This window comes from Erythrolamprus reginae, chromosome 2 (assembly GCF_031021105.1).
Source record: "Erythrolamprus reginae isolate rEryReg1 chromosome 2, rEryReg1.hap1, whole genome shotgun sequence".
NCBI lineage: Eukaryota > Metazoa > Chordata > Lepidosauria > Squamata > Dipsadidae > Erythrolamprus > Erythrolamprus reginae.
Genome location: NC_091951.1, coordinates 82,971,953 through 83,077,628, shown reverse-complemented (window position 1 = coordinate 83,077,628; position 105,676 = coordinate 82,971,953). Strand labels below are relative to the sequence as shown.

At 39.8% G+C, this 105,676-nt stretch overlaps 1 protein-coding gene across 5 annotated transcripts; it reads right to left on the bottom strand.

Annotated features, from left to right (window-relative positions):
- Positions 1-14,043: 14,043 nt before the first annotated feature.
- On the bottom strand, positions 14,044-104,509 carry BICD2 (BICD cargo adaptor 2). Of its 5 annotated transcripts, none has more exons than XM_070738522.1 (9): positions 104,453-104,507; positions 103,934-104,173; positions 41,115-41,327; positions 27,199-27,351; positions 24,570-25,022; positions 21,864-22,886; positions 20,479-20,630; positions 19,625-19,835; positions 14,044-16,233 (listed from the first exon to the last, which is right to left on the bottom strand). In XM_070738522.1, the coding sequence occupies exons 1-9, from the start codon at positions 104,495-104,497 to the stop codon at positions 16,228-16,230; spliced, it is 2,496 nt and encodes an 831-aa protein (XP_070594623.1). In that variant the 5' UTR covers positions 104,498-104,507; the 3' UTR covers positions 14,044-16,227. The 5 variants fall into 5 exon arrangements, with proteins under 5 accessions (XP_070594623.1, XP_070594624.1, XP_070594620.1 ...); XM_070738519.1 differs by lacking the exon at positions 14,044-16,233 and adding an exon at positions 16,558-16,708 and having other exon boundaries at positions 104,453-104,509; XM_070738523.1 differs by lacking the exon at positions 104,453-104,507 and having other exon boundaries at positions 103,934-104,442.
- Between the last annotated feature and the right edge of the window lie 1,167 nt (positions 104,510-105,676).

The following is a 105,676-nucleotide window of genomic DNA, read 5'->3' as shown; positions in this document are numbered from 1 at the left end:
GTAGTAAATACATTTTCTTAATGTTTCCACTTGTGTCTTAGGCAGACACAATATGCTCCTAGGAGCTGTGCTAATAGAAGAAAATGTTTCTAAACTGGTGTACCACATTTCAAACTAATAACCCTTGCTTAAGGAGGGTAATTGGAACTGGAATTTCCATCACTAAGCCATGCAATCATACAGCAGTTGCTTAGCAACAGCAGTTCCGTTGCCATCATTAAAGAAACTGCAACTTCATTAAGCACAATGTCACATCGGTGCCATTGGAGATCTCTTGCTGGCTTCCCCACTGATTGTCCGAAACCAGCAGCGAAGGTTGCAAAAGATGATCACATGAATGTTGGATGCTGCAGTGCCTTGAGTCCAAGCAAGTACCGTTGTTTGGTGTATAAGGCACACCTTTTTCCCCCCTAAAAGAGGCTGATAATTAGGGTGGGTCTTATACTCTGAATTTAGCTTTTCCCCCCCAGCCCTAACTAGCTGCTAACAACCTTCACAGCTCTTACCTTGCAGGCTCTTTCATTGTTTCTTTCTGAAGAATGTTTTCCAAGCCTTAAGTCTTTGCAGAATTTTTCCCATTGCTCTATTTGCTCCGACTATTTCTTTCCAGGTGCTGATGATGTTCCCAGTTGTTACTGGCTTGGAAGGTCTTTCATTATTACTGTCTCAGAATAAAGGGTTTTTTAAGCCCTTAACCAGGGAAGAAAATAATGTGCTGAAGCTAATCAGACTAAGGACCCTAGCCAGATGAATACCTGGTAACCAGATTCTTTTCCCTAGTTTTCTCCTCAAAAACTAAGGTATTAGTTAATATATTTATACTCCGACAAATACGGTACCTCAATCCTGTTCATGCAAAAGTGGGGATCCGTGACAGCTGCAAGTACAAGAGCTGATCATAAGCACCACTTATTCAGCACCTTTGTAAAATTGAAAGATTGCTGAACAAGTGGTTGTTAAGCCCTTAACTTATATGTATCTACTTTTATAAGAGAGACGTAATTTCATTGATACCATCTGATAGTACTGTAATGCCATGCGCAACAAATAATATTTCATTTCCTATTGAAATTAGGTTGGCTCCCAATGGCTTTCCAAGCCCAATCCAATTATATAATACTTGTGGTAATCATTGGTGGAATGAAAGAAATGGGGAACATGTATTGTAGCATTTTGCAAGGTGATTGTAACTATGCATAATGATAGGATTTTAATTGTCAGAATTCTGAGTTAGCAACTAGAAGATACCATGTTAAGAAATACAACTGCAGTTTCTTTGGCTGCCCTCAAGAAAGAACTTGAAGCTCTGATAAAAAGTTAATTCATAGGAAGAATTAACAAATAGTAAACTATGTCAGCATATTCTATTTTTAAATCCTGTTTTACTACTAGTGAATACATATTTGTATTATGAAACTTCTGTGACCTCTACTTCATCTATGGAGAGGGGCGTCATATAAATCAAATAAATAATTAAACAAACAAACAAACAAACATTGCTGTGAGCCGCCCCGAGTCTGCGGAGGGGGCAGCATACAAATCTGATTAATAAATAAGATAGATAGATAGATAGATAGATAGATAGATAGATAGATAGATAGATAGATAGATAGATAGATAGATAAATCTTCTTAATCACCCAGGTAGTGATATCCAAAACAATGTCTTCAAACAAATAATTTTATTTAGTACTCTTCCAAACTTTCATTTATTACTCAAAGCTGCTTATCAAAAAGTTCTTTTCACCCAATTCACACTTGAAATCAATTTAAATATTCCTTTTGTGACTGGGTAATGGATTCATGTTGCTTTTATCCACTTTTACCCAATTTTAGGTAATTTACCCAGATTTGGAAAGCATGGATTTAGTCTTTTACTGTGCAGTTCTGACTGGCATTAAGACCTTGTTTTTGTTTATTTTGTCATTTTATAGATAGAGAGTATAGGATTTTTCCAATAACCTTTTACAGCTAGTTGCTAACTTACGACCACAATTGACCCCAAAATTTCTGTTGCTAAGTGAGCATTGTTTGTTTTCCCCCATTTTACGACTTTTCTTGTCCCAATTGTTAAATGAAGTTGTTGTTAAGTTAGCAACGCAGTTGTAAAGTGAATCTGGCTTCCTTATTGACTTTGCTTGTCAGATGGCAAAAGGTGATCACCAGGGCCGCCATCAGGAATTTTGGGGCCCCATACAGCCTAAGTGTCTGGGGGGGCCCTCCCTTCTTCCTTCCTTCCCTTTTTCTTTCTTTTTTCTCTTTTGGTTTTTTTTCCCTTCCTTCCTTCCTTCCTCTTTCTTTCTTTCTTTCTTCTTTTTCTTTCTTTCCTTTTTTCTCTTCTTTTTCTTTTCCCTCCCTCCTTCCTTCCTTCCCTTTTAAATTTTCAAACTGTCTTCTTCATATTCCTGGCTGAGGAATTCTGAAAGCTGCAGTCAACTGTCTTCAGCCATTGTCCAGCCCTGTGCTACGGACCCCTCCCTCCACCCCCTGAAGAGGCCGGGGGCTTCTTTCCAAAGCCAGTGGCAGTGATGCCAGAACCCCCTTCCCTGGGGATGGGAGCGGGGGGGGGGGGGGCTCCACTGGTCTCCCTCAACAAGACCTTCCGCAACACATCAGCCCTGCTGGGCAGGCCTCTTAGCCCCATCAAAGAAATGGGGGCTAAGGAAGACCCCCACCCCCCACCTTGCCCCAAACACTGGCACTCTGCATAACCCATGCAGGGGCTTTGGCTTCCCCTCTGCAGAACAGAAGCTGGGGACCCCTCCCTCCACATACACCGGATCCCTATGGCCCATCCGAGGGCTGGCAAAATAGGTGTGCCCCCCCCACCTGCTTTTCTATCTCTCTCTCTTTCTCTCTCTCTTTCTCTCTCTTTTTATCTCTCTTTCTCTCTCTACTTTTCTTTCTTTTTCTCTTTTTCTCTCCCTTTCTCTCTTTTTATCTCCCTTTCTCTCTCTTTCTCTTTATATCTCTTTTCTCTCTTTTCTCTCTCCCAACCTCTCCCTTTCTCTTTCTATCTCTTTCTCTCCCTCCCTCTCTCTTTCACTTTCTCTACCTCTTTCTCTCCCTTGCTCCCCTTCTCTCTTTCTTTCTCTTTCTCTCCCTCCCCCTCTCTCTTTTTCTTCCTCTTTTTATCTCTCTTTCTCTCTTTTTTCTCTTTTATCTCCCTTTCTCTCTTTCTCTGTCTCTTTCTCTCCCCCTCTCTTTGTCTCTTTCTATCTCTTTCTCTCCCTCCCTCTATCTTTCTCTTTTTATCTCTCTCTTTCTTTCTCTCTCTCTCTTTCTCCCCCCTCTCTCTGAAGTGGGGAGGGCCGGGTTGGCACCAAGGGAGCTCGAGACGGGGTGCAAAAGCAAACTACTCTGCCGGCCCGGGCCCACATCAGAAGGAAGGAAGGAAGGAATGGTAAAAGGGGCGATCAAGAGAGGAATGGGTGAATGAATGGACGGAGGGTGGGAAGGAAGGAAGGAAAGAGGGAAGGGACAGGAACAGAGGAAGGGTGCAAAGGAAGCAAGGAAAGGTGGGAAAGGGGAGAGTAAGAGAAGAAGGAGTGAAAGAAGGGAATGAGGGAGGAAAGCAAGAAATGGAGGGAGGGAAGGAAGGAAAGAAAGAAAGAAAGAAGGAAAGAAAGAAAGAAAGAAAGAAAGAAAGAAAGAAAGAAAGAAAAAGGGGGAAGGGACAGGAACAGAGGAAGGAAGCAAGGAAACTTATGAAAGGGGAGAGTAAGAGAGGAAGGACTGAAGGAAGGGAGGGAGGGAAGAAGGTAGGAAGGAGAAAGAAAAGAAGAAATAGAGGAAGGGAAGGTAAAAGAGAGAAAGAAAAAGAGCAAGAAAGAAAGCAAGAAAGAGAGAAAGAAAGAATGAAAGAGAAATAAAAATAGAGAGGGGGAATGAAAGAAATGGAAGGAGGGAAGGAAGGAGAGAAAGAAAGAGAAAGAAAGAAAGCAAGAGAAAAAAAGAATGAAAGAGCAAGAGAGAAAGAAAGAAAGAAAGGCAACTTCAAAGAAAGGCTCACTGAGCATCTCTCACTCTCTCTCTCTTTCTATCCCTCTTTTTTTTCTTTCTCTTCCTTTCTATCTCTCCTCTTCCTTTCTCTCTCCTCTCTCTCTCCCTCTCTTTCTACCCTCCTTTCTCTTCCTTCCTTCTCTCCCTCCCTCCCCTCCCTCCTTCCTTCCTCTCCATTTCTCTTTCCCTCCCTCTCTTTCCCTTTTCTTTCTTTTGGTCCACTTCTCTCTCTCTCCGCTTCTCCACTTGCCTCCCCCTCGCGCCTCGCCCTTCCCACCCGGCCACCCGCGCGCGCTTACCAGCAGCAGGAATTCAAGTAAGCCCAAAAGAAACCATTGGCTCCGGGCGGCGTTCATGGCCCTCCCGAACCCCCAGCCCAGCACTTCCGGAAGCCGAAAGGCGCGGCTCTCTTGCCCTTGCAATCCTCGGGGGGGGGGGACACAAGGCCGGCGGAGAAGCCGGCCGGGCTCAGCCCTCTCCCGGCTTCCCCAGTTCTGCTTCCCCAGCAGCGCGGCTTTCTTCCAGAGGGCTGAGCCAACCCCGCGGTCTTTCCTCCTTCCGCGGCTGCCATCGGGGCTCCCTGCCTGTCTGCCGGCCTCCCTGCCTTCTTTCCTCGTGGGGGTGGGAAGAAGGTGCGGGCCGCAGAGGCAGAATTTGTCTCAATCGGAGTTGGGGAGTTTTTGGCGGGGCCCGGGCCCCCCCATTTTCCAATTTGGCCGGGGCCCGGGACGCCGCTACCAGTAATACCCGTCTATCGGCGGCCCTGGTGATCACTATGATCCTGGGACTCTGCAACCATCATAAATATGAGCCAGTTGTCAAGCATCCAAATTTTTATGATGTGACCATGGGGATGCTGCAATGGTCTTAAGCATGAAAAATGATCGTAAGTCACTTTTTTAAGTGCTGTTGTAATTTCAAACAGTCACTAAGCAAATGGTTACAAGTCAAAGATTATCTATATTGTCCTTTGGATTCACTAAACTGAGGAAGAGTTCCTTTTGAATGAACAGTGTGGACCATTTTTATTTTTAAAAATGTTTATATAATTGCCTATTTTATAACCTACTCCAGGCAGCCCCCAATCAAAAGTTAAATTTGTTGGTTATTACCTATAAAGCCCTACATGGCATTGGACCAGATTATTTATGGGACCATTTTCTGCCTCACATATCCCAGTGACCAGTTAGGTTGCACAGAGTCAGCCTCCACCAGACCCTTTTGGCCAAACAATGCCAACTGGTGGGTCCACGGGGGAGAGCCTTCTATGTTGTGGCCCCAACCCTCTGGAACCAACTCCCCCCGGAGATCCACACCGACCCCACTCTCCTTGCCTTTCGAAAGGCATTAAAAACACATCTGTGCTGGCAGGCCTGAGGGCCGTGCTCAACAGCTTTGCTCCAGCCATTAGTATGAAAGAGGAATGATTGTTCATTTTTTATGGTGGGGTTTATGCATTTTTTAAACATTTTAATTGTATTTCTTGTTTTTGTTTATTTATTTTTACCCTTGTGAGCTGCCCTGAGTCGGGGAGAAGGGCAGCCTATACATCTAATTAAAGAAATAAATAATAAATAAATAGCCATAAAAGCTATATTAAAATTATGAAACTAAACACATTAAAAAAGAACACAGAAAACTGGAACCCACCATCAAATTTAGGATTTATAGTCATCTATAAGATCAAAGTAACCACAAGTCAAGCTCAATCTATGTTTAGTTTGTGGATATCTTCATTAGTTTTCTTTGCAAGAGTATACAAATTATCTTGTTATTGTAAAATATATTGTATTTCTAAGTCTAACAAATAGCCTAGGGTTTCCTATCAGTCTTACTATTTTTCCTAGTTTATATACTTAGTTTTTTTAAGATCAACTAGGATAGGTTTGGCCCTGCCACCCAGCTGAGTTATAGGAATTAATTAAATATTGTTCCTTAAACATACAGGTAGTCCTTAACTATGACCACAATTGAGTCCAAAATTTCCATTGCCAACAAGACAGTTATTGAGTTTTGCACGATCTTTTTTGCATAGCTCCCCCCAATTCTGTAATCTAGAAGGTTCTAAACAAGGTTCTGTGTACTTATATAAATGTGTACATTCATAATTGAGTCTGTCATCTGCACCTCTATAACTGTCTGGTTTGGTTCTGCAACCCAACAAAACAGACACAGACTTCAGAGGATAATAAGAACTGCAGAAAAAACAATTACTGCTAACCTGCCTTCCATTGAGGAGCTGAATACCATAGGAGTCAAAAAGAGGGCTGTGAAAATATTTACTGACCCTCTTGCATCCTGGACATAAACTCTTTCAACTCCTATCCTCAAAACCTCCTTACAGAGCACTGCACACCAAGACAACTAGACACAAGAACAGTTTTTTCCTGAATGCCATCATCCTGCTAAACAATTCCCTCACCACTGTCAAACTATTAACTAAGGCTACTTTACTATTACTATTAGTTTTTCTCATAATTCCTATCACCCACTTCCCACTTATGACTGTATGATTGTAACTTGTTGCTGGTATCCTTACAATTTATATTAATATTGTTTCCTAACTGCTTATTTGAACCCTATGATAACTAAGTGTTATACCTGATGATACTTGACAAATGTATGTTTTCTTTTACGTACACTAAAATCATATGCACCAAAGACAAATTCCTTGTGTGTCCAATCACACTTGACCAATAAAGAATTCTATTCTATTCTATTCCATTCTATCCATTTAAACAATTGTAGTTACATGTAAATAACTCTTTCCTGACTAAACAGGGGGTTGGGGTAGAAGACCTCAAAGGTTCCAACTCTGTTATTCTGTTTTCTTTCAGTGTATTCTACAAATTTATTTATAAAATTGAATGGCCACTCATCTTACCACAAAGTAACGGCTGTTTACAGTCATTAAAAATATTTTTATGTGGCTTAACATTAACAAAAGCAAGATGTTTTATTTTAATCTTTTTTTAAAAAAAATTAGCTTTTGATTCAGTACAACAGCCTCTATAAGTTATTTGCTAAATTTCTGTGCACATCTCAGTGACAACGGAAGAGGTTAGGATATAAATATGCAACTCAAAGCCTGAGCTGCTGCAGTGGATAGTGCTAAAGATAATGAGACCCCATCTGGATTTCTTTCCTCTTGATCTCACTAGTTCAGCTGGAAAGCACCACCAGCTATTACTCATCTTGGCCATCTCCCTGCACCAAATTATATTTGTTAGACCACCTGCCTTTGACCCTGGAAAACACATCGGATGGAACACCACGAGCAATAGAGGGAGCTGTAACAGATGGCCAAATATTTGCTTTGTTGGGGGAGGGCAGCAAAGAAGATAACAAATGTTCCACGTGCACACCATGATTAGTTTTTCCTCTCCACATATACACATACCACAGTGTAAATAATGGATGGGCTAATTCCTTAAATAAATGAAACACAATGAACAATAGAACAAATGCAAAACCCAACAGAGACAAATGAGAATTTCAAGGAGGCAAAAGTAGAAAAATTCAAACAGGCTTCACTGCCTAAGGCAAACTGGTACCAACTTAATTCAGATAGAACTTACATAAAAATCTGGTTCTAGTTTAGAAACTATAGAGATGCAGTTTCCAGAACACTGGAATATTGCAAAACATGGGTCTTGGACTGCCTGATGGGGAGGAGAATAAAAGTTTAACAAATGTTACGTTTTGCAGAACATATAGCAATGCTTACATGATATCAGGATGTGGTACTTTGGCTAAGACATTGCTGAATTTAGATCTTAGAAAACCATATTTAAGACTCCAGCATCACTTTTAGCTTGCTGCTTTTCTTGCAGAGTTACATTATATGAGATGGGATACTAGTATATTAATTTGATAAGTAAATTCATGAAATTGTTGTGAAACTTAAATATTACTATAATTATCGCAGAGACGTTTAGATAAAAGTCTGTGCATTTATTTGATTAGCTGCATACAAAAAAAGGTGGTTTCCTTGACCATCGTTAGAATAATTTGTGACAAAAGACTAATTTTTAACACAAGTTGGTGTTAATGGTAGCTTAACTAAATTAATAAAAGGCAAAATGTAAAAAATAAAAAGGCAAAATGAAAACAGTTTCATAAAAGAAAAAGAAAATGCCTTGATATTTGAATCTTGCAAATCAGGATGTTTACTTAATTTTGAAAAATTGTTACATAGTGTTTTAAATAAAATGAATGTATGAATATTTATATTCATAAAAATAACAATTCATCTCCATTTTCTTTATTATTATTACTTGCTACTTCATTTTGCTATTTGTCAAACCACCACCGGACTCTTATTGTAATTCTGTGTAAGTATAAATACACTGAACCCACAAACACACAAACAAATCAGGTAGATTTAAAAAATGGATCAGTAGCAGCTGTGACCATTCCATAGTAGTGTCTGTCAAGAAATGGTTGGTTATCATAAATATTAATACCCCTAGGTCAACATGCAACTTTAATAAAATATGTATCGTAGGCATATACCTCTTAAGTAGATATGCAAAGCAAATTCAAAATAGGTAATTCAGTTGCTCTGATATCAAAGTTGTTTTACTCCATAATTCACTATGAACTGGTTTAGTGATATGTTCCACATATAACTGCAAATAAAATTACAATCAGTTACTGGTGTTCACACATACCTACAAGTCACTTTTACCTTTTAATTAATATTCATATAATGAGATCATAACGTATTGATAATTTACCCATAGAACATGTACAGGTGACTTCATGGGGGCCTCTTCTATGAAAAGTTGAAATGCCAAAATACCCAAGACTTTTGCCCTATAAGTAGCATATCCGTGCAGATAAGCACTGTCATTGCTCTCCTACAGGAGGACTGTCCTGCCATGCTTTCTTCAACTTCTGAACCTATGCAGCATTTTCTCATTGCAAGAGAAGCTGCTTAATAGTGTTTTCATATTATGGTTGAAATGCAATGCATATATTCAGAGGCAGTCTAGTATCCCAGATATAATTACTTCTCAGGTAAGCTTGCAGTTTTTGCAAAGATAGTGTAATCCCAAAACAAGCACTTGCTTTATTGGGTGAGTCAATAAAGAAATAACTTAAAATGATAAAAGCATTTGTGGTAGGTGGGTGCAATGTCTCTGAATTGCTTAATTCAGATGGTAATTTATTTTCTTCTGGCATAAGAAGAGAGTATGCCACTCTATGGAGAATATGCGAGTCTATGGAGAGGGGCGGCATACAAATCTAAATAATAATAATAATAATAATAATAATAATAATAATAATAATAATAATAATAATAATATATAGTACAAGCAGTGACCACAAGTGGAACTGGCAACTTGGTTGTCAGGTGAAGCAGTCACTAAATGAAACATCATGACTTTACAATTTCAATTCAGCTTTCTTTAGCTTTCAAGACCTGTGAAGGTCATAAATGCAAGGATTAGTCACAAAGTTCATTTTTCATCACTGCCATAACTGTAAGTGAGGCAGTCACTAAAACGAGTGTACTGTTTTCTGAAATATTTTGCAATTTTTACTGAAATGTATTTCTCAATGCTGGTAGTTGATAAACTGGATTTCCCATTCATGGGAAATACCGTATTTTTCAGAGTATAAGACACACCTTTTTCCCTCCCTAAAAGATGCTGAAAATAGTTCAGAAGAGGAAATTTAATTCTTCCAAGTGAAAGTTATTAGAAAACAAGTTCAAATTTATATAGGAGTCCTTGACTTAAAATCAGAATTAGTGCTGGGATTGCCATTGTACATTGGTGATGTTGCAACATGACCTGTAATATGAGTGCAATGATTTACAGTGATAATTCTGGCATTCCCTATTGACATTAAAGATCATAGAGGGGAATAACCACCCCAATCCAAGCCATTTTGTGCTTGATCCCTCCCAGCCCCAGCTACCCTCAGTAAGGTAAGGTACTGCCTCCATTTCCCCCCATCTGCCTATATTTGCAGCCCACCTGCATTTATGAAAAAGGAGCAATTGGTAAGAGCTGTAATTCTAATACTTGAGCCACGAGGGCTGATTTAATATTTGTTGCTAAGAAAGATTATCTTAAATTTCATGTTGTATAAGATTTCTCATCTTGAGAAAAGTTATTTCCAGATTACAAAGTGCTCAACTAAATGTCCCATTAAAGAAAAAGAATGAGTTAATTTTTAAAAAGAAAATGTTTTTAAAAACTGAAGAACACATTAAAAATCTATAGGTGAAGAGCTAAATCCTCTTAGAAGAAACTTGACCTTTATCGCATCTAAATGCTGCTATGTACTGCTAATTGGTTGTGCTTTGGATTCAGTTATACCATTATTGTACATGCTGCACTGCCATCTAGTGGCCACTTTAAAGTATTTCCAAATCTCATTTATTTCTTTACATTTATGTCTGACTTAATTGCTTGAATCAGTTTTTTTCCTTTTACAAAGTTATGCGTGGGGGAAAAAGACCATAATGTATTTGCCATGTTTTCTGTCAGCTTCCTATATTACAGACGATAGATTTTCTGACTACCAAAAGGGATAGAACAATGTGGAATAGTATTACTACAAGATGGGTTCAGTTGGCTGACCAATCACACCCAGAACGTAGTCTTCAATGAAGCAAGTACCTCACTGCATGCTTCCTTTCTACATGGAAGGAAGCATGCAGTGAGGTACCTCAAAGTTCTGACTTGGGCCTGGTGCTCTTCAACATCTTCCTAAATGATCTAGATGAGGAAGTGGAACTCATCAGATTTGTAGGCAACATGAAGCTGGAGGAAATTGCCAACACTTTGGAAGATGGACTCAAATCCAGATCTTTAGAGACTTGAACATTGGGTCTTATCTCAATAAAATGCAGTTCAGTGGTGAGAAAAGTACGTTGCTGAATTTAGGCAGGAAAAATCAAAGCCATAGATACAGAATAGGACCATGATGATGAACCCATGGCAGTGATGGCGAACCTTTTTCTCCTCGGGTGCCGAAAGCGTGTGTGCGTGTGCTATCACACATGCGTGAGTGCCCACACCTATACTTGAATATCTGGGGATGATGAAAACAGCCTCCCGCTCCCCCCCCAAAAGCCCTCTGAAGGCCTGAAACAGCCCATTTCCAAACATCTGGTGGGCCTGGTAGACCTTTTTTTCACCTGAGGCTACAGTGGCATTTCCCTCATCCGCCCCGGGACTCTCTGGGAGTTGAAAATGCCCTCCCAGAGCTGAAAATCAGCTGGCTGGCATGTTGGAGCTTTGCTAGGGTAATGACTCATGATCTAGCAGACATGCCTTCGCGTGCCACCTGTGGCACCCGTGCCATAAGTTCACCATCCCTGACCTATGGCATCTATGCTGGAAGTGGCATGCAGAGCCATCTCTCTTTGCACACGAGCCATCACCTATTGCTCTTTCGTGCCCCAGCATGCCGGCCAGCTGGTCTTCATGCACATGGGAACGGTGGAAAGCGGAAGAGCAGCCACCCAGTGCACATGTACATGCCGGAAACCGGAAGATCATCTTTCCGGCGTACGCATGCGCATCAGGTGGCTGCTTTTCCCATTTCTAGCACACACATGCATACTCCCATTTTGGCACTGATTGCCAAAAAAGTTTGCCAACACTAGAAAAATGTTAGCTAAGTGTTCTGATGGATCACTGCTTGAGCATGAGGAAGTAGTGTGCTGCAGCTGCCAAAATATCCAGTGCAGTTCTAGACTGCATCAACAACGGGATAGCATCAAGATCACAAGAAATAATATTGCTCTAAACTGCACTAATGGGACCACATTGGCTCTGTGTCAAAACACTAACATTCCATTGGGGCCCAGATCAGAGAATTGGGGTGTGTGTGCAAAATGTCTCCTTTTTCCTTGGGAGAGGAGGGGATAAAAAATAATTGACAAGCACTGCCCTAACCCAATCCCTAATTTGAGCCAGCGTGGCGCAGCAGGTAGAGTGCTGTACTTCAGGCCACTGAAGCTGACTGTAGATCTGTAGGTCAGCGGTTCAAATCTCATCACTGGCTCAAGGTTGACTCAGCCTTCCAGCCTTGCAAGGTGGGTAAAATGAGGACCCAGATTGTGGGGGCAATAGGCTGGCTCTGTTAAACAGTGCTATTGCTAACATGTTGTGAGCCGCCCTGAGTCTGAGGAGAAGGGCGGCATAAAAATCTAATAAATAAATAAATAGATAGATAGATAGATAGATAGATAGATAGATAGATAGATAGATAGATAGATAGATAGATAGATAAATAAATAAATAAATTTCATTAAACCCAATTCTAGCAACCATTCTTTATATGTTTTAGCTTCTACACTGTGACTTGGAATACTGCATCCAGCTTTGGTCGTCACAATGTAAAAAAGATGAGTCTCTAGAACAGTGTTTCCCAACCTTGGCTACTTGAAGGTATCTGGACTTCAACTTCCATTTGCTGGCTGGGGAATTCTGGGAGTTGAAGTCCAAATATCTTCAAGTGGCCAAGGTTGGGAAACACTGCTCTAGAAAGAGTGCAAAGAAGAGCAACAAAGATGATTAGGGGACTGGGATTGGATATATCTAGTTTAATTACAAGTACTCGGATTAGGGGGTCAATCTATTCTTCGGGGCACCTGAGGACAGCACAAGAAGCAATAGATGAAAACTAATCAAAGGACAGAAGCAACCTAGAACATTAAAAACTAACAATAATTTTGTGGCACATAATCTGCCAGTGGCTACATACAATATCAATTATCAGGAGCAGCATGGTTGTGACTGCCAGTTCTTAAGAACTGCAATAGAGAAAATGTCCTCATGTCCTTTATGAAGATCATATGAACCTGTGGCTAACCTTTATCAAAAAAGTGTGTCCCTCACTATGTATCTCTACTAATATTCGCTATAATGTAGTTCTGGGTTTGGTATAAAGAACCCAACAACTGTGCTTGAAAACCATACTTCAAAGGTTAGGGTTATGCAGGAAACTGAACCATAGTTTAGTGTGATATGTGGGCCTGACTGAAAAAAAAATTTAGTCAGACTCAGTAGACTCATTTACATTTCATTGATTTTATTTTATTTATACTAAACACAATTAAATATGGGTCCACACCAAGATTCGTATTGACTCTCATTAGCATTTCAGCCATGTTTAGAAACAGTAGGGTCAGAATATCTTCTTAGAACTTACCTGTTTTGTAAGAACCAAACCTAATACACAAATATACAGTATAGTTTAAAAATGGGGACACCAAAAAAATAGGTGTAAAAGGTTCTGCTGTATTATCCATCCATCGATCCTTACAGATCCTTACAGATGATATTTCAGAAGGTGGAGCCTGTGTGATATAGACTGTTTTCTGTTTGTGTTGAATGTATGAAGTTCTTATATCTTTTCCCCTTGGCTGCCATACCTTATATGATACTCAGTTTGTGATTTTATTAGTTTAAATATTCATTTCCCAGAATGATATATCCATATAAAATATTATCATTGTTTTTCGGAGAGCAGGCAACGTACATAGAAATTAATCTTCTTATTTCTCTTATTTAAAAGCATAGTAAATATAGTAATATTTGTTACTGAATTTTTGCAGCTCTCAAAATTAATATCAAATTTCTATTTAAGCCAATAAACTGTAATGGTTAAAATGTGAGACAGCCTTAGGACACTCTGTTTTCTGGAGCCCTTAGGACTAAAAGGCTCGAATCCTCGGAGAGGAGCATAATAATAATAATAATAATAATAATAATAATAATAATAATAATAATAATAATAATAATAATAATGCTTTTGTATCAGTTATTATTAGATTATCACAGCTTCCTTATTTTTCTCTTCTTTAGGCTCTATTTTAAAACAGAATACAAATTCATCCAAAGATAAATAACTTGTAAACTGTTCTTGATTTCAGTAAAAAAAATCAGATCTGTCTATCTGCATCTTTCTTTTTAAATACTGTCGATTCTTGTAATATATAGAGAATGGAACATACTTTATAAATTAACATGTTCTTCAACAAAATGATATAATTAAAAAAAGAAAATAGCCAGAATTTCTTCCTTCTCCTTTATTGATATTGCCAGTGACTACCTTTACGCAGATAGATTGCTTTCCTTTACAACATGCACTCTTTTTGGGGAATTAACATTGCCCTCTAGACCTCCTAAAATTATAAAAATGACACCGGCGTTGTTCCTTAATTTCCATGTTCTCCTTTTAAGAATTTCATTACGTTCTTTGCTGCAGGTCTGTGTAAAGGTTACTTGGCAAGAGTTCATGCATGCATATGACAATAAAATGGAGACCAATCCACCACTAAAAGGAAATTTACATAAAAACATAATACAGTACTTTGACATTCAAATAAATACCCACACAGAGATGTAATTTTAAATGTAATCATATCACTTATAAGTCAATACTGTAACCAAAAGGATGAAAACTTAAGTCCCCACCTTCTAGAACATCTTTTCAGCAAACAGAAAGCTTTTTTTCCCATGACATGATTATAATTTCAATTCTTTTAAAAATTATTTTATATAAAGATAAACTGATTTCTGCTCCTCGCAAGGTTACCAAATTTAATTATTCAAAGTTAGCCTCAACAAATAGCACTGAGGGGACAACTTGTTGATGCACATTTCAGCTTCTGTTTCCTGAAATCACAAATGAATTAGATAAAACATGCAAGAGAAAAATATTAAATATCTTGCTTTTTCTTCTTCTTCACATTTGCAAACAATACTATGGTTAACTGGATCCATCACCACACAAAGCTACCAGAACTCCCAAAACATCCTCTGTACTGCAACCACAAATGGATTAATACACCTTGCTTCTTTTTGTTCAATAATATTACTTTTGGTTTGCAAAGTATATTTGTGTTTTGTTTACTTTTTTTCTTCTATACCCCTGAATTTGCATGATGAAGTATCATTGACTAACAGAATTTTTTACAATTTGAGCATATGTAGTAGATCTACTCTACAGTAGGTCTACTCATTAATAAACGTGCGAAGGGGAGTTTATATTGCCTTTATTGCTCCACTTGACAACTAGCTTTCAAAACCATGGTTCTTTATTTCTTGGACGGACTAAGCTAGCTTAGTGATCTCCCTTGAAAATTATGAAAGGCACTACTGGCAATAATTAAATGAAGAAAAAAAAGCGCTGAAGTTGAACACCCTAGCAGTCATAACTTCAGACATTATTTTTCTAAAATGTAACACAATTTGGCACAATAAAACAAAGTAGTAACAAAAACAATTCCAATTTGGAATTTAAGTGATATCGTTGTATAAAATTCTGTTAACCAATCATACACCATAAGGTTTTCCTAAAACCCAGACATTCTGGAATTTATAGGTAACACTAATATTTATTTTCAAGTGCCTATAACTGTTTTCACCAGAGCAAAGTCAAGTTTTCTTCTTGTTACATTGAACTATTCCTAAGAATAATAATACAATATGAAAAAACCCCAGAATTTGAATACCCTGGATTTCTCAATTAACATGGCAGTTAAAAAATCAGTAATTGAAAACATATAAAGCTTAATATTTTATATTAAAAAAGAAAAAAAAGATGCTGATATACAGCAAGTAGACCGTTTAGCAGAAGTCCTAGTTTGTATTGAACTTCCTTTCTAAATACAGGGTAGAACAATACAATATAGTATAAAACTCTGCCATAAATGGATGAGGAAAGATCAAGCAATAGCTCCAAATAGACAGACTATTAGCATAAGTCACTAGATTTTTTTTCCCATTAATATAAACTCTTCTACAAAAAAAATAATAAAAAGATATTAAAGTAAATATCAAAATAGTAAAAGTGCACATGTTTAAACAATCAACTGCTTTTTTAAAAGAAAGTTCTATAATGAAATTAAAAAACACCGTTTGAATATTTCTTATCAGCATAATAAGCTACCATGGCAATTATTACATTATGAAGTATGTTTCTTCAGCATTTGTAAGTTTTCTTCCTGCAGCAGCACTTCAAAGATAAAGCTTTTTATTTGTTTCCAGACATAACATGCCAAAAAAAAAGGGCTAAATGAGAACACAGGTTGCATATTGAAAAGAACTTATTTTGCATGGGGATGAGGGGAGTAGAGAATTCATTAAGAGTAGTTTCCATTCTTTGTGCAACAGGCAACCATCACTTCTAAGCATAACGACACAGGCTAAGATATGAAGTTGTATTGTTGTAATGGCCTTCTCCAGGAACTACTCTACAGCTGGAAGGTGGAAAGTAAAAAAAAAAAGAAAAAAGCAAAAACATTAGAATTTTTTAAAAAGTTTCACTGTCCAGTTTAAAAAAGGAAACATATAAAGATATAGACAAGAATGTGCTGCAGGACATGTATAACATATTAATTAGTTGAGATGCATGTGTTAGTCTTTTAAAAGCCAATGTAGCTCATGGGTGCTTTTTCAAACACCGAAGTTAATATTTTAATGTGTCACCTGTTAGCCAAAGCTGTGCAGGAAGAAAAGTTTCTTACAACTCCTGAAGCCAAGTTGCTCAAGCGTAAATAAACAATGGCAAATTCACAAGAGAATTGATCAGTGAAGCTGCTGCCTCTTCACAAGCATGCAGGTGAGTCAGTATATCATGCCAGCCAATACAGTGAGCAGTAAAATCACTCAGAAGAGAAGTCCCACTTCCAGAGGTAGGTGATGGCTTAGTAAGTTTTCCACGTTGTGTTCCAACTCAATAAAAGCAAAAGGAAACATTGGATGCATCAAGTTAATTTTGAAAAGTTTAAACCAAGCAAATACAAGCCCTTCTCACAAATCATAGCTGTTTTTTCCCCAAGTCTGTTTCGAAAAATTGAATGTACAACCAAACAAATATAAGGAGGCAGCTGGGCTGCCATTCTCTAAGCAGTGCTTCCCAAACTTGGATAAATTACCCAAACCTGGGTAAAAGTATTTTTTCTTTGGGTAGCAACACACAAACCCATTACTCAATCACAACAGAGACATTGAAATTAAATTGCATTACCTACATTGGGTCCAAAGGACTTTCTGATAAGCCCTTTTGAGTAACGAAGCTTGGGAAGCACTGCTCTAAGCATTTACTGTGAGTTCTGAAGACATAGAGTGGTTCAAGGGCTCAGAAGATTGAAGATTAACAAAAATAGTAGCAGTGACAACAATGTAAACAATTAGCAAGCCTATTGAACATTCTAAATATGATACACTAATCAATGCAACCAGATGCACAGTTGCCATTCCAGAACCCCTAACTCTCCCAATTGAATATCAATTTACCTGATTTTTTACCAATGCAATCAATTTCTTAAAATTTCCTCATCCTAAACCCAAGAAAAGGAGATGCTTGAAAACTGTATTTCATAAATCCCTCTTAACCTGGAAGTAAAAAGTTGCTGCTTTCAATGGAGCAAAATAGCTTAGTATTTATTATCAATGCGGGGGTTTTGCAAGAAGGGGAACAGAGCTTAAAGGCCTTTTTGATTATTGAGCATTAGAGGAGAAAAGCAGGGTGGACCACTGTTAAAAGGCATTCTAAAAATATCTAACCTGGCAAATAGATACATTAAAGCTCAAATTCAGGAGAATAGAGTGTTTCCTGCAAAGGCAATAATAAAGTGAGGCATGCAGGGCCTATTATTTTAACACTGTTTATATGTTTGCCAATCGGTCAATAATTCACAATTAGTTTGAATTCAGCAGAACTAATTTCACCACCTAATTTCTATATTCTTTATTCAAGATTTGTCTTTATATGTTGCAAATATGTTCAGTTTATTTCCCAATTTCAAGAAAGATGTAAGTAATTCCTGGCTTCTTTTTAACTAGGATAGCCCTCTCTTTATTATTTTACAGTAACATTGCTATATCTCCTAACTAATTCATAGGCAGAGCAGTGCTACATAGGAAGGAAGTTGCAGGTTATCTAAAAAGAGATAGTAATGTGAGATGAGGCAATACAACACCAAGATTATTATTAGCATGGCTTGAAGGGGGAAGAGGAAGAAAGGAAAGAAATATTTCTACATTAGCAGACACAGCTGCTCAGTCCTGCATTACTTCTTTATAATATTCTAAGCATACAAAGTTATTTGAAAAGAGTAAAGTATGAACAGGGCTTTACATTAAAATAATGTTTTGAGGCTAGGCACTTCTGAATTATTTTGTTTTAAGCGTGCCTTTTTGTGCTCCTTAGATTTACCACATTTTTTTTAAAAAAAAAAACCATATTCCCCCCCCCCCCTTCTTTAGGCACCAATTATGAAGTACACTTTAAAAAAATCTAGTGTATTGAAATTAAGTGGCTAAAAAAGCCCCTTAAAATATTTTTAATTAATGAATACATCTATGCTAATCTACCTCACATTTAGGCAGGCATAACCAAGAATAAACTAATCATTTGGTTTCCAGTGCCTAGAATGTAGAGCCCTGTGAAGTGTGTGGTTGCATAAGAAATACAATTTTGTTTTATTTAAACAAAACTTAGAGCTCATTAATACTATCCTATAAAGCTCTAATACTGACAGTTAAGGAGAAACTGCGTTGCAATTTGACAATACTAGAACATACTCCTATTAACTCTATACACATAGATAGCAATAAAAGACATCCTCTAAGCATTATGTAATCTCTTTGATTGCAGCAGAAAACAATTATGCAATTGTCCCACTAAAATCAAGGAAAATTAAATAAGCTTAATACTAGATAATGTCCAATGTGTAATTCACCTTACTTTCTGGCATATTAATTGCCAGGAAACATATTATTTTATCATTGTAGTATAGTATATTCTTCCTACATCACATCTGCTCTGATGTAGTGTTCTAGTTTTGCTTTCCTTAACCATTAAATTCTCCTTTAAAACAGGCAATATTACATTGCGTATTTTTTTAATGTGCAATTTTTTAATAGCTTAAGCCCAAGAAGCCAAGCGGGGCTAGAAAATAGCCCTTCTCAAGCAAAGGCTTGAGAAGGCTGCCTTCTTTCCCATAGTATGCGTTCATATTTTAAATTTTTGATTTTTGAATTTTTAGATAATGATAATGAAAGCATTAAGCACTGCAGCAGATTTAATTATCTTCCCATTGTACTTCTGATTTTAGAAGCTGGATATCATCACTTCTGAAAACTACTATTCAACGAGACAGTTTTGCTGTCTCCATCCCTGGAAACAAACTTACAACTCTGGGAAAAGCATCCCATTTGTGCTAGACAAGCTACAGTTAGTAACAGCATGTAGACTGCACGGTACCTGGTATGCTCCTTTAGCACTTACCCATAATCCACAAAACCAAAGCCATTCACTGGGGAAACAGCAAATACTCTTCCACCATTAACTTCTTCACCGCCTTTTCCCCACCCATGCTTGTGACTCAGTTACAAGTTAAGACCACTATAATACACCTTGTATTACATGGTTTAACAACATACTAATATAAATCCACTCATCACTGCAATATTAATATAGTGGGGATCAATGCTGACATTCAAAAGCATAAACATCAGACGTGCGTTTACGGCTTTTTAATTTCTTCTTTAATCACAACAGATCTTATACTTATCACTGCAAAAAACTTGGTTATTAAGCACAGAGCCTTCCGACTTGTCTCCACATGATCGAATGTGACTTACACTGGGGTTACTACTCTTGGCTTTGGATGCAGATTTTGTGCGCACCCTTTTGGACTGCTCATGATCCAACTCAATATGTTCAAGGCGCTGGGTCAGGGCCAGCTTTTGCTGAATCGCCATGCGAAGCAAGGAGTTGAGGGTCTTCTTTTCATCTTCAGCTGCAGCAAGCTGGCGTTGCATTTCATCCAGCTGAGTGACATATTCATCACACCTGCAATGAGAGGGCATTTTTAACAGTAAAGCCTCCAAGTGCTAACATAAGAACATAAGAAAGAGCCATGCTGAATCGGGCCAAAACCCATCGAGCCCAGTATTCTGTGTCACACAGTGGCCCACCAATTATACACTGGGATCTTGAGCAGAAAGAGAAGACAAAACCCTCCCTTTCCCTTGACCCCAAACAAATGGTACCCCAAAATTGAGTACCTACAAGAATTGATTCAGGTATGCTTTTAAATGCAGTACTATATAAGTACTATATAAGTACTATGCCTCCATGAACTAAATAAATTTGCTTAGCACGGGTGTGAATAACAATTCCTATTTAAAATTTTCTTGAGAGTCTTTCATTCAAGGCTATGATTTTTAGTATTCTATTCTCAGCCTTTCTTGAATTACCACTCAGCCTTTTACTCAAATGCCACCAATTAATATCATGATCAAGATTACAAGCTTCAGCTCTATGAACTATCTCAAGAGAATGCCATCCCATTACGCCATTAATTTTTCATAGCAGTTACCCAAAATGTTTTTCATGATGATGCTTGTCCTCAGCAATTGTCTACTTTTAAGGTAACTACTATAAATGTACATAACAATTTTAGGTGCTGTAAGCATCTTTTGCTAAATTTTACCTGGTAGCAAACATGGCCCTCAGAGAAGAGAAAGTAGCAGCGTCTTCTTTTAAAGCTTTCAGTTCATTGCGCAGCTTCATCATTGTTTCTGTAACCATTGCTTTTTCATTTTCATATTTGCTTTTCAAGTTTGCAAGGGCAACTTCTGCTGTCTGATTGTTTCCCGGAATGAGCAAAATAAAAGATTCAGAGTTATTGTAAGCTTCTATAAGCCAGTCAGATAAAGAGGATATTAATGTATTCACACACCCAGACAAAGACTCGATGATGCAGGCAATTAATTCAATGAACAATTAAAATACAATTCATTGTTTCTGAAGATACTTTTGATATGCAAATCTAAGTAAGAAATAAAAATGTTTGTGACAGTAATTCAGTTTTTAAATAGCAATATTTTACCCAAACCCTTCTTCCCAATGTCTGCAATGGAAGTGTCAAAAAAACACAGCACAAACAAAAAAAAAATTTTTCGTTATGCTACTTCCACCATCTTACCGCTTTGATTTTCACCAGGCCTACTCCTTCCAACATTGCTGCCTCTCCCACCTACACTGATGGGATTAAGGAATAAGGAAAGAAAAATGAATCCTAATACTGTGAATCTTTCTTAATTTCCTACTTTATAAACACTAAAAACAGAATGTCTTCAAGAAGCATGCAGACCAATATTCTTTACTTCTTTTCTGACAACTTCTATTCAGTGACATACTTTTCTTATTGCTATTCAGACTACTTACTAATAAATCCATCCTTTATGATATGTCTAATTTTGCCTTTAAACCATCTAAGCATTAAGCTATGCAAGTTGCCAAACTTTTTTGGGGGTGGGGGTGGGAGAGAATATTTATTTATAACCACTTTACCCTCATTATACATACATTTATATATTTTGGTCCTGCCTTCTGAGTAACTTTTTCTTTAATTACTATTTGTCAAAAGAGATTTGCCCTTCTCTGCTTCTTTTCCAGTTTGTTGCTTTCAATTTAGATGAATCAATTCAGACTTATACATAATAATCCAAAAGTAGCTTCATGATAGATTTGTCTATTTCAATCAGACTAGCAAAATATGAAAGGGAAAAAAATGGCTATGCAGGCAATCAGAGACCGACCCAAAATTCGTAAGAATTAAGAAGAGTGGATGATAGAAGAACCTTTCTTCCAAGAAGGAGGATAATAGACCTTCTGGGAATAGGTTTTTATAATATGATATTGAGCCACATTTTGTGTAATGTAATGTCAATTATATTAAGAGCTGACAATTATCTGGGGGATGAAATAGCAATTGATTCTTACAAAAAGAGCAATGGGCGAATTACCGTAATCACATTTCTGGATGTATGTGTGTGTGTTTTCAATCCTTTCTCTGTGTAGTTTAAATCTCACCTGTTTGTTGGCCTTTAGTACAGTCCTCAGTGTTGCAATCTGTTCTCTCTTGGTGCTTAGCAAAGACTTCAGCTTCAGAATTTCTTCCATAAGTGCCTCTTTATCTTTGTCCACTACTGGCCCAAGTTCCTGGGTAGTCACTCGCTGACGTGACAGTTCAGTTGTTCTATCTACTGCTGCTTGCAAATGCTTGATCTGATCACGGATTATGGCAATGAGGTTGTAAACATTCATAGGTTCCTTCCGGGATACTTCAGATACTGGTGAAGGGAGGGATGAAACTGGGGAAGGACTGCTTTCACCACTCCCGGTTTCCGGTTTTCCTAAGTCTATTGACAATAAGCCTTTAGAGAGCAGGATCGGTGATCTGTGGCCTTTGACCTCTGGACTGGTATGTCCTCCTTTGCCCTGTTTGTAGTAATCTAGCATCACTCTGTTGGGGGTTTCATTGTTGCACATACATACATGGTGGTACAAGTTGGCTAATTCCTCACTGAAGGTGACCAGTTCATCTTGGGCTACACTAAGGCTGCCCTGGGTTTCCCCGGCAACATCAGTGACTTTCCTGAGTTCCTTCTCCAGCCTGATTACCTGTTCCCTATCTTGCCGACTACATTTGTCCAAAGAACTGATCTTTTCCGTCAGGGCTTGACTTTCTGTCTCGTACCTGTTTTTATCCTCTTCGTATTTAGATTCGCATTCCTCATATTTAACCTTGACAGCTTTAAGTTCCTCTTTCAAGTCACCAATTTCTGCCATAGCTACTTTATACTTGCATTCCAGGATCTCTGGGCCATTGATATCAACCTCATAATAATCTCCGTCTTCATGGCTATCTCGTTCTTTCTCATTGTCAAGAGCAGACTGGCGTTCCTTGCTGACCTGGAGTTTTTTCATGGCATTGAGGTTCTCGGTGAGCCTGCCAACTTTCTCATGCTGTTCAGAAAGTGCACCCCGGGTGTTCTCTAGTTGTTTTTGTGATTCTTGGAGCGTAGACAACAGATTCATTTTTTCCCTCTCCATCTATAATGAAAAATAACTGTTATGTCCTGAACACATATCTGGTTCCTATAAAGGAGCCTCACATAAGTGAAAAATCTAAATTTGGCATCTGACCTTCACAGTTAAATGTAACAAGGAATAGTATAAGATTATTGAATCTAAACATTTTAAGCTATTATTTCCAGAATTTGGAATCATTAACATGGTCTTACTTTGTACTATTTGTTCTCTGCTCTTTGAGTTTTACAATGAAATATGTACCAAATTATAGCCATCTATAGTACCAGGATTGAAAATGCATTTAGATGTTAAGGATGAATACAGTACATAAGATGATTTAATTCTCACAGGTAGACATATGTTATTCATGATGCACTACTATTATTCTGCCTCAGTAAAGAATATAGTTCAGTGTAAGAATTTAGACTGCATTGTCCTTTGATCACTGATCACCCGAATAAATTGCAGCCTCAATTTTTTGGGAGGCTCTAACGCTAGAATAATGAAGTTTAGATAACTATGCTAAATAAAAATAATATGTTATAATACTTAAAATTATAATAATAATTTATAAACCACCCAATTCCTCTCTTTGAGGAGATGGGCAGTTTAAAAACATGAAATATAAACAAACAGATCAATATCGAACAACTTCTTAAGTTTGTCTTTATTATAAGAGAATGTAACAGGCAGTCTTCATTTAATGAATTCCCTCTTTAGCAACTGTCTGAAATTATGACAGCACTGGAAATGTAACTTTGTAATTGATAATTGAATTTATGACCACTGTAATGTCCTTATAGTTAGGTGATCACCAGCTCAGAGTCAATGAAGACAATAAAGATGCAGTCATGTGATACCTCTCTTAATGATCACAGGTGATTTACTTAACAAGGGCAACAAAAGTGAGGATGCAAGTCCATCATTATCAAAGGAGTTGCTGGTGTTATGGTGGAGTCCTGGCCATTAAGTGAGGACTACTTGAATATTATATATTGATTATATAGGTAAAGCTAGTTCATATCTTTTTAATTGATGATCAAAAAAAATTCTACTACCTATTATGATAAACATATATTTTTGTAATGTTCATTCATATGTAATCAACATTATAAAGTTTTATGTGGTCTGATGGGCATCCATGTTTTGGATTTTTTATTAATATTTTTCTACCTTTAACTCTTTAAAAATTCCCTCTTTATTAGAAAAACAAAATACAACTTTAAAAGTTCAGTAATTTCTATGGAGGGAAAATGGAATATTTACTAATCTCGTGAGATTTCAGCTAATATATATATATACATTGTTTAAATTAATCTTGAAATCACTGACATAAATGATAAGTGTGAAATGTGCTTTCCTGTAATGCTAGAATTTTACAAAATTAAACATCAGGGCAGTTCAAGTAAAATCTATTATCAATGGACTTCAATTTTTAACATCTACTTTATGGTAACTGAAAGCATTACTTTCCTAAACAGTGTATAAAAAAGTAAGACCTACCACATTCCAACCTTTTTCAAAGTCAGACTACAGTATTCTATTTGCTATTTCAAATAGAGCCAATATCAAAGATATATCAAAGTCAAACACAGTTCATTTTAGCAACATCGTGTAATGAAATAGAACCTCCAGCCAGTACATATTTTTGAAAAGCTTAATTTGAAGACATGTATAAGGAATATATATATAGTACAGACTTACTTGCATTAGTTGTTGTTTCAATTTTTGGATTTCAGATATATTTAGCTCACTCAGAAGATCATTCACCAAACTAGGGGCTGGAGGGAAGCTGTCAGATTTTTTGGGTGTTGATGCTTTATTATTGCCATTGTTGACTTTACTCAGGCAATTTGGTTCAAAGCCATTCACAATCTCATCATTATTGGGCTCGGTGGTTTCATCGCTAAATTTCAGTCCATCCAACGAGATGTTCAAATGGCTGGTATACATGGAGTCATTGATATTCATATAATGAGATAATTCTTTCCGAAGATTATTCTTCTGTTCACGTTCTGTCTTCAGGGTCTCTAAGGCTTCTTCAAGCTGGCGTTCAGATATCTCTTTCAATCTTATGGCATCTTCTAACTGACTGTTCAGGAATTCTGTTACTTCTTCTAGTCTTTTGATTTCATGCTTCAGCCCTTCAAATTCCACCTGTTACAGAAAAGGTGTCACTAAAATACCTGACAGCAAGCATGAAAGAAGGAATGTTAAAATGTTCCCGTTTAAGTAGTAAAAGCTCTACAAAAAACAAGGAAGGAATAGAAGGATGGAATAGAGCAAGGCTGTCAAACTCCCAGCTTGTAGGCCAGATGCATCATGCGCTGGCCATACCCACGCCCAGCTTAACGAAGCGTGAAAAAGTCCCGATATGTCATGTGACACCACCGTGACAATGTGAGTTTGAAACCCATGGTATAGTGTTTCAAACTCTTTTTGTAATGCTTCCTCAGTTTTACCTTTCTAATACCAATACCAGAAAGTTTTTATAAACTTATGAAGTGTTCTGAATTAAAATTTGTTTCCCTTATCTATGGTGTTTTTCATTATTATTATATATGATATAATTTATATTATGGTATAAAACATGTCATTTTTGAAAATCAATTAATATGAAATCTCAGGTCAGTTTCTATTCATTTCAATAACTCCTGCAAATTACATAAAGAAGAAAATTGACATGAATCTAACACTCAGTACACATCCTGGAGATTACTTCCCTTGAAATACATCAGGTAATATAGAGGATGATACTCTTTACGTTTAATGAATTGGACACTGGATCATAAGCAACAAAGTTGTACGTTTTTAGGACACACAGCTTTAGTTTTACTAAAACAGATTGCAACTACCGGTATGCCTTTCCCATCCAATGTTACTGTTGCTTGTGTGTTCCTTTTTGTCTTTCTGTGCCTTTAGGAACAGGTCAGGAGGGAATGTTCTAAAAACTCATTTTAAAAGTGAAGTTTTATTTTGGATTTTATATATTTTAGCCAAGTGTATTGTGGGTGGATTTTGTCTGTCTGTATATCATGAAGTATGCCTATCTGCAGAGGCCTAATTATTTCTCTCCTCGGGTTTGTTTGTATCTATGTGTGTGTGTTTGTGTGTACACATACACTTTCTTCTGAGGCTCTCAAGTTTACTAATGGGGAAATAGCCTCTGTTTCCTGCCAAAATCTTTAAGAACTGGACTTTCTAAACTCCGCCTGCAAGCTATCCACTCCACCGCCATCCCTGAATGGTGTTCATCCTAAACAATTGTATCCTAAGCAGTTGGGAGCAAAAGCGAAGGGATTCCTTTCAATGTGTATTTTCTGTTGTGGACAACTACTGCTCTGAAATGATAAAGGGTCTCCTTCTTGAGCAGGAGGTTGGACTAGAAGACTTCCAAAGTCCCTTCCAATTCTTTTATTCTATATTCTATGTGTTGCAAAAAAAAAAAAAGCAATCAAAAGGCAAGTGAAAAGATTGATAGGGTGGGACAACCATATTCTGAAGTTGTGACACTTCTGAAATTTTGAAAGCTTGTGGTGACTTCACTGATACATGGCTGTCTACTTCCTAAATAATTAAAACTGCAAGAAAATACAGTGAGATAGTCCCCTAAGATGTGTTCTACTATCTAGAGAGAATTTTGTGATGCAAAAGGATCTTGCTTCAAAACTTGACAGCTGCTGCTTTTCCAGCTTCTTCTTGATCAAAAGAGCATGGTGGACACCAAGGGAAATATCTGGCAATAGAGTAGTATCTGGGCACACCCATTATTTACCACTTTCCTCACGGCATCACCCTCACCCTCACCCTCACCCTAATCCAAACCCAAACCCAAACCCTAAACATTAGGGCATTTTGAGGACTAAAATCTGAGGTGCTGGGTAAAAGCTACATGCTTCTCCCGTACACAACCATGCTGCTAACCCTAAAACAAACCTTTAGGTTATTTTTGTGGCTTCAGGGTTGCCACAAGGCAGAAGAGGGGTCAGGGAGGGGTAAATAGTTTGCTTTTCGTGGGGGGGGGGGCATTAATTCTGCTCCCTCCACGGGAACCAAGATCATTCCAATAGATGGCTGGGAGAGGAGAGTGGAGTAACCAAGCAATCAGCTATTGGAAAATGTGACTGATGCTTTAGGGAAAGGGGAAAACTTTCACTTTTAATTAGGTGAAAATCACAGGAACTTTCAGAGTTGGTTTCCACCAGTTGTGCCAATATTATGTGTCTAATAAAAAAGTTCTTTGAGGAATATACCTGCGCCGAAGTTCTGTTTGGAATGGGTGCATTACTTGGAACACTGACACATGCCAGATAATAACTTTGACAATACTCACTTGATTCTGTTTCAGAATAGACACTTGCTTCTGAAGGCAAATGTTTTCTTCCTCAAGTTCAGTATAATCTTGTAGCAAGCGAGATTCCCGGAATTTATACTCTTTGATGTCATCTCGTAAGCGGCCTCGCTGGTTCTCAACGTTTTTATTTATCTGAAAAACATACACTAGCATTAAATACTTTTTGCTTTTTTATGTAAAAAAATGACTTCTAACTTGTGATCTTGTGGAGGAGAGGCAAGATAATGTAACAATATCATTATATATATATACAGCCTCCCTTAATTATATATATAGTCTCCCTTAATTTTAAAAATTCAGCAAAAACATGTGATACATATATCTATATATATATAAAGATATATATATATATATATATATATATATATATATATATATATATATATATATATATATATATATACAGAGTGAACCCTCGAGTTTCGCGTCCTCGAGCATCGCGAAAGGGCTATTTCGCGAGTTTTCAACCCGGAAGTAAACTCCACCATCTGCGCATGCGTGCCTTTTTTCTATGGCCACGCATGCGTAGATGGTAGAGTTCCCCAGCTGGGAAGCTGGGCGGCTTCCCTGGGTCTTCCCCCTCTTGCCCCGGTAAGACCCCAGCGGCAGCGCGAGCAACGGCGTGGGCGGGCGGGCGGCACGCGCGGGGACACCCCAGCTCCGCTCCCCAGCTGGGAAGCGGCCCCAGCAACAGCGTGGGCGGGCGGGCGGTGCGCGCGCGCTTGGGGAAACCCCAGCTCCGCTCCCCAGCTGGGAAGCGGCCCCAGCAACACGCGCGCGCTTGGGGACACCCCAGCTCCGCTCCCCAGCTGGGAAGCGGCCCCAGCAACGCGCGCGCGCTTGGGGAAACCCCAGCTCCGCTCCCCAGCTGGGAAGCGGCCCCAGCAACAGCGTGGGCGGGCGGGCGGTGCGGGCGCGCTTGGGGACACCCCAGCTCCGCTCCCCAGCTGGGAAGCGGCCCCAGCAACGCGCGCGCGCTTGGGGAAACCCCAGCTCCGCTCCCCAGCTGGGAAGCGGCCCCAGCAACAGCGTGGGCGGGCGGGCGGTGCGGGCGCGCTTGGGGACACCCCAGCTCCACTCCCCAGCTGGGAAGCGGCCCCAGCAACAGCCTTGACAGCTATCCAGGACAAACACAAACCCCCCAAATATATCCTAGACCTTACCAACCACTGCCTGACCAATACATACTTCATCTATAATGAACAAAGATATAAACAAATAGAGGGAGCCCCCATGGGATCACCTCTATCACCTGTCATAGCCAACCTCTATATGGAATATTTCGAAAATAATGCTTTAGAGCAAGCCAAATACAAACCCAAACTTTGGCTGAGATATGTTGATGATACCTTTGTAATTTGGCCACATGGTAAAGAAAAACTAGACAATTTCCTCACACATCTCAACAGCCTACACCCCAAAATACAGTTTACTATGGAAACAGAAATCAATGATCAACTTCCCTTTCTAGATGTACTGGTCTATAAAAAACCCAATGGCAGCCTAGGACATACTATCTACCAAAAGAAAACCCATACCAACCGTTATCTAAATGCACACTCACACCACCACCCCGCACAAATCACCTCAGTGGCCAAAACTCTCATCACCAGAACCAAACGCTTAGCTGACCATGAGCACTTAAAAACTGAATTGAACAAACTCAAAGATGTACTAATTTCTAATGGATTCAAAGAGAAAACAATAACAAACCTAATCAATAAAGAGACACCCCCCAAAAAACAAGATCAAGAACAGGACAATGGCACCACCATCCTTCCTTACATCAAAGGCACCACGGATAAAATTAGTAAAATCCTGCACAAACATAACATCAAAACCTCATTTTGCACTAACCAAAAAATATCTAATATCCTAAGGAGCCCCAAAGATAAAATCCAATTGGAATACCAAGGAATCTATGAAATCCCTTGCAAAACATGTGCAGCCACATACATTGGACAAACTAACCGAAGAGTGAGCCAACGCATAGCAGAACATGTGAATGCAGTCAAAAAACAAGAAAAGACCTCCTCCCTTGTCCAGCACATTAAAAAAACAGGGCACGAAATTGACTTTGAAAAAACTAAATTACTCCACAAAACAGAGAATTTATATAAAAGAATCTCTCTAGAAGCTATCGAAATTGAAAAGAGACCCCTTTGTTTAAATAAAAGAGATGATACCTCCCGCCTGCCAGAGATTTGGAAACCAGCCTTAAACAAAATAAACACTTCATAATAATCAACATGTCAATCCTTCTAATTATTATGATTTTAGAATTTTATATTTGGAAATCAGCCTTAAACAAAAAACTTCATAAAATCTTCATGTCATTCCTTCTAACAACTATGATTACACCAACCAATCAGATCACTGAAGCATAGTCACCCAATCTATTTGCTACATTCAAAGCAAATCTCCACCCCCACACTACATACTAGAAAGAAATGTCAGTTTGCTAATATTCCATTTACAACAACACAAAGATTGGAACTCCAGCCTGAAGATGGTGAATGTGATTTCACCGAAACGTCGCATAGACATGCAAAACATTACACAGGGCAAAAAGAAACTCGAATATACCAAGACCGTCATATGTATATATATATATCTATATATATATCTGCCTATATCTCTGCCTTACAAGGCAGAAGCTGCAGGATCAAATCCCAGTGAGGGTATGGCTAGCTGATGAGCCCAGAACAAGGCTGAAATAGTACTATCCTAGTCTCCCTTAATTTTAAATTCAGCAAAAACATGTGACACATGTGGCATACACACCCACACCCACACCCACTGTATATCCTGCCTTTCAGGGTGACATTCCTCCCAGAAGATTATAAATTACAATAAAATAAAGTGGGAAATGGGAAATAAACATTCAATAAATGTTATTTAAAAGTAAATAATTTTCTAGGAGCCTTGTGGTCTGATGGGAAAATCCAACTGGGTAGGTGGCTTCTGGTAACGGTTGCATCCCACCCTTACTGTTCAGAGATTTTATTTATTTATTTCTTCAATTTCTATGCTGTCCAACTTCCTAGGGACTCTTTCTATACCTAAAAAACCTGTTCCAACTCTACCCTCAAAATGTCACTACAGAGCACTGCAACCAAGACAACTAGACACAAGAACAGTTTTTCCCCAAATGAGATCACTCTGCTAAACAAATAATTTCCTCAACACTGTCAAGCTATTTACTAAGTCTGCACTACTATTACTACTAGTTTTTTCTCATTATTCCTATCACCCATTTCCTCCCACTTATGACTGTATGACTGTAACTTGTTGCTTTTATCCTTAAGATTGTTATTAATATTGATTATTTCCTCATTGCTTATTTGACCTCTATGACAATCTTTAAGTGTTGTACCTCATGATTCTTGACAAATGTATCTTTTTCTTTTATATACACTGAGAGCATATGTACCAAAGACAAATTCCTTGTGTGTCCAATCACACTTGGCCAATAAAGAATTTCAATTCTAATAATCCTCTACTCTTTGTGCAAAATACTATTTGCAAGGTTAATTTTTTTCCACATACATATTTACACAAAAATTGGGAAGTGCCAGGGTGACGCAGCAGGTAGAGTGCTGTACTGCAGGCAACTGAAGCTGACTGTAGATCTGAAGGTCAGTGGTTCAAATCTCATCACCGGCTCAAGGTTGACTCAGCCTTCCATCCTTCCGAGGTGGGTAAAATGAGGACCCGGATTGTGGGGGCAATAGGCTGGCTCTGTTAAGAAGTGTTATTGCTAACATGTTGTAAGCCGCCCTGAGTCTAAGGAGAAGGGCGGCATAAAAATCGAATGAATGAATGAATGAAAGTGCCTTTACGGTCTGGAACCACGAACTGGTTGTGGCAGGAGGCTTCGCCCACCAGCCCTATTGTACAAACCGGTAGCGATGGGATTTAGAACCCATCACTGGCCTATATGTCAGTCTTTCCAGGTAGAGTACCCAGGACATATGACTGGATGAACCAGTTTTATTTTATCACAAGGCTACATTAATGCAAGTCTGAAAGTACAAATCTCTGCAGTCTCTTTTACAGCCCAAGAAACTAGGGAGCCCACTCTCCAGCTGCAGGCTAGGCTCTAACCATGTCCTAGGCAGCATCTCTTCATCCGTCTCTCAAGGTCTTTCCCATCACATTATATACTATTTCATAGCTTCACATTTCCAAGAGTTAATATAGAACTATACGTGTTTGCCACTATTGTATGAACCTCCCTTCTGCAAAGCAGTTTCCCTCCCCAATCAATGCTCCAGCTGCATTGACAGGGGATATTCCCAGACGGACAGAATGGATTGATTTTAATTGCTTTCTCTGGGCAGAAGATGCTTCAGGAATTCATGTCCTCTCTAGCAACCCTGGGCCTGACCCAGTTATTTACTGTATGTCCCTAACTCACAAAAAGGAAAATCTGATTTCTGTCTGAGAACAATGGTGTGAACTGGATACTATTAATGTGTTATTGTGGTCAGATAAGTCTTGTTAACCTCTGCTGATTCTCAGCACCTCAGGGAGAAAGGATCTAATTGATCTAGTTGATTGATTTCAAAGGGAACCTCTGAGACTCTGGTGCACAGTTCGATCAAGGCTATATTTGTTACGTGGAATTCAGAAGAAATAATAATCCTGGAACAGGGTTATTAGTATAACAGCCACATAAATTATATAAAAGTGATGGAGAAGAAAGGAAACGAAGTATCAGGAAAAACCCTTGAAACTAGACTTACAATCCTGGGTCTTGAAAGCTTAGAACTACGACGCCTTAAACATGATCTAAGTATTTCTCACAAGATCGTATGCTGCAATGTCCTGCCTATCAAAGACTACTTCAGCTTCAACCACAACAACACAAGAGCACACAACAGATTCAAGCTTAACATTAACCGCTCCAAACTTGACTGTAAAAAATATGACTTTAGTAATTGAGTTGTTGAAGCGTGGAACTCATTACCGGACTCCGTAGTATCATCCCCTAATCCCCAACATTTTTCCCTTAGACTGTCCACGGTTGACCTCTCCAGATTCCTAAGAGGTCAGTAAGGGGCGTACATAAGCGCACTAGAGTGCCTTCCGTCCCCTGTCCTATAGTCTCTTCTATATCTTGTATTTCTTCTCTACTATATCCTCTATAACATTCTTTGTGTATTATTGTGTACAGCAGAGGTCCCCAACCTTTTTTGCACCAGGGACCGGCTTTCAGCTAGACCAGTTTTCCATGGCCCGGTGGGGGGGGGGGGGAGCTAGCTGTCAGCGGCGCCGTAAAAGGGGCGATCAAGAGAGGAATGGGTGAATGAATGGACGGAGGGTGGGAAGGAAGGAAGGAAAAAGGGAAGGTACAGGAACAGAAGAAGGGTGCAAAGAAGCAAAGAAAGGTGTGAAAGGGGAGAGTAAGAGAGGAAGGAGTGAAAGAAGGGAATGAGGGAGGAAAGAAGGGAGGAAGGAAAAGGAAAGCAAGAAATGGAGGGAGGAAAGGAAGGAAGGAAGGAAGAAAGAAGGAAAGAGGGAAGGGACAGGAACAGAGGAAGGAAGCAAGGAAACTTATGAAAGGGGAGAGTAAGAGAGGAAGGACTGGAGGGAGGGAGGGAAGAAGGTAGGAAGGAGAAAGAAAAGAAATAGAGGAAGGAAAGGTAAAAGAGAGAAAGAAAAAGAGCAAGAAAGAAAGAGAAAGAAAGAAAGAAAGAAAGGCAACTTCAAAGAAAGGCTCACTGAGCATCTCTCACTCTCTCTCTTTCTATCCCTCTTTCTTTCTTTCTCTTCCTTTCTCTCTCTCCTCTTCCTTTATCTCCTCTTTCTCTCCCCCCTCTCTCCCCCTTTCCCTCTCTCTTTCTCTCTCCCTCTCTTGCTATCTCTCCCCCCTTTCCCTCTCTTTCTCCCTCTCTTTCTCTCTCTCCCCCTCTCTCTTTCTCTCTCTCTCCTCCTCTTTCTCTCTCTTCTTCTCACTTTCTCTCTCTTGTTTTCTTTCTGTCTCTTTTGCTTTCTCTCTCTCTCACTCTTTCTCTCTTGTTTTGTTTCTCACGCTCTTTCTCTCTCTTGTTCTCTCTCTCTTGCTATCTCTTTCTCTCCCCCCTTTCTCTCACTCTCTCTTTCTCACTTTCTCTCTATCTTGCTGTCTGTTGCTTTCACTCACTCTCGTTCTCTCTCCGTTCTTCTCAGCGGTGACGCGCGCACGCCCTGCCCGCCTCACATTTGCCGAGAGGACTTTCGCCCCGGGCTCTCAGCAAGGGGGTTTGCATGAGAGGCGGGGCCGGCGGAAGGTGATATTCAATGTCGGGGGCGCACGGGCGGTTTTGCGCGCGCTCCCTATCTCCCTGCTAGCCCACTCGGAATACGTATTCAAAATAAGAAAAGCCTTTGCCGGCGAAGGCTTTTCTTATTTTGAATACAGTATTCCGAGTGGGCTAGCAGGGAGATAGGGAGCGCGCGCAAAACCGCCCGTGCGCCCCCGACATTGAATATCACCTTCCGCCGGCCCCGCCTCTCATGCAGCCCCCTTGCTGAGAGCCCGGGGCGAAAGTCCTCTCGGCAAATGTGAGGCGGGCAGGGCGTGCGTTCCGGGTGCGGGAGGAGCTGCGGTGAAAGGCAGGAGGTGGCAGAGGAGCAGAGGGGGCAAATCGGGCGGGCGGTGGGCAGCGCGGAAAGGCCGAGGGGGCCCTGGTGCCGCGGACCGGCTGAAAACCCCCAACGGCCCGGTCCCGGTCCGCGGACCGGCGGTTGGAGACCCCTGGTGTACAGTATTGGACAAAATAAATAAATAAAATAAAATAAATAGTTTCCCAACTTGGGTCTTGGGAATGTTGGCAAGGACCCATAGACTATTGAACAGGTTTCTCAACCTTAAACAACTTCAAACTGTCTGCATATTAGGCATGCTGGCTGGGAATTCTGGGCAGAAATCCACACAACTTAAAGTTGCTGAGGTTGAGAAACATTGAAGTAGATAATTTAGATCAATCACTATGATGAGTCTTCACTATATAAATAAGGGAGGAGTAATAAAAAATGACTGACTAAAATAACAATAATTTTCCTTGCCTTTTCAAGGTTGTTTAGTCAGTTTTATTGTCTATTTTATTTCAAATAAGAAGCAGAAGCTGCCTTATAACTGTAATTAATTTTGTTTATTCTAAATTAAGCAACCAAATCAGATCTAATTTGGAATTATCCTTTCCACAGTTAATAAACACACCTGTGTTTTCAAGCTGAAAAGATTTATAGACATACATAAAATAAAAAATAATTTTCAGTACAAAGGTATTACTCTCACCATTTCATTGTAGAAAAAATACCAGCCCCATTTATAAAGCCATAAAAACACATTTCTATTTATGTCCATTTAAATATTCGTTACAATAAAACCTTCCAAAATTCTCACACCTGAGATACAAGTAATTCAAGCTGATGTATAATTTAGAAATACAAATGTGGAGACAGGATAACCTTGGTGGTTGTCAGTCCCTTGATATATTTTCTTCAAGAGATTTCCTTTCTTTCTCAATTAATTAGCATATATGTTCTAATAAAATTCGCCTCTGAAGGAATAAAGATCATGTGGTGTAATCTTGGGAAAATTAGATTCATGAATGCACAGGAAAGCTTCCTTCCGCCCTCTCCAAATTACAAATATAAAATCATAATTATGGTGATATCTTTCAGCTACTTCACCCATTCTTTTTAATAGGGGACAGTATTTAGGGATTCTTGAAAGCAGAAAAGTCTCGCCCCATTTTTTCTAATCACTTGGTTTTCCTCTACTGAAAGCAGAGTTCTCACTCAGAGTTCTTACAATTCAATGGCCAGAAACTAGAGCAACATATTAATCCTAACATAAACTGAGTCACTCTGATATGGGGTGTTTTCCAATTTTCTGTTAACAAGAAAAATCTGTTTAGTAAGAAGCCTGTTCTCAATTAGTGGCTTTCTCATTTAAAAATAGCCGCCTACTCAAGCTTTTGGGGGGGGGGGGGGGGGATCAAAGGGCTTTGTAGACAATATGTCAAAAGCTAATGCTTAATGATTTATTCATCACTCCAGAGCCTTTCTAAGTGCAAAACACTAATTAAAAATTAATAAACATAGTAATAAACATTAATTAAAACAAATATTAATGCAACAAACATTAATATAATAATTTTATATAGAAGACAACCACATTCAGTATAAACTCCAGTTTCCAATGACCTTGGTCTGCCCTTGTTTCAGGGGCCAACAGATAAATAGCTCCAGTGGATAGCACTTGCTTCCATGACTCTTCCTCTTGATAGAGGTTGTATCAAGATGCTCTTGATAGATGACATTTAGCAGACATTTTCTATAGTTAATGCATCTGGACCATTTTCTTTGACTTGTTTGTAGATTCTTGCACTAGTTCTAATATACACAGCAATCAGGGTAAGTATTTTGACTGTTCCTTTTCCAGTGAGAAAGAAGAGTAAGATACTAAAGTTCTTTTTCTCTTTTCCTTTCTCTCTCTTTCTCTCGTTCTTTTGCTTTTTCTTTCCTCCCTCCCTCCTTTATGAACAAAGGCTGGTAATTGTGCCAGTGATTTAAAAAATACTCCCTTTTGAAAATGCCAGATTCTGTGGATATTGTATTTAAGTGTGTGTGTGTGTGTGTGTGTGTGTGTGTGTGTGTGTGTGTGTGCATATGTTTTTGTGGATTTTCACATGTATAGGTGTGTATGTAGGTCGTGGCATATTCGGATCTTTTCCCATGTAACGTTGATAGATTCCAGGAGTCTATCAACCTTTCACAGAAAAAGACCCAAATATGCCAAGACCTACACACACACATTTTAAAAATGCTATAAAAGACCTAACATAAACCACAACAATCACACTATCAAACATCCCAATCGAATCAGGTTATCTCCTTCAGGTTAATCTCCCTGCCCCAAAGAAAGCCTTTGACCTTCTGTCTTGACATTTGTCTGCAGCCATTATTTTGATATACCTCTTCTTTTCCAGGCAGTGCAGTAGGATGTATCCATGGTTACAGTGACTGGGAAGCACACCCAGTTGCAACAATGCTGGCAATGCAGTCCTTTCCCCATCTTTGCTATTGTATTTATTTCTATCTCATTATTTCTCTGGAAACTCAAGGTATATGGAAGGATTTTTTCCCAATTTGATCTTCCTCACAACTATCTTACATGGATGTTGCACCAAAGTGCAATAGAGAAATAATGCACTTATATTGCTTCCAGGATCTGTAGTAACTAAGGGTGAGCCACTACTTAAGAGTCATTTGTTTTCATTCTCCTATTAATCAGGTAGAGGGATGGATGGGATTGATTCCGGAAACCCCCTAATTGTTCATTTCAGTTCAAGATGACTTTAAACAAATATGACCATAGACATCAACCTAGACTGTGACAAACTGGGAATTGAAAATGCCCTTTTTGGAGTGGTGGTGGGGAGAACAAATGGTTCTGATAAAGGAGAATAGATAGAGGTTGGATCTTGGTCTTGTCAGGATTGAGCTTGAGCCTGTTGGCTCCCATCCAGACCCTAACAGCTTCCACGCACAGGCACATCATGTCAACCGCTTCACTGAATTGGCATAAAATAGATTAGATTAGATTAGATTAGATTAGATAGATAGATAGATAGATAGATAGATAGATAGATAGATAGATAGATAGATAGATAGAAAGAAAGAAAGAAAGAAAGAAAGAAAGAAAGAAAGAAAGAAAGAAAGAAAGAAAGAAAGAAAGAAAGAATTCTTGGTGTGTAGATAATTATCCTGTTTAGATTTAGCTATATGATAAACTTATTCTTTTCCTTCCAAGACTATTTTTTGGGTAGATTCTTCAAGTATGTTTGGTTTTTTAATTTACTAAAGTGTAGCTGCATGTGTTAAGAGTTACTTGCATCTGGCACACCCTTTTCCTTATCATGAAGAAGTAGATCTATGATTTCTAAGTATGTTTCCTAGGTATATGATTCATGGATATAATATACTTTCAAAAATATATCATATACCGGTACTTCATATGTTGCAATTAAGGCAAGCCTGGACTTTTATTCTGAATTGTCAAAGAAAATGAGTCATCTTCTTCCTATCTTTTGGGTCACATTTTCCAGATGGGAAATGTGCTATTAAAATTGGAGACAAATCCCGTCTATTTCTAAAAAACCTTAGAAAATGGTACCAATTATTATTAAATTATTAATGAATCTTCCATTCCACAATGTAGTATTTCTTTTTCATTCAGAGCACACAAATAATTCATCTAAATTATTGCCTGCCACATTCTCTGAATTAGCAACATTGAAAGGTTGTTGCTTCGTCTGATCTTTTACAATAACAATTTAATTATCCTTAAATAGTTGTAACTGTGTGCTCTCACAACAGGCTGCTTTTAGTGTATGTTTTACAATTACAAATTAAGATTCAAATTTTGTGTGTTTGTGTGTATGTGTGGTGTTTGTGTGTGTGTAGTGTATATATGTTTGTTAGCTTTGTTCTCTGTTGGCTGAACACTTTCTGAGAGAGAGAGCACAAACAAGAAATTAATGAAACGTTAAAAGACTCTTAAGCATTTTAGTTACACATCCTATTGGAACCCTAAATAAGGCTACAACTTTGGGAATTTTATCTCCTTAGTAATGAAGCTCAGGCAGGTGCTTATGAGAACTTAGAGACCTGGAACAATCAGGCTACTGTGTATATAGAGAAAAGCCCCAGGCAGTCAATGTAGGCAGATGGGGGTCTAACAAGAAGCTTAGTTGGCTACTATGGTGACAGCACTGGAACCTAAAAATAATTCGGCGGGTGGAGAATAGAAGCTGTATACAGTCCAATGCCATCTTCCTCAACAGAATTCACATTTCTCCCACCACTTCCATTCCTAGCTGTAGATTTCTTTTGCAATTATTTTTATGTACCGTATGTGCCAAATAAATGCAGAGAGATTAATTGAGAAGAAATCATTGCCTAGAGCAGTGATGGTGAACCTTTACCGGCTCGGGTTCCAAAAGAGTGCATGTGCAATAATGTACACATGCCCATACGCATAATGCCCTTGTGCCCTGCGCATATGTACAACCCCTGTGCTGCCTCCCTGCACATGCAAATAGGCCTCACTGAAGTCTTGGTCTTCCAGTAAACCCATTGGGCTGTTTTTTGCTTTCCCCAGGGTTCAGGAAAGCCCCATGGAAAGCCTGGAGATGGCAAAAAAAATGGCCCAACAGGCCAGTCAGAAATGAAATAGAAGTGGAGCTTCCCTATTACTTACCTTCAGAGAGTTGCAACCAGGCCTCTCACACCTCGGTCCATTTCTTCTGCAGCTGGCAGAGCTTTCCTGAAGGCCTCTGTTGGCAATAACAGCTCTGGATCGATCCAGAACAATATTATCAACTGCAGAGGCCTTTCCTGAATGACTCTCTAGGCAATAATAGAGCTCTGGATCGATCTGGGCCGAGGTGTGGGAGGCCTGGCTGAACTGTCCAAAGCCAAAGACGTTCCTAAAAACCACTGACAGTGAAAAGGAGGCTGGGGATGACACACACAAATGAACCTTCAGTTGGCCCGTTGGCCCATTTTTGCTATCCCCAAGCTTCAGGATGCTTTCAGGAGAGCGAAAATGGCTGAAAAGAAAGCCGAAAATCAGCTGGACGGCGTGCTGGTGAGAGAATAGGCGTTGGATACTCACCTGAACAGCTCTTCTCATGCATAGAAAGGAGACGGTAGTCACATGGGCTTAGCTCGCTGTCCTAGCCAATCAGGACCAAGCAACAAGTCTTTAAAGTGACTTCTGGATCCGCCCCTCCCCCAGTTGTTCGTGAATCCATAAACTTGGCTCATGTGTTGGCTCTCGACTTTTGGCGGCTCTCGGCCAGATAAGGTTGAAAGATAGAATATAGGGAAAAGGATATGATAAGTAAACCCAATTAGGGAGGGAGGTGACTACCGTCTCCTTTCTATGCATGAGAAGAGGCGAGTATCCAACACCTATTCTCTCACCAGCACCATGGAGAAGGGACATTGGTCTTACCTGATATGCTTCTTTTTGCTCTGCTGGGAGGGAATCCAGCTCAACTAGGCCAATCTAGATTACTGAAAACAAGAGTAATGCCCAAAACATCTATGTCTCCCATTAGTCATACTCTCCTCCAAAAGTCTGACAACAAATACCTTTACAATAATAGAACTATCATATTTTTCAGGGTAATCTAAAATGAAAGAGCTATTCTTTCTGTAAACTCAAATAATCCACATATCTGTGTATGGAGTAGCAACCATGTTACCCTAGGTTTCTGCATTTCACTCTTACTTAAAAGAAACACAGAAATATAAAAAAACAACCCTATCTTAAATCTAATCACATTATTGATCCATTTTGCCTCAATCAACAGTGACTAGCAGCAATTCTTCAGGCTTCTACACAATTTTTACACAACTGGATCCAGAGATATTGGGGACTGCACCTGGAACTACTTACATCCAAATTATATACAGTACTTTGCTCACTGACCTACAGACTGCTCTAAATAATGAAAAACAAAATGACATGCATTTTTAGAATGACAGAATTTGTTGAGCCAACAAATATGAAAAGATACATTCATATTTAGAAACCACCCTATCAGCATGTCTGAACAGGAACAAATGAAAATGAAATAGCAGTGATTTAAAAGTAATCATTTTGTATCATACCTATTTAAAAATATATATTACCCTTGAAAATAGGCCAATTGTTTCTATGCACTGATACAAGAATAAACATCTTCAAAGTGGAGTTGCAGTTCTATATGTTAAGAAAAATAGCAGAAAAGTAGCAGAAAAATAGATGCTCAATTAATTTAACCAGCTGTAGTTTACAATCTTCTTCCCAGATGACAACAAATAAGGAGAAAGTTATGGGTAGGGAGATGACCCCAAATCCCTAGCTTTCTCTCTTTTTTAAAAGAGAGTTCATTTCTAAAATAAAATAGCAATGGTAATAGCACTTAGACTTATAATTGCTTTACAGTGCTTTACAGTCCTCTCTAAGTGATTTATAGAGTCAGCATATTATCTCCAACAATCTGGGTCTTCAAAGATATAAACTTGTAAGTTCTCACTTCCTGGTTATTCTTGAGTTTCTATACTTTTGTTTTTAAATTATCCTTCTAATTCAGATCAATAATTGTTTCATACAACCTTGCAAAGAGATGAACAACGATGGGCATGTATAGTTATAGTTATGCCTGTACTGCAAAATAAGTTCCAGTTTGTATGTATATAGTTGATTGTTTCATTTGCTTAAAACTGTTTTTATACCTTTGTACACATTTTGAATGCCTTCAGCAGGAAGGGGACTTAAAATAAAAGTTAATAATAGTATTTTGCTTTTAAAAAATTCTTAAACCTGCACCATTCTTTGTGTTTATGTGTGCATATGTGTGTGTTTATGTGGGTTTTCTATTTAAGATGTGTACAAGGAATAAAAACAGTTTTAAGCAAATGAATCAACTATATAAATACAAACTGGGTGAAACCACACTTAATAGCAGTGACTGTGAGAAGGATCTTGGAGGCAGGTGCACATTTGCCCTTCAATCCCCTCACTTGACCCATCAATCTTTTCAATCAGACTCTTTTTTTCTTTTCAGTTTTTTTTCCCTTTGCACAGAAAAGCAATGAAAAAATATATTGTATTGCTCAGTCTTAAGCCCAGAAAGGATACCTATTAACAGTGTTAGGCTTATAACTGTATAACTACTATCTTCAGTGCTGCTACATGATAGAATGGCAAATCATAAAACTGAGAAATGGTTCCAAATACTTCTAATTTTGGAATAGCCTGCCACATTACTACCTCTTCCAAGGGAATGTAACTCTTCAGATTCAAAGGCTTTGCCATTCAACGCTTACTGCTTAAAAATGCTCACCTCTCTAAGTTCCTGGGCAACTGAATTTAGGCGTTCATTTTCAGACTGGGTGTTGGCAAGGACATTCCTCAGCTGCTTGAGTTCTGTCTGCAGTTCCATAACTTTTTTCATGTAGTATTCTTCTTTTGTGGCAGATTCCTGTATCAAAGTCTCCTCTCTGCTCTCTCCATCTGCTGCTACTTTCTTATGGTTGGTATGAGCCTGACCAAAAGCCTGGAACAGAAATCAAAGCAGATTATTATTACAATATCATCACCATCATCAAAAATTAAATAACATTTTGCAGAATACATGTTTATTGTACCTTAAGAAAAGATTTAAGCAGGTCAATGTCTTTATCCAAGAAACCTAACAATATATTTTATGACGATAGACAGATATACAGATAAAAATATCATTTTCAGGAGAGATTAGCTAAGAGAAAATGGAATGTACAGCAATATCTGAACTGATGGGGAAAAAACCTTTCATTCTCATATTTATGGTGTCTTAATAAGAAGCAAATCTCATACGTTCTTAAGGGCTACTCTCAATAGTTCTATTATAACTTCACAATAAGCTCTCCAGTTAAATCAGCTTGATTTTCATTTATGGATATAGTACTGAGATAAGTGTCGAACATTAACAGCAATAAAGAGCAACCACAAGGTCCCATATGAAACACTATATTCATCATTAAGGCGCACCAGAAGCAGTCAAGCCAAAATTTATCTTTAGACGTACCAAACAGATCAACTTCGTTGATTTTTAATTACTAACTCAACATTTTTTGTCTTTTAAATAACAATTATGGCTATTTTGGCAAGTTAGTATAACTTTTTTGTTAAATATATTTGCCAGTAAGTATAATTAATGCAAGGAGGGTTATATGCATAGAACAAATGAATTAAATCTTTCTCCATATTTATTTATTTATTTATTTATATATATTATTTATGTCACCGTTCTCCTTAGACTCAGGGTGGCTTACAACATGTTAGCATTAGCACTTTTTAACAGAGCCACCATATATAACTTAGAGCAGGAGTTTATAAAACTGTGGAAGACAGGCACCTTTGAAGGTTGCCGCAAATTTTGGGGAAACACATCCCCATATTCACAGAAACAGCTCCTGCTTCATCTGTACAAATAAATGTACACCTAGACCAAAACCTAACAGTTACTTTAACCAGGCAGGGGAAAGATCATCCTGAAAATCTGAGGGGGTCCTTGTGTTTTCTTATTTTGGTTATTTTCTTGCAGACATTTCATTACCAAACTAGGTAACACCATCAGTGCTAGCACTAATGATTTTCCCAGTTTGCATAATCAATTGTCTGCAAAAAAAACCCCAACAACCAAGCAATCAGAGAGCACCAAGGACCCCTCATTTCAACCCTGAGCTACAAATATTTTCTTTTACTGAAGGAGGTTTATTTCTGTGGTCACCGAGTCAACACCGCACAGCTATAATTAAATAGTCCATCAATCAAAATACTGTTCTCCCAGTATTACACATATTACTACTTTGTTTTTGCTGATAAAGTAATTATCTTCCATTACTATTTTAGTACTTCTAGGACAGTCTCCCATTTCCTGTATTACTATTATTATAGATGGCATCCTTCATGGATCGTTTCCTTCTACTGGCAGCTTGGACATCCAAATTATGCTATGAACTACATCACTGAGAGCTCACCTTCCCCAGGAAAGTCACCAATGATGAGCTGCTCATAGACGAGAGGAAATATTAAATATGGTCCATGGAAGGAGAAAAAAGACAATAATAAAAAAATGTAAGTTGCTTAAGACTGAATTCCTGATGTCTCCGAGTTCGTTTTTCTTTTTGCAGATTATGGCACATAATATTATCATGCATTACCTGCATTACCATGGCATATAATATTATCAATTCATCAGAACTCAATAAAGACATGGCAACTATTTTTTATATTCTGCCCCAAAAAGTAAATTTACATTCACAAGCAGAAGATCAACTCATATTGGAAAGTGAGATACTCTGGCCCTCATCAGAACAATCCAACAATTAATTAATCATCAGTTGGCCAGTAGATCTCTTACACCATAGGCATAATTTGAGGAGTCAGAATAGTACAGAAAAAGAAATAAGCTCCCTGTCAAGCCCAGTTCCAAGGCTCGCCATATGTTTGGATGTGAGGGAGATGAGGTAGCTGTGGTAAAATACAAACGGCAATACGAAGGGTGATAAACTCCAGATCCCAGCAGCTCCCATGAGGCGCTGATGGATGACAACATGACGTGACTCAGAGCCGAGTAGCTGAGTCGGCTGGGCAATTTGAACATTAAAGGAAGAAACCTGCATGCAGGCAGGATGGAGGAGTGGTGCTACATCATGGCATTGACAGATGGTGGTTGGGTTGCTGGTGGGCTTATGGATATAAGCAGTGCTGGTAGGCAGAGGCTCTCAGGGCTGACTTTAATTGATTATCAAACTCATCACGTTCGGAGGTCTTGGCTTGTAGCAGAATAAAGCACTTTACAACTGCTATATTGTGAAGGCTTCTTTACTCGTACACGCCACGCCTCGATAAGCTGAGACTCCCTTTTATTTATTTATTTTATGCACTTTTATTTTGTTATTATTAAAAACAAATCTTAAGGGGCCATCCAATCCTTTTTGGATTCATTGATGCAGTCGGTTTTAGTTCCATACTATGCAAACATTTTCCATGTACGTTTCATTGTTTATTTTGGGACACACAATTGTGAATTGCCAATTGAAAAACTAGTCTGAACCCATTATTTTGTGTACAGTTATATATCCATACACACAACATGACATGTATCGGCCGAAAACAGCCAAAGGGTGGGGGCTGGTGGGTGGTTGCGGACTTTGGCAACATTTGATGTATAAGACACTGCAATCTTCATTTGATCCATATAAAAATTATAACATTATAAATTTATTCAACTACCAATGCTAAACATAAGGTTTGCCATCACAAAACAGTTTTGAAGTCTAAAGCATCTTTATCTGGAACAATAGTATTTAATATTCTGGGAAATTTAATTAGTTAAAAATTAACAGAACAAAATATTTTGAAGAGCCGTTTAATTTATTCAAATCAACTTACCATTTCCTTTTAAAAAAATTATGTTCATATACCGTGCTAAGCATGGATGTCTGATATGTCTCAATATATATACTATATAGTAATCCGTTATTGATCTTTTTAAAATTCTTGTTGAGATGTTTTGTTCATTCAGACAAAAATGTAATGCAGTTTTAAAATATTTTAAATGGTACAGGACGTTTTCAGCAAGTTAATTGACATAAAAGAGAGCACAACTCTAAGGTTACTTCTTAACTTCCTATTATAACCAATAATCAATCAATTACATACTTCTAATAAGCTTAACAACAGATCAATGAAACATTATAAATCTTTCAATAGGTTTGTATTGAAATGACTGAAATATTAAAAACTGGTTATTAGCTTACTATCTTATTTTAATAAGATTCCAAGGGCGGCAATTAACATTAGGATTAGGATTACTTTATGTATTATGCTATGATCTTGTAGAACTCAGGTGCAACTCTCAATATGTAAATGCTGTTCTCCTTTATGTTGTGTGTCATGGAGACAACTCATCTGAGTTTACATTCAGTCTTAGCATACTAAATTGCTGATAAATATTGATATTGAATAGTTTAAATATTAAAAATATTAATCAGTCTCTCTCCTGAGCAAGCATTTTATACTTCTTTCCATTCTCAACCCTTCGATCTTTTCCCACCCTTCATTTAAAACCTAGTAGTACGCAAGCATTACACATGAATAGAAACTGCATTTACACATTTAAAAGAGATATGCACGATATGCAATTATACAAACATTGTATAAAACCCACATAAAGAATGAGCACATAAAAAAAACAGTGAAAACAGGTAGCGATACTGAAATAAGCAAACAGAAACAAATGTGTTTAGGTTAAGAACAGTATCTGTATCATGTCTAGTTTAAATAATTGTTGGTTCCCATTATTTAATATTAACCATAGTTTATTTTGCATTGGCTGCCATTGCAAGTTGTGGTTAATTAGGAAAGAAATATTTGCAGACTGCTTCCTGCCTTAAGGTGGTATATACAAACATAGGAAGAGTCAAACATTATTCTCACAGAGTTAAATTGTGATATATAATCTGAATTTGTGGACGTTAATGTAAATTTTTTAAGGAAACTACAAAAGAGGCAGCATATGAGTCGCCTCAAGAAGGGCGGCATAGAAATCTAATAAATAAATTAAATAATTTGAGAATTATAATTCCCTTTGTAGCAGAAACATTATTACATTGTTCTCATCTCCTGAGGTTCAGATATTAAATTATTCAGTTAGCTTAGCATGTCAGTGAAACTCAGCTTTCCATTAACCCAGACCTCTCCAGATGGTAGAGATTGACAATTATGTTGTTGGCTGGAAATTTTGAAAGCTACAGAAAAACAAATCTAAAGCATAACACTAAGGAGGAGTGAAATAGCTGTACTGTACTTACAGAAAGACATGGTATAAATGGGAGGAGGAATAACAACAGTAACTGTGATGTGATGCCAACTCAGCATTCATTAAAGAAAAAACATTCCCCAAAATAAAATCTAAGCTGTCATTTAGAGAGTAGCCTTTAAGGTTCAAATGAACTCCGCGCTGTAACCGTAGTTCTTCTTTCGCTTAGAGTTTGAAATCATTAGGGTGCTTCATCATATGTATTAATCAGAATGCTGCCCAGAGTCACTCTTTCTGAGATGAAGTCTATACAAATTTGATCAATACATAAAAGGTTTAATACAAATAAAAGGCTTAATGGAATTAAGTGAACTCAAACCGGAATAACATAGAACAGGATTTTCTTCTGTTGCTGTTCATATTTCTGCACAGATGTTCGCACACAATAATATATAGGATGAGTTCACGTTAACTGATGGACCATTTCATCCCAATAAGACTGCCCTGTCACACCCATGCCAGAAGAGCCATCTCTGCCCTAGTTTGAAACATATTGCCTCGAGGCGAGACATACTTCCTACCCTCTTAGGTAGTGTATTGTTTAATATTTGTAGAGTGGGAATTAACTGGAGATATCAAAATTTGAACTTGAATTCTTTGTCTGCATAAAGAATATATGCTCCAAACACATCATTTATAGAGAGATTAATACAATTTAAAAGCATAATTATGGATAAGATTGGGATAGAGCTGATCTGAAGTGATGAAGAGCAAACTTGATTTTGACATGCTTCGAAGGGAGTGGAGATTGGAAATAATAATAATAATCCAGATCACCTACTGGTACAACTTGTGAGGCACGATATCATTCAGTCACTTGGGTTTCCTGTATTTTTTTGGCTGTGATCCCCAGAACCCAGATGGTCAAAGTGGTGTTAAATTTAATCCCTTGAGTTGTGTCTGGACATCTGTCCATAAGTAACTCCCCCGAGCCATTTATTTCACTCCTATAAGCTACAAAGCATCCATCAACGTCGGCAGAGTCTCTTGCTGAGGCCTGGAACAAGGCTGCAGCGGAGGCTCTTGACCGGATTACGCCGTTGCGACCTCTCCGCGGCACTAGACCCCCTAGAGCTCCATGGTTCAACGAGGAGCTCCGGGAGTTGAAACGCCAGAAGAGATGTCTAGGGAAGCGATGGAGGAAGAGTAATTCCGAATCCGATCGAACACTTGTAAGAGCTTATATTAAGACTTACAAAGTGGCGCTCAAGGGGGCAAGATGCGCATATCATGCCGCCTTGATTGCATCAGCGGAATCCTGCCCCGCTGCTCTGTTTAGGGTGACCCGCTCCCTTCTCAACAGGGGGGGAGTTGGGGAGCCCTTACAGAGTAGTGCTGAGGATTTTAACACGTTTTTCGCTGATAAAATCACTCGGATCCAGGCGGACCTCGACTCCAATTGGATAACAGAGTCGACTGACAATGAGTCAGTTGAGGTGACTGGGGCCCGTACTTGTCCACCTGTCTGGGAAGAGTTTGATCTGGTGACACCTGATGAAGTGGACAAGGCCATTGGATCTGTGAGTTCGGCCACCTGCTTATTGGATCCATGTCCCTCCTGGCTGGTCTCGGCCAGCAGGGAGGTGACACAGAGCTGGGTCCAGGAGATTGTCAACACTTCTTTGAGGAGGGGGTCCTTTCCGGATCCCTACAAGGAGGCACCTGTGCGCCCCCTCCTCAAGAAGCCTTCCCTAGACCCAGCCATTCTTAACAACTATCGGCCAGTCTCCAACCTTCCCTGTATGGGGAAGGTTGTTGAGAAGGTGGTGGCGCTCCAACTCCAGCAGTCCTTGGAAGAAGCCAATTATCTATGCCCTCAACAGTCAGGATTCAGGCCCGGCTACAGCAAGGAAACTGCTTTGGTCGCGTTGATGGATGGTCTCTGGCGGGCCCGGGACAGGGGTTTATCCTCTGTCCTGGTGCTTCTTGACCTCTCAGCGGCTTTCAATACCATCGACCATGGTATCTTTCTGCGCCGGCTGGAGGGGTTGGGAGTGGGAGGCACTGTTCTTCAGTGGTTCTCTTCCTACCTCTCCAGTCGGTTGCAGTCAGTGTTAGTGGGGGGTCAGAGGTCGACTTCAAGGTTACTCCCTTGTGGGGTGCCTCAGGGGTCGGTCCTCTCCCCCCTGCTATTCAATATCTACATGAAACCGGTGGGTGAAATCATCCAGGGGCATGGGGTGAGGTATCATCAGTATGCTGATGATACCCAGCTGTACATCTCCACCCCATGTCCAGTCAACGAAGCAATGGAAGTGATGTGCTGGTGTCTGGAGGCTGTTGGGGTCTGGATGGGTGTCAACAGACTCAAACTCAACCCAGATAAGACAGAGTGGCTGTGGGTTCTGCCTCCCAGGGACAATTCTATCTGTCCGTCCATAACCCGGGGGGGGGGAAATTATTGACCCCCTCAGAGAGGGTCCGCAACTTGGACGTCCTCCTCGATCCACAGCTCACATTAGAGAACCATCTTTCAGCTGTGTAGAGGGGGACGTTTGCCCAGGTTCACCTGGTGCACCAGTTGCGGCCCTATCTGGACCGGGACTTAATGCTCACAGTCACCCATGCCCTCATCACCTCAAGGTTTGATTACTGTAGTGCTCTCTACATGGGGCTACCTTTGAAAAGTGTTCGGAAACTTCAGATAGTGCAGAATGCAGCTGCGAGAGCAATCATGGGCTTCCCTAGGTATGCCCATGTTACACCAACACTCCGCAGTCTGCATTGGTTGCCGATCAGTTTCCGGTCACAATTCAAAGTGTTGGTTATGACCTATAAAGCCCTTCATGACATCGGACCAGAATATCTCCAGGACTGCCTTCTGCTGCACGAATCCCAGCGACCGGTTAGGTCCCACAAAGTTGGCCTTCTCCGGGTCCCGTCGACTAAACAATGTCATTTGGCGGGATCCAGGGCAAGAGCCTTCTCTGTGGCAGCCCCGACCCTCTGGAACCAGCTCCCCCCGGAGATTAGAACTGCCCCCACCCTCCTTGCCTTTCGCAAACTCCTTAAAACCCATCTCTGCTGTCAGGCATGGGGGAATTGAGACATCTCCCCCGGGCCTATAAAGTTTATGCATGGTATGGTTGTGTGTATGTTTGCTTTTAATAATGGGGTTTTTAGTGTTTTTTAAATTATTAGATTTGTTGTACATTGTTTTATTGTTGCTCAACATTTGGTAGTAGACTGGGTTTTATTGTGTCTCTGAAAAATAATAAGTACCTATTGACTAAATAGTTTCCTTTGTTTGGTAGTAAAGCAGAAAAAAAGAGAAAAGGTTTGATTGTTATTATGTCAGCTGATCATACACAATATGAAGGCTTCATAAATTTCCTGCTATAAATACTTCCAATATTTTCTTGTTTCCCATTGCCCTTTGGCAACAATGATTTCTTAATGACTAAACAACAGCCCTGTACCAAAGTCAATCAGTGCTCTGAGCACCTCCAAAGCTAGAGGCTTGATTTGTCATCACAGACTGAGAAAGAGCATGTGATGTGTCCTGCCCTCCAAACATATCTGCCAACACAGGGCTGGGCTATCATGCATAATGCATTACAGCAACCACCACATGATTTGTGAAGGTGAAACCAGACATTGTGGTGGTTCACAGCAGAAACTTCCAAATGGTTCAGGTTTACTAGCTGCAGTAAAAAAATAAAAGGCTTTACCTATATAGTACAGCAGGCAGGGTATAGGAAATTATTATTTTGTAAAGATTTATATTGCTGTCCATCTTATGTACCATAACCCCAAAACAATTAAGAATTCTTGTATAAACAATTAGCAATAGCATTTAAACTTATATACCGCTTCATAGTGCTTTTACAGCCCTCTCTAAGCAATTTAAAGAATTAGCATATTTCCCCTAACAATCTGGGTTCTCATTTTACCCACCTCCGAAGGATGGAAGGCTGAGTCAACCGATTGTAAATCTTAATTTTTATTTTCAAGAAGTATGTATTGTAACTACTGTGCATCCTTATTTTTCACGTTTTGCAAAACCAGATCAAACTTATTTTCCCTGAAAATAAGACCCACTCCCAAAACAAGCCCTAGCCTGATTTTGGGGGGTGGGCTTAATATCGGGCATAAGACCCACCCCCAAAACAAGCCCTAGCCTGATTTTTGGGGGGTGGGTGGGCTTAATATAAGTCTTACCCCAAATATAAGCCTGGGGGATGGGCGTGGCCCGTTGTCCCCTTGACACAGCACAGATCCGTAAGTCTGAGCACAGAGGCAGAGGCAGAAGGGGAAGCAGGTGATCCCAATGACCCATGTGGCTGCATGCCCAGTGTAGCCATGGGCAAGCCAAGAGACAGTAGGACAGAGTAGACAGGGTGTTGGGATTACCTGCCTCCCCCCCCCCTCATGCCGCTGCCTCCACCCGGTTCTGCCATCCACTTTTTGCCCAGAGGGATACGAAGTTTCATCTGCTTGCAAAATGGGACACTCTGTTTCAAAGCGTTCCATTTGCAAGCAGCTAAAGCTTTGAGTGTCCCTCATTTCTCCATCCAGGCAAAAAGTATTTGGGAACAGGTTGTTTTGTATCGTTCGGCCTCCTGCTCCAGTGCCGGAAGAATTGAACCAGCAGCTACATGGACTCCTACTGCACATGGGAACCCTGAGGTATGCCGATGTGTGTATTTGGCAGCTCCAAACCCCCACCTCAAAGCGGATACACTCAAAAAAATTAAGACACACCTGAAAATAAGCACCAGTTCTTATTTTGGGGCCCAAAAGAAAATAAGACTGGGTCTTATTTTAGGAGAAATACAGTATATTACAGTGGTACCTCTACCTAAGAACGCCTCTACTTACAAACTTTTCTAGATAAGAATCAGGTGTTCAAGATTTTTTTGCCTCTTGTGAAGAACCATTTTCCACTTACAAACCCAAGCCTCTGTGGGGCCTCTCTAGGAATCTCCTGGGAGGAAACAGGGCCTCCACCCACCCTGTGGCTTCTCCAATTGCACACATTATTTGCTTTTACATTGATTCCTATGGGAAAAATTGCTTCTTCTTACAAACTTTTCTACTTAAGAACCTGGCCACGGAACGAATTAAGTTCGTAAGTAGAGGTACCACTGTATATTAAATCAAATCAACCCTTTGGGGAAATCTAATAGAGATTTTATTTTGTTTTACTCAAGGCCAAGATCTTATTATCTACCAATACCAATCTTATTGTCATGAAACTTCGCTCAACAAATTTCAATCATACGGAGTTTTGCTTTCCCTTCAGGTTTATTTTATTTTTACTTGGTGTACATTATGGTATGGATTACAGCTTTGGGAATGTTCAAGATGGTTATCTGTTCAGGGGTTACGACTGATCAACCTTTCAATCTCCCCTTGTTCTTCATAACATGGAACATTATAGCAGGCTGTCCCACAGAATGTATCTAGGCACTCCAGATCAAGTTTATTGTATTTTAATAAATTTCAAAAGCTAACATGGCATAAATCAAAAATGGGAACCTATGACACTCTAGGTTATGATTTTTTCAAAAGTTATGCTTCATGAAAACCTAGGGTTTGGCACAGGGGTGGGTTCCTCTCACCTCCTCCTACTGGTGTGCATTGTGACAGAAAAATATTTGATTACACAAAATTGAAATGATGAAAGCAAACTTTGACCAATTGTTGCTACAGATCTTATAATTTTTTTTTAAAAAATAAAGAAGTTTGAGTAAATAATACATTCAAAAGTTTTATATATTACTGTTTCTCTAAGAGTTCAGGATGCACACACAGCACTCCCTTATCTGATGTTGCTGGAATAAAATAACTTTGCTAGACTGAACACATTCAGTGATCTTCCTCCAACAAAGGTGAGTATATAATCCATTTGGACCCCCCTTAACTACAGTACTGGGTGTTATACTTAGATTAAGACTCTGCTATGAAATCTTGATCAATCTGACTAATCACTTATTGTTCATGTTTCCCCTCTTCGGCAGAAATAAGAATGTCAGGAAAGAGCCTGAGGAGAGAAAAAATATTAAAAAATAAATTGCATGTACATATAAGGAAACTACCATGTTTCCCCAAAAATAAGATCCTGTCTTATATTTTTTGTACCCTGAAATAAGTGCTTAGCTTTATTGCCATGCACTCAAAAGGCTGATTGGGCTTGTTATCAGGGGATGTCTTATTTTGGAGGAAACAAGGTATCTATCCCAAAGCATTCACCAGAGCTTCTACAGATTATAAGATCATTACTATTTGAAGAAAAAATAATCTAGATTTTTTTCTTTTATCCTTATTCCATACAGAATTCAACAGCAATGTTCATTAAATTACATTTATCTTTTTCAATAATTCTAAACGGTCTTTTGTTTTATCTCTAAAATGAGAAAAACAAAGTAATTAGAAAAAACAAATACAACACAAGTGCAGAAAACTCCAAATGTAAATCAGAATACATTACTTAAAGTCTATTGTCTTCTGGTGAGGACAATAAAGAAAGCTTGCTTTTTGTTTTGTATCCCTCAAGGCTGCCTGCAGGAAATGTAATACTGTACTGTAATGCTCAATCAGTTTCTAATAGCTTATTATGTCTAATACAAAAATATGTCCATTAAGTTTAAAATTTCTTTTTAAGAGCATCTTAAAAAGGAGGCATGATCAAGCTGCTTTTGAAGAAAATTAACTGTAACTCTGGAGTAGAAATTAAGTATAGTTTGATTGCTAGCATCACTTCCTGAACAAAGTATTCAAACAAACAAAGAACTCTATGCATTCCTACATTAAACTGATTCTCCATTTAGCATAGAAAAACACAAACATTACAGGTAATCCTCAACTTACGACCACAATTGAACCCAAAATTTATGTTACTAAAGCTAATAACAGAAAGCTACATGTTAGCTAACAACGCTAACATATACCTTTGCTACATTTTACAACTTTTCCTGCCACAGTTGTTAAATAAATCACTGAAAATATTAAGTTAGCAACACATTAAGCAAATCGGGCTCCTTCATTGACTTTGCTTTACCGAAGGTCGCAAAAGATGATCACATGACCTCAGGACACTGCAACCATCATAAATATTTACCAAATGCTTCAATTTTGATCACCTGACCATGGGGATGCTAAAATGGTCATAAGTTTGAAACACTGTCATAAGTCACTTTTTTCAGTGCTATTGTGACTTTTAAGATCACTAAATGAAATGTTGCACATTGAGGACTATCAGTATGTCCCTGACACTCAGCCATTTTGCTGTCAAATTTTAATGGTACATTCTCAGATGCTAAAAGCCACAAATTCCATTAGTCAGACTAGACTATTATTTGCAAGCAATTATTGGTTTATTTATAAATTATAAAGCTCTTTGACTTAATGCTGTTATTGTACACGTAATCAGGAAAAAGTAAGTGTGCAATTAGCTGATCTTGCTAATTGGGAACAGCTAAATAAACCAGGATGAATCTATTTGCGATTGGTGTAGCAAACCAAAATTCCTTGCTTATTTCCTCTAACAACCCAGAATAATAAACTAAACCCTAATCATTATGATTTGATATAACAAAGATGGGACTCTAATTAGACTAGACTAAACTAGAATTCTTTATTGGCCAAGTGTGATTGGACACACAAGGAATTTGTCTTGGTGCACAGGCTCTCATTGTGCATAAAAGAAAAGATAAGTTCATCAAGAATCATAAGGTACAACACTTAATGATAGTTTGGGTACATTATATTAGGAACCAGTCAATATAAATCGTAAGCATACAAGCAACAAAGCTACATTCATACAGTCAAAAGTGGAAGGAGATGGGTAATGGGAACGATGAGAAGATTAATAGTAGTACAGACTACCGTAAGTAAATAGTTTGACAGTGATGAGAGAATAATTTGTTTAGCAGAGTGATGACTTTCAGGGAAAAACTGTTCTTGTGCTAGTTGGTCTGGTATTCATTTCCCTATTGCATTGTTTTGTGGGTAGGAATTAAAACAATTTATGTCCAGGATGTGAGGGGTCTGTAAATATTTTCACAGCTCTCTTTTTGAATCGTGCAGTATGCAGGTCCTCGAAGGAAGGCAAGTTGATAGCAACTGGGTGGGTGGGGGGGGGGGTTGGGGGGGGGAGGTTGTTTGTTTGTTTTTGCAGTACTGATTATTCTCTGAAGTCTGTGTCTGTTGGGTTGCAGAATTCAACTGTCTCTAAGAACCAAATTGCCTAGGTCAGTGATGGCAAACCTTTTCGGCACCGAGTGCCCAAACCAGAACAGGTGTGCATGTGTGCGTGCCAGAGCACTGGAAACCTGAAGAACAGCTGGCTGGCATGCATATATGCCTGTTTTCAAGTCATTTTCAGGCTGTTTTCGGGTTGTTTTCAGGCCATTTATCAGCCCCCTTTAGGCCATTTTGGGGTTGAAAATGGCCCAAAATGGCCTGCAAAATGGATCAAAAATGGTGTGAAAACAGCTAGAAAATGGCCCCCCAAAGCCTGGGAAATTGCCTGAAAAAAGGCTCAGAAACGGCCTGGTTTTTGGCTGTTTTCAGATGCTCTGGCACCCATGAAAACCAGCTGCCCGGCGTACCAGAAAACAGAAGAGCTGCTGTCTATGGCGCACATGCCCACAGAGAGGACTTTGTGTGCCACCTGTGGCACGTGTACAGTAGATTGCCATCATGGGCCCAGGTTGTATATCTACTTCCAGTAGCAAAAGGAATCAAATGGAAGCAATGGAGTAGTGGCATGAGCACACTTGCTAATTCTAGCTACTATGTCCAAATATATCCCAAATAACAAAATTATTGACAGGAAAGGCTAGCAAACCCCAGATCACTTAGGCTGTTATTACACAGAAAAGCCACACAACCAATTATAGTACATCCTCCTTCCTTGTGTTCTTGGGGAAAGGGCTTCACTGACCATTTTAAGCAAGGTGGGGTTTTTTAAGGATTATGTACTATGCACATTTTCCCAAAATTGTTATAAAAACATTAAGAGCTCCCCCTGTGAACAGAGGTCATAAGAGAAATGATGCAACCCTGACACTCCGTGTGTGTCTTGTATTCAGAGCTCTCCTCCCAGCAGGCACCAATTAAACTGTTCTGATGGGGGTATGAGACGAGGATGAATGCTGGCACTCAGCCCAGAGGCCAAGAAGATGGGGGAGGAGAATCCGACTGGCAAATTATTCCTAGAAAGAGCTCTGTGTGTGACAAATGGTGGACTGGGGAACAGAAGAATTTATGTTTACTGTATTCACTCCTCCCATCCTCCATAAACCATCCTCTCTAAAGCAAAACTACATTTGTTTCCACGTCTCCACAACACAGCCAAAATTAATCCAGCCGACAAGTGCCATAGCCTCACGCCATCCCACTGACCCAGGCACCCAGTGACAAGAGCTTCTGAAATGTCAGGCAAAACAAGGCAGCCTTTAATAAACGCCACACTGTCTTTTTCTCTGAACTGAAAGGCTGATAGATGGAAGCTAATTGTACTCAACAGATGAGCCAACTTGAGGCATTAACTGTTGCTTTCACTCATTCAGAGATGGGGGAGAAGCCAGTCCTTTCAACTGTCCCATTTACATTACCATGTATAGCCTCATGGTGCGACTGGAACAATCTGGAACCGAACATACTCAAAGCCATAGAAATTGTGATATATTTTAGGAGAAACCCTCCCATTCTACCACCTATTACAATACTAGGCAACACAGTATCAACAGTAGAGACCTTCAAATTTCTAGGTTCTATCATATCTCAAATGGTCACCTAACATCAAAAACATCATCAAAAAAACACTACAAAGAAATGTTTCTTTTCTTTTATGTACACTAAGAGCATATGCACGAAAGAAAAAATCCTTGTGTGTCCAATCACAATTAGCCAATAGAATTCTATTCTATTCTATTCTATTCTCTCAGTTCACAATAAAACTGTCTTTGGAAGCTAACAGATGTGTACATGTGATTCTTTCCCCTCTCCCACCCTTATTAACATGTAAAGTTTTGTCATTCAGTTGAAAGCACTGCTCCAGCAAGTATGGGAACGTTGGTAAGAAAATAAGAAAAATTAATGACTCCTAATGAGTCATTAAAATCATTTATCCCATAAAGCAAAAAAAAAAAGCTGTCTGGCTAAAATTTTAAATGAAGTGTTTCATGTTTTGACATCAGGAATACTTGCACAATTATAGAAACAATAACAATACAAAACAAAATGAGGCCTTTAATTCCCCCCATATATATTCATATGCACTGCATTCTTATGCTGTTTGTACATTCTATCTGACCACAAAATAAAAACAAAACACTAAAAAGTTAAAGAAAGCATTAATTATACATTTGATGAGTCTGAGAAAAGATTAATAGCTGAGTTAAACAGCTCAAAAGAAGCATTAAATTATTCCGTATGGGCATTGATGCCACCTAACTGATTCATGTTCAAAGCCTCAGTGCATAGTTGTTCAACTTCCTCTTCCTCAAAGAGGAAATCAACCAAGCTGCAAAGATGTAAAGCAGGTGTAGGTAATACAATATTCACAGGGATTGTGGGCCTCCATCACGCTGGCATCTACTCAGGCTCCTTGTCACACCAGATTTTAATTCATTAAGGGAGTTTAAATTTGAGCAACTCGATAGAAAACTGGCATGCTACAAAACAGGATGCCAGGCTTTAGCTTAATCTTGATTTACAAGAACATCTCTGGGTTCAAACAGCCGGTAAGTAATTGTTTTAAGTGCAAAAATAGAGAGGATGATTGCAGACTAGAGCCTTACTTTAAATGTGCCCAGAAAGAAGTCTAGGCTAAGGTGGTAAAGAACATTTTAAGGGATACTAGGAGGAGAAACTTCATCCATTTTTATTTTTGTAAATATAACTTGTGGCTGCTCATACTAGCTCAGCTTCCAAACTTCTCTTCCAAACCCACAAATTGCTCTCTCAAAATTCCAAATCCTTGGCACAGAAAAAGACATCTCAATCCCATGAGCTTTGCAGATGACAAATGACACGTCACACTGTAACTGCCATCATATGAAATCATTTAGAGTAGCTTCCATATGGTCATGGCTGTAATTCAGAGGCCAGTCTTGAGAGCCATCATGAAATCATTTAGAACGCAAGTCCCATCCTCTTTCTTTGACGACTGGATTTATTAAATACATTTCTGTATTTTGATGGGGAATAAAATAAATAAATGTCAAGAATATCCAAATATGCTGTGTTGAAAACTCCTCCACCACTACCACATCACGACAACCAAAGAAAAACAAATACTATTTCTTAGTGATGGTGGTGAACTCCAGAACAGCAAAGTTTTCCAGTCATCCTTTGCGCTTCCTGTTATCTAACAGGCAGTTTAAAATAGTTTCCCTTTCTTTTTTTCTATTTAATTTCCAATTTACAGAAATTTAAAATTAAACATTATGTACTCAAAAAACCCCACACAACCTTGTAAAAATATCCATCTATTTTAAAATACAACTAAATATTTTACACAGAAAAATGAATAGAAGGGATCCATGTTCTGTTTCAGGCGGCAGACTGCTTGGCACAGACAGATAAACTCCATGGAAAGGGTACCATGCAGATTACGTACTTTTATTTGTCAGGCATTCTCTAAACAATAACTCACTGTCACTAAAGAGATTCTTCTGAGGTACACATAATCTGTTCCCAATTTACGTAGGTGAAATAAGGTAGTTTGTCCCTATGTTGAGGAAAGCAGCAGCTCCTATCAGAGTCGAAATTTAAAATCCCCGCTAATCTACATATAGCAAATTAACCCTGCAACCAATCAGAAATTTGACCCAGTGAACAATCAGAAACACATATGACTACAAGCGATCCCTTAAGGATATAGTTCTTAATTTCTAAACTAACTATTTAATCTAACCAGAACAATCCAAGTTAAATTTAAATAATTCCAATGTATTTACAACTGTCTCAACTGTCCTTATGCTGGATAATGAATTTTATATATATATAAATAATATCCAGCATAAGGAAAGTTGAGACAGTTGTAAATATGTCTAGAATACTTGTTTCCTAAAACATACATACATACATACATACATACATACATACATACATATATATATATATATATATATATATACTGTATATATATATGGCCCTGGGTTGGGCCGAGAGGCAAAAAAGGAGCTGTGAGGTTCCTTCAATATACCAGGGTGATTGGACACAAAATGTAACCCTTCCCTGGTACAGAGCTGAAGGGATTGGATACTGTAGCCTAGAGGATAATTCTCTGCCTTACAAGGCAAAGGTTGCAGGTTCAAGTCCCAGTGGGTATGGCTAGCTGATGAGGCCAAAATAAGGCCGAAATAGATCTATCCTAGTCTCCCTTAATTTTCAAATTCAGCTTACACATGTGACATATATATATATATATATATACCCACAAGAGGTCCACTGAGTTGAGAAATTCCCTCCTGTATGAATGGGCTCACACACGCGTGCACGCGCATACACAAAAAGGTTTATAACTTTGATCAGGCACAGAAAGACATTTCTACTTAAACATTTTTAGATAAAATTAGTGGAATTTTATTCCAGCATCGTTTACTTTTACCCAAGGGTGAAATGCTCCCAGTTTGCTCATGCCTGTCAGTAGTCGCAGAGCCAGTCACATAGAGAGCGTTAGGCATCACCCACCCACTGCCATTTGGATTATTTTACCCTCTGCGCATGCACAGAACACTTTGTGTATGCACCAAGGGTAAAAGAATCCAAATGGTGGCATCCGGGCAGGTGGGTGGAGCTTTGCGCTCCCTTCGTGACCAGCTCTCTGATGACTGACAGGCACAAGTAAACTGGGAGCATTTCACCCCTGCGTTTACCCTATAATGCTTTTGGATACAGTACTGAGATATTTCGACTGCCTTTGCTGCTATTATGAACAAGTCCTAGGACTGTGCCTGAAGAAGCCATATAAAAAATAGACCAGGAAATTGTGATTGGAAGAAAGGATTCTCCCACTGAAGATGGGCATGAATGGACCACTTCATGAATGTGTATCGTACATTCATTGGTAAGAAGAGAGACATTATTGAAAACAACATAAAAAGCAATCAATGTAAAGTATTAATCAGAGTTTCTCCATTGTAACAACTTTAAGATGCATGGACTGATAAAGACACACAAAGCTAGCTGGGTTATTATGAAGATAAAAATGAAGGTACAGCCCATATATGTCACATAACCTCCTCAGAGAAGGCAAAAATAAATTAACTAGGACTGCAAAAATAATCCCAACTGACATAGAGTAAAAGAGATGGCATTTGTGCAAAACTGCATTTACATAGCCATTTGCTTTGATTTAAAAACTGAGTTGAAGAAACAAAAACACAATCCATGTAAGGACTGGGGAAAAAACTTGATATGTTCAAACAGGTTGTACAGAAGTGGAAACAAAGTCCCTGGAAATTGCTGAAAGAGTAGAAGCTGGCATCCCTCCTATGTTCAACATTTTGGATAACTGCAATATTAATCGCATTCTGTAAGGAAACACATGTTTGTATGATTAATTACAAAGCATCAACATCAAACAGTCACTGAGGGCCTCTCACTGTCAGCCTTGTCTTTTCTTCCAACTTTAACTAAATGTGAATTCTTGGCCACAAAGCAGAAAATTAAGACACCTTTGCCCATTTCATGGGTGCTGGGCTTTGCTTCACACAGTAAAGGCTGTAATCATTACTCATGGCTTTGGAAATAAAAATGCTATTGACACATGTGCCAAGTGAATTCTTCATGCCACAGTACATTTGAAAAGTAAACAAGAAATATCGACTCCTCTTTTTAGGTCCTCGTGCCCCTTATTTTGGGAAAGGAAACAGAGCTGAACAGTGGGAGGGGGGAAAGCAATCTAATACAAGGTCCTATGACAAAATGTGATTCCTGTCCTACAATCACATTCATGATTATGGAGGGGGGAAAACCTATCCTGCTGAGCACAAAGATTGCCTGGGAGCAAACTGGTAGACAACAGCTGGTTGAGATGTATTTAAGTGGCTTAAACCTGGCAGTCATCCAGAAATCTTCAGAGAAAATAGGAAATGAGATGCAGGGGGGGGGGGGGGGAATTAGAGGTTCCTCAAATAATTTTGCTGGGTATAATTACAGCATTTGTATTCATTTAAGAGAGAATGAAAAAGCAGAGAAAGAGGGAAAACCCACAAAGTAGTAATTCTGAAGGCTTCTGAATTGTAGTCAAGGTTAAAAAAAGAAAAAAAACCCTTCCCACCCATAACCCAGTAGAATCATCGTCATGTGTTGGGTAGGGCTAGCAGATTTGGGCTGCAAAAATATTGATGACACTAGATGGCAACAACACTTACATCTTTTGGATATACAGTACTGTATTGCTTTGCTACTATCTATGGTTATCTGGATTTTTGCAGTCCAAATTTAACAACCGTAGCCAGTTTATTCCTACTTTCAGCCTGCTATAAAAGCAAACATTTCTTATTAGGCCCTTCATGGTTCAAAAGAAATAATCAGGAAGCTCTAGTAATGAAAGTCAGGGGGGGGGGGGGAGAATCCCAGACTAACATTAAGCATTAAGGAAACCAAACTAATGACAACATATATAATAATAAGCCTTAAAAAAGACAGTGAAGACACTGAAGAAGTAGACATCTTCTGCCTTTTAGGATAAACACAAAACAATTGTACTATGCCACAGAGTAAGACTTTAAAGGACAGCTAGGGAAATCTTGGAAAAGGTTTTGTGATATATTTATCATGATTAGAATCATGCAAGCAAAATTGGGATTTGAAGAGGCAGAACACAGAAAGAACTTGGATGTTTTTGAATTTTGACAATGAAGAAGACTTCCAGGAGTATCATGCATAGCCAAGAACTCAAATGGATCTAAGATTAACTACAAACAAATCCACATGTTGAAACTGATAAGCAAAATAGTGGATGCCAGGAGTTTTCCAGCCCTGTCTTAAAAGTCTTAATAAAAAGCTCTACCCCAAGTGTTTACACCTGACAAAATAGTCATCAAAAAGTCTTTTATGTACTGCTTTTATAGAACAATCTTTTCAAAGAGGTTCTGATGCTCTTTTTTCAATCTCTTGCTTTTCCCCTTCAATTTCCAAACCGCAGATAGACACTTAATGCCTTCCCATCCCCTTCTTTACTTTTTTCCCCTGGATTTGTTATTTCTCTTTACTTTCTGCTTCTGTTATGAAAAACCCAGATTATTCTAACCTATCCATCTCTTACAACAACCCAGCAGCCACTGCTGAGCTTAGATATAGTCTCTAAAATCCATGGATATTTCACCCTTGTACCAACGCAATTAGAAAAAATGCAATGTTAAAAAGTCCAAATGAATGGAAGTCCAAACGTGATCTAACTGCATGAGACAACATGTAGCTTGTTGTACACATGGCTTGTTGGTGATGTCATTGGTCAGCAATGACTCAAGCCCATTCTGAACAAAGAAGCTAACTATGCTAAATGGAAAATTCTCTCTACAGATATATTTGGACAAAGGTCTCGAAGGAATAAACAGTGCCAACAATTACTTGCAATGAAAAACAGGAAGGAATTGCTTTCTTTATGTCATCCTTATTTTACCAAATAGCAATTTAGAAATAAAATGCAGGCAACTAAAAGGAAATGACAGGGTTATAAGGGTTTATATCATACTACCATTGTTGAACTTGAAAATCAGAAATGGTTATGTAATGAGGAATAAAAAATAATCATCAATAAAAACATTGCAGTGCCAATCTCTATTCTCTGTTTATTAAAGTAATTTGGGTGTCCTAACTCAGTTTTTACACAGTATTTATTCTCCACATGCTCTTTTTCATAAACAGAAAAGAAAGCTCCTACCTAGTTTTCCATTGTATAGCTTTTCAGTAGGTCTTGTTGATATATAATGTATGAATTCAAGATACAAGTTCCACTAATTCCAGTTTTTTCCCCACAGGCAGCAGATACCAATTGAAAACTGCTGGTAATTAAATTTAACCAAGACCCCCAATACTCAGATCAAGACTTCATTGCTTGATAGAGTACACAACTAATAAAAACTCCAGAACAATTGTATTTTAATTAGTCATGGGCATTCTGGAGATATTAAAATGGCACAGACAGCCTGAGGTTTATTGATTCAAGCCTCCCTGACAATATGCCAGAACAAAATAATGCTATTTTTGAAGTGGAACAGTAACTATAATAATTGCTTGTGGCAAAGACTAGATTGTTATTTTCTCATATCTGATGGCTCCATTTTTATTCATAGTCTGCATTTTAAAAAAATGAGTCATGATTAAATTTAGTACTGTTATTTTATTTATAAATGGATCAGTCATTCCATAACAAATACATTCACACATCATGTGCAAAAATCCCTAACTCATAAAAGCATCAGAAAACTGATGATTAAACAAACAATACCGTGAAACTAAAAATTGCACAGAAATGAAAATGCAATTACGTTTCAGGAATGAAAAGATTTAAGAAAATAAAATGGGCTTTCCTTCGTACCAAGTGAAAATAATTCTCAAGAATACCTCTCTGCAAACTATATTCCATAACTGGATGTTCAGCATACAAGGGTACTCCAATTTGGGTACAACTATATAAAAAAGAATGGGTCTTTGTATACTTTGTAAACATCTGGAATAAGAGTTTCAAATCTCTGCAAAGTGAAGCCCTTTGGTACATTTCATTATGTAGCTGCCACAACATACCAACAGGGGAAAAAATATCCCTGATTTAGACAATCCACATATTAATAATAAATCTAGCCCTAAAACTAATTGTACCCCTTTTTAAAGGTTTCAAAAAAGTTAGGCTACTTTAATGATTAACAGAGATTTACTGAGCTTCAAAGCTCTCCTTCCAAATCATTTCTGAAGGCTGCACACAGGGCCATAGGAAGGCTCCTGCCTGCTTTCATCATTTGGATGAAATTTATATTGTCCAGCAACCCCATAAGCTTCATTCCTTTTGGACAGATGGCTAATGTCACCATGCAGATACAAAAGGGGAGGAGTTTTCATAATAACAGCCCAATGCTTTAGTACAATGAGCCCTTCTGATCCACAGCATTTAAAACAAAAGATACATCTTTAAAGCACCAATCACTATAAAATGGAAGCATCCTTCAAGTCAAGTTTGACTGCTGATAAAACTTTGACACATCCATGCTGGTTTTTGGCAACCATATGAACGCTGATATCCAATGCCTCCTTCTGGATGACTTTCAACTTCTCATTGTACCGTAAGTAACTAACAACACTGGAACTGATATCCTAGCAGCTAAAGCAATGTAAGGCTAACTCTTTTTAAAGCTTGATTTGCAACTCACCCAAGAATCTACTGTGTTTCCCTGAAAATAAGGCCCTGTCTTATATTTTTCACCCCACAAAAAAGGCACCAGGTCTTATTTGGGGTGGGGGTGTCATCCACTGACTCACCTCAATTGCACGTGCCACCCTTGGCCTCCTTTTCTCTGTCAGAGGCCTTCAGGAACTTCTTCGTCCAGCAATGCTAGCAAAGCTTTCCTGAAGGCTTTTCTAGCCGATAACAGAGTTCGGGATCGATCCGGAGCTCTATTATCAGCTGCAAAGGCTTTTAGCTTTTTGCCAGCTGCAGAAGAAATGAGCTGAGGTGTGCAAGGCCTGGCTTTAACTGACCAAAGGTAACTAGTGGGGCACTCCACCCCCTTATCCCCACCCTAATTTTGACCTGTGCACTAGTGGTGAAATAATTTTTTTTTACTACTTATTCTGTGGGTTTGGCATGGTGGGTGTGGTGTGGCTTGGTGGGCGGGGCACGGGAAGGATACTGCAAAATCTCCATTACCACCCCACTCCAGGGGAAGGATAATGCAAAATCCCTATCCCACCACCCCACTCCTGGGGGAACGATATTGCAAAAATCTTCATTCCCACCCAACTCTGGATATTTGTCAGTTCTCCTACTCAAAATTTCTGCTACCAGTTCTCCAGAATCTATCAGAACCTGCTAGATTTCACCCCTGCTATGCACCCTGGAGTGGGCGAGGTCTTAATTAGGGCTTATTTTGAGCGCACGTGTAAAAATCAAGGTAAGACCTACTTTCTGTGTAGGTCATATTTTCGGGGAAACACAGTACTTTGGTCATGTGTCTTCTTGTCATCTTTCTAAATATCTTCAAAGAACTGCTTCTCTGCCATCCCCACTATCAACCAAGGTGTCCATTTGCATTTGAAATTATGCACACACTTTAACATGTTCTACACAAAAGAAATCCTGAAAAGAAATCCACAATCTGTTCTCTGGCAGGGAGTCACAAAATCAAGAGGGACTTGGCATGCAATTGCGTCTCATTTGCTCCAAATTCACAAGTCCTTATTCACAAACAATTGCAATTTCTTTAATAATCATGCATTATCAGAATAACAGTACCACAAGCAGATTGCTTGCATTGCCATGCCACAAAGCAAATCTGGAAGAAAAGCTGTTTCCTTGATCAGCAAAATGCCGACTTATTATTATTATTATTATTATTATTATTATTATTATTATTATTATTGTGGTTGTTGTTGTTATTTTGTGCTCCTTTTTAATACATGTTTTTCTCAACTGTTACAAAGTGTCTTGAAAAGTATGTCTCTATCCCATTATAGAATAGAATAGAATAGAATAGAATAGAATTTTTATTGGCCAAGTGTGATTGGACACACAAGGAATTTGTCTTGGTGCATATGCTCTCAACGTACATAAAAGAAAAAGATACATTTGTCAAGAATCATGTGGTACAACACTCAATGATTGTCATAGGGCTCAAAGAAACAATGAAGAAACAATCAATATTAATAAAAATCTTAGGATACAAGCAACAAGTGACAGTCATACAGTCCTAAGTGGGATGAAAAGGATGATAGGAATGATGAGAAAAACTAGTAGAAGAGAAGTGCAGATTTAGTAAAAAGTCTGACAGTGTTGAGGGAATTATTTGTTTAGTAGAGTGATGGCGTTTGGGAAAAAACTGTTCTTGTGTCTATTTTTCTTGGTGTGCAGTGCTCTGTAGCGACGTTTTGAGGGTAGGAGTTGAAACAGTATGTATCCAGGATGCGAGGGGTCAGTAAATATTTTCCCCGCCCTCTTTTTGACTCGTGCAGTATACAGTACTTTTATTTGAACATTCTTATCACACTTAATAAATGACCACTTTAATTGGATTAATTTTCCTATTCAGTTACACAACTCTAGAGGCTTGTTAAGTATTTAATAGGACTATTCTGTTGAAATATGGTGTCCTTTTCCTAATCTGAAATTATATTTTATTGTTTAATCATTCTAATTGTATGACATCACTGCAGTACACATTTAAAAATAGTATTAACAATATAAACAATACAAGCAAACTTTTCATAAAGTCAATACTTATTTACCCAGTTATTAATGGAATAAGTACATCAATAGCATGGTGTAATTATGTAGCAGAGAAGAGTGTTCAGATCAGTGAACTGCCTAGCAGTCGTTCATGGGTATAATTCAGTAGATCTGTTAAAAATTTCATAATAACTGAGAGCTTTGGACCATCCTCAAGAAAAGGGGCGTTGGTCCTACTTGATATGCCTTTTCTACAATGGTAGATATAGCAGCCATGTTAATCCTGTCTGCTCGTTTATTAGACTGAACCTGCCAAAGCTTCTTGTGATGTCATTGTTGCTATTCCTTCCCCAGTTTCGGATAAAGTACCTTAGTAAGATCCTCTATAGTGCTATAGCCAAACTGAAACCATCAACCAAAGAGCAGCTGAGGCCAACTGAAGAAAACACCAAATCAGGGGGATCTGGCTGCTATATCCACCATCGTAGAAGAGGCATATCAAGTAGGACCAACACCACTTCTCCCTCATCGTGGATATAGCCAGGTATGGGACATACCCGAGCCAAAGAAAAAAAGATGGGAGAGGTGGAATGGTTGGCGAGGTCTCAATCTCTGATGATCTGCTGCAAAACCCTCTGGCCGAAGAATGCCTCCATAGAGGCATAAGATATTTTTTATAGTGTCCAACAAAAGGAGATGGTGAAGCTCAGATCGCCCCTCGGCAAACTTCCTCCAGGGACCCTTGGGTAGCCCATGATACCATAGTGGCCACGCTCCTGGTCAAATGGGCAGTTATCCTGGAAGGTGCCCTTCTAGCTTGCTATTCATAGGCCCTAGCAATGGTAGACTGAATCTACCTACTTACAATGGAAGGAGATACCTGCGACCCATTGATGCTGATTGAAAGGAGACAAACAAGGCTTCCAATCCCCAAAAGGATTCTGTGCACTTGATGTCCAGTGTATAGCAGTGTTTCTCCTTGAGATGAACCAGACAGGCACAAAAGGTCAGCAGAATAATGTCCTGAGATTTATGGAAGGTTGTGTTGACCCTAGGAAGCTGGGGTCTAAGCGCAACACCACCTTATCTGCGTAAAAGATGCACAACTCCACCTGCACAGATAAGGCTGCCAGTTTAGAAACTTGTTTGGCCAACATGATCGTGACCAAAAGCGCTACCTTGCACATAAGATGAGACAATGAGGACTCATGGAGTGGTTCATAAGGAGATTCCGTGAAAGACCATAGGACCTTTGGTAGATCCCAGGTTGGATATCTGTGGATGACTGGTGGAGAAAACAAGGTCACTCACTGCCCCCAGGAATCACTTGATGTGAGGGGGCTGTGACAAGGAACCATACTGCCCCCCTGAAAAGATGGTGGTATCAGATGGCATCAAGTCTAAATTGTTGCAGCACTTGCAAAATGCAATCCAGGTAGCATGGTAGATCCTAGCTGTAGAGGGCTGATTGGAGGACTGTGTGGTCACAATGATCCTTATTAGGGTGCTATCCCCTCTCAGTGAGACCATTTCAAATGCCAAGCAGTCAGTTTGAGCCTTTGGGATTTCGGATGGAAGAGTGATCCCTGGCTGAGTGGGACTGTCTCAATGGTGGGATACTGAGAGGGACTGAAGATCTTCAAACTATGATCTGCATGGTCAGAACAGAGCAATGAGGATTACCTCCACTTCCTCCTTCAAGACTTTTCAAATGACTTGGGGGATGAGCAGAAGTGAGGGAAAGGAGTAGAGTCATGATGACTAAATGGCATCCATGCCCAACACCTCCGGGGAGGCAAACCTTGTGAAATATTGACTGGTTTGTGCATTGAGGGGGTTGGGAAACAGGTCCACCATCGATCTGTCGAATGTCTGTGCTATTTTATCAAACATCTCCAGATGAAGCCTCCATTCCGCCTGATTGAGATGTGACCAACTCAGAAAATAGGCCTGGACATTGTCTGTGCCAGAGATGTGATTTGCTCGGAGTGAGAGAAGAAAACGTTCTCCCCAAGAATTGATTTCCTGTACCACTGACACCAGTGTCTTGGACCTTGTGACCTGTCAGTTCATATGGTCTTTTGCAGTAATGTGTCAGTTCTGATCAGGACGTGGCATCTTCAGCTCGTGGCATCGGACCAGAATATCTCCGAGACCGCCTCCTGCCGCATGAATCCCAGGGGACGATAAGGTCCCACAGAGTTGGCCTTCTCCAGGTCCCGTCGACCAAACAATGTCGGCTGGCGGGACCCAGGGGAAGAGCCTTCTCTGTGGCGGTCCCGGCCCTCTGGAATCAACTCCCTCCAGAGATTCGAATAGCCCCCACCCTCCTCGCCTTCCGTAAAATGCTCAAGACCCACTTTTGTCGCCAGGCATGGGGATAATTACCATCTTTCCCCTTTTTATTATATTTTTGGCCTTACTGCATGATAGATTAGGTTGAATGTGTGTGACTGCATAACTAGAGGTTTTATTATGTTATTAATGTCTTTTAAATGGATCTAATTTTTTATTGTTAGATTTGTAATGTATTGTATTATTGCTTTGCTGTGAGCCGCCCCGAGTCTTCGGAGAGGGGTGGCATACAAATCTAATAAACTAAACTAGTATGTTGATGTTGAGCTTGCTCTCTGTTGCAGACCATTGTCCTTGGGACATGGAAGAATCCAGTTGGGCACCCCATCCACACAGACTGGCATCTGTCATCAGGACCGCCTGCTCCAGTTTCCAGAAAAGGGAGCCCTCTATCACAGCTGGGGATTGCCACCAATTGAGGCTTGCTAGCACTAATGGGGGGACCTGAATCCAAACTGCTGACGTCCCCCTGCCTGATTTCTGTAAAGGCAATAAAAATAAAAAGCTTTCTAGAATGGACCCTGGCCCAGGGCACTATATTGAAATCCAACACCATTTTGCCTCACTGTTATTCAAAATGGCAACCATTCGCCACGGGAGCAGAGGAGGAAGGAAGGAGATAGGATAGGCACTGGCTAAGCTCCGTTAATGTTAATAAAACAAAATTCTGGGCTTATTAAGACGAATGAGCTTAGTTAGAGAAGCTAATGCCTGAAAAGAACTGGCTTTGATATTCAAAAGCCAAAGCAAATGCGTTCTGATCTGCTCTGTTAGAAGCTGACCTCACAGTATGCTTTGTGTGGCCTACTGAGAGCCCTCAGGAAGTGAGTAATGAAAAGGAAGGAAGGAAAAGTCTTGCAGGGAGCTGGGCAGAGGCTTCTGTTCCTCCGCCCCACTCCCCAGCAAAGCCAGTTCCAGCAAAGAACAAACACCTCTCAATCAGGCCAGATGGAACGGACTCACAACTGGGAGATGAAACGAAGTCACATTGTTTCTCAAAACACCAACAGTTTGGATAGATAGAGAGCTATAGCGCTAGTGTTCAACTCCAAGCAACTGAAGAACAAAACTGGGGAAGGAATAACAACAATGACATCACAAGAAACTTTAGCAGGCTCAGTCCAATCAATGAGCAGACAGGATCAACCCATACATAGCTGCTATACCCACCATGAGGGAGAATATAATGTTTAAAATTAAATGACTTGGGGTTTTCTTCAGAATAGTGCAAGACTAAAGCATTTCTTCCAAATAGTTGTTACATTGTGCAAAAGCCTTATCATCTAACCCCCTCCATCAGCGTCCTTTGAAGAATGTGCACTATGATGGCCAAGAATTCTGGATGAAGTGGAACAAACATGCCATTTAAAAAAAACAGCTGTTTTCAGTTGTGTGGGTTTTTCAGGAAGTTTGAAGTATTTGACTTGCACAGCACATATAGGAGATGACTGAGCCTGAGGGAAGTGTCAAGCACGTCACCAGTTTGGAATCCCTTTGCACCCACAAGAATATAAATCCAGCCCTCCTTGAATTCTGTTGATTCTAATCTATTGCCAATTTGCCTTCACCATTAGTAGCTCAGATTTTTGTAAACAGTTAGAATAGAATAAATTTTTACTCATTTCTTCCTGGGTTTTTTTTGCTCCTGACAGCAATAGGAATAGCACTTAGATTTATATACCGTTTCACAGTGCTTTACAGCCCTCTCTAAATGGTTTACAGAGTCAACCTATTGCCCCCTACAATCTGGGTCTTTATTTTACTGACCTGGGAAGGTTGGAAGGCTGAGTCAACCTTAAGTCAGTGAGATTTAAACTATCACACTGCAGGCAGCTGGCAGGCAGCAAAAGTAGCCTGCACTACTGCATTCTAACCACTGCACCAGAGGTGGTTCCTCCCAGTTTGGACCAGGTTGCTGGTGACATCACAATGGCATAATGGATACAATTTGGTTGGTGTCAGTCTGAGGGCATTGCCATCTTTTTTTTAAAAAAAAATTGATTCTTTTAAAAAATTTCTTCCACATAATCCCCATTGAGTCACATGACCGCAGAGCTACTCCCATCCAGTCATATGACTGCCAAACTCTCAGTCATATGACCATGAAGGCATGTCCATCACTGCATGATATCACAATGGGATATGGATACAGTTTGGTTGGTGTCGGTCCGAGGGCATCACCATCTTTTTTAAAAAAATTCTTCTGTATAAACCCCAGTGAGTCACATGACCGCAAAGCCATTCCGAGCCAGTCACATAACTGCCAAACCGCTCCCACCCAGTCTCATGACCATGAAGGCATGACCATCATCACATGACCATCAAGCCATGGCCACAAAATAAGCCATGCTTATTTTGGTAGTAAAAAAAATTGCAAACAACCTCTGCACTGCATCACCACCGCTCCAGCAGTTTATGTGAAGTAATGTTTAGTTTTATTGAAACTGCAGCATCAGTTTTGATCAGTTTGCATCAGGAAAAATCACATAATCACTAATGTGGGGTTAAAATGTCATATTACACATTACTACCCTCAGTCCCCAATGTTGATCATCCTGCTCTAGCATAAATAAAGGCCAGCTACCACCTTTCACAAAAGTTAAACCAGGTAAGCAAAAATATAAAATACTGTACTGAGATACCATCACATAAAAATTCACAATTTTTTGAGGTGCTAAAACCAAAACCAGCAATCAGAACATTTCGGTTAATCAAGGATTAAGATGAAACTGTTTCCAAAAATATGTCATAAAAAAGGAGACCAAATCTTCCCTTTCAATATGGGTATCAGCCTACCAGTCAACCTTCTTAGTGCTGCATCGTGGTCTTCCATAACATCTCAGCAGTGCCACAAGCTGATAGCAGCCATGCGACGCCACATTGAGGTAGTAATTGCTACTAAAGGGGCCCAAATTAAGTGCTAAGTACATATGCATGCTTATAATTTTCAGAGGCCCAATATTGTTCTATGTACAATCTTTGTTTTATTGATCACATGTAATATTCTAATTTTCTGAGTTTGGATATGTACCTCCTGGGTTTCATGAGCTGTACCTCATAATCATCACAATTATGACAAATTATGGCTTGAACTATCTTGCCTTGCATGGTATGAGTATTAAGGTTATAATACTCTTCTATTAAGGTTTACCCTTTAAGTTTCATTACTGAAATAAATGAATGTTTGCACAATATTCTAATTTTTTGAGTTTCACCTATACAGTAAAAGAAAAACTCTAAGTATACAAAAGGGTAGAGAGAGATTGAAGGTAATCTAGAGACAGACTCAAAAGAGAAAGCAAAAGTATAAGGAATAGTTAAAACGTAGGAAGGATGCCAGACAAAACTTTCCTCTTGAAGGATAGAGTCAGATCTGGGGCTGATCCAAGCAAGTATTCAAATTGACTGACTCAATTTTCAAGATGATTGGTCAAGAATAACCCATTGGGAAGGTTGGTTCCACCCCAGGATGGAGAATAATACAGATCTATTTCAAGCTACTTAGATCTCATCAGCTATCCATACCCTTACCGGGATTTGAACCTGGGCAGTCTGCCATAAGACAGTAGCTTTTAACCTCTAGGCCACAGGTTCTCCTGTGTCTCAGCTTGTACCAGGAAAATCACTCTGGTATACTCAAATATGGGAGGAGCATACTGCTTCCTTTTTGCCTCTCCCTCATACATAGATATGTACACACACACACACACACACACACACACACACACACACACACACACATATATATATAAGGCCGAAATAGATCTATCCTGGTCTCCCTTAATTTTAAAATTCCAGCTATAAACATTTAACATATATACTCACATCACAAGGAGAAAAATAAACATGCATTCTTTAGGAACAGCTGCTGGCTGTTTTGCATATACATCACCATCTCACTTCAGGCACAAACTCTTCATTCATCAGCATGCAAATCAAGTGAAGGCAAGACAAGAGAAGTTGTCAAACCTATGGGGAACAATTCTGGATTCCTAAAGCCATGAGATGTAAAGGGAAAGCTTTTTATTTTTTAACAAGAGAGGAGGTAAAAACAAATGAAGTGCTTTATTGCAACTAAAAATTGAGAGGTTTTGTTCCTCCACAACAGATAGCAGTTTTCCACAACAGATAGCAGTTTTCCATTACAGTATATAAATATAAATACTGTACTTGCTTTAAACCCAATCAATTAATAAATCCTCAATAGTAGCTGTCTTTGAGTTGTACAAAAGAAGGCATTATTTCTCTGGTGTTTGGGTCAATGTTTTGGTCTCAGAAGGAAAAGACCACTTCCAAAAGAGCAAATTGTCCACCGCAAAATAAGTGAAAGACATTCTTAAGATGAACTGCATGAGCTTCTATAGCAGAGTTCATCAAACTTGGCAACTTTAAGACTTGTGGACTTCAACTCACAGAATTCTTGGGTTGACAATTTTGGGGATCCCGGTTCTAGAGACTGAAAGACTCAATCTAAAAACTAAGGCTGTCAACAGAAACTGGAAAATGCACTCAAACCACATTCCCACGGTGAAGACTTTTGGCAATTCCTTGAAATAAGAATGCTGATATACACTCTCATTAGCTTATATTATTAATTGCATTAACATGCTGCGTATCTCGTTCACCAAGTGACTCTGGGCAACTATGGTATACAAGCATAAAAAGAATAATATAAAGAGAAGAACTGGGGTGGGTAATCAAATGGGCAGGATTATAATTTATAGTACATTAAAGCACAGAAAGTTTAGAATTTCCAAACAAGCAATTCTTGGCAAGCAAGTCTGACAAAGATATTTTGCCTGTGGAAACAGAGACGAATGAATCCTCCAGATACAAAAAGTTACAACTCCTGTCATGGCCAGGTTGGGTGACACAATGCAAGTTGCAGTTGAACACATGGGGTGTGTGCAAAATGGTGAGATATGTCAGCACCAACCTTTTCCAGAAGAGGCAATACAGGTAACCCTCAATTTACGATAGTTCATTTTGTGACTGTTCAAAGTTACGGCACTAAAAAAGTTACTTATGACTATTTTTCACACTTATATCCACTGCAGCATCCCCATGGTCATCTGATCAAAATTTAGACGCTTGGCAATTGGTTGATATTTATGTTAGTTACAATGCCCCAGGTTATGTGATCATCCTTTGCAACCTTATGACCAATAAAATCAATGGGGAAACCAGATTCCCTTAACATTGGTGTTACTAATTTGACAACTACAGTGATTTGCTTTAAAATGTGGCAAGAAAAGTCCTTAAATTGGGTAAAACTCACCTGATGAATTTTTCATTTTGCAACATAAATTTTGGGCTCAACTGTGAGTTTAGGGCGGCTGGTACATAATATATACACATCAGAATGAGCAATAAAAAACCTCAAAATTATCATTGTAAAATTCAGTTTGAAATTGTTTTGCAAACCCAACAAATACGTTTTAACACATTTCATTTCAAGAGCACACCTTCTAAGTCAGTGTGACATATGGGTGAAATAAGTGAGGGGAAATCTTGTTCAAAACTATCCCAAAGTTTTTGGAGATCAACATAAAGATTCTAACTCACATATTTTTCTCAGCTATCAGGAGGAAAAAATCACGTACTGCCATTTTTCTGTTCCAATGCAGTTTTGTAAACAAATGCATATAATTTATTGTTAAGGTTCAAGGTACTAAGTCCCAAAAAAGAACAGAACTCAACTGTTAGAAATACAAGAGCAGGATTGGAAAAAAGAATCTGTTATGTGGAAAGACTGGTCTGTCCACATGCCTTGAGAAATGAAATCTGATAAAGCCCTGAAAGTCATTCAAGAACTTATCGCTGCAATCACAGAAAGAATGAAAGCCGTGCTTTCTGCACATCACACAAGACAAGACACCTCATTAAACGAAGGTGGCAGGAAAAGGAAAACTTCCCATTCACCACACTCAAGAATCTACTTCACCTCGCAGGCAAAATTCTTTTCCTGTGTAGGTTTTGCCACGGGCCTTCCAGATAGTTCACCACCATGAAGAATATAAAAGTACATAAATGGTACTATTGATGGGTTTATTTAAAACATCCATATAGCCTCACATCTTCCAACTGAGTATTCCCAATTAAAATTAAAAACAAAAACATTTAAAATCACATTAAAATAATAAAACTAAACAGATTAAAACATTGTACAGGTACAATGTACAGCCAATTGTCAACATGACCACAATTGGGGACAGAATTTATGTTGCTAAGTAAGACAGTTGTTAAGTAAATCACAGCTGATTTTATGATTTTTTTCCACCATGGCTGATCAGCAAATCACCAGCTTAATACACAAGCAGATGTTAAGTGAATTATGTGGTTGTTAAGCAAATCTGGCTTCTCCCATTGACTCTGCTTGTCAGAAGCCAGCTGGGAAGGTTGCAAATAGCGAACACAAGACCCCAGAACGTTGCAACCATTGAAATTATCTGCCAGTTTCCAAGTCCTCAAATTGCGATCACTGTGGAGATGTTGTAATGGTTGCTAAGTGCCAAGATTGATTGTAAGTCACTTTTTTCAGTGCTGTTGTGACTTCAAACAGTAGCTAAATGAATGGTGGTAAGTTGAGAGATACCTGTATTCCCTTCAGCTGACAATAACAAACCGAATACAGTAGTACCTCTACTTACGAACTTAATTCGTTCCATGACCAGGTTCTTAAGTAGAAATGTTTGTAAGAAGCAATTTTTCCCATAGGAATCAATGTAAAAGCAAATAATGTGTGCGATTGGGGAAACCACAGGGAGGGTGGAGGCCCTGTTTTCTCCCAGGAGATTCCTAGAGAGGCCCCACAGAGACTTCTCCCTGCCTTTTCCGGGCCTGTTTCCTCCCAGGAGATTCCTAGAGAGGCCCCACAGAGACTTCTTCCTGCCTTTTCCGGCCCTGTTTCCTCCCAGGAGATTCCTAGAGAGGATCCATGGAGGCTTCTCCCTACCTTTTCCAGTTACAGTTTCGAAGGCTCGGGTTTGTAAGTGAAAATGGTTCTTGAGAAGAGGCAAAATAATCTTGAACACCCTTTTATCTAGAAAAGTTCATAAGTAGAGGCGTTTGTAGGTAGAGGTACCACTTTACAATTAATTAGCTTACAATTACTATCTCAAATATTTTTCAAGACATCTCATACTGATACAAATGGACAAAACGATATAAGACACCGAGGAACCTTCAGAATTTTGATTAACGTACATTCATTATTTTCAGCAGTAAAGAAGATGAGCTGTCAGAGATGCTAGTCCAGGCAAGCATAAAGCTAAGAATTCTTTTTCAACTGTCCAATAATGGAGGGGAAACAGGCATCCACGCTGGATGCTTCCAGGAGACCTAAAGAATGGATTCATTTCAGTGTTTATTGAAGTGCAAGGCACATACTTAGGAAACAAAAGCTGACATTATGTACTGAGCCACAAAACTATGACAAAATGAAGACAGCATGGCTCCACTCAGTGAGTCTTGAAGTCTTACGGCCAAAAGGATGAGAAAAGAGCCCCGCGATGGGCTGTCTGCATTGGAAAACAAAAGGTAACCGAAAAAGGAAGACATTGTTTGAGTGGGTGCTCTTAAAATGCAATGTGAATTTTTAACTGTGACTCGTGTTTTCCTGGGAAAGAAAATTTGTATGACCGGGATAATGAGACACAAGAGCCTTGTGCAAAATAAGCAGATTGGATTTTATGGTTTAGTAAATGCCCTGTGTCCCCCACACTGTCAGTAAGTCTGAGTTCAATTAAAGTACAGCAATGAAATTGCTTTGTGAGATGCACTGGGACCATGAGACTGCAAGATGCAAGCGCCGGCTGCAGCTCAGAAAGCTGATAGGAGGAGAAAGCATAAAACGTATCAGGAAAGACTTAATGAAGTCAATCTGTATAGTCTGGAGGACAGAAGGAAAAGGGGGGACATGATCGAAACATTTAAATATGTTAAAGGGTTAAATAAGGTTCAGGAGGGAAGTGTTTTTAATAGGAAAGTGAACACAAGAACAAGGGGACACAATCTGAAGTTAGTTGGGGGAAAGATCAAAAGCAACGTGAGGAAATATTATTTCACTGAAAGAGTAGTAGATCCTTGGAACAAACTTCCAGCAGACGTGGTTGGTAAATCCACAGTAACTGAATTTAAACATGCCTGGGATAAACATATATCCATCTTAAGATAAAATACAGGAAATAGTATAAGGGCAGACTAGATGGACCATGAGGTCTTTTTCTGCCATCAGTCTTCTATGTTTCTATGTTTCTAAAAATAAGGGAAGCCTTACGCTGCTCCTTGCAAACTACAACAAAAGCAAAATCAGAGGGAATATCTAACCAATTTTTATACTGACTCATCAGAATGAGCAAGCGGGGGAAACCCACACTGACTCAGATCCATCACAATCCACTGATACACTATACATCATTCATCAATAGAAGAGAGTATTTGTAGAGTTGAACTGTGGAGTGGACTCCTTGGTGCTCTCTGAGCTTGGTTGTTTTCTTACAAACATTTCAGTACCCAAGTAGGAAATATTATCAGTGCTACAAGGGAGTGGGATTTGCTCTCGTTTATATATGATGAGTTGGGAGTACAGTATATGTTTTTTCTTGATAGGCTGCTGTTTCCTGCTTGATGGTTTGTCTGGTGTTACTCCTAAAGTTAATTCCTACTTATCTGGCTATTGATTGTGGGCAAATAGGATTTATTATCCTTTACAACTTTTTATTGTCTGTTTTGAATAGACAAAGTGTATATACAAGGTACAGTGTGTGCAAACATGGTTTATCTCTATCTGCCTGTTGATGGTTGATCTGTCTGAATGCCAAGCTTCTAGGGATTCCCTAGTGTTTTTCAATTTAGCTTGGTCTAGGATGCTTAGTTTCCCATTTGAAACTATAATTTAATTTGTCCATGTCTTGTGCAACTAACAAGTTTTTCTTGTGTTTTCTAAAAACTAGTTGCTATTCATGGATGTGTTCTGTTAGCCTTCTGCTGTCTATTCTACATATTGTTAACAGTCTCATGTTATGTATCTATGATGGCAAACCTATGCGTGCGTACCAGAGGTGGCACACAGTGCCCTTTCTGCTGGCACATGACCCATCGTCCCAGGTCAGATCTCCGTGGCATTTCTTTTGTAAGCTTCTGTTTCGCTGCAAATGATGAAACAGACGGTCTCAAAAGAAAAAGATCTTACCTCTTGCCATGATGCCGGTGTTGGGATGCCCTGCCTCCCACTGGCCAGCTAGTCTTTAGGTCTCTGCTGCACATGCGCATATGTCCATGCATGTAAATGTTCATACATGCAGGTGAGTTCACACATGTGCACACAAGCGTTCATGCATGAGTGCACACGTGTCTGTGCATGTACATGTGCACATCCACACACCTTTCAGTTTGGGCATGCATGGACGTAGTTTGGGCACTCAGTGTCTAAAAGGTTCGCCATCACTGCTATAAGCTGTAAAATAGGGATCCTCATCCTCTGGTCAATGAACTAGCACAATGTGAAAGCCCCATCTACGGGATTCAGGCAGCCTGCAAAACTAGACACCCGTTAGTCTGCAGAAAAACCTCTCTCCTCAGAACCAGTCCCTGGTGCGCAGAAGGTTGGATACTGTTTTTTTTTTCTTCTTGGGCTACAGGATCTTTTGGTTTAAGATGTTTGGGGAAGCTTTAGTTGATTTGCATGTTAAGAGTGATGGCATATGGTTGCAATAGCCTGTTGGTTGTTTCTGAGCTGGTTTTGATGTATGGTAGTGTTACCTTTTCATAACTTGGTTTAGTTGTGCTATCACGGGTTTGCACGGTCGGACACTTATTACTAACTTTTTGTTGAAAAATACTATATAGATGGACTGTTTTCTTTTTCTGGTGTTCTGGATTGCTACGATGCATTTGTGCTCCTCTGATACAACTTCTCCTATGGAAGTTGATTTATTGGTAGTGGAACATTTGATTAGTGTGTTGCCTTTTCAATAAGATTTGTCTTTCTAATTTGTTGCCATTTCCTTTGCCCATGTTGTTATTATTATTATTATATTATTATTATTAATATTATTATTATTTATTGGATTTGTATGCCACCCCTCTCCACAGACTCGGGGCGGCTAACAACAGTGGTAAAACAACATGAACAATCCAATTAATAAAAACAACATGAACAATCCAATTAATAAAAACAACTAAAAAACCCTTATTATAAAAAACCAAACATACACACAAACATACCATGCATAACTTGTAACAGCCTAGGGGGAAAGGATAACTTAACTCCCACATGCCTGGCGACAAAGGTGGGTCTTAAGTAATTTACGAAAGACAAGGAGGGTGGGGGCCGTTCTAATCTCTGGGGGGAGTTGGTTCCAGAGGGCCGGGGCCGCCACAGAGAAGGCTCTTCCCCTGGGGCCCGCCAAACGACATTGTTTGGTCGACAGGACCTGGAGAAGGCCAACTCTGTGGGACCTTATCGGCCACTGGGATTCGTGCGGTAGAAGGTGGTTCCGGATGTATTCTGGCCCAATGCCATGTAGGGCTTTAAAGGTCATTACCAACACTTTTCCGGACCCTTATAAGGATGTCCAGGAACAGTTGTATGTTCTTTTCTTCTTCTTTTGTGAATTTTATTCCTTTGGAGATGTTTTTGATTGTTTCACCTAATTTCTCTAGTTGTTCTTTTTTATTATGACAAACATGACATCTACATACTGGATCCCTACTTTTACTAGTTGTATGCATGAGTGTTATGTATATATCTTTATAGACACTGCATTAGAATCACTGCTATGAATTTTGAAAATGGTGATCCTCTAACTTGTTGGTATGTTTGCTCATCAAATAGTGAGTCAGAGGTTGATTGGTCCATAATTCTGGATATTTCAATAACCTTTTGCTTTTATGAGAAAATTTGACATATAAATTCACTTTATGCCTTGTAACTTTTTACTATTGTATATTTTTAGTCTTGACATACACTTTGTTTACTTCTTATGTTATATATGATATCAATATTGTCAGATTATTTACTTGCATTTTAATATGTTTTTCCCCTGCAATTTGAATGACATTGACAAAATATAGAAATAGTTATTGTCAGTTTTATACCTTCCCAAAAGAAAGTTGATCCATTCATGTGCCACCAAAAATTTAAAATTCAATTTTGTCTGGGTGTGAGATTATTTTAAAATTCAAAAAAGAAAAATCTTAAATACAAATGTATGTTTTCATTGTAACTCCCATTGTAACTCCCATTTAAATGCACATTATCTAAAAAGACAAAAGAAAATTCAAACCAAATCTGTATCCAAAATTAAAGTTCACAGCAGGAATGTTGCCAAAACATGAAAAACAAACTCCACAGAAATAAATTAAATCCTTAGTTGCAACATTTCCAACAGTTTATATAATCCGGCAGTTTTAAAAAAGGACACTTTTTTCCCTTTGTGTGTCACAAGGATGGATGCTTTTAAAATGATTAGTTTTCATATTATGTTCAAAGAGAATGCTTAATACAGTTCACTTCAAGGTCATATTAAATTAGCTAATCTTGCTCATCCAGAGTTTAATTGCCTTTATTCTGTAGCAGATGTTGGGGGGTGGGGACTCCCCACATATATAAAACAGAGCTGATTTAATAGGATTTGGTTTAGGGAATCTCTCCACAAAAGTTCTAAAATGTTGGGTTTTATAACTGCCAATTCAGTTGCATATCTCCAAGTGCAATCAAATATTATAATCTATCAATCCAGTATGACTTCTATATCCCATTGCTACTGGTTCACACATGCGCAATGCTTCTGCACATGTGCAGAAGTTTCCCAGGCAGGTGCACAGAGCCTCGCACTGCTGCTGCTACCAGTTCATAGAACCGAGCCAAACCAGTGCAATCCACTGCTGTCTCATTCCTGGTGTAAGGATGAGCAGAGGTCTAGCATTATCCTCAGAGAGGGGCGGCATAAAAGTCCAATTAATAAATAAATAAAATATCCTAGTACTGCACCCATAAGCATCAAAATCCATATTCCACAATTAGAAATGTAATATGAAGGGGGGGGGTTTTGTAGACACTGAAATATGTACAGTGTTCCCTCGATTTTCGCGGGTTCGAACTTCACAAAAAGTCTATACCACGGTTTTTCAAAAATATTAATTAAAAAATACTTTGTGGTTTTTTCCCCTATACCATGGTTTTTCCTGCCCGATGATGTCATATGTCATCACCAAACTTTCGTCCGCTTTTAATGATTTTTTTAAAAAATAAACTTTAATAAATAAACATGGTGAGTAGTAATCTAAATGGTTGCTAAGGGAATGGGAAATGGTAATTTAGGGGTTTAAAGTGTTAAGGGAAGGCTTGTGATACTGTTCATAGCCAAAAATAGTGTATTTACTTCCGTATCTCTACTTTGCGGAAATTCGACTTTCGCGGATGGTCTCCGAACGCATCCCCCGCGAAAATTGAGGGAACACTGTATACAGTATTCAATTATAGTATAAATAGCTTTGTTTGACCATGTGGAAAATAAGAATCTAGTTTTCTGTGGACAGTATTCAGGCCACATGTTTTTCTTCACTTAAAAGTCCATTTGCTAGTACAATAACCTTAAGGAAGAAACAATATTGATCCAATTTGGTGCCCCAGTTTTGACTACAAGTGTGCCAGAACAAAGGATACTCACTTGTACTAGATTAAGATTATAATTCAGTTTGAGCCATTGGTGGAGTTGAATACAGTGGCTGAGAATATGAGGCCTGAAATAGGCAGGCGGCCATTAACATTTAATTCCAGCTGGGATGATCACCAGTAAATGCACAGCAACATTCTTACAAAATATATGGTTTGAATATAATTACATGATACAAATCCAATAATAACCATTGTAAGCTGCTCTGATGCCAATTCATATCACTGAATTGGAAGAGTTTTTAAAAGCCATCTAGTCCAACATTGCAATCTCTTACAAATGACCACCCAACTTTTGCAAGAAGCAAAAGGAAAAATCAACTAGTCATGTGGCAATTTGTTCTACTTCATGTCCAGTTGAGAAGCTTCTTTTGACATCAAGCTTGAAGCTGCTTCCTCATATATTTACCCACTATTCTTTTGCGGCAATGAAGATTAAGTCTACTCTATTCTCTGTCTGACAGTCCTTTGGACATCTGAAGACAGCTATCTTCAGCTATTGTCTTTTATGCCAATCAACTTTTTAATAGGTTGAATGTATAAATATTCCTTGCAGGGGCTTGTTATCCAGTATCCTCACCAGCTTGGCGGCCCTCTTCTGCATTTGCTCTAGTTTGTCACTGTCACGTGTGAACAGTGCTATCCAGAACAAACTGTTCAAAAAGCTACCCTCTTCTTAAGCTTGTCTCTATCTTTGAATCTTCTCTAAGTAATTATCCACTTGCCCAGGTATATGTCATCTGCAGAATTTTTAGTTTCCCCTCTACTCCCACATCCAAGTCATTTATAAAAATGTTGAACACATCAGGGCCTAGGATAGATCTTAAAACTATTCATCTTCAGCGCATTAAGAAAATATTTTTAATGCAGTCATTCAGCCAACATTATAAACTCATTAAGCAATAGCACTATCAGTCTTACACTCGCAGGCTTGCTAATACAAATAAAATACACCATTTCCAGCATTCAAAGAAGCACAATGCTTAGTTCTGCTTCAAGATCTGACTTAGATTCCATAGCAGATGCATCAGGGAGGCATTTGCGTTGGAAACAGACAATTGAGACCAAAGTTTCCAGTGCTCAGCAAGGCAGTCATTTAGTGAGTTTTGCTACATTTACAACCTTTTGCCACAGTTGTTAAGCAACTTATTGCAATTGTTAAATGAATCATGCAGTCATTAAACAAACCTGGCTCTTTCACCCCACTGGTTAAATCCTCCGGTTGCCGTCGGTTTGCTGTCTGCGCATTCACAGTGCAGGCCAGACTGTTTACCATTCTATAATATCAAAATACAGCTCCTTGGAGGAATTTCTCTTCTGTATGATGTGTGATGGTGACCGAGTGGCCAAACCAGAACATGTGTGCATGTAAGTGCATGTGTGTAGACTGGAGCACTGGAAACCCGAAGACCAGCTGGCCAGTGCGCGTATGCCTTTTTTTAAGGCATTTCCCAGACTGTTTTCCTGCCATTTTTCAGACAAAAAAAACAGCCTGAAAACAGCCCAAAAAACAGACTGGCTTTTGGCACACCTTGCTTTTCCTATTTTCCTCACAACAACGTGTGAGGTGGGTTGGTCTGAGAGACAGTGACTGGACCAAGATCACCCAGCTGGCTTTCATGGCTAAGGTAGATTAGAACAGTGTTTTTCAACCATGGTCAAGTGTGCCGCGAAGAAGGAATCTCAGGTTCCGGTCTCGCAACTTTTTGCAGAGAGAGAGTGTGTGTGAGAGAGAAAGAAAGCAAGAGAGAGAGAAAGAAAAAGAAAGAAAGAAAGAAAGAGTGAGAGAGATAGCAAGAGAGAGAAAGAAAAGAAAGAGAAAGAGAAAGCAAGTGTCAGAGAGAAAGAAACCAAGAGAGAGAAAGAGAGAGAGAGAAAAGGAGAGGGAGAGAAATGAGCAAAAAGGGGAGGAAAAAAAGAGAAATGAGAAAATGATTGAGACAGAGAATGAGAGGAAAGAGAGAGAAACAAAATAGAGAGAGAAGTGACTCTTGATTTAAAGCATATTTAAAGCACCCAAAGAATAAGAGAGAAACCCCCCCCCAGCTCTCACCTGTTTTTGGAAATGGTTCAAGAGTGTGTATACACACACACACACACACACACACAAACAAACAAGGGTGGGGAGGAGACAGGAGTGGAAAAAGAGAGGAGTGTGTCTTAGGGTGTCATTTTGGTTGGTGGTGTGCCCCAAAATTTTAAAATGTAAAAAATGTGCCGCGGCTCAAAAACAGTTGAAAATCACTGGACTAGAACTCATGGTCTCCCACTTTCTAACCTGGTACATTAACTACTAGATATCTCTCTCCCTCCTTCCCTCTCCCTCCTCTTTTTGCAATTTAGAGTTGCAAATAAAAACAAAAACCCTACCTTCAGAACTCTTTTGCCTAAATAAGTACCGTAAATGCAGTACTGAGAATGTACTTTTCTGCTTTCCCCAAATCTATATCCTAGAGTGAACTTACATTGTTATATTTTCTCAAGAGTCTAATTCTATTGAATAGGACTTTGGGCTAAATCTTTGATGTGGATGGGAGTTACAATACATACAGTGTGGTTTCACCTCCTGCTGAATTCAAACTGCCTTTGTTTCTTAGGCTTTAAAAAAGAATAAAAAAGCATTGTGCTACAATTACGTACAAAATTAGAAACTTAATGGGAGACCAAGTCTGAAACCTAATGACTTGGAAGGCAGAAGGATCCATTTATCTTAAATTTTGGCAAACAGCACTGACACCCACTCTCCCCTCACAGTATGTTGAAACACATCTTGTATGCAAAAGACAAGATGAAAAAGTCTCTGGGCATCGGTTGTTCTCAGCAAATCACTACTTTTCAAGTTTAGATTTGGTCTGTTTTTCAAGTTGTTTTGGCGATTTTAAAAAAACTTTTCTTTTCAAATAATTTAGCAATATTTTGTGGCCCTAAAACGGGACCTCCTGGTCCCTTCTCAAACCTAATTTAAATACATTTCCCATCTGGATTATATCTACAAGATTATCTGCAGAAAATCATTACACAGTTCCATTGCATCTCTTATTTAAAAACTGAGATTTTTGCAATAGGTAAAATAACCCTGCTTTCAATTCTTTAAAAATTGCAGTTGTTTCCAAATTAAAAAACCAAGGTTTAAATGGGTTAAAATGTATAACATAAAGGAGATTTGGACAGCATGTGGAATATGTCTTTTTGAATAACTTCCAGCCTTTTAATAATCCTTCTCCCTGGAGTCACATGGCTTAGAGAGCAAGGGTTTTTCTTCTAGATTTCTGTCCCCAGCCGTAAGCCACGTCTGGCAGTCTGGCACATTTTCAACCTTGATCTTTCTGGCTCCTCCCTAACATTAAATTTGGTCCTGTTCCATTCTGCTTTCAGAGAGGTTTTGTTCCCATGCACAAAATCTCAACCCCTTTAATCTGGAAATAAAAAGCAGCCCTTCAATAAAACCAAGGGGTGTGGTGGTAGGGATATTAAAAGGTAGAGAATAGTAGGGAGGATTTTATTTAGCACAGTCTAGAGAGAATACAGAGAAACCCAAGGCGCTTCTGAATTCTGATATTCTGCATGTTCAACTATTCCGAAAATGTTAACAGTATTATGGAATGAGATCTAACAAACAAAAGCAACTATAGTGGCCAGGGACAAAATAACTTGCTCTATAATATAGTCTAAAACTAGAAATTCATCAGATTGCATTACTAATTGAAAATATTCATTATCTTTACAGCTATTGCCATAAAGAATTTTATTTATTTATTTCATTGTTACACCATCACATTTCTAATGGATTCTGAGTGGTGCTCGGCATTAAAATATACAAAACACGAGGGGAAAAACCATACAACAGTATCTGACATTATGGAATTATATCAGTATAAGTAGCATTAGATTATATCTTATCTCCCAATGATAAGATCTGACACTTGAAAACTTGATTTTCAACATTTCCAAAAATATCAGGAGAGAGGACACTGTAAATTCAAGACTGTAGGAGCCACGCCTTAGAAGTATTACAGAACAGCACCTTCTGATTAAATAAGTTGCTCTCTAAAATAAAGTCCTGAAGTATAGTAATACAGTACAGTACTTCTGCCTGTCTGATGCAGAGCACTGATCTATACTTTGATATTTCAACCAGCTCTATGGTAGATTACTCCAGCCATCTTTATTTTATCTTCCGCACTAGAATCATATGGGACACTTGATTGAATGAAATCAAAATATTCTATATCCACCACATTCTCCTGCTTAAATAAACCGATTAGATTTGTTGACATGGTTTATTTTTGATAAACCCATATAGGTCTTCCTAAGCAACATATTATTTTTAAAATTGCTTATAAAGTAACTGCTTAATCTGTTGACTTTGAGCCGACATGTAGTCTCCCCCTATTTTTTATTTTTTATTTTTTTAAAATATGGTATTTACCGTATATATGCCTTTGGGGGAAAGAGAAGTTGAAGAGAACTATCCTACCATACCTCATGTTATCCTACCATCTTCCCTGTGTGACTCCCCTTCCACTCACCCTGGTCTTCTTTTTCTTCATTATACCATTGACACAGTGAGGAGAGAAGTCCTTTTGGATATGTTTAGATTACTTTGTAAGTCAAAGTTTCTTTCATTCATTCATTCATTCATTGGCAGACAGTTCCACTGGTTGATCACTCTGACTGTCAGGAAGTTCTTCCTTATTTCCAGGTTGAATCTCTCCTTGGTCAGCTTCCAACCATTGTTCCTTGTCTGGCCCTCTGGTGCCCTGGAACACACAGTGTGACCCCCTCCTCTCTGTGGCATTCCCTCTAAAGTACCTGTAGACTACTATCATGGCCCCCGTGGGCCTTCTTTTCTCTAGGCTATCCATGCCCAGTTCCAGCAATCTCTCTTCATAAGTCTTGGTTTCTAGTCCCCTAATGATTTTGGTTGCTCTTTTCTGTACCTTCTCCAAAGTTTCTATGTCTCTTTTGAAGTGTGGTGGCCAGAACTGAAAACAGTACTCCAGGTGTGGCCAGGGCATTATAGAGTGGGGTTTTTGTGCTTTAATCTAACTCAAACCATTTCAAATTTTCTTTCTTCCAATATTAATTAATGCCAACCCTTCCACTTCCTAGGCATGACCTTTTCTACATTACATCCAATTTCTCTAGCATCCAATAATAGTTTTCTAAGCGCTCTCTATTTTTCTTCTCATTTAAGGGGTTCATAATTGCATTTCTTAGTTGTCAACTCTTCTTTGCTCTCTTTAATCAGAAAATATCTCTTGCTTAATATGTCTCTTAGTTTATTTAAACTGATTCTCCTGAAAGCCATTCTGTAATATTGTGCTCTTCTTTATCTTTCTGAAAATAAAGGTGAGATAGTCCCTTCCTCTCATGGTTCCCAGTGCTTCCATTTTTTCAGCCAGCATTTCCCTTTTGGTGCTTGATCTCTTTGGCTCTTCTTCAACCTTCTAGAAAATGATTTAACAAGACCACTGAGGAATTTTGGGCACCCAGCAGTTTAGTTGATTTAATTTTCCAACAGATGCCCAAGCATTTAAGAGTCTTGCACTGTTACTGCATCTCACTCCCTTTAGTAAGCCTCTTAGTTGTCTGCATCCCAAGTCTATAATCTTATTTACACATCATGCCAAGCTATGGTTTACTGAATAAATTACAGCTGGATGGGTTTACACTGAGCCCAACCAAACTAATTTATTTTAGTGTAATGCAAAGTATGATTTCAGCTAGTGTCTAATACCAGAATCAATAATACTAATGACATTCTGTAGATAGGCAGCAGACAGATAATATACAATAATTCTAGAAAGTGAGTCATTTATTATTTGTCAACAATCATTTGTTGCTTCACTTGGGTACAGGGCTTTGAACTTAATCCAAACCCAAGGACTCCAGGCAGGACACAAGAGCAACAAAAAGAAAGTAAATCCATAAGTAAATCAGAACCATGTAAAAAACAAAAAGTAAGAAAAGGGGAAGTTGTATCTCACAAGATCAATTTTATTACAGCCTTTTGCTAGCATATTAAAAAAAAAACCATCTGCTGTGATTCATTGGAAACCTAATTAGGGAATTCCTGACAGATTCTTGATGCTAGATAGCAAAGTTTGCAACACTGTAGGTCAGTGATGGTGGATCTTTTTGGTTCATGTGCTAAAAGGGTGTGTGTGGGTGTGCTAGCATGCGTGCATGTGCCTACACCCCTTCCCCCCTCCCACACATGCACACACACACACCCTGTGCTGCCCCTGTACATGCGTACCTGCCCCTGTCCCCACACATGCATACAGGCCTCACTTAAGCCTGCGACATGAAAAAAATAGCATAACGGGCAAAGTGGAAGTTTAGAAAATGCACTTCTGGGTTGCTTGTTGTGCTGTTTTTTGCACTCTGGAGGGTTCAGGGTTTTTTGAACTTCCAGTTTGCCCTTTTGGTGGATATTTTTGCACTCTGGGGCTTCAGGGAAGCTTCGGCCTTTCCCAAGGCCAAAATCAGCTGGCCAGCACGCACATGCATTGGAGCTGACATAGGGGAATATCTTGCGTGCCCTACGATATTGCTGTGTGTGCCACCTGTGGCACGCATGCTATAGGTTCGCCATCACAGCTATATGTTGTGCCAAAACCTTCTGTGTCACTAGAAAAAGTTAAAAAGTGGTAGGGGGGGGGGAGAAAATCCACAAATACAGAAATGTCACAAAACATTTGAAAAATCAATGTAGATACTAAATGTTAAGAATTGTATGTATTACTACTGTGATTGTCAAGGTTTCCATAAATTATATTTCAGAACCAATTATATTTGTCTAGAGTTCAGTTGCCAACACTGAGAGGAAAAACATCTCTAGATTCCACCAAAAGTAGAGAGAGGAAGCAGAGATGAATATTTGGAGAATGACTCATTCCTTCGAAGTAGCCTTCTGCCCCCTCAATGTCACTCATTATTAGTCATTGCCTCACATATGGTAGAAGGGAAAAGAAGAATGAAGCTACTCACTTGAGGCCACCCACTTTATTTTTCCTCACCCCAATTGTTAGAAGACCGTTTTCAAATAACTTAAGATTTACTAAGTAAATGTGGTTCTTTAAAGAATGTATCAGAACATAATGCAGTAACATTATGTTATCATAATTCAGAACCCTATCTTAAAGCCTTAGGCTTTTTTTTCTGTTGTCCACCTTTAGCTATGTATGGGACATTTTAAAAATAAAACTGATGAAGACAAGTTATATAAATACTGCTAGGATGATATAACTACAGATAGTGCTTGACTTACCACCATTTAGTGACCATTACAGCGGCACTGAAAAAATGACTGATGACCATTTTTCATATGACAGTTGCAGCAACCCCATAGTCATGTGATCAAAGTGCAGATGCTTGGCAACTGATTTATATTTATGACGATTGCAGTGTCTTGGCTCATGTTATCACTTTTGCTGATAATAATAATAATAATAATAATAATAATAATTATTATTATTATTATTATTATTATTATTATTATTATTATTAATTAGATTTGTATGCCACCCCTCTCCACAGACTTCTGACAAGCAAAGTCAATGGAGAAGCCAGATTCACTTAAGAAATGCTAACTCAACAAATGCTAACCATTAAACTGGTACTACTATTTCCTCGAGATCAGTCGTTTGAAGGGTGGGTTTCGAAAATTTTAGCAAGGGGTTCTCTGCTCGGTTTCTGGGTGGGTGTGGCCATGTCCTACTTGGCCTTCTGCACCACGGCAGAGGAGAATTTTTGCTCTCCCTGGGCTCTGGAGGCTTTCATTGTGCCTCTGGGAGGATGAAAATGGCCTCCCCAGGCTCTAGAGGCCCTCTGAAGAATGGAAATAGGTCAGTTTCCGGTCTTCCCAAACTTCCAGTTGTTGTGATTCAGTCTGAGGCTCCTCAGGGAATGGCTGGAAATCTGCCGGCTCCATGCTCAGAGGGGGAGGACGAGGAACAGGAGGAGGAGGAGGACCAGGCAGACGGGGAAGAGGAATGGCAGGACGAAGAGGAGGGAGAACAGCCTGAGACCCCCGGGGGGGGAGCTGTCCCCAGCGAGTAGCCTGGAATCCTTAGATGAGAACGCACAAGCCATCATCAATATGAGGCAGAGAAGGGCCTCCCAACGAAGGGGACAATTAGCCAGGTATTTCCATCCCTAATAGGCAACAGCTGGGTTTGGGTGTGGTTCTCCTCAGAAAGGTTGAAAAGGCAGGCCCGTCCTTCCTGTATTGTGGAGAGTTATCTTTTGGGAGTTCTGTGACCTTGCTTCGATCCTTGGCGTCTCTGATTCTGGTTTGTGGCCTCGAAGGCTGAAAACGTGGGGGAGGCGTGGGTTTTATTATCTACAGTGGTGTATGTGCCAGCAAGAAGCCTGTTGTATTGTCTGGCCGTCATGATTCTTCTGTGAAGCCTCATAGCATTCCAGTTTGTAAGAACAGTTTTTGTTCTCTGTGTTTGTTTTCAAAGATATAAAGTGACTTTGCTTTTTACCAGCGTGTCTGGTTGCTTTTTTCAGTTGGTGTTGAAGTCTGGGGGCACCCAGACAGAACACCAGTAGACCCATTTTTCACCCTCCCGAGCCTCAACACATACTCTGCATTTACCTGCACCCAGAACAGACCCTGGGAGGACTCCTGGGAGAGGCGGGGTGGGCAGGACCAGCCAGGAGTAAGATTTGAGGGTTCTCCGAGCTGCACAGAATGCTAGCTAGAGGTTCTCCTGAACCATGCTCATATTTGACAGTGGAGATCATCCAAACTAGAATTTCAATTGAAGTAGAGTTTTCATCTTCTTGGAATTCCGGTTCCCTGAGCTGCTATTTAGCCAGAGACTTGTGTCTTTTTTTTTTTAAAGCATATTCAAATAAAGTCCAGTCCAAAAAAGATTTCTGCTACATAAACTGATAATTTTGAATAAATTAAACAGCTAATTTAAATAATTAATAGCAAGCAAGGAAATTTTTCCTAACAGTAGATGTGATTCATGTAGATGAAAAAGATCAATTATATATATGGTTAAACAAATAGAGTTTACAGTACTTGAAACATTAAATATTAAGAGTTTCTGAAACTGGGACCCATTACTATAGTTTATTTTTCACATTAAAAAAAATCAATGCAGAGTATCACCAACTCTGCATGATCTAAGGCAGAGGTCCCCAACCTTTTTAGCACCAGGGACCGGCTTTAAGTTAGACGAGTTTTCTACGGCCCGGTGGGGGGGGCTTTGGTCATATGGGGGTGGGGTTATGGAGGGGTGGAGCTTAGTGACGCAGCCCTCCACACTTCTCCACAGGGCAGGGAGAATGAGGAGGCTCCTTTGGCGGCTGGGGGCTGCCTGGCTTTGTGATTTTGACTGGGGGGGGAACTTAGGAAGGTCCTACTTCTCCCCCCCCAGCCAAAAACTCAAAGCCTATCTGCTCCAGAAACTTGGCGATCGCGCCCCACCGCCGCCGCCTCCTCCGTTTTCCCCAACGGCAAGCAATCTAAACGCGGGAAGGGCATTCCGGCGCTTCCCTTCAGCCTCAGAAGCCCCCTCGACGCTGGAGGGATGGTTATGAGGGGAGCGAGCGAGGAGAAGAAGACGTCCCACTCATCGCTCCTGAGGGAACGGGCGAGGGCGTCGGAGACCCAAAGCCCATCCTGTGTGGAGGGAGACGGAGCCAAGCGGGGCCACCCGGAGACCTTTTCCCGTCTTCTTCTCCTCGCTCGCTCCCCTCACAGCCAGCAGCCCCGCTCGCGGGGGGATGCCCGTTCGTAGCTACCAGCCCGCCAAGCATCGAGGGGGCTTCCGAGGCTGAAGGGAAGAGCCGGAATGCCCTTCCCGGGTTTAGATTGCTTGCTGTTGGGGAAAACGGAGGAGGCGGCGGTTCTTTTCTCCTCGCTCCAGAAAGTAGGCGATCGCGCCCCACCGCCGCCGCCGCCTCCTCCGTTTTCCCCAACAGCAAGCAATCTAAACCCGGGAAGGGCATTCCGGCTCTTCCCTTCAGCCTCGGAAGCCCCCTCGACGCTTGGCGGGCTGGTAGCTACGAACGGGCATCCCCCCGCGAGCGGGGCTGCTGGCTATGAGGGGAGCGAGCGAGGAGAAGAAGACGGGAAAAGGTCTCCGGGTGGCCCCGCTTGGCTCCGTCTTCCTCCACGCAGGATGGGCTTTGGGTCTCCGACGCCCTCGCCCGTTCCCTCAGGAGCGATGAGTGGGACGTCTTCTTCTCCTCGCTCGCTCCCCTCATAACCATCCCTCCAGCGTCGAGGGGGCTTCCGAGGCTGAAGGGAAGAGCCGGAATGCCCTTCCCGGGTTTAGATTGCTTGCTGTTGGGGAAAACGGAGGAGGCGGCGGTTCTTTTCTCCTCGCTCCAGAAAGTAGGCGATCGCGCGCCGCCGCCGCCTCCTCCGTTTTCCCCAACAGCAAGCAATCTAAACCCGGGAAGGGCATTCCGGCTCTTCCCTTCAGCCTCGGAAGCCCCCTCGACGCTTGGCGGGCTGGTAGCTACGAACGGGCATCCCCCCGCGAGCGGGGCTGCTGGCTATGAGGGGAGCGAGCGAGGAGAAGAAGACGGGAAAAGGTCTCCGGGTGGCCCCGCTTGGCTCCGTCTTCCTCCACATGGGCTTTGGGTCTCCGACGCCGCGGACCGGCTGGAAAACCCCAACGGCCCGGTCCCGGTCCGCGGACCGGCGGTTGGGGACCTCTGATCTAAGGAATTTAATTATAAAAATTGCACCCATTTGCTGCCGAGCCAATCTAAAAGGAACTCAAGATATCAGATAGTCTTATTTCAAATTTGCAGGAAGTTGTACTGACATCACAATACACATCAAAGACCCATGCAAAAAAGATAACCTCTTTTGAAGTAGAGATTTTAAGGCCTGATTTTTTTCTCCCCTGTGACAGAAAGTAATTAGCTTCAGCAAACCACCACTGTCTTCAAATTAAAGTTGACTTTGCAAAACCTCAACTATCTTAACAGCACTATTTACAGAAGACTTGTGCATATCTTTCTAAAGACTACTTTCCTGAACATCCATATTTCCTTCCCAGATCAAAAATAAAAAGCAAGACAAAATTAAGAGGGAGAAGATGAAATAAGAAAATGATGACTATAGTCATTTAGATTGGTAGCAAATTCCTTTGCCACTGCTGACTACAATTCCCTCACACAGAAGCATTCTCTTTTTCTTCTTGATCTCTACAGTTTCTTTGTCCTGATCAAGTAAACAAGACAAACATAAATAAAGGATTATACTATATCATTATTCTTGCCAATTGTGAACTTGTATAGCCGGTTTGCCTATTTCTGACAACCAAATTTCTTCTGTTTAAAATGTTTCAAATACCTGGGAGATTTTTTAGGTACTTGGATAGATTTTTTTTAAAAAAGCCAACTCTGATAGCCTAGTCAAGATCTTCTGTAAATTCCTTGGCTTTTAGGATGACAAAATGTTAAAGATGGGGGTTGGGGGGGCAGGAGAGAAGAAGACAAGGGGTACCAGATACAACACTCTAGAGCAGTGATGGCGAACCTTTTTTTTCCTCAGGTGGTTCCTCGGTATTGCGCATGCGCGAGTGCCCACACCTATAATTCAATGCCTGGGGAAGGCAAAAACAGCTTCCCCCAACCCCCACCTCCGGAGGCCTTCTGGAGGCCAGGCATGGCTTGTTTCCCAACTTCTGGTGGGCCCAGTAGGCTTGTGTTTCACCCTCCCCAGGCTCCAAAGGCTTCTCTGGTGCTGATGGAGGATAAACACACACACACACACACAGTGTCTCTGGAAGTCAAAAATGCCCTCCCAGAGCCTCTGTGTGAGCCAAAAATCAGCTGGCCGGCACATACATGCACATTGGAGCTGAGCTAGGCCAACGGTTTGTGCCAGCAGATATGGCTCCACATGCCACCTGTGGCACCCATGCATAGGTTAGCAATCACTGCTCTAGGCAATGGCTCCCAAACTTTTCGGCATCAGGGACCGGTTTTATTTATTAGAATTGTATGCCGCCCATCTCTGAAAACTTGGGGCAGTTCCATGGAGTAAGTATTTTCCGCCAACCGGGGGAGACATGGTTTTGCATGCTGCCTGCATTCTGTGGATGGGGCTTCACTTGTTTGCACAGCCCAGTTTCTGGCATGCCATGGACCTATACTGGGACCAAAGATTAGGGACCTCTGTTGTAGAAAAAAAAGATGGCCACTACTATAATAGTAAAAAGCTCCTTTTCCAGTGATATTTATACAACAGCCTTTCTGCTAGCATCCTCCACATATTCTGAGCTCAATTCTATCAACTGCATCAAAAGCAGAGTCAGAAGCAAATACAGTGATCCCCCGATCATTGCGAGGGTTCCGTTCCAGGACCCCCCGTAACGAGCGGGTTTTAGCGAAGTAGCGCTGCGGAAGTAAAAACACCATCTGCGCATGCGCAGATGGTGTTTTTACTTCCGCAGCGCTAGCGAGGAGCCGAAGATTGGGGGCCGCGCGGCTGTTTTAAAACGTCGCCGCCGGCATGGGGGGCTTGCCAGCACCCCCCGGACCCCCAACCCGGGTTTGGGGGGCTGCTAGGAAGCTGCCCATGCCGGCGGCGATGTTTTAAAACAGCCGCGCGGCTTTCCAATGAGTCCCGAAGACAAACGTCAAACTTCCGTGTTTGTCTTCGGGACTCATTGGAAAGCCGCGTGGCTGTTTTAAAACGTCGCCGCCGGCATGGGCGGCTTGCCAGCACCCCCCGGACCCCCAATCCGGGTTTGGGGGGCTGCTAGGAAGCCGCCCATGCCGGCGGCGACGTTTTAAAACAGCCGCGCGGCTTTCCAATGAGTCCCGAAGACAAATGTCAAACTTCCGCGTTTGTCTTCGGGACTCATTGGAAAGCCGCGCGGCTGTTTTAAAACGTCGCCGCCGGCATGGGCGGCTTGCCAGCACCCCCCCCGAACCCGGGTGACCAGCGAGCGAACGGCGGGTGGCCCGGCGAAGGGCGGGCGAGCGGCGAAGGGCGGGCGAGCGGGTGCTGGGGAGGGCTTCTCGCCCTCTCGCCAGCAAGAGGGGGAGCGAACGGCGTGGGCAGGCTGCGGACAAGCCGTTCGCTCGGGCCGCTTCCCAGCTGAGTACTCAGCTGGGAAGCGGCCCGAGCGAACGGCGTGGGCGGGAGAAGGGCGCACGAGCGGCGGGCGCGCGGGCAGGCAGGCTGCGGACAAGCCGTTCGCTCGGGCCGCTTCCCAGCTGAGTACTCAGCTGGGAAGCGGCCCGAGCGAAGCGGCAGCAGCGAGGAGTTTGCGTGGGCGGTGGGGAAACTCCTCGCTGATGCCCGCCAAGAGGGGGAAGACCTAGGGAAGCCGCCCAGCAGCTGATCTGCCCGGCGCCATCTACGCATGCGTGCCCATAGAAAAAAAGGGCACTCATGCGCAGATGGTGTTTTGACTTCCGGGTTCAAAAATCGCAAATTAGCCTGTTCGCAATGGTCGGGAACGCAATAACCGGGGGATCACTGTATATAAAGAATATAATGTCATCAGACATTTGCTTCATAAAATTTCAGAGAAAAAGAGCCCTATTCCTCAACGCATAGCAGAAAAGTAGAATAAATGATACAAAAGAATTATTATATCCTTTCAGGAAACACATCTCCCACTTCAGTATCAGAAACTGAGATTGCTGCTATTCTGTGACAGACACGTTCTGAAAGATTTTTTCACAGATCTTCAGTCGACATAACATTTCACAATCTATCCAAACCACAAGATAAGGCATAGAAGAATCAGCTAGCTTTGAAGAGATCACATATTTTTCCATAGCCACAAACGTATCATTTTCAACCCTATTCTAAAATACTTCCTATGTCATCCAAATTTTTCATTTTCACTCATGACTAATTAGGATAGGCAAAGGATTCCAGAAACTATGGAGGATAGCTTTGAAGCTATCTAAATCAGATAGCACCACAAATATTGAGCCATGCTTCATGGCCCTTCCTAAAATGTGGAAGGACAGACACAGATAGACTAAGTCAGATCCAAAGGAAAGCAATCAAGATAATAAAAGATCTGAAAAGAAAAATTTGGGACAAACACTGAAGATTCATGATGTGTTCAACCTGGATGGAGAAAAAATACCACAAACTTAATACTGTAGTTGTCTCCTTGTATCTTAAAGACTCTATAATTACAAAGATGGGTTTAAATTGTTAGAGTTGTTCCAATCAGTTTAAATTACAAGGAAGCAGGTTTTGGTTAGACATCAAAATACACTTCTGAATAGTAAGACCTATTCATCAATAATGTAGATTTTCTTGGGCGGCAGAGAGCGCTTATTTACCGAAGGTATCAGGCAGAAAGAACCGGAATGGCAGCTTAGGATGAACAGAGTTACTTTTTTATTATTGCTAGCCTATTTACAAGACTCTCACCAGACTGACTGCATTCTCTTGGAAACACCTAGATAAGGCCTTAAGAAGTTGTGAGGAGAAGTCAAGTCCTCATTGCTTCCTGTCTCCCCGATCCCAAGGGCTCTAAATCTTGCCTGCTTCTTCACTCCTCTCCCAGCTATAGATTCCACAACCGAATGCCACAAGACCAAGTAGGAGACTACAAATACATCAGTAGAAAAATTGATAAGAACTACTTAACTTTTAATCTGCTTGCCTAGACTAGAGCAACAGAACAAAAAGCATGCTTACACAATCAAGACATTGCTCTCCTTTGTCAATCCAGCCTCCCAACACATCATGCTCTCCAGTCATTCTGGACTCTCCCCAGCTATGAGCCACCACCAGCTGAGGAAGTCTGCTCTAAAGAGAACTGCTGAGATGTAGTAGCATGTAATAGCTTCCCTTTTTATCCAATATTATCAGTTTCTTCTCTGCCGTTTTGGATTTCTTCTCTGCATTTATGGATTTACTTATGGAAATACATTGCATCTGCAGTTTTTCACAAGGTTATAGGTTCTTGTGAAGAAGACTTAGATCCAGATATGTTTTTGTGGTGCTTGGGTGTAATCTTGACATGTCATTTTCTTTTCCCCAAACTCATTCCATTCTACTTGAATGTTATTAATTATGTCCATGAGGCTATGTTTTATAGTTCAAAGGATAATTGTATACTGCTCAAAAACATAAAGGGAATACTTAAACAATAGAATATAACTCCAAATAAATCAAATTTCTGTGAAATCAAACTGTCCACTTAGGAAGCAACACTGATTGACAATGAATTTCATTTTGTTGTCAGCACATTCAACTTTGTACAGAACAAAGTATTCAATGAGACTATTTAATTCATTCAGATCTAGGATGTGTTATTTGAGTGTTCCCTTTATTTTTTTTGAGCAGTGTATATTGTTTTCAATAGCATTTTTTCTTCTTTGTTAATTTTGCTAACTTGTAGAATTTATTTTTTTAAATACTCTGTTTTTTCTTCTTCCAGTAAAATTCATCATGACCCAGATGGGAAAAATAAGCTTCTAATAACCTCTTTAGTCCACAACTCTGGTTCATTTGAAACAAGAATCACTTTTCGGGTGGATGTACAATGCTAAACACACTTATTATTGAATCTAAAATGGATTATAGCCACTGCCATAGCAAGATATTGGATTAGGAATTGAAACCCAGGAACGTGGAGTCCACTTTTACCATGAAAGCTCACACTGGCCAGTCAGTCTTTCTTAGTCCAGGCTATCAGACATTTTGGATCAGCTAATGTTTGAATCCCTGTTAGGGGACTCAATTAAGGGACCTTGACTGGATGAGTCATGCCAATTTACAGTTATTTTTGTCTGTGACTATTTATAATAAGGGAAAATAAATCTAATCCTGTGGAGAGCATAAAACATTGACATAAATTTGCTATAATTTTTAACCAGTATAGTATTAATAAAGTGACATGTTCATCGCCACTGGTTCACATCACGATGTTTTGCAAGCGTGCCATCCCTTGGGCGATTTCACTTCCGTGCAGCTCAGAAGGTGGATTCAGCCCGAAACACAGCTGGGGCTGATCAGCTGTGCTTCGGGCAAAGCAGTAAAGGCCAGTATTAACCCAGGGGCAGGTGGGAGGGCTTTTTTCACAGCACAGAACGAGGAGAAGCCATCCAAACACAGTAAAATCAGCTGAAAATTCAGAAAAAAAGATGGCAGCGAGCATGGGACCGGCACAGACAGAACTGGATCCATGACACCAAAATTACATCACCAGCAGGTCGCCAAGAGTTCGGGCGATCTGGCCTGAACTAGGAGAAACTGGGCCCTGATGTTCATTTGTATATCTTGTTGGGTGCATTAATATTTAACATTTATATGCAATGTTTGACATGTGATATTTATTTCCTAATCTGAAATTTCTGCCCAAAGTCATCTAATAAACTGGGAAAACATACTTAGATTAATTCACACAGAAATCCATATATCCAGGGAACATCAAACTGGGAAAACCATATTATAGAATAGGATACAGACAAAAGCAAATTGGAACTGTTATTATTGTCTGTTTTATGATTGTAATGTACTGAACTATCAAGAAAATGTTGCCAGTAACATCCATGTTTGAAGAGTTTGTTTTAATTCCCTCATTTCAACTTGTTGAAATAAGTTGAAATCTTCACTTTTTCAAGATTAGCCATATCTGCTGGAGATGAACATTTGTTATTCTACTGTCTGGTTCCAATTTAGATTTCAATGTGGACAGATTCCACAAAAATATCCAATGCCATAGGTGCCCATTTTCAATTCAATTCATTACTGTACACAGGGCTCAACTCTTACCGTATAAATTCATGAGAGCTAGTGAATTATTATTTGTTCTTTGTATCATGTAATAGTATTTGCCATGTTACATAAAGAATCTAAACACCAATTCCAAGACAACTCAAATAATAAAACTGTAAATAAAAGATCTGTACACATGACCTAAATAACTATCTGTAGAATATCAGCTTATAATGTTCACATTCTTCTAGTACAAACTGAAAATACAGCACAAAGTTACAAGCCGCAGCTCACATGGTCGCAAGATGTCTTTTACATTACTCTATAAGCATATACTATATAAATAAAATCAGATGAACTACTTCTAACTAAACATGCAGGAGGACTAAAAATGTTCCCAGCAAGTTTACAAAACAAAGTCTGTATTTTTTTTTAAAAAAAGCTACCACATCATAAATCCAATTTTTTTCTGCTGATTGCTCACATACATCTGTTAACTATTAGGCCGACTCCACAACTTCATAAAAGTCCCAGAACTATAATTTCCCATAGCCTATCCTTTATCCACTCCTTTCAATGAATATCAACTTAAAATTCGACAAATAGAATTTTGTTATTTATACAAAGTAAGAAAAAAAAATTATTTAGACTTTATATCCTTAAGGGATTTATAGCAGGACAACACAATAAAAGCCATCTTAAATTGCCTTACAATTAAAAATAACAGCAAAATGTTTACACATTACACACAAAATTTAAAATGTTTGTTTAAAAAGAAATAAAAAAGCAAAGTAACTGGCAATCTAAAATACATGTTGACCCTACTATCATACAAATTGCTGAGCTCCCATGCCCTTCACAACAGTAGTGAAATCCAAATTATTTTACTACTGATTCTGTGGGTGTGGCTTGGTGGGTGTGGCTTGGTGGGCGTGGCAGGGGAACGATATTGCAAAATCTCCATTCTCACCCCACTCCAGGGGAATTATACTGCAAAATCTCCATTCCCACCCCACTCTGGGGCCAGCCAGAGGTGATATTTGCCGGTTCTCCGAAGTACTCAAAATTTCCACTACCGGTTCTCCAGAACCTGCTGAATTTTACCCCTGCTTCACAACTGTTGTCTCCAAGAAGCAAGCAAGGGAAACTGGGAAGTTGCCACTAAGATGCTTTGCCAAGGGGCACTTACACTATGAGTTGAATCTTCCCAGCTGATCTTAAAGCAGGGGCTAGAGGGTATTGAGCAAAACACATTTTAAGCAAAGAATGTATCCTAATCTGCTTAAGGCTCTATAAACTAAATACCTTAAACTGGTTCTGGCAGCTCACAAGCAAACCGTGTTACAGGGTTCTTTTTAGTCAACTTTCTTTAAAGATGAAAAAACTGAGTCTTATGCTACAGTGGTTGCAGCTTCTGAAGTCTTCAAGGTATCTACATAAACAATGCAACTAAGAGATTATTAGAAAGTAAATCCATTCAGTCCTTCTCCACTCTCCACTTCTTCTTCCAATCCAGTTCTTCTTCCAGGCATCTGTTGATAAATCTCCTAGGCTCCTTCCGTACACAGTACTGTACACAGCTGTTATTTCAGAGGAAGTACTCCTTATCCAATATAAACCAATTTCCTAAATCTCAACCTTCAGAAACATTCATCCAAATATAGCACCAACTTTTATGGAGTACATATCAACTTCTTATTTATTTATTTTATTTATTTATTAGATTTGTATGCCCCCCCCCTGTAGACTTGGGGTGGCTAACAACAATAATAAAAAAACAGCATATGACAAATCTAATATTTAAAATAACTAAAAACCCTTATTAAAAAATCAAACATACACACAAACATACCATGCATAAATTGTATAGGCCTGGGGGGAAAGGAATATCTCAATTCCCCCATGCCTGACGACAGAGGTGGGTTTTAAGGAACTTGGTCTTCAGTCCATCATTACTTTCTGGGAAGTGTTACACAATGTCAATATACCAGTACTAATGATATCAGTCTTGCAGGTATGAATGAATGAAATAATTTCATTAATCTTTCAATACTGAACTTAAGAAGCTGTTCTAGCAACATGCTATTATTAATAGTGTCAAAGTTTGATGATAAATCCCAGATAATCTAAAAACCCTGATATCTCAATTGGGGCAAGCAAGGCTGATTCTCTACTACTGTATATTCAGACATGACATCAAAGTGAAATTAATGTGTATAATGTGCCTGCAACTGGATTGCTATCATCCTCCCCAGTACAGGTAGTCCTCAACTTATGACAACAATTGAGCCCAAAATTTCTATTGTTAGAAATTTGTTAAGTAAGTTGTGCCCCATTTTATGACCATTCTTAGCTTAGTTGTTAAGTTAGTAACTTGGTTGTTAAGTGAATCTGGCTTGCCCTTTGAGTTTGCTTGATAGAAGTTCACAAAAGAGAATCACATGTCTTTGGGACATAGCCATGGTTCTAAATACGAACCAGTTGCCAAGCATCTGAATTTTGATCATCTGATCACAAGGATACTGCAAAGGTCATAACTGTGAAAAAACATCATAAATTACTTTTTTTAATGCTGTTGTAACTTGGATCAGTCACTAAATGAACTTTTGTAAGTTGTAAGTTGAGGACTACCTGTACCTAGTTTAAGAAAAAAAAATACCATTGGAGAGTAGTTATCCAGAACGTTGGGGTTTAAGAAAAGTTTATTCAAAGTAGACCAAACTGTCACTTTCTTTAAGGCACTGGACATCTAAAGATTTATTAACTATTGACTAGATCCAACTAATAAGACCTTTCTTACTAAATTCAAGAGTTTACATGATCTAGAAGTCCAGCTAGATAGATCACTGACAAAACCAGGATGTGAAAATGCCCTCTTTCATTGTCAAGTGCTCCTTTGTTACTCCCTTTATAGGAATTTATTCCTGAATAACCTTTCCTCCCTGAGGAAATTTCCAAGCACAACTTCTATTTGTTGTTCCTCCTGTCTGATAAGAACCAAATGAATACTCTCAAGATTACTTAGTAATCTTCTATTAGGTCTATTCACTTTACTTATAGCTAAGAACTTAGTCATCTATTTATTTGTATTTTATGTTATTATGGCACTCTTCATCTTGTATTACTATATTAAACATACTTTACTTCTTGAGTATAGTTTCATTTTTTGAAACTGTACTCGCTACTCTCTAGTCTTCTGGCTGTGATAAATGATTTGATCTTATCTATATTGATAAACTGCAATATACCAGGCACAACTGCGCCCTTTGACATGCCCAGAAGTGATATTCACTTACTTTCCTTACTGGTTTGCAAATAGGTTCCTATCTGGGCAGATATGCTTACTCACACCCAGTTCAAATTCTATTGCAAGTCTGCTCACATGTATTTCACCCTCAGTAACATATTTCAATTCTGATAGATGTTACAGGAAGGGGCCACAAATTCTGGAAGGGAAATTAAATCCTCGCCTTCTCCACTGATGGTGATAATCCTACCTCCTTCTCAGAAAAGCCACACATTTGCACTTCTGCTGACAGTGCAGATGGTAACATTAAAACATGGTGCAGACATGGGGGGGGGGGGAGCAGGCCATTAGTAATACTGTACTGGCAACCATACGCCCTCCAGGAATTTTTCCCATTACTTTGCAACAGTATTTCTGGACACATATGTTTAATAAGGACTCGTGTGTGTGTGTGTGTGTGTGTGTGTGTGTGTGTGTGTGTGTGTGTGTGAAACCACTTTTCTTTAGTTAATGGTGTCCTGCTGAAAAAATTGTTTAAAAGTGAATAATATTAAATACTTTATTCTAAAAAAAGAAGTCATTATTAAACTGTGCCAGTATGGAGTCCTTTGCTATTTAATTACATTAAATTAACTTTTCCTGTTCCCCTTTAATGTCCCTGTTGCTGGCAAATTATTAGTTGTTCTGCAATAATAGAAGTAGGATCGCTATTCACCTCCCTCCAATGTTCCCTCTAAGCATTTGTGATTACCATTTTTCAGGCCACGACAAAGCTCTCATTTCTAATCCATAATTCACTACAACTGATATACAAAGGAAGGAGCCAGCATATATGCATCCTGCTAAGTTACATTCTCACTGCCTTCTGCTACAGCTCTTTTCCTTCTCCTACCTACCTGGAGACTGGGCAAGGCAGAACCACACAAAGAAAAAATTATTATTTTCCCCCATTTAACTATACTGTCCCCAAAAGGCATGGGGGGGAAACTATATGTTAGGGCCCCAAAGTCAAAACTGATGCTCTAGGATAGACAATTCAAGAAAACAGAATTAAATCAAATTTATACAAAATTACCTAAACAAAGAATGACAAGTGTAAATTTCTCTTCTATCAATTCCTTGGGGTTATGAAAATATAGAAAAATTCAAGAAAACTGAAGAAGTATTTTTGCCATTCAACAAATAGTGAAATCAAAGGATATTTTGTACATGGGAATTCAGACCTTTGTTAAGTTTTTAATAAAAACTGAATTCTTTGGAAACACCCTTGCACAATGATGGATATTCCAATTGTGTACGTATTAAGGTCAACATTTGAACCACCAAGACAGTAAAATTTCCAAAAGGTGAATAATTTTCAGATCAATTTGGTTTTTTACTATCCAATTATCAATTCTAAACAGAGAACATTTCTCTAATGAACCATTAAAAGTATCTGTTTCAAAATTGATATATATATATGTGTGTGTGTGTGTGTGTCACATGTTTTTTTGCTGAATTTGAAAATTAAGGGAGACTAGGATAGATCTATTTTGGCCTCATCAGCTAGCCATACCCATTGCGACTTGAACCTGCAACCTTTGCCTTGTAAGGCAGAGAATTATCCAATCCCTTCAGCTCTGCACCAGGGAAGGGTTACATATTTTTGTGTCAAATTGCCTTGTAAGGCAGAGAATTATCCTCTAGGCTACATATATGTATATATATATGTAGATTGTTCTGAGTTCGGATTTTGCCCCGTGTAATATTTTGAGTGTCTATGCGACGTTTCGGTGAAATCACATTCACCATCATCAGGCTGAAGTTGTAAGCTTCGTGCTGCTGTAGATATAGTTTGTTTGCAACTGCCATTTGTTCCTTATAAATAGTGGTGGGGGTGGAGATTTGGTTTGAATGTAGCATGTAGATTGGGTGGCTATGTTTTAGTGATTTGATTGGTTGGTGGAATCACATTTAGTTGAAGGATTGACATGGTGATGATTATGAAAACAAATATATATATATATATTATATTGTGTGCACTTAAGAAATGGGAAATGGGGGCCAGAAAATGTAAGACCCCCAAATTGTCCAATGAAGAACATGTCAAACATCAAAACAAACAAGAAAGCACATAAACCTCTGGCAATTTCAGAGAGTCAGATTGAGAAAGAAAACCTGTGGGGTTTGTGCTCCTTTAAATAGCAACGGAAATGCCAACAGGCCTGAGCACTCTACAGGGGAGGGAAGAAAGAGAAGGAAGAAAGAGAAGGTGGGCAGATGATCCCTCAAGCTCAAGCGTTGAGGACCCTTTAGCAGCCCATTTCCCAGTTCTGCAATGAGATCTCAGCAGATGTCAAGGGAAGGAGACATTAAGGGGGATGCTTAGCTGCCTCTTTAAGGGGACTACAACAGCATGACGCCAGAGCAAAGGAGTTGGAGAAGGATCAAGAATCCAACTCCTAGTGGCTTTTGTGACACTGCATGCAGGGTGGGGGAGTGAACTTCAAAGAGCGGGGTAGTGCAGTGGTTGGAGTGCAGCACTGCAGGCTACTTCAGCTAACTGATATCTGTAGTTCAGCAGTTCAAATCTCACCACCAGCTCAAGGTTGACTCAGCTTTACATCCTTCCGAGGTGGGTAAAATGAGGACCCAGATGGTTGGGAGCAATAGGCTGATTTTGTAAACCGCTTAGAGAGGGCTGTAAAAGCACTATGAAGCAGTATTTAAGTCTAAATGCTATTGCTATTGAACCACCCCAAACTTGACTAGAAAATACAACTTTAGCAACAGAGTAGTTCATGCCTGGAACTCACTACCTGACTCTGTGGTTTCCTCACCAAAATTTACCCTTATAGACTGTCCACTGTTGACCTCACCTGATTCCTAAGAGGTCAGTAAGGGGTGTGCATAACAAGATAGATAGATAGATAGATATAGATAGATAGATAGATAGATAGATAGATAGATAGATAGATAGATAGATAATCAGATGATAGATAGATAGATAGATAGATAGATAGATAGATAGATGGATGGATGGATGGATGGATGGATGGATGGATGGATGGATGGATGGATGATAGATAAAATAGATAGATAGATAGATAGATAGATAGATAGATAGATAGATAGATAGATAGATAGATAGATAGATAGATAGAATTCTTTATTGGCCAAGTGTGATTGGACACCCAAGGAATTTGTCTTTGGTGCATATGCTTTCAGTGTACATAAAATATACATTTGTCAAGAATTATGAGGTACAATACCAGCCTGCCTACCATCCCTGTCCAATTGTTCCCTCTTATCAGTACCCATCTTAATGTATATAAACAATGTTATATCTATGTATATTATCAATACAGACTTGGCAAATAATAAAATAAATAAAATATAAAATAAATAAATAAATAAATATGCCTGGGGTCTGCCGGATATTATTATTATTATTTATTAGATTTGAATGCCGCCCCTCTCGGTAGACTCGGGGCGGCTCACAATAGGTATACCAAACGACCACGAAGCCCGCATCTGTTTTCCGGTGAGGGCTATCTATAGGACATTTGTTTGTTTATTAAATTTGAGTGCCCCCCATTCCCGAGGGATTCAGGGTGACATCTTAACGGAGGGGGGAGGGTTACAAACATCACCATGTACCCACCCCGCTATCCAGACCCTCAGCTCCTCTGTCCACACAGTCATTCCCATCCTTGACTCGCAAAGGGTCAAGCAATCCCTTGCGCGAATCCAAAGCCTAACGGCGCCAAGCGTGCAAGATTCGGCCCAAGCTCGGCTGGTGGGCGAAATTCTCTCCAAGCGCTCGTCCAGGCTTCCTGCCTTGTCCCCCTCACCACCACCATTCCCCAGCAGCGGGCAACGGGCCTTGCTACGCCTGCAGAAGGAGCCGCTCTTGCCGCCCCCGCGCTCCGCAGCCCAGAGCCCAGGCTGACTGGCGCAGCCCGTCGCCCGAGAGAGAGAGAAGCATTGCCCCCTCACTCACCTCCTTCAGCTGCTCCATCTCGGTGCGGGTGGTTTCGTACTCCAGCTCCAGCTCCTCGTACTGCTGCTTGAGCTGCTGCTTCTCTTCCAAGACGACCAGCCCGTACTCGGCCGCCTGGATCTTCTCGCGGGTGGTTTCGCCCAGCTCCACGAAGAGCCGCTTGATCTCGGCGCGCAACCACTCGGGCTCCGACTCCATCACCAGCTTGGCGTAGTCTTCCTCTTCCATGACTAGAGACATCTTTTTTTGCAAGCGAGGCGGAGGCGGCCGAGTGGGGAGGGGGGGTTTCCAGACCGGCAAAAAAGGAAGGAAATGCGGCAGGGGCAGCAAAAGCAGAAGGACGGACCCCGCAGCAACCCTCCGCCCCTTCAGCACCTTCAGCACCCCGCCATGGTCCCCTCCTCTCCGGCGCCCCTTGCCCGGCGTGCCATCCGCCGTTCTTCGGCTCCTTGGTCGCCCCGGCGCTGCTCACACCATGATTCCTGCCCCCCTGTCCCTCCCCCCCTCCCGGTCTCTTACTGCGGCTGCGAAACTCCCTGGGAATGTAAACCGCAGTGAAATCATTCAAAAGGAACGGCCAACCGACTGACCCCGCGGCATTGTAGGACTTGTAGTCTTGGCTCCTTTGGTAGGCAAGCCCAGCCCGGGCCTTGGGAGACTACGATTCCCATCATGCAACAGGGAGGCGAGCGCAGTTGGAATCGCAAGCTCCGGCCTCTTTAAGGAATTTTTTAAATTATTTTTTTTGCACAGGAAGAATCAATCTGGCAACTGGCGCTGTTTGTTATCCCTCGGTGCGAGTGCGGTTGTTGTCAAAGCGCCGTCCGTTTGAATACTGACCCCTAGCGGCCCTTCCTAAGTAGAGTCCGCGTATAAGAGACTATGGGGACGAGGAATGGGGTTTAACTGCAGGGTACCTATGAATTGTTCCATTCTTGCAGTGGTAGCTGGCACAGCCTGTGATAAGATTTTGAGCTAAAATTTCTGCAGATGCATAAAATGGCTGCACGTTTTGGTTTTTAGCGGCTGGGGATATGGCGGGGAAAGGAAGGGAGAGGAGCTGGAAAGAAACAGCGAAGTCTTAGTTTATATCTAATTGGGAAAGAAGTTGTTTAAGTAAATGAATAAACTTATTGTATAATAGGGAGAGATATTTATGGAAATATGAGCAGTGCTTTGCAAATTATTTATTGTTTAAAAGTTGAACATCTATTGTTGATATTTAGCACTGTAAGATGAACTTAGAGGTTAATAAATCAATGGAAATTATTGACTATAGTTTAGCTGTCACTACAGACAGCAGTTGTGTTTTGCGGTGTATGTTCTACTGTCTGTAAATTTTTTGTTCTTTATTTTTTTTCTATGTTGTTTTTAAATGTAAACCAACTTAATAAAAATCTATTTTTTAAAAAAGGAAAGAAGTTTCTTTTAATAAGGGGCGTGCATAAGCGCACCATTGTGCCTACCATCCCTGTCCTACTGTCCGTCTTTTTTCATTATTTACTACGTATGTTATGCTTATACAAACTACAATCCTATACTTGTTTGACAAAAATAAATAAAATTAAATAAATAGTTAGTTGTTTGGTTGGGTAGTTAGTTAGTTAGTTAGTTAGTTAGTTAGTTAGTTAGTTAGTTAGTTAGTTAGTTAGTTACCGTGTTTCCCCGATAGTAAGACAGTGTCTTACTTTCTTTTTACCCCCAAAAGCCCCACTAGGTCTTACTTTCGGGGTATGTCTTACA

Coding starts and splice junctions, on each gene's coding strand:
- BICD2 (XM_070738518.1), bottom strand. CDS start 104,497: ATGATTTCACTGCGGTTTACATTCCCAGGGAGTTTCGCAGCCGCA. Junction 25,023..27,198: donor CTATTCTGAAACAGAATCAA/GTGAGTATTGTC, acceptor TTTCTGTAACAG/GTGGAATTTGAAGGGCTGAA. Junction 20,631..21,863: donor TACTAAAGGCCAACAAACAG/GTGAGATTTAAA, acceptor GGAAACAATCAG/ACAGCAGAAGTTGCCCTTGC.